At 34.5% G+C, this 121,896-nt stretch overlaps 4 protein-coding genes across 18 annotated transcripts; all 4 read right to left on the bottom strand.

Annotated features, from left to right (window-relative positions):
* Positions 1 to 2,437: 2,437 nt before the first annotated feature.
* Positions 2,438 to 14,831, bottom strand: LOC138334803 (uncharacterized). 5 transcript variants are annotated; one of them, XR_011210172.1, is made up of 5 exons: positions 12,861 to 13,831; positions 7,814 to 7,909; positions 4,922 to 6,382; positions 4,122 to 4,188; positions 2,438 to 2,597 (listed from the first exon to the last, which is right to left on the bottom strand). XR_011210172.1 is itself a non-coding variant. In XM_069283542.1 (3 exons), the coding sequence occupies exons 1-3, from the start codon at positions 12,936 to 12,938 to the stop codon at positions 6,209 to 6,211; spliced, it is 348 nt and encodes a 115-aa protein (XP_069139643.1). In that variant the 5' UTR covers positions 12,939 to 13,831; the 3' UTR covers positions 4,269 to 6,208. The 5 variants fall into 5 exon arrangements, 2 of the variants coding, with proteins under 2 accessions (XP_069139643.1, XP_069139644.1); XR_011210174.1 differs by having other exon boundaries at positions 2,438 to 4,188; XR_011210173.1 differs by lacking the exons at positions 2,438 to 2,597; positions 4,122 to 4,188; positions 12,861 to 13,831 and adding an exon at positions 14,689 to 14,831 and having other exon boundaries at positions 4,269 to 6,382.
* An 11,671-nt stretch (positions 14,832 to 26,502) lies between these two features.
* On the bottom strand, positions 26,503 to 67,707 carry LOC138334800 (sperm flagellar protein 1-like). Of its 11 annotated transcripts, none has more exons than XM_069283531.1 (10): positions 67,388 to 67,707; positions 44,127 to 44,238; positions 42,011 to 42,276; positions 40,659 to 40,679; positions 36,829 to 36,919; positions 35,869 to 35,979; positions 33,866 to 33,907; positions 32,920 to 32,961; positions 28,847 to 28,982; positions 26,503 to 28,501 (listed from the first exon to the last, which is right to left on the bottom strand). In XM_069283531.1, the coding sequence occupies exons 1-10, from the start codon at positions 67,533 to 67,535 to the stop codon at positions 28,361 to 28,363; spliced, it is 1,110 nt and encodes a 369-aa protein (XP_069139632.1). In that variant the 5' UTR covers positions 67,536 to 67,707; the 3' UTR covers positions 26,503 to 28,360. The 11 variants fall into 11 exon arrangements, with proteins under 11 accessions (XP_069139632.1, XP_069139631.1, XP_069139637.1 ...); XM_069283530.1 differs by lacking the exon at positions 67,388 to 67,707 and adding an exon at positions 56,022 to 56,375; XM_069283536.1 differs by lacking the exons at positions 35,869 to 35,979; positions 67,388 to 67,707 and adding an exon at positions 56,022 to 56,376.
* A 10,784-nt stretch (positions 67,708 to 78,491) lies between these two features.
* LOC138334798 (heme A synthase COX15-like) lies at positions 78,492 to 93,626 on the bottom strand. The gene is made up of 10 exons (XM_069283529.1): positions 93,419 to 93,626; positions 89,287 to 89,385; positions 88,464 to 88,624; positions 87,799 to 87,921; positions 87,151 to 87,343; positions 86,664 to 86,831; positions 81,883 to 81,970; positions 80,628 to 80,782; positions 79,530 to 79,643; positions 78,492 to 79,418 (listed from the first exon to the last, which is right to left on the bottom strand). Exons 1-10 carry the CDS (start codon positions 93,497 to 93,499, stop codon positions 79,287 to 79,289), a joined length of 1,314 nt encoding a protein of 437 aa, XP_069139630.1. The 5' UTR covers positions 93,500 to 93,626; the 3' UTR covers positions 78,492 to 79,286.
* A 308-nt stretch (positions 93,627 to 93,934) lies between these two features.
* On the bottom strand, positions 93,935 to 107,832 carry LOC138334797 (suppressor of cytokine signaling 1-like). Its single transcript, XM_069283528.1, has 9 exons — positions 107,115 to 107,832; positions 106,539 to 106,603; positions 106,150 to 106,304; positions 104,659 to 104,748; positions 104,038 to 104,108; positions 102,823 to 102,884; positions 100,633 to 100,696; positions 99,547 to 99,600; positions 93,935 to 98,413 (listed from the first exon to the last, which is right to left on the bottom strand). The coding sequence occupies exons 1-9, from the start codon at positions 107,196 to 107,198 to the stop codon at positions 98,270 to 98,272; spliced, it is 789 nt and encodes a 262-aa protein (XP_069139629.1). The 5' UTR covers positions 107,199 to 107,832; the 3' UTR covers positions 93,935 to 98,269.
* Positions 107,833 to 121,896: the final 14,064 nt, after the last annotated feature.

Raw genomic sequence — 121,896 nt, 5'->3', positions numbered from 1 at the left:
CAAATAAAATTTTGGCTACATTTTAAAGACAGAAAATATCGAAATTTTGGGTGTTATTTTCGTCCATGTCAATTATTAACAATGGTGATTCACCCACTTCCAGTTTGAGTGCACCAAAAATATTTTCTAAAAAGTTGGCTCATTACCTGAAGTTAATATTGTGAAATGTCAGGATCTTTTCCTGTAAGTTTCAGCTAAATTGCACTGGTAGAACTTGAGAAGAAGTTGAAAATGTGAAAAGTTAACGCACGGCGGATGACGACGAACGAAACATGACGACAATAGGCCGGGGCCTAGGTCATCCTGACCCTTCGGGTCAGATGACCTAAAAAATGTAACTGTATTTTGAAAACTGCCTATAATGTTTTATTAAATTTACCGAAACCGAACAACATGTTTAATTGGTTAGAATTTGTAAAAAAAATGTATTGTACAGTTATGCTTTTGGTGATGTTTGGGTAAATCAGCATACAGTTGTTCCTTCAAATATTTTACCAATATTCAAAGAATTAATGATATAGCTTTTCAAGAGTTGCCATCTATATAAGAAAACTCTTCTTAGCGTTATTTGACAAAGTGTATCCCAAAGAGAAATCGCATTGTATTGACAAAAATAAGGCTTTGTGAATTGAATGTGGACGTTTTTCAAATTTAGATAGAAGTGTGCGCGTTTGTAAGTTTTTTTTACCCTAATCGTGATATTGAGGACAATATTTACAAAGTTATCATAAAGAAATTAATAAAAAGACATTATTGGGAAAAACCTTCTGTATTTAAGTTAACTTTTGAGTACTGGAAACTTAAAAGAACTAAATCTACTGAGTAAATATTTTTTATAATGCAACTACTTTAAGAAAATCATTAATGTTATGCTGTTGTCCGTTCTCCATTTATCCTGTATGTTAATTGTATTTGGATATTATTTTTATATTTGTAAAAAGCAAATAAGTTGAAAAACTTACAGCTAATAAAAGAATTTGAATTTGTTTCACCCAAGAGCATATTTAGTTAGTGCATCAGATTCACTAATTGTTGTTTTATTAGGGTACCTATGGTCAAGTTTGAATTTAATGTCGCCTAGGGCAAGAATAAATCATTGGCTACATTTCAGCATTGCAAAGTTACATTCCCTCGGATTTCATTTTTTTTAAACATCTGCTTAAGATGATTAAAAAGATATGGAGAAAATCATAACTGACAAAATGTGGATTAGAACACAAAGTACATTTCTGTTTATAACATTTTGCTTGAAATTTTGTAATTCACACTAATTATTAATACAATGTAGCATCAAAATGGACAATTAAGTAAAGGAAAGAGCTTTTTCAATAATGAAAAAAATTAAAAAATAAAAAATATGTTCAAAAGGATGATACAATAGGGTCCCCATGAAAAATTCCCAGAATAATAGTTTGAAATTATCAGTTTAGGCCCTTTCTTTAAAAAAGCATGCCGACTTTTTAGAATAAATCATTGGCTACATTTCAGCATTTGAAAAGTTACTTTTTCCCGGATTTCGCCTTTGTTCCCCGCCGTCGTCCTAATTAGCGTGTTAATTTACTATCACTGCACCAGATTGCAAATCAGGGAGAGGAATATTGTTAACATGGATTACACACATATTGGCCAAAGAAGTTACTCTAACAGTGTAGACTGTATGTTCTGATTCATACATAATCCGTGTATAAATTATTCCATTTCTAAATATTTTCAATTGAAATAAAAACACAAGAGACTTGACATTCTTTTGAACGCTGTATTAGGCTGCTGGATTGGTATTATTGGACGTGGAAAATGTACATATCTGAGTCCTATGGCCCATTATGAAACCAAGCGAGCCACCCAACCTGAAAAATCCTGCAGTGCAGGTTAGCAGGAGGTGCACCAGCACTCAATGCTTAAGATTTCAAATGCTGGATTTAAGGCCGCGAAAACAAATATATGACCGAATATATAAGATAGTCTTTATTAAATATGACCGAAAAAGACATTCTTTATTAAATATGACCGAATAAGACTGTCTTTATTAAATATGACCAAATAAGACAGTCTTTATTAAATATGACCGAATAAGATAGTCTTTATTAAACAGTCTTAAAACGAAGAAAACATCCAGTGGCACGATAACACTGTAACCTCCAATATGGGACATCTCCGTAACGTTAGGCCCAATCCAGGATCCTACACAAAGTCTAGAACACTGCAACTTATATACACAGAAATCAGTCCAAATTCTACAACAGAGAAAACATCATTAGTACCTGCGCAAATTATTTACAAACGAAACTGAAACTGAATAGGGAGAAGACCTATATCAGAGACATAATGTAGATACATGTATGCTATCTACGTCGCTGATTTTATGTTTGTATATATAATATAGCTTTTTTATGGGAGTTTTAAGTGAATGAGGCATGCTTATCAAAAATAAATACCAAATAGTCCCTATCAAGGAATGCCTGCCATGGGCTTTCACTATCCTGATGATTATCACTAATCTAACGGAGACATTTTTCATACCTAGATATTTACCAGTACAGGCAATGATAAAGAGTCCACAGCCTCACGGGTTACCAAAAGAGGTCCATATGCTTGAGCTGCCATTAGGAAGAATCAGCATGGTGGAAAACATATGATATGCTAACTAACCAGCCAATACATTGTTTATTGTTATAGTTTCTCTCAATTTAGCAGTTACTATTAAAATCCTTGTATTCTTTTTGAGAAACAACGTTAACAATTAATAATTGTTTATGGACAAAATGATGGACGAACGCTGGACCAGAGATAATATGCGAATTGAACAGCGACCATGTGATGGTGATTTGCAAAAAGATATACACGGTACAATAAAGCTTTTTGTGGTAGTTTTTTAGCAGTGGTGTTAAAAATGTGAATTAAATTCAAATATACAATTGATATAACAAATGAGATGGAGAGTGATTTATATAATAGACATTAAATTTCCAGCCAAATGTCTCAACTTTTTAACTTTGCTGACCTTTTCTTAAAAGTTAAATGAATAAATTAACCAGTATTTTGTAATTCTTTAACGTTGTTAACGCTTTATAATTTAACTAATTTAAAACACTTGGTCTTCTGTAATAATATTTCTTAATATACTTTTGGCGTAAATCAACATAAAATGGACACTGTAATAGAAAGTGATATTCATCTTCAAGTTCATTTAAATCACAACATGTACACAATCTATTCTCTCGTGGGATATTTTGTTTTCTACCCTTTTCAATATTTAGATAGTGCGCCGAAATTCTTATTTTGGTTAAACATTTTTTATATACAGTGTCAATAGGCTTTCTTAAATAAAATTGTAAACAAAAATTATCATTTAAATGTTTATACAGTATACCTCGTGTTATATTACTTATATTGTTGATAACCTCTTGTCTATATACCTCATTAATTCTATTCTCAATAATATTAAATATATAACGTATCTTTCACTCCAGAGGTATGCTAATCCAATTTTTACTAGTTCATTTTTAATGTTAATTGACCACTCATCATTAGTTTCAATTCTAGTATCTAAACATTCCTTTAAAATACAGTTAGAAGTACCTTTTAGTTTTATCCAATACTTCAAGTTATTTTATTTACTCCAAGAACATTTTTGCAAAAGTTAGTGTGCACCTTTTCTACATCAGGAGCTTTATGATGTCCCCAAATTTCACTTGCATATTCCAGTATACTATTAATGTATGTATCAAAAATAGACCACCGAGTCGAAATATTAAATGCATGATTTTTCAACTTACTACATATGGAAAAATAAGCTTTTCTTCCTTGATTTGCAACATGAATTTGAGTTAAATTAAATTTACCATTGTAATTAAATAACATACCAAGACAATTGAATTCGTCGACTACATCAATGTTAACATTATTGTAAGTCCAATATTCATTTTCCCTCTGTCTACCCCCGTTTCTGAAAATCATTGTTTTTGTCTAATCAACTTACAATCGTTATTATATTTATATAACGTATCAACCATTTCTTGGGCGACTCAACGAGTCATTCATAATGACTAAAACTTTATGGAGCTCACTAATGGTTTCATGGTCCAATAAAGCTTTTTGTGGTAGTTTTATAATGACTTTACCTTGATGGAACTCCACTAATGGTGTCATTGTCCTGATGGTTGTCACTATCTTTATGGCATCACTATCCTGGAAAAAACATGAAAATATTTCAATTAATTATGGCATGACACGTATAGCCATCGTATTTCTTTTTATTTACAATTGTATTTATTTTTTTTTTTTGTTTGTTTTTTTTTTTTTTTTTTTTGTTTTTTTTTTTTTTTTTTTGTATTTTGTATTTTTTTCATAAAAAGATTCTTTCTTTCTCTCTTTCTCTCCCCTACTGCCCTCTCTCTTTCCCCCTTTCTCTCTTTTTCTCTCCCTTACTCTCTTTCTTACACTCTCCTTCTTACTCTTACTTTCTCTTTCTTCATGTATTTTAATACATGTGGCACTTTCATACTTCCTTTCATTCCTTTTTCACAATTTTTAAAATTCTATAATTTCTATACCTGTTGTCCTAGATTTAGATGACGCTGGGGGGATTGAGAGTAGGGGGAAGGATAAGGGGGATTGAAGGACAGATGGAAAATATTTGAGATAATTAAATATGACACCTTCTTAGGTCGACCCAAAAGGTTGGAATAACCTATAGCCATGCTGCTTTTTCCACTTTGCGTCATGCACTGTCCGATAACATTTTAAACTTCACAAATTTACCTTATATGTGTCTGAAGTTATATCTGATGTCATCCTTAAATGGTCCCAAAGAAGCGTTATTATTTTTCAGTTTGATCTGAAACCTATATAGCAACCAAAGCCGCCATATTGAAAACACATTTTGAACAAGTTCTACCAGTGCAATTAAGCTGAAACTTGCCTGAAATTCCGATATGGTCTCGACCAAGTGTTATTTTTCGGGTTGATACGAATTCCAAGATGGCCACTACAGTCTCCATTTCTTAAAACTACATCTACAAGTATGATTTAGTAATACTTGTATGGGATTATCCGGACATGATTTGGAACATATGTAATATTTTGAATTAATTTGAAATAAAAAATGCCTACTCTGACCACCATCTTAAAAGTAAACTGAACTTCTGAAGTTCTATCAATATAATATGTCTGATAGGATCTAGACATTGTCCTTGCCAAGTGTACTTTAAAACACATTTTGAACTTCAAAAATGGGCGCCAAAATCACCACTAACTTTTTCAATCCTTTTCCTATTTTACTGGTGCCCAGAACGTCAAAAGACCGTTAAGGCCTCTTGCATTTTAATTAGGGACCCTTCAACTTTTGATGACCAGTTCTAATCCAACGTGGGGCAGTTGCCTGGTACTCATATGAGCGCTTTGGCTGTAAAGTTGGTCAACTGTGAGTGTACATGTAGAAAGTAGTGGTTAGAATGCTAGTTTACTAAATGAGTGCTTAATTGTGCTAGGGTATAGGGGTAGGGTAATGTGAGTATTGTTAGGACCAGGGACAAAATATTCCTATTAACTACTTTCTGTACACTTCAGTTGAGTCAAAATTAAAACATTGCAGTCGTATCACTGCAAGTGGTCAGTATCCTCAAAATCCTGTGATTTACCTCAAATAACACCTTGGTAGGATCACTGCATGAGTTCAGTGTCCCACAAACACCTTACACCTTAAAACTATATGTATTGTATACCAATTTACAATACCAATAAAAAGTTTCAGAATATTCGTAAGAATTTGAGAAGTGTACCCTGGCGGCCATCTCAGAATGCAATCCCGAAAAAAAACCTTTTTACACACTCAAAAGAGTATGTCTGTGAAATCCTTATACCGTATATATTCTGTATCCCTTGAAATCTTAAAGGTGTACCTCAAACGACCCTAAGTAGCAATAATAGTAATTAGAAATGGAGCAAAAACAATATGCTCTTTTTTCGTTTAGGATACAAAATTATGGAATGCAATTTGGGAGGAAATTACCATTGACCAAATTACCTAAATGTGGATTGATCTTTAAATGATGTAATGAACAACCAATTAATGGTGTATACTACTGTATACATTTTTGGGTGAGGGACAGGAATTGGGACGATTTTTGAGGGGTTACCACATCCTCAAGCAACATCATTCCATGGACAAACAGATATAGATAAAAGGATATTACAGTACATTGTGACATCACATCACGTAGTCCTTATGCCAAGCTGGTCTGCGGGTGGCACGACCAGATCTGCGGATAGGAGCCGGTGATGCTGGGACTGGTACTGCGGGGACAACAGAGCTGGAGCTAGGCTGGTCAGCAGCAGGGACAGGGAAAACCTCTCCTCGGCAGCAGCAGGTAGCGTACACAACCTGCAAGATCACAAGTACACAGTTCAGTAAACAAGTATAGGCGCATATTACAAAATATTCAGCAGATATGCAAGAGATAATATTGCCGAAATATTGACTAGATATGTTTGTGGTTTATGATATCAGTTATGTAGAGTCGAGTCTGGCTTAAGCGAAATTATAAACCAAAACGTCTTTAGAAATGCTGTTTTAAAGATAAATGGTTAATCACCATATTTTAAACAAAATATATTAGATATTTGGTATTTAAAAGAGAACATAAATCATAAATAGCAGTTACTTTTCTCTATTCTATTCCTCAAATTTTCTCACAAATACTCGGATAATTACTAGATAATTTATGTTCAACTTACTGAACAGTATATTAATTCTGGTTTAAAATATTAAAAACAAACATATTAAAGAAATACTACTTTCTTCTGAAATACTAAATGGGAAATAAACACAAATTTTATGCCGGATTGTAAACCTATTGCAAAAGTAAAGTGTAAAGAATACTTTCAAAACAACAATTTAGATAAAGAGAAATGAGGAACGATATGTCCAAATCTCAACACAATACAATCCCACAAAATATCAAAACGATTTGAGTGGATTTTTTTACATAGAATCATTTTACTGAAACAAAATTACATTTAATGAATAAATCTGACGGAAAATGTCACTGAAAATGTTGAAACACTCTGTCATTTATTTTTCGAATGAAAGTATGTCCAACATTTCTCGTCTTGTATAAACACAATATTTCTGATTAAACATGGAAACTGAAAATTACTGATACATTTAGATACATGAAGAAAAAGATTTGTTGGAAAATATCATTTCTGTTTAATGTCTGAAATTAACATAATATACTGTAAACAACATCATAAGTGTATTAATGTTTCCTCAATATGAAAGAATACAATTATCTGTACGGGTTACCTCCCTTATGTAATTTTCTTTGTATAGGAGTTACCTCCCCTTATTTAATTTGCATGAATTTATGATTGAGTAATATCAAAATTTCTTTATATTCAGTATATATCAAGGACGTATATGAAAATATGTTTATAAGGTAAATGAAACACATAATAAGAAACTCACATGGGATGTTGCCAGATCCATTATCAGATGGAGTACTTAAAAGGATGATGATAATTATTTTTTTAAAATTATTAAAGATAATAACATACTTAGCCAAAAGCTTATCTACCGCAAGGTTCTCAAAGGATCTGTATTTTAATCAGACTAGTCCGAAACTGGCGTTCATATTATACAGAGAAAAACAACGAATATAGTGCCCAGCCTGTCTATGCTTCAAACACGACACTATTATCTGTCTGGAAGTCTTTTGAGCTACAATAATGCAGCAAAGAAAGTTTTTTTTACTGGAGTGAATAACGTATTCTATAGTTAGAGTTAAAATATAACTTCATGGGAAAATCTTACCACAGCCTCCGCCAGAGAAAGACCATGGCTAACCACCACTGCGAGCGAAGTCACAACGCGGTCAACCAAACTGCGGAAGGAAGTGTAAAACACAACCTGCAAAGAACAAGAACGACAGAAGTTCAGTAAACAAATAAAGCCACACGATACACAATATTCTACAGATTTATAAGAGAGAATTACAAATTTATCAGGTATAATGTTAATCCATTAAACCATTCTATATTATTAGGCTTTTTATTTTATATATTCGGAAAAAACCAAAGCATACGCAGGTTTAGCGGAGTAGTACAGTTTATGTATACTGATATAAGCCTATTCCATATATTGTATAAAACCGGGTGTAGGCGGTACTGTGGGGAAATTACTTGTACGAAGTGGGAAGGGGTCGCTTTTTACGAGGGTGTGTGTGTGGAGGGGGTATAATAGCTATTTTGTACAATTTTAGGAATGTTCGGTTATGTTTTGGGATTTCCCCTTAATTTGAGAAAATTTGTTAAAACTAGAAATATGTCTGTTAGACATTAAGTGCTCGCTAACTACTAAAAATCTTAATTTCCAGAACGATATGCATCTACATGTATAAGGCTTCTGCGGTGAGATAGTTTGCACGTACAAAACTAACATCTAATTTGTAAATAACCCGCCGATATACATACATATATACTCACAACTCCATATGAAATCATCCTCGACAACAGGTGTACGTACGTAGCACTATCGCTCATTATCCTTGGGAGATGGTTTATGTCCTTGATGTATTGTAATAAATAGTATCCTTTAAATTACGTCATCAAAACTATAAATATGAAATTACTTTGAACTTTGTTAATTGTGTTCTTTGTTACATAGTTTTTTTATCTTATTGATATTGACACGATAGACTTGTTTCGCTGTTCAAAATAGTCGTCCGCTACATACAGCACTGTCCAGTCTCTGTGCACGTTGTGAATTACATGTACCTGTGTCATGATTGAATGCCTTTCTGGGTACATTAGATCTAAAGCTCAGGTACCCGGACTGATATTGTATAATGTTTTTATTCTGTTTCTCTTACGCAAGGCTGGGTGATTTAATAAATATTTATTAGAACCGTAGTAAATACGGTTTATGGTCACTGGGGTTAGTAAGCGATAGTACAACGTATAATTGTATACCTAGAGCCTAGGATGATGTGAAATAAATTAATTTTTTTGGCCGGTACTAAAAGTTATTACTTTTTTTTATTGACTTCATTAACCTGATTCGCATTGTATTGTTCCGGAGGTATCCAAAGTCGATCAGATGCTTAGAATATCGTGACCGATGCAAGAGTTTGTATGATACGCCGCTTGAAGTTTACACAAAACGAATGTGTTTAGCACTGTTTAATGTCACTGTGTTAATTTACAGAAGAATATCGCTGAAAGATATATTTCATTTTTGAAAGGTTAGTGTCACTAAATCACGACGAAAACTATTAAATGGTATAAGACAGTGACTTCCGGTATCACGTGCGCAGTTGGAACCTGCGCATATATAGCGGATGTACAGAGACTACTCACCCGACAAGGAAAACGAAAGGTCGAGAGTACGCGCATACGCTCGCCCTAAACAATACGTGCGCCATGGAACATTAGACTAATCCATGAGCATTTTTGCTACCATCCCAGGATGGTAGCTATTATATTCGGTCGCTTTGCCTGCCATTTTGTTTGGATTTCTCATGGTTATAAATAGTCTGTTCACTTTAATTGGCTGGCCAAAACGATTTACGTGAGTTGATTGGTACTTGCTGTTGAAGATTTCATGTGTGAAGGGGTACCGATAGGGATATTACAAACAAATTATCATTACATTTTAAATAATCTGTTCACTTTTATTGGCTGGCCAAAACGATTTACGTGTGTTGACTGGTTACTTGCTGTTGAAGATTTTATGTGTGTAAGGGGTACCGGTGGGGATATTATTGCAAACAAATTATCATTACATAAACCCGGAGAAGTCCGTATGTTTTTAGGTCACCTGAGACGAAGTCTCAAGTGACCACAATCGCCTTTTGTCCGTCGTCGTCCGTCGTGCGTCGTATGTCCGTAAACAATTTACATTTTCGACTTCTTCTCCAAAACTGCTGAAGCAATTTCAATGAAATTTTGCACAAACCTTCTAAGGCATACGATCAATCAAAATTGTGAACTATATGGTCCCCACCCCCCAGGGGGATGTTGGAAGGGGCCAAAAGGGATAAAATTGAGTAAAATTTCAAAAATCTTCTTCTCTACTCACAGATGTGGTAGAATCAAATACTCTTCATGCACATGTAGATAGAAAGGTCTTAAGGTCCTTTACAAAAATTGTGAATTATATGACCCTGGGGTCTCTAGTTTCCCCCTGGGGAGGAGATTAAGTTTACTATAGTTTATATTGGGGAAACACATTTTTGAGCATTATTTGGTCATTTATAATAGGAAATGAGTCAAATGTTGTCAGAATTATCAGTATGAGATGGCCATTTAATCATATTAACAAATTTTCTATGACTGACCCACAGGGGCCTTAGGGGCGGGGTCAAAAGGGGTCAAATAGGCTAAAACTTCAAAAATCTTCCGAAATTCTGAAAATGGTAGAATCAAATACTTTTCATAAACAGAAAGGTCTTAAGGTCCTTTACAAAAAAATGTGAATTATATGACCCTGGGGTCTCACGTTTCCCCCTGGGGAGGGGGTCAAGTTTACTATAAGTTATATGGGGAAAACACTTTTATGAGCATTTTTTGCTCAATTTTCATTGGAAACGAGTCAAACTTGGTGAGAATTATTAGCCTGAGATAGCATTTTAACATCATATCCATATTGGTCCAGGCCGACCCCCTGGGGGCAGAAGGGCGGGGCTAAAAAAGGGTCAAATAGGCTAAACATTATTTTTTTTCTAAAATTCTGGAAATAGTAGAATCAAATAATGATAGATAGAAAGGTCTTAAGGTGTTTTATAAAAATTTTGAATTATATATCACGTTACCCCCTGGGGAGGGGTCAAGTTTACTTTAGTTTATATAGGAAAAAACATATTACATGCACTACAGGCGTTTAGCTCTATAGACATGTTTCTCTCTCTATATATATATATATATATATGTGTAATACTGTGTCAACAGAGTTTCATATATAGAGCAGAATCTACCACCATTTCAGAATACGATGATTTTTGTTTTTGTGTGCTATTATCGGTGCCAATTATCACTAATATTTTAAGGAATTTAACATTTTCTGCAGGCCAGATGAAGATTCTGCAAAAGAGTAGTGTCATCGTCGTACAAAAAAAAAGAAATATTTAAGAATATAGCATCACAAGAGGTATCAATCAGTTCATTTTCGAAATCATTAACATACTGGTTATAGATACAAAAAAGAAAGTGAGATAACACCTCCCCTTGCAACAGGCCTTGAGAAGATGTAAACAAACCACATAATTTTAACCCATCATATATTTGATCTCATGGTATTGAGTAATTTCCAATGAATTCTTTTTTTACAGTTTTAAAAGTAATTTCTCAATATTCTATCAAAATCCTTACGGTAATCAATGAAACAACAGTACAGCTTACGCAGACAACATTTTTGGGTAATACCATGTAAGGCAAAATAGTATCACTTGTTCCAAAACCAGACTTAAACCCAAACTGGTTGTAAGTAATATTATAATTACTCGACCATTTTAAAAGTCTATTATTTAAAACAGAAGTAAATAGTTACTAATGTAATCCCTCTATAGTTACGGTAGGTGTCATTTGCATTTTGATAATGGTAAAATGATACCTGTAGTCCAAACCGAACCAGAATCAAAAATAGCACTGAAAAGTTTTGATAGAATTGGAGTAAAGTAAAGGCCCCTTGTTTAACAAAAAAAAATCATTTAGAAGATTGTAAACTCCGGGTGGGTTACATACTTAAGCACTTTGTTATACATCACTCATTATATATATATCTAACTTCAGTACTGTATTTGTCATAGGGGAATCCAACTCATTAGACACTCGAGTTATCAAAATCAGATAAAACAGAAGAATTATTAAGAAACTCGTCAGTATTACCAACAGTACTTACATATTTGAAATGTTCAAAATCATATAAACATGTTGATATGAGAAGGCTTCATCAGTTGAAATAACTTGTTCCTATTGTTCTTGTACAGATAACAAAATATGTTTATAGTCAGAAAATAACTTTTCAACATAGAAAATAAATTTATCCCTCAAATACAGGACTATTACTCAAATGCAGGACTATCCTGCATATACGGGATGGTCCCCAACCTGATGAATTCTTTTTTTACAGTTTTAAAAATAATTTCTCAATATTCTATCAAAATCCTTACGGTAATCAATGAAACAACAGTACAGCTTACGCAGACAACATTTTTGGATAATACCATGTAAGGCAAAATAGTATCACTTGTTCCAAAACCAGACTGAAACCCAAACTGGTTGTAAGTAATATTATAATTACTCGACCATTTTAAAAGTCTATTATTTAAAACAGAAGTAAATAGTTACTAATGTAATTCCTCTATAGTTACGGTAGGTGTCATTTGCATTTTAATAATGGTAAAATGATACCTGTAGTCCAAACCGAACCAGAATCAAAAATAGCACTGAAAAGTTTTGATAGAATTGGAGTAAAGTAAAGGCCCCTTGTTTAACAAAAAAAAATCATTTAGAAGATTGTAAACTCCGGGTGGGTTACATACTTAAGCACTTTGTTATACATCATTATATATATATCTAACTTCAGTACTGTATTTGTCATAGGGGAATCCAACTCATTAGACACTCGAGTTATCAAAATCAGATAAAACAGAAGAATTATTAAGAAACTCGTCAGTATTACCAACAGTACTTACATATTTGAAATGTTAAAATCATATAAACATGTTGATATGAGAAGGCTTCATAAGTTGAAATAACTTGTTCCTATTGTTCTTGTACAGATAACAAAATATGTTTATAGTCAGAAAATAACTTAAAACTAACTTTAGTCTGGACTAGGAATAAAAACGAACGTTACATACCTTACCACAGTACACAAACTTGCCTAGACACTGAAGGATCACCTCCAATGCCAGGAAGAGCGCAACGAAGAGTTCCATGATGAATCTTGGATAGGTATAGCAAAGAGCGTGCAGTATCGTCAGAGAAAATCTGAGAAGTGGGCAGAGATCTGGCGCCAATTTCAGAACCAACAATAGTCCTCGTGCCACGTGACCAACATATTTAATCCAGCCAATAGGATACTACGACCGGCTAGTGAAAAGTGGTCAACTCACCACATCACGGGGATCTCACAGGGACACGAGAATTAGTTTAGAACATTTTTAAATATAAATTTAGATCCCCTAACATGTCCCATATCCCTAATGAACGTATTTAAATAGTTAAGGACACCCATTCTCGATATTCCATGGGTTACTATTACTGTCTTTAAATGTGTAACTGTGGTGGATACTAGTCGCAATATACCAAACAAGTATTAATGATGTATCTTTAGCTCGATCGGTTGAGTGTCAGACTAGTATCATAGAGGTCCTGAGTTCGATCCCCGACAGAAGTAGTGACATTATTTTTCTCAAATCTTGCGCTCTAGTCATGACATTTTATTTTGATTGCACTTTTTTACTTTTTTTTTTAAGTTTATTTACTCTACTGTATAAGTATAATTTACTTTCAACAATGTGATTAGAGCGAATCTTTCCGTAGTCGATGTCTGGTCATCATATGCATTACTTGTACTTCCTATTGGGGCTGTTAACCCCTGGTCAATCTTCTAACAGACACAACTTATGCAATCTATATCATTATTCGAATCAAAGGGACCTGGCTCGAATTTCTAACGGTGTAAATCTATAATATACAATACATGTACGTAAAATCGTGCCGGTGTAACGTTGAAAATGGAACCCCGTTGAAAACTGACCTCGGTTTTTCAACGTTGAAAAATGACCTCAAAAACCGTTGAAAACTGAACATTAAGCGCACTTTTCACACCGACATTTTTCCTTTGAAAATATAGGACCCCGTTGAAAGGTTGACTCCATAAGAGAATTTTTTCAACGTTGAACAACATTGTGGGCATTACTTTCTCGCCAAATTATTATATATAATCATACCATGGTTATAACAGTTCAAGCTCGGCCAGAGAGTGGTTATCTTCATACCGTATACATTTATAAAATACAAACACCAACCATATTATAGAATGTAGTGAGAGTGCAATAACACGGACGCAACACGATGGTAGAAATCACAAGGGACTTGTAACGTAGGGAGAATTTGTGAGAAATGATAGTCTGGCTGTGTATATACATGTGTACTAAATATATACTATATAAAAGGACAATTGGAACCAACGGCTCGCGTTGGAAGAGGTACTCAATTTTCAACGGACACGATTGCCTCATACAAAGTCTCGCCCGTATTCCGTCAAACATTGATAAATCATGTACAGTATTTATATACCAATATTCCAATATATTTCTTAAATAAATTTCCGACATGGAAAAATCACAACTTATTATTTAGAGAATATATTGGTATTAAATATGTAAATATATCAATATTCGGGCGACTTTTTTAGAGGCAGGTGTACATCTCTGAGCCGTTGATATTATATAGTACAATACACAGCAGAACTTTCTCACAACCTACGTTATAAGTCAAGTCCCTGTGGTGCAGAAATAAAATATATAAATGCTGGTGAACTTAGAAATTCGTGTCCTGTGACGCGGAACACGCCAACATTTTGCAGGTCATTCAAATACACCGATATCCCCCCAAAAATACAAGTTGAGATCAACAAATATGAATAAAAAGAATAATTTAGATATTACTCAATTAACTTACGTTTCAAGAGAACGTGTCCGCCACTTTAATCTGTCTAAGTGTGGTAAATACATGTAGATAGCAATGAATAACGATGTCCACCCGTCTCTGTCCAGTGCGTGAATTCGAACATAAAGAACGTACAGGTGCACGAACAGGTACACAAGTCACGTGACACATTCGCAGGACACTGCTTAAGCATGAAGACTGCTGACACAACAAGTAAACCGGTTATACACGTTAGTACATATGCACGTGAAATATGTTATTATTGTGTTATACATGTAATGTTAACTTTATGATTTGCTATCGATCCTTGTTTGTGGATGTAAAAATGCAAATACATGTAAAAGAAATGAATTAAATGAATGAATTAAATGAATATGGAGATACAATGTATACACAAACTGATTTTAATTAATTAATTTTGTCTGCTGGAACGAAATATTTATGAAATCAAGTAGTATTGATGAAGTTTGCATAAATTTTACAAACCTTTTTGATATTGTTAATAAATCCATTCCTAAAAAGTTGATATATGTAAGACATAGATGACGTTAGAACTGAGGAAAATATTGGAATACGTAACAGTTTACATAGAAAATATTGGAATACGTAACAGTTTACATAGAAAATATTGGAATACGTAACAGTTTACATAGAAAATATTGGAATACGTAACAGTTTACATAGAAAATATTGGAATACGTAACAGTTTACATAGAAAATATTGGAATTACGTAACAGTTTACATAGAAAATATTGAATACGTAACAGTGTTTAACATAGAAAATATGTGGAATACATAACGCATATTACATAGAAAATATAAATGGTAAAATACGTAACAGTCTTACATAGAAAATATTGGAATACGTACAACAGATTTACATAAAAAATATTGGATAATAACGTACGCATTTTACATTAGAAAAATCAATTGGAGCATACGTAACAGTTTTATATAGAAAATAATGGAATTACGTAACAGTTTACATAGAAAAAATGCAGGAAAAGTAGGAGTAATAATATTGATCTATTACCTGTTTAAAAAGAGATAGAAATCATGTAAATAAAAGAGATAGAAATCATGTAAATGTAAAAACAGAGAGATAGAAATCATGTAAATAAAGAGATAGAAATCATGTAAAAAAAGAGAGATAAAAATCATGTAAATAAAGAAATAGAAACCATGTAAATAAAGAGATAGAAATCATGTAAAAAAAAAGAGATAGAGATCATGTAAAAAAGAGATAGAAGTCATGTAAAAAACGAAATAGAAATCAAGTAAATAATGTGAAAAAAGTATGCTCAAGAATCGTTCTATGCAAATATTGACGCAATTTGCTAATTAAGTGTTATCAGTGCGATTACAGGATTTTGACCCCTCGATACTCCAGGGGTTACGATCACGTACTATCCCTACTACCCCTGGATTATCTCATGGTAAAAATGAAGGAAGCTCAGGTGAACAAATCTGAACCAATCACAGGCCTGCAAAATTTCATTTGAAGACTACAAAGAAAGCGACACCCAACTTCAATGCCACAGTCAAACTAAGTGTACCGTTATACGGCTCTTTTTTACGGTGCATTAAAGGACTAAATTATCTGTTCTGTTCTGTTGCCTCCAGTTTTGATATGAGATAGTCCAGGGTTGAAGAAATCGTAAGTGATCGGAACACCTGGTGTATCGAGAATGACTATTATTCTATTGTGGCTCTTTTCCAGACGGAACTAGTACTGTTCTCCAATATAGTTGCCTGGCGAGGTATAGTCCCCTCGTCTCCGACTATACAACGCTATAAGAGAACTGTTCACGAGGGAAAGGGCCATAATAGATTTAGTACGATGACATTCATTATGACGTCATATATTTGGTCGCGTGCTCATTCCCTGGGAAATATACTTTGGTATAGGTCCCGTAGTGTGGTATAGTCTATGGGAGGCCATTCATGTCAGAAACGAGAAAATTTAACGCGATAAACACACTTTTAACGCGTTAAACACACTTTTAAAGTTACTAAATCATTAGATTTACATAGATTCCATAGGGTTTTCGACTTCCTACAAACGTTCTTATACCTGAAATTAGAAAGTTTTCAAAAATACAACATTTTATTTGAAATATTGGCAATGTTTATCAACGTTAAAATATCGCTTAACACAACAAGAAACTGTATCTGTCGGCATTGGCTGTTTATAACGGAAAGAACCGAGTTCGAAATTGGGGTCGCTGAAAATCTCATTCGGCTAATGGATATAGATGTAATAACACCACTAAGAGACCACTTATATCTAATCGGTTATATTGGCCTGATTAAGTGTAATAGCCGATACATATACAGCGTATCACAATATTTGGACCCCCCCCTCCTCGCCCCGCAACCACAGGAGGAGATTAATTGTTTAATTCAACACACAACCATATAAATTTTATATATTTTTTTTCATATAATCCTTGTACACATTTATAGACAGTACGTGGCGTCGCTAAAAGGAAATTAATGAATAAGCAAATTGCCATGCGAGCTTCGAAGGTGCGATATTTTGGTGTTTGGGGGGGTCCGAGAGTCTCCTACGAGAGAAAAATTACGATTTAGAATGGCTAATATGAGTTTTACGATGTATTTTGATGAATTTGCGAGCGCCGAAGACGCGAGAATTTGGTGTTCAAGGGGTCCGGGGGTTTCCTCCGGGAAAATATTACAATTTAGAGTTTTACGATGCATTTTGATGAATGGGAGCACCCGAAGGCGCGAGATTTTGGTGTTTGAGGGGGTTTAGTTTAGTTTAAACATATTTTATTGAAACACAAGGATTGGGCACAAGTTAATTCAACTTATATCAAGCCCACTCCAACAATATTACATATATACATAATCAACATTTGAAGATGGCAGACTTAAAATGTTATTCAGAAACGAAATCTTATGCATACTCAAATTCAAATATAAACACATAATTAACGTAGTAGTTTTAAACATACAAAGTACAATTCCATTTTTCTTACATACTCCATGACAGATAGAGAGAGAGAGAGAGAGAGAGAGAGAGAGAGAGAGAGAGAGAGAGAGAGAGAGAGAGAGAGAGAGAGAGAGAGATTAAAATCTTTTTTGTACCAAGAATGTATTTTTGAGTTTCATTAATAATAAATTCATTATCGTTATATGTTAAGTTAGAATCACCGAACAACAAGGTTTGTAGGCTGAGTGGTATGTAATCATTTCTGTAAAGCTCTATACGTTGCCGAGCATATAAGTTACAATTGAAAAACTGATATGCGTCTTTGAGGGGGTCCGAGGGTCTACCCCGGGTAAAAATATTATGATTTAGAATGGCTGTGATGAGTTTTACAATGTATTTTAATGATTTTAAAGCGTTCTTAAAATGATATTTTTTTATTGAAAGTTACCAGCATTTAGAAATGATAATTGTGAATGTCTTCATATCATTATACAATTCTGTTCGACCTGAACATACCGGCTTCACACCATCGGCACATTGTTGTGTGTAACACAAAATAATAATGAATTAATTGTCTTGCTAAGTCATATAAACAAATGAACCGAGTAAGACATAATAAATTAATACGTAGAAATCCTTCATTGACATATTGTGTTAGTCTAGTTCATGTGTATTGACTTTCACTGTTCAAGAAGTTACTAAATCATGTACGATTTACATAACGATTTCTTTAGGTGGTTTTCGACTTCCTACAAACGTTATCTTATTAACCTGAAATTAGAAAAGTTTCCAAAATTACAACATAGAATCCTTGAACTATTGGCACTTATAGACAGTGGTATCTGTCGGCATTGACGAACCGAGTGATATTTCGGGGGCGGTCGCTGGAAAATCTCAATACGGCTAATGGAGATAGATGTTAATTACACATTTTTACAGCGTCTCATTGGGCGTAGAAAGAAGCGAGGAAACGTAAGGGGGGTGGGGGGGGGGGGGTGGGGGCAAAGGTCCTCATATTTGCGAAACCCACCCCCACCCCCCCCCACCCGCTCCTCGCCCCCGCAACTTATAATTCAACACACAACCATATATACTTTATAAACTTTTTTTCATATATTGTTAAGTAGAATCATGTACACACTATAGACAGTGATAAACGGACATGACGCAAATTGCCCATGCAAGCGCCGAAGGTGCGATATTTTGGTGTTTGGGTGGGGGGGGGGCGACAATCTCCTACGAGAAAAAATATTACGATTTAGAATGGCTAAGATGAGTTTAATTATGCATTTTGATGAATTTTGCGAGCGCCAAAGACGCGAGAATTTGGTGTTTGAGGGGTCCGGGGGTCTCCCTCGGGAAATACATTACGATTTTGAATTTTACTATGCATTTTGATGAATGTGGGAGCGCCTGAAGGCGCGAGATTTGGGTGTTTGAGGAGGTCCGAGGGTCTCCCCCGGGTAAAAATATATTACAATTTAGAATGGCTGTGATGAGTTTTACGATGTATTTCAATGATTTTAAAGCGTTCTTAATATGATACTTTTTTATTTAAAGTTACCTGCATTAAGAATTGGTAATTGTGAATGCCTTCATATCTATGCAACTCTGCTCGATCTGAACATACTGGCTTCACACCATCGGTACATTGTTGTTTAACACAAAATAATAATGAATTAATTGTCTTGCTAAGTCATATAAACAGATGAATCTTTTAAGAGACATTTTTAAAACAGTACGTAGAATCCCCTGATTGACATTTTTTCATTTTTAGTCTAGTTCACGAAAATGGAGGACCCTTTTTCTTTCAAATGTGCAATTTTAGAACATCATTTCAGTCGGCGAAAATGGGGGGGGGGGGGGCAACAAGAAATGTTTGCCCCTCGTCCTGGGAAACGGGGAGGCAATTGTCCCCCCCTGACCCCCTCCAACCCCGACTCCCACCTCCCGCACCCGCTTCCTACGCCCCTGTATCTACATTGCCAAGTAAAACAGCATAGTTCTATGAAGCTTTAGAGTGTTTGATGGAAATATGATAAGAAGTGAGAGGTATTTTCACCCGTTAATTATGTATACTATTATATATGAATACGGGTGTACATGTACATTATTAACGCAAACATATACATAGGTCTATAATGTATATGTAAGGTATATTTTTGCTTTGAATACATAAAAGTACACATAAAATTTAGATATATAGTTAGGCTGATTTTTTTAAGTAAATCAGATGGAAAAAAGTTATATAACTAGTGACATGTTGGGGAATGTCCATTAGACGGATAGAGACTATAACTAGGTATATATAGGGAATGTCCATTAGACGGATAGACACTATAACCAAGGATGTATAGGGAATTTCCATAAGACAGATATATATTATAGCTAGGGCTATATAAGGAATGTCCATTAGACGGATAAAGACTATAACTAGAGATATATAGGGAATGCCCATTAGACGGATAGACATTATAACTAAGGATATACCATGTATACGGAATGTCAAATATTGATACAATGATAAAAGAAATACACGTACTTACTTAGTCCGCTAAACATGCCTATATTATTAGTTTTTCCCCATTTTTCCTTGTTATAAAGTCTATATGCCATTTTTTTAAAAGCCTAAAAATATTGGCAGGTTTAGCGGAATAGTACATAATATCATGACAAATGAAAATACAATAATAATGGTAGAAGCAAGTATTAAAACCATAAAATATAATGAAAACCCTTCTTTATCCTGTACAGTATAGGATTATTTACACTCAGAAACTCTTCACAAAACTTTTGCATACGTTTCAACGTTTATTAGCTAGATTAACACAGTAATCAGGAACCTGTAGTCGATAAATTTGTGTTTTCAGTCGATAGCAGACCTGTATGTCCATTAGACAGATGATATTTCCTTCGATCGGATGTTTGGAATGTTCACACGTCGCGCATGCACATAGGGGTTGTTTACAGTCGCCGAAAGATAATAATATGAAATAGTGACTAGCTATATATACATGTAGGGTCGTTCTTATTTATTTTCAGTTTTTCTCCATTTTGAACAAAATTGTTATACAAACTTTTAGATATTGTTATTAAAGGTAGTTTCGCCCGATTGAAAATATAAAGACTACGAAATATGAAATTTATCCTATAATACATAGATATAATCTTCAGGATAATTTTCTATGCATACAGCGAAACGATATGGGTGGTCAGTTGCCTAAGCTTGACCAGGAAAATACTCCTCTAAAAATAGAATGAATGAATGAAGAGTTTTACGTACCGTGACGCTAAAATATAACGTTTCTTCGGGGCACGAGTTAAAAATAGAGCGAAGTCAAGCTTTACATAGAACATGACCGTTTTTATTCCAAAACGAGGCCGCAGCAACAAACGGAAGCGTGCAACAAAATGTCAAATAGAAGTGACAGTCTTGCCCAGGCATGCATTTTAGTTAAAAAAAACAACAACAAATCGAAGTGCGAGGGACTGTTTAGACATATCATATAATCTAAAAACACTTCATGTTATCTTAGGACATACGCTCGCCTAACTTTGTACTACCAAAGTATTTCATGTAGTTAGTCTGCGGGTTGTTTGTGCGCTGGCATATGTGTTGAAATTTTCTACTCATCACGTGCAATGCCGTTACACGAAGTCCCAACAGATCCCGGCAAGTTCCGCGCTTGAGATGTGGGCTTCTGTTTCTTCTATTGCTACATGCCAATCTCTGAATTCAATTCCCTATAGATATCCTAGGGTGCTACCGAATTCCATTATAATTTCCTCCACTTTGTTGCCGACATACACACTTTCGGTTGTTTACACTCGCCGAAAGATATAATATGAAATAGTGACTAGGTCGTTCCTAATTTTATTTTCAGTTTTTCTCCATTTTGAACAAAACTGTTATACAAACTTTTAGATATTGTTATTAAAAACAAAGTACACAACTTTTACAATCAATTTTAGTTCTATAAAATTCTTTTTATCTTTTATTACATTGATTTTTTAACGATTTAGCCCCTTTAAGCTCCCAGTACTTTCAGTACTTTGATTTTTATTGTCTCCCCCCCCCCCCCCCCATTTTTAAAATGAAAGTGTAAAAGCAAAATACAGCCTTAAGCTAAAAACCAAGAGTATAGATGTACGGGGTTTCCATAATTCAAATCACAATCCAATTAACGGATGTCCTAACCTGATTGACAGTAAGACAATAGCAAATACCCGATATTGTCCACCGAATAGCAAATTGCCCGCGGCCAGGTAATTACAGGTGAGTTCGATGAATGGCGTTGTGTACAGGTAAACAACATCCTGGTCCAGGTATTACATAACCATCAAACCAAAAGCATGGCTTATTATATATCTATAATTGTATATCGGTGTATTGTATATATCTATTCGTATATCGATTATAATTTGACTGCGACCGCACGGTCTGAAAAAATAGTTTGTTTATCTTTCATAATATCAAAAATTAATTCTTTCTATCACATGATGAAACGTACGTATTACTGTATTTAATATAGCAACTCACAATTTAATTTTACAGTCACTAAATTTGCAATTCACAATGTATCAAAGATACAGACTACAGGAAAATATTAATTATTTATTCGTTGCTGAACCCCTCGACAAAAAATCCGAAACTTTCTGTGTGTATTTTCTTTCATTATTACACGAAGACAGAATCATATATCAAGATACCTGCAATTAGAGCATAAATTAGAGTATTTGAAACATAGAATTTCACACTTTTAGTTATTTACATTCGAACCAAAAATATTGTACGATTAACTTCACTCAAAAGAAATCATAAAAAAATAGTTATCGGCTTTTCCTGTGACCGTCGATATAAGTGATAGCACATCAGTTATAGCAGAAATTTAAATATAATTACTATTCAAATTTCTGGTTAAAGTACAGCTATAAGCCACGGACTATATATTATAACGTCACTTCCGGTTTAGGGCTAAAAAATATGCATAATTTGGCGGTCAGAAAATTTGACGTTGGTATATACGGCTTACAGGTTATTCCGGTCGCGCGCCACACAGAAAGGCTTCTACACGTGCTAATAAAGCCATTTCCAGCATAAACTGAAATTATCATTTTTGACTGCACAAATCCTTTAATAAAATCATCAACAAACATTCCAGAAATTTCACACCATGCAATGATTGTCACTGACTCGGACACTAATATAGACCACACTATCAACACCAAAAGCCACACAAAAGGTACCTGTATGGGAAAGCAGACTAGACAAACTTACATAAAGCACTAGAAGACCTATCGCGGAAAATCCTAGACCAATTCCAAAACGGGACCCAAACGCAAGAACTATGGGACATTTTTAAAACAGAGCTTAATTTAACAATAACATCGACAAATTCATACCACCGAAGACAACACGCGGAAAAACAGTAAACCCTGGATAAATCACACAAAAAATGGCTAAAACCTAAGCAACGATTATACACCAAGGCCAGAAAAACAAATAAATGGGACAACTACAGACATGTTCAAAAAGAATGCAAGAGGCAATTTCGGAAAGCAGAGTGGAATAACATCAACCAAACTATAAAAGAAGGCCTGGAAAACAACAACACCAAGTCATTCTGGAAATACATCCAATCAAAGAGGCAAGGCAGCATTGGTGTTTCACCACTCACACACAAAGGCACACTTACAACTGACAGAAGGGGCAAGGCCGAAATTTTGTTAAATCAGCAAAACAGCAAAATCTCGTATTGGAAATATAACAATCAGAACACACGGCCTGACTAAGCTACTACGCAAGGTGAATCCAGCAAAAGCAACTGGACCCGACATCCCAAATAAAATACTTAAGGAATATGCTGTACAAATTTCACCTGGACTATCAGCAATATTTCAAAGCTCCCTAAATACTGGACTACTATCGACAGATTGGGTGTGCACAAACATGTCAGCCATTTTTAAACAGGGAGAACGACATGCAGCAGAGAATTAAAGACCAGTATCACTAACATATGTACCATGCGAGCTTCTAGAGCACATTATTTGTAAGCACATGCTTAACCATCTAGAGCATCACTACATATTAACATCGCTCCACCATGGATTTCGTTCTGGATTTTCCTGTTAAACTGTTAACACAACTTGCCGTCACTATGGACGACCTCATGAAATCATACGATAAGGCCTTTTGCGGAAAAAAACTAATGGAAAACGCGTATGGATAAATCTTATTTTCCGTGGTACACATGTTTTATAAGAAGAATGTAAAATTAAGGAAAAACCTTAAAATATAACCGAACATGCCTAAAAATGCGAAACCCCCTCCCCCCTCGTACATGTACAATCGAATATCTCGCGGTACCGGCTGCACCCGGTGTAATAATGTTGATTAAGGCAAAATCGTTGGAGAGCACACTTTCATGTACAAGTATCTGATGAATAAATGTACAAAAATAGCATACCGTATACCTTCGCGTTTCCATTAATTGTTTGCAGATCTTAATAAAATGTTTACATGGATGTACAGTAGATTTACATATGTACATTGTATACATGCGATACATGTACATATGCTTGTAAATGATCGTGTACAAATTGGTGATATTCTGTTCCCAAGGCCTGGTAACAGTAGTAACACAACAGTGTCGAGAATATAGTTTGTGCATTTCGACAGAATTTCAGTTTATTTTTACGGATTTATAATGAGGTAAAAACGGTGTAAAGCTAGTATATTAATAATCCGAATAAAAGGCCAAAATTAATTTAAAGTAAAAGTGAAATAAAAATAATGTCTATGGAATATATATTCAGCCACTATAGGGCCTTATTCAGTTCAAAATTACACTAATACTACGGATTTGTTTTAACGAAATTTCCCATAATTCTATGTAAACGTACGTAAAAATATGATTAATACAATTTAAAACGATATATATATAATGGATTCAGGCTATGTCCATATCAATATTACAAAAAAATGCAATGATACACTGATTAGTACTTTTGGTAAAACTTGTAATTTAAATGTTCTTTATTCCACATTTTTTTCTATATGTAGTGTTAATGTTGATTCAAGTTAGATGTACATATATATTAAAGTTAAAGAGCTTTTTGACCATTTTCTAATGATTGTCTAAAAGGATTTCAAAATGTTTCACATTTGTTACATCTATAACAAGCTGTGGCAAATTGTTCCAGGTATCTACCACTCGAAGACTGAAGATTTGTTCCCATGTCTATGTTACGTCGTTTTTAAAAACTAATTTTAAAGAGTGTCTTCTTGCCCTGCTGATGGTATTAATTTGGAACATACAATGTAGATGATATAACTCTTTCATCATAGAAATTTTGTAATATTTTGAACACATTTATCCCCTCCTTTTTTCGGTGTTCTAGGGTTGGTAGATTTAAACTCTGTAGACGTTCCGGATATGTTAAGACTTTACCGGGTATGAGCTTTGTAGATCTCCTTTAGATAGATCGACAACTCCGCTATTTGCTTAACGATATTTATTGGACAGGAACGTTAAACTCATTAAACTAACTTCCTGCATTTTACTGTTGTAATACATTTTAAATCTACAATGATAAATCTTTATCCTAATGGACTTTGGGATTCTATTGAATAAATAATTTTTTCCTTGATGGTTGTATAACAAAGTCCAAAAAGTTTTGGGTATCAACTCCTCGTCATTTTGTATGCTTACTGGTAACTTGCAGCATTTACAGCTACAGCTGTATGTACGCACAGTTATTATGGAAGCATATTTTACAAACTTGTATTATTGCATTCTGTACAGAACATGTACTGTCACCTTTGGATTTCCACATACAAGTATCAAAGATAATGTTTCGGTAGTCGAAGTCTTTCATATGATCAATGGTTGAGAGTATCTCATTTGAGTATAACGCTGTGTAGATTAGTGGTTGAGAGTATTTCATTTGAGTATAACGCTGTGTAGATTAGTGGTTGAGAGTATTTCATTTGAGTATAACGCTATATAGTACTTGTTCAGCTGTGTTGAATATGACTTATGGTATTATATTATAGTTTCATGTATTGTGAAAGGATTGACAAGATAAGTTTTATTCTGGTTCAGGTACTAGACTCGAATAGATACATCGGTAAAACACATTTATTATCTTTATACATGATTATAACACAACATTATGTTTCGTTCTTTTGATTTAATTGATCCTTTACAATCGACAATAAGTTTTAGAATGTGTTTTTCTCTAATAACTTCCCAGCTGGTTTTAAAACGCGTTTATATTAATCGCTGATACTATATGTTCAAAAAGTTCATTCAATAAGCCAACTGTATTTGATATGTGTATGAATGTGCGCATCTTCCCAGCCTTTCGAAAATTCAAGGCCACATCTGTTCTTCAATGTCATTGAATTAGGGTCTGATCATAACATGAGTCGGTTTAGAATAGATGCTACTGTAACAATCCTATACTTTTTACGTGTGAATTCTTTTGTTTACATGTAATACATGATGTATATAGAAATAGGAAAAAAAATGTCGGAATGTAAGCGTATGATATACATGTGCTGCAGAAAATGGCGACGGATTTTATGTTTAAAAAAATGAAATGACTACAGCATTGGTATATATCGCTGCATTAATTCTTCGTTTTACTATCTACTGCGTTGTGCTAATGCTTTAATTGCTTTAATTCAAAATATTAATTTATATAAGTTTCCACTGTTTTAATGAATAACAGAGTCAATTAAAGGCAGATCAAGAAGTAACAATTTTGCCAAGCCCCTTGCGCACAATATACACTGTATAATAAATGATATGTGTTTGAAATAATCGATACTCAAATGAGACTTTAAAAGAAAACAAGACGTGGCATTATTTAACAAATTTAATTGAGATAAAAATAAATTTCGAAAAAAGTTTGTAGAGTCTGAATAGCAATAAATACTACAATGAAGACACTATGTACATTTGTTTAGTTAGTAATAAACACCACCAGATGATGTTAGTATGATATCTGGGTTACATCTTTATAAATCACAAAGTATATTGTTTGATAAAGTATATGATGTGATAATACAGAATGTGACCACAAGGCCACTATAGTAAGGCTTGATTATTTTATTCTTCCTTTTCCTGTTATGAAGTTTTGCTTATAAAGCAAAAATCATCGAGTCCATCATCGCAAAATAATCGAAGACAGAGGCACGAAAGTCTACTGTATCGCATATCAGAGTGTTAGCAAGGTGACGACAAAACACGTTTAAAATGACGAAAGAATATGATACTTGTTATGATTATGCAAAGCTATATCTTTTCGTTTCATGAAAATACTAAATGAAAGGTTAGTGTATTCTGGACCACTAACCGGACGTTTTGTAAATGATAATACTTTGATAGGTTACAGATGTAAGCTATAAAACAATATACCAAAATACATAGACTAAGGCACAAACGTTGCCAACAGTATCACAGGTCATTATAGCTCGATGAAAATAAATATAATAATAAAGATATTTCCGCGAGGAAAACACTAATTTCCAAAAAATACTAATTCAATAAGAAAAAAAAGACATTAAATTTAAAATTTGATCGATTTAGAGCATTTCTAATATTCAACTCCTTTTTTTCTCTAAAACAGTTGTATGATTTAACTTAGATGTGATACATGTTGCTATTTTTACACATGACTAGAACAAAGGATTTCGAGTACAAATGAGGTAAAATTGATATGTTTGTCTCCTGATGTAAAAGGTCGCGTTTTTTAACATACTGTACCCTTTTGCCATACAGCAAAATTGTATCAGCCAAAGAGATCATAATTCAAAACCAGAACTATTAATTTTTTACAACACAAACGTATTGTTGTTTTTAACTTGTTTTGGTTACTTGTATAACCGCATTGTATGTGTACCATAGACGAGTCTCATGGCATAAAGTAGGCATACTTAATTAATTTAATAAAGACAGTATAAGATTTTACGTTACATGTATATGTTTTTTTTTTTTTATAAAAATATCACAAACTATTTATTTAGAATTAACAAGTTAATTGAACGATTAAGCAAAACAATAAACAATGCATATGAATAATAAAAAACTTTGAAAAGAAATAATGATACACATGTAAATAAAAATAGCAAAATAATAACAATCACAGACTTTTGATATGAGAATTATACAATGTTTATGCTGGATACCGCAAGCCAACATCATTTACAATCTAGTTCTTTAGAGATTTCGCCTCCACGCAGAAACATTTCATATAAAGGCGGCATCGGCGGTTCAACATTGTCACCACGTGCAGGTAGCAATGCAATATAGGTCTTCTGGGATCAAAGTAAGTCAGTACGTGTACATCCGAAATATTCCAGATTATGTAGCATTTCGTTAATGTCTTCATTAGGTCAGAAGCTGGGTCATTTGGTTCCAAACAAGGTCACAACCTATGGTGCTTTAATCAACACAACGAATTACTTGCAAAATAGTATACACGATAACAATATATAACAATATGCATTAAATATTCGAATGTAGTTAATTTTGGCTATCAATTGAAAACCGACAATTGTTTACTAAGCACACTCCTTTTGTCATACTGTTTAGTAAGAATGTCAACAGAAAAAAGGTTCGTAACGGGGTTGTGTAAGCGTCTGTAAATTTCCGGTAATGGTTGGTTCTTGTATTAGAAGGTAAGGGGTATGATGGAGAGTTTGTAATCGTCCTGTGTGTTTATCGGATGATTTTCCGGGTACCTCCCTCCGTCACGTAGTACACTCCACGACCAGCGATCAACTTAGCATGCAGGTCTTCTATCCGCACTTGCTTCAGGCTCAACAGTCTTTCCATACTTTGTATTTTGGCATTCAGCATCTAGAGTAAGACAAGTAGATTTGATAGTGTAGTGATATTGTTAATAAATCCTGCATAATAGATATAATATAGAAGAAAACACACGTTACAGGACCAAATAATTCTGATTTTTTCCATTTCAGAACATTCTTCGTCTGATGTTATGACAACATTTAAAACGTTTAAAAAGCTACCTCCTTGATTAATCTGATACAGAGTGTTGATCATACGACTTTAACATTACCCAGTGATAAACTGTAATAAGTGACCATCACAGAAGACCTAAAAAGGCGAACATTGTAAGATAATTTGTATCTAACTACAATTCACTACTACCATTGTTACCTAGACCACATAATAACTTACCTGGATGGTTTCGTCCTTTTGCATGATCTCGATTTCCTTTTCCTCCATGGCGAACCGTGGCACGTGTGAATGAGGGTACATATATGAGTAGATGGGCAGCGAATCTGCTATCATCCGTTTGTCGCTAAAGTAGGTCCTGTAAGTATTTACCAGTCATTACAATACATGCTAACATCAACAAAACATATTGTGAAAAATTGTGAAAGACAATGTGGTATGATAAATGAACTGAAAACGGAACATGCCTCGCATCCACGTTGCTACAAACAACATACACATTGCCACGTGTTTCTCTCAATGGTACACATAAATCAATTTTCTACGACCCATGAATATGTAACATTGAGTTAGTGTTTGTGACATACAGTGATTTGATAATAATAGCATAAAATGTCGATACCATAGACATTGTAACATGGAACATTCGTGTACACTTTTTATTTGTAGTTTTAGACTTTAAATTTTTTGTGTTGGTAGAAACTACGTGGTTAGCCGATTACAAATACAATATCATGTAAAAGAAAGACCGTTGCCATTTATTTATAGTAGTAACCAAGAGAAAATTGCTATGCTTGGTCACTATACGCTAATACTAGCCGATTTTGTTTACCATAACTGCATGGTAACATTGAACTTTGAACTTGCGTAAGAAAATGTTCTATGCAACGTAAAAGGACTACTTTTTTTTAAACAAACACATGGCTTTGTTTACATTTTGATGCAACATTACGTGTATATTGTTGTTTTTTCATAGAATTTTGGAAAAATGTAAACAATAAATACATGTTTTATATTTATATATGATTCAAACAATTTTTAAATTAACAATTGTATAAAGAAACGGAAAAATATCCCGACCGGGGCGACGTGCTTTCATTTTTGTTAAAAATGATGGGTGTCAAATGTAAACATTACCTCTGTGTCTGTGTTCGTCATACGATCGAGTCTTTTGGGTGGACGGGCGTGAGACCTTCTGATAGAGGTCAGTTATAAACATATCCTCTTGTCTTTGTTCTTTGAGAATTTAATCATATGTATTATAAAACATGCACCGCTAGTAATCCACGTGTGGACAGTTACGCGTCACCACAAATACATTGTATCCATCGAACACAAGTGAAGTTGTTCCATCTATAGCCTAAATGGCGATGGATATAAGCGTAGATTATATTATCACATGGCTCCGAAGGATGTAATAACAAATTTAGCTACTTGAACACTGGTGTTTTGACAAATTCGGAAAACTCCCATGTGTAAGCGTGCGTCAGCCTCGCCTCGCTGCACAATAACGGTCACCGAGTTCACACATGTGGCCGAGAACAAATACTTTATGTTATTACGCTATATATGAACTTTTTGCAAAATTTAATACCTACTTAAAGTTCTGATCTGATTAAATAAAATTATCTCTGAAATTTACTTTGTTTGTCATGTTTATTTTACACTAAAATATTGAACTTTTTTGTCGTCTCGGATGAATAATTCTACCTTACGTGCAGCGTCATCATTCGCTGTTCAATTGAGTAAGCTCCTCCCACTTTTGACCGACTTTTATTGAATAATTACGTCACTTTCAAATGACGATTTTATGCATAAAATATAAATAAAAAGTCGTGTGAGTGTAAATATAGGGATTGGATTTCGTTTTTTATGTTAACCATGCTTGTATGGAGCAATTCCTCTAAGAATATATTCAATATGGGGCGCTAACGCGCCCCATAGAATATATTCTTAGAGGAATTGCTCCATACAAGTATGGTTAACATAAAAACGAAATCCAATCCCTATATAGTAGTAACCACGAGAAAAATGTTTCTAAAGGACGACAACTCCATCATATAAACTATATTACAGGTATGGTGAACTTTACACGAGTGGCAACATGATATGGGATTTATTAAAATATTCAACTATTTGCCTGAAGCCTCTTGACATATCTAATCATTTAACGAAATTAAGAAGTGTCATAGCCACGAGTGTAAGTCTCTATTTATCACATACATCGTAACTTGTATCTAAAGAAATACAGATGTGTAGTCATTTTTTAAATTTTTTTACTGTTATCATACAACGTCATATGTTGACTTTGACGGTAATTATCATATTTGACGTCACAACAGACACGCGTGTCTTACGCTATTTATGACCAGTTATATGATAACGTGGTTAAAATACATTATTCCATACCAATAACAACAATATATACATGAAATTAACAAACATCAAGACAACAGCGAACAGTTATTACATAACTTTGAAGGTTGGAAGGATAATTGCAACTGAGATAAAAAAAATGCAAGGATGGACTGCCAGCTGACATATGACTCAGAGATTAGGCTTTCCGTACCTCACAATTATATTGTTCAATTGCTCTGTTGGAATTTCCGATTTGAATTTAATTAGTATCAATGAGCATTTGAGCACCACTTTTATATGGGAATGTTATGATAGTAATTAGATTCAGTGTTGCGTAATAAGCACAATTTTTATCAATGTAATCAGTTGTACACCACTTTTATATGGGAATGTTATGATAGTAATTAGATTCAGTTTTGCGTAATAAGCACAATTTTGCAATCCTGAAGCATTCAAGGGGAAGATGTGTGAAAAAAATATGCGACTCTCTAATATTATTATTTGTTTTAAATAACATACAATATCGATATAAACTCAAAATAAATTACAAGAGAAAAAAAACTCAAAATAAATTACAAGAGAAAAAAAACTCAGGAAATTAAATAATAACTATTTAAAACTCTCACAATTTACCACATATAACTGTGTAACTAGAAATAAATGATTTACAGATTCATAACTGGATAACAAAAATACATCCATTCAACTATGCAAATAATATAAAAATAATTAAAGCGCTACATACGTCGACTAGTAATTGCGGGTATAGAATTGCTCATACGACCCCAAAAACATAAGCTGATCTACTGTAAATATTGACATTTTAAAATACCTGTACATTCAACACATTGGAAACAATAAAAGCAAAATAGCGTGAATATTGGATTTACGGTATAACGAGAAAGCAATGCTTCATATAGCGTAATGGCGGTTATTTGATATGTCCAGATACCTATAGCTATAAGGACGAAAAAACCTGACATATAGGATCTTAAATGAGTGTTAATTTCATATGAAAGTTTATGAAGCAATTTTATTTTTGCAAGCCTTGGCAAGCGAAAATTTAAACTTGGAGGCGAGTTTCATAAAATCTCATATGAAATTAATACAAGTTAAAGATATTTTTATTACATGACTGCACCAACGTTAACCTACATTTCGAAAAATCTCACATTAAACGGTATTGCGAAAAACCGCCATTCCCGGCGTCCTCTAATTCCTGACGTCACGTATCTTTTCCTATCGTGATTAATTGTTCCTGTCTTGACGTCATAATGAATTTTAAACCAAAGAAAACCGCTCCAGGTCATATTACACTAGTGGCATATGGAAACTACATGTATTACATGAGTGATATCACTGAATATCAGGCGGATTATATATATGTGATAAATGTATTTGTTAATGTTTATCACAGACTTGATCACAAGGTGATAATAGTTTGTTTATTCTTATACAATATACTATTATATCATAGTATATATCATAATATAATTTGTACGGAAATGGTAATGCTATCATATTGATATTATTGATACAAATTGCTTTAAACCAGTGTTACCCAAATTGGGACACATGCATATAACTGTCCGATTTCTCTATCGCGCATATGGAATGCTATTTTAGATATTACATTTTTGTCTTCATTTTGAAGCTATCAGTATAAATTTTGAAAATAAACCTGTTAAGCATCACAAGAAAACTGTTTTTGATACTAAATTATCTATTTTGTATAGAAAATGACTTTATATTAAATGTTTGATTGTACGATTTTATTATCATCCAATTATTGTGTCTCGTTTTGCATTTTTCATTTATTAATGCTTGTTCGATTAGTGATATGAATTCGAAGTTACAGAAAAGTGTCCCATTTTGAGTTATCCGGAAGAAAGAAGTTTTACATTAATATCTTTGAAAGCTTGTGTATAAATTATTACCTTATACCACGTTTGCGCAAATAATCATCGCGGATAAAATTACTGAAAAAAATGAAAAAAATGTATTTCATTTTTACGATTAGTCATTTACCAAGCTTCACATTTCGAATCACTTAAAATAATAAATAAACTGTTTGTAATAGTTAATTATCATAAGAAAAATAAAAAATTGAATTAAATAATTTTGTTATATTTTCCTAATATTATTTTTCATCTTAAATATTCAACATCAGCGATGTGTTAGATACTAAGCTAGTGAAAATTGTGAGCCATTAATTAGATATAAATATATTATCTTTTATATTTGTCTGATTAATAATTAATGTAAATAAAGTAATTTTAAGTTACGTTTTGATTATGGAAAGCATGAAAGTGAAAGTCAAATTTTTTAAATGAAGATAGATCATGCAAAATAATATAAGACTGCAGGGTCTTGTTTATATCAAGTGAAGAAGTGTCTTGAAATAAAAAGTGATTATTACTACATTTACGTCAACACAACCGTTATGAAGAAAAAAGATTTTCGCCAAAAAACAATATACGATTACTATATATACTTGCTAACACTTATCAAAAATTAATCATATATGAACTTGTCTTAGAAGGTATTTTCCATGCGGAAAAATAAACAATTAATACGAGCGGGTGGATGCTAATTTGAAATCTTCGTAAGTACACCTTAAAGTTATATTCAAAACAACACAAAATAGTTGAATCATCGATATGTTCATATAAAACTATTTCATTGCAAGAGAACCTCTATTACACCCCGACGTGAAACTGATGGATTAACGGTGTAATATTATAGAGAAAACATGTTACTAAAGTAGAGGTGAAAAGTAAATTATGAACTTAACACCCATGCATCACACATTTCTACCTAATGTATACAATTGCAAGGAAACCAATTAGATTGCAAAGAAACCCGAATCAAAACTAGTGTTACCTCATGCCCAGATCTCGTAAATAGTCACTTGTGTAATAGCGACTGAAAACACAAAATAAGTGTATGATCAATAAATGTATAGTTCTTTACACAAATATTTATTTACATAATGATGCGACCGTTTCTATTTTCATATCGTATTTAGTAACTCAAGATTAAACAATTTCACATTAAGCGTTTATTTAAGTTAATTTAATTAGAAATCTTTTAATTAAAGTCTCTTGCATAATAACATTTAACGGTTTCACTTTTTTCGCAACTACTACTGGATTATAGAATTGGAATCATAATTGAATTATTTAATCTCTAAAATTTGTTTTTCTTTCGTTTTTGAATTGATAAGGAAATTACCCTCTTATCATTCTTAATTGCTAACTGACCGATTTCACCTTCGCATTTCTCAAAAAGACCTTTTTGCCCTCACGTGTACACGTAATCAAACAATGAAAATTGCTTTTCCATTCTTTGATTAATTAATTAATAAATTAATTAATTAATTCATTCATTCATTCATTCATTCATTGTCATGTAAAGCAAACTTCGCTATATTTAAATTATTGCATCATTACTAATGTACATACATATTTCATATTTGTATCTAACTACAATTCAAAAAATGAATGTAATTCCTTAGAAAAATAGTAAGATGTTCATTTCAATAATATAATAAGAAATACATGTACAATGCGGTATTTATTGAAGCTAGTGTGTTAAATACAAGACATCACTGATTGAAGGGTGGAGGACTAAATATATATACCGTTTTTAGTCTACATAAAATGCAGTGCATCAAACCCCACTGTCATTCATATAGCAACATTCCATGATAGTTTGTGCTACAAAGCGAGTGTAAACTACCAATAACACAATGTGATGTCTCTATAAAAGTGTGCAACAGATTAAATCAAAAATAAATAAACATCTTTATCTTAAAACACAAAACAATATAACATAACTTTAATCATATTAAGGTTTTATTTCACATCAATCGACCACTTCTGTCAATAAAGGTATTCTGTATTCATATATTTCAGAGTTATCTACCCTAACGGACATGTAATAATTGTGACGTTATGTGTTTGCGAGTGTTACGTAATACTTTTCAGAGAAACAACATGCATTTTGCTCACAAGTTTATGATGTCACAATGGACACCTACACGCGGGGACCTAAATCTGTAATATGCAAAGACAGAACACCAATACAAACGTGTTAATAATGAGCCATGATACATAGCCAACACTTATATAAATTGATGATTTTTTTATAAATAAGTTATTCCTTGAAACAAGCAATACAATCGAACAGGTTAACACGACTATCAAAGGGACAAACAAAGTTTTTTTTATATCAGATTTGTTTTATACATAAATCAAAGTGGTCTCTTATGAACCAACGAAGAAGCTAGTCTAATGCATTAAGTGACCAGTGTATAGAAATTAAAGTGTTACGGTAGATTGTACTGAATGCAGCATTGCTACATGTGATATAATGGATTTATGTAACCGTACTACCATCAGGAACATTTTTACTATATATTTATGAAAGGGATTCAGATCAATGGGTTTCCAATACACGTATGTGATGATCGCTGATACGATGTGGCTATATAATTGTCAGATTGCCTATATCTGTAAGTTGTAGGTAATTCTCTCCCGTTTTACAATGTGTAAGCAGTATCAAGAGAGCTCCACAAATCACGGAGCTATGGCATTTTATCAACGCCGACACGTAATTGGCGTAGTAGTTTGGCGTATTTAGGACTTAAGGGGTTAAATGTATCCGTTATTCATAAAAGAAAGGGAAGAACAGTATCATCCACTAAATTCTGCAGAGGATATTAGGATATATATCATGATGATGGTGCAAGTCATCGTCGTATTGTCTATTCATTACTTCGATGTCCATTTTCAAAACTGCCAAGACAAACCACTGACGTAAATGTTGTTTTTTCAAAGGGCTTAACCATGACCCGTTTACACCACTTGGTGGATATTACTTACGTTCTGTCTGGATGGTTGTGAGGGATCTCGCCCTTCGTATAAATTCGTCGAGGCGACCTGGCATTGGATGTTCGTTCCGTTTCACTGGGTAAGGCCAAAGGTTCAAGAGCACTAACCGAGAATAAGGATAGTTATGAAACAATGTGAAATAAAACAACTGAAATTAATTAAAAGCGCTGTCAGATGAATACTCGGTATAACCCCTTTAAATCTTGTCTAATAAGCTGGTGTTAGAAAATACACACATCGAGAGAAGAATTCTCATAGATTTCCAGTTTGTTATAAAAATAATCTTGAAATTTTGAATTTAAAAAAACTGTCGTTCAGGAGGCCCTTCCCCACGCCATCCGCATTTGATAACAAATCGATTTAACTCTACATGAGATGGAGGTATAAAATTCTCTTTAAGCAGTATTGCCACTTTAATGTTTGAAACTTCTTATGTAACTATAATTCACGTTCAGCATTCATGTTATCATTTATGAACATTTAAATAGTATGGAGAAAATAATTTTTAAATTTAATTGATAATCAGGATGATTGTGTGTTCATAAGCGTCGTGTACATGGTATACAGTTTATCACTTTTTAACAATTCAATTTGGTTTCACTTTCAGTTTCAAGTTGCATGCATCAATACCATACATGATAAATATATATTAACATAAAAGATGTTAGTGGTTTAGTAATGAAACAAACTATATGAATCAAACAAACTAATTCTTTATAAAATGGAATGTGCAGCTATCTCTCGCAAGCTCTATATAGTGTCCAATATATGTATGGAAACTACACATGCACCAAACTTAGATAAGTATACACATGTCAATTCAATGCATTTAAACCATACAAACTCACAACAGACTTTCTAGGTGAAAATGGCAGTTGAAAGATAAACGGAGATTATTTTTATAAAACAAAAACATGGACCAACAAAAGTAGTTTTATACATTGTACTTACGATCGGTCAGTCTCCCCCTTATCTCCCTTCTTCCGCGGGGATTTAGATGGTGACGCCCGCCCTGTCTTTGCTCCAACTGCTACAAGCGCTTCTGTAACACAAACATTACTCCAATTGGACTAATTATCTTTTCAAATTAACTGTAATCAATCATTCTCATTTATTATCAGATAACTTATGTAAACCGATAATTACATTTTACGTAATAAGAAGATGCCCATGGGCCTTAACAATCATCTGACTTATGTTAAAAAACAACAGTCACAGTATCAAGTAGTGATTAACAATTAATATAAGCCATACACACAAGGAACACCTGAGTTCAAATGTAAGTTTCTGAAATAGGTAAAGGTCATTTGTTGAACAAACTTGGTAGCCCTACATCCTAGTATAAAGTCTCTAGGCATCTTAGTCATTCACAAAAATTTGTTTAAAGATTTTAGTTTATTTGACTCCTCTGAAGTTGAATGGTCGTCAAGGTCATTCATTTGAATAATTTGTTTCTACAGATGTTCCACGACATATATGGTTGTAACCCATTCGAGGATTAAGGATGAGTCAGATTTTAAAGCTCCCAATTTGGAGCCCCGCCGTTCTATCCACATGGGTCCTTTATAAAATGTGATTGTTCTCACTTAATGATGTTCGATGGTTTTAATCCACTCAAGGGTTAACGAGGATTAGGATTTTTAAGCAAACTTTCATCAAAGTTTTCTATTTTGATCCCCGCCCTTTTCCTCTAAGAGTCAAATCTATCTCCGTTACAAGTATATGAAATATTTTTTGTCTTCCCCCATTGATGTGCCACATTAGTTATGTTGTTTTTTTATTCACTCAAGGGCTAAGGAGAAGTATGATTTTAAAGCCAAATTTCATCTAAGACCCCCTTCGGAGCAACGCCCCTCTGTCGTCAAGGTTCGGACCTAAATCGTTTATATAAAATATGATTTTCCTTCCCCAATGATGTTTCACACCAAATATGAATGCAATCCATTCAAGGCTTAAGGAGGAGTAGGCTTTTGTATAAAAGGCAGCTTACTTAGCTTAATTTATGCATACCGATACTTGGACATATATTTTATTGGAGTTTTCTCCCTTTGATAGTTCCCAAATTTATTGTAAGGAAAACTTCCCTTTACTGATAGGAGTAAAGGATCATGGGTAGAAAAATTTTTCAAGGCGCCATTATGATGAGAAAGTGCGAGCTCCAATTTTGAATTTTAGCAATTATAGAAAGTGTCTACGAGATCAGAAGGTTTTTCAGCGTGCCATTCATTCCATACGAACTAAGAAGTTGTCAGCCTAAAGTGGAGGGAAAAACATCGCTTTATAGAGGAGAGGAGCTCGAGTCTTAGTGGGTTGTCAATCCAGTACCCCAACACGGAGCGGGGATCTACCTACAGTACAAGTTTAAGTATTGACAATTTCATTGTGATTCGGCATGAGTTCGTTTTTACCCCGTGTTCTTGTTTTAGGACATAGTTTTGTCCGTAGACTTTTTTCTTACCTGCATGAACAGAACCTGCACACTTTTAAGCTTTCTCAGTGTGAAATAGATTTTTTAGGTTCATTCAATTAAATTGATCTGTCAACGAGTTGTGAAATTTTAGTCATTTTTGGCCCCGTCACAGCCCCCAGGGTTGGGTCAATATATTCCTAATTTTGATTGACTTAATAACTAAGAAGGTTTGTATAGAATTTCAATGAATTTGCTTCAGCAGTATTGGAAAAGTTGAGTTTGGATCCATTACGCACGACGCAGGATTAGAATAGGTCATTGAGGCTTCGTCGCAAGTGACTTAAAAATAAAAAATCTGACGCGTATAACTCTTTTTATTTATAGTTTATTTCCAAAGTAAGAATTCTAAATCTTATGAGAAACTGTTTTATCGAAGTAATTCTATTTCACTTTTACATTTTATCAGAAATGGTATTTTAAAGGTAAGTCCACGGATCATATGCAAGATTAATATTGTATCGATTAGCTGGCGAGATATGAGGATCAAAATCGAATAAGGCTTAATCACGTGTAATATACACTGCAATGCACTTACAACACAAAAATCCTGTTATACCAGCCAGACACTGAGCCTTATATCACTTCAGCATGATAAGGCATTTTGGTATTGATTAATAATCAATGAGTCCAAGAGATCAGATACCGAGACAATAGATGCTGAGACAATATACAAACAAATAATCGATGTACAGTGTAAGGAGTAAACAAGCGATAACACCTGATGGGTTTGCCCCCCGGTAACGGCATATCGGAAATATGAATAGTATTTTGTAATGAAAAAGTCAACACATAGCCAAGCGGTATATTTTCGTTGAAAAAGGTAAATGGTACTTTGAGTTTGACATACCATGTAGTTAATTTCGTTATTCCAGTATTCAAGTTGTTAATTGTATCATTATAAAAAAAATATTTTCATGAACTTATAAAGGCTAAACTTCTGAGCTACGAAAATTTTTCAAAGCATCAAAGGAATGATAAATAATGAAATAAAAGAATTATATAGCAATTAGTCTGAGAGTTAGCATTCGGTAAAACGACGTAAAACGACAAACTTAAACTGATATCAGTATCCAAATGTCTTCATGGACAGCAGTAACAACTGAATATATAAGTACAAAAATGTAATATTATATTCCGGTAATTACTGGTAAAGCGATACACTTACTTTATTCTTTCTAATAACCCTTTTCGCTATTCTATCTAATATTAAACAGGGAATAAGTACATGTATATTAACATACGTTTTCCACAATGACTATATAAACTGACCAAGCCCACATGATTTTTACAGTGATATGATTGACATACAAAACGTAACTATTATGACGTCATTAATGCCGACGTGAACACGTCAATTGATCGCCGTAAAATGGCTATTGGTATGCATTAAACTATTGCTTATGAACGATTTTCTTTGTCGAACATCAACAACTTTAAAGCAGAACACGAAAATGAGTAAATCATGTAAATATAAGCACTTAGGTAAACTATCCTTTTTAATTTATGGTCTCTATAGATGTCAAAATTGCATAAACAATCAATTAATAATGCTCTTAGTGCGCATTATAAAGGCTACATGTATCTAAAAACTCTAACCTATTGACCTTATATTTCATTAGATGAAAGTTTAATTATTAGATTGAAGCGTGGTAATGGAAACAAAATAGATGAACAGCGAATTAGATTGTATAAACTAAATGAAAATAAACACAATGAAGGCGTAAGATAATGAAATAGAGAATACGCAGTCAGGAAACTCTTACATAAGCTGTATTTTGGCGGGAAAGTTTGGAAAGACAAGCGTGGTCAGCATTTAGTGAGCTACATTTGTCTTTCTATATCGAACCAAAAATATACAACTGCACAATTTATCAAAAATAAATTGTATAAGCTTTGAAGTGTCAATAATATTGAAAATATTTTTGTCTTTCAAACAATAATTCGCCTCCAATCGGCACCCGTGGTTATATTCTAAAACATAGCTGCTTTCCGTTATTGCTGAATACAGCAATCGTGTACATGTATTATAGTAGATGTATTTCGACAAAGTAAATGTGGGGTGCAGGAGCAATAAGTATAATTGCATTTAAAGTGATTTAATTTGTTAATGTCCTTTCGAAGAAATAACATTTTATCCAAGCTATATTTCCTCTTTTCTCTACCAGCACATGCGTTGCCGTGTTTCTACTAACGTAACTGTAGTTTTTGACTCCTAAACTAATGACAGAAAACGATGACCAGGAAATACAAATACAGTATAACATTTTAGAAACAAAATGACATCGACATAATTCTCTATTAAGACACTTACCTTCTTCAGTTGTACTGGTGACTAAAACAGATTGAAACAGCCTTGGTGATACGAATGGTGCAAGGTGGTGGCTGATTGAGAGATGGGTACCACGTATTGTGATAGACATGTTGACAGAATGGTTTTACAAGGCAACGTGGAATTCTTCCACATGCTTATATAAGGGATAGGAAGGGTAAACGTTCACGTAAGCTTATGTTATACGGATATTAGGGGAAAGCTTTCACTAGTTCACTAGCTCCCTTAACTGCAGAATAGAAGAATTACTAGCAAGCTTGAATTTCATAAAATGAAGACGGTAAAAAAAGATGGAACATTTTGATTGATACAAAAGCAGTATGCTATGAAATGTTTTAAAATTCAACGATTAAGTGATAACCTCCAAGTGGACATTTCACAGAGTCTATTCCTTTTACTGTTTTGATATGACAGAAGATGTGTCTGTCAATGAAATCATAACCTATAGTCAGTTGGTATTTGGGTAGACATATATAAATGGAGAATGTTTTTATGATATAAAACAAAAGGAAAACACGGCACACAGTTACATATACAAAGTAAGTTTAGTTCAAACGGGACGATTAGCCATATAAGGATGTAGGCAGGGGTATTATAACACATGGAATGTTAGCTGTAATTTTCTGTAATTGCTAGAAAGAAATAATATATTATCTAATATATGATACATTGTATATATCTGATCACATTTTTCAAGATAGTTTTTACTATATTTTGTCTTTATTTATATAGTACTATATGATCTTTTGAACATATATGTATGAGTTTAAATTGGGGTTAAGTAAGAACATTACCAAAATATTTACCCTCAAAAACATTAAATGACTGATTTCTGGTACAGGATAACATATCCTCTACACCAGACTCAAGTTCTGTACATACTTTATGAATACAGTTATTGGTTGTATTATCACCTCAGGTTGTCAATTAGCCTTGAGATCATAAAATAGATCGATATTTTTCCAATGTCTATCCAGTTCATTTTAAAAACAATTGAAGGTCTTAGTACAAACAACACTCTCTGGTAAACAGATAATGTTCTTGTCACACAATGATCACGTAACAACTGATTCTATACACAGTATCAAATATTGAGAAGAACGTCTTATAAGTATCTTTAAGAAAAGAAAATGGCAGCGATGCTATTTATCCTGTTTAAAAACAATGAGAAAAACAAAAAGAGTATTATTACGTTCTTTTCTACTGTTAGAAAGTTTAGAAACAGGTTCTATATCTATTAGAAAGTTAAATGAATATGAGTATTGGTTAGGATAAAGAGGAAGAACAGATCCAGGTCCGATCCTCGGCAGAGAGAGAGCGTGGAGTCTACTTACGACTATTGGGGTCCTTTTGGTGCTTAGCGTTTTCCTTCGGGCTCGTTATGTCTTTTACGATGGGTGTTTTTTCGTTTTCGTTTTGTTGTTGCGAACTTGCAAATTCTAAATCTATCTCTCGGCGGCTCCTACCTTGCCTTGTGAGTAGGTTGTCAATCTGCATGCGCAGGAAAATCAATATCCGTTCTATAACATGAGGTTTGCGGTTGGCTAAGGCACGTATAACGTCGTCAGACAAGTCCATACCCAATCGTTTAAGAACACGTCTGAAAAGTAAGTTTGTCTTTATGATTAAATATTTACAAACTAGCCAAAACTCTGTAAAACAAGAGATTTGAGCTGACATAAATGTGCTGGCTAAGACGTAATTATACATGATAATATTATACTAATTTGTCGTCCAAACTGCATTATAGTTAAGTTATATATTTTATGGGCGTGGCGTCTTCCTTGACGCCACTTTACGTTTTCTTAGTGCCTAGTGTAAGGAAAACGTCTTAGCCTGTTGGTAGTACAATTTCCGATAGAGGTGATGAAGCAATAGGGAGTTTCATTGCAATACACGTAACACTATACAGAAGGGAAGATATACCCGTATCACAAGGAGACACAACACGGACATAGCGCACTTTCTAAGACATCACTTACACGCTGACCACAAACACGTTTGGTATAGGCGTAGATGTACATGTACTTAAACGACCTCAAAGTTGTAAATCTGCCAATCTAAAATTGACCCCCATGTATGCAATATCATAAACACATATATCACATGCTATCACGTAGTAGTTCCCAGTACATTTATATACACAGCGTATCATATTTAAAGTTTAGATCAGTAAACCATAAAGTCTACTCGTAGTTCTACACTTTAGCATCATTTGTAATGATCGAATTATTTGTTATGAAGCATCGATGATTATAATTATTACATCTCGGTTATGAAACAATAACCAAAGAACAGCTGATTTTGATTAAAAAATGTTATGTTGTAAAGTTCATACATAAAACATTGCGATAAAATTACGGGACAAGAAGTATGCCAGGCTTTAGATTTATCCTGTACTTTGACAATATGTATCAAACCGGGGTTAAACATCGGGAAAAGGTAAATCAGAACTCTCCAGAAAAAAACAACTTGAAACAATAGTTCACGTTTTAATAATTTTATATCATATGATATCAATACCAAATCGAAAGCAAACTGCTCATTCTTTCAAAAACATGTGTATGGACCATTACTATCGATCTGACTCAATTTCATTTGATTCTTCATTTACATTACAAGTATTAGATCGACTTTTTCTTATACATTCAAGTCATACTACTTTTTATGTTTTCATAACGAGATCTACCATCTATTGACGATGGACCCACTATGTATGCACAGGTAAACAGACGAACGCGAGAAGATCAATTGCAGCGAAAAGTCTAGTATCATGAACAAGAGACAATCAATTGTAGAGCGGCCCTGCCTGATAGCGACGATAATTAACTTTATCGGTCGTTAGAGCCTGATCGATAACCCCAGGACGTGCCTGCTACTGATAAAATACTACCCGTATATAAAATTGGAGCCCAAATGAAACTTGGTGTGTAGGAGTGGTTTATCAAAAAAACATTTACAGCACTACTAAATAACGATGTCGGATAGAATCAATACTCATCAAATTGACAGGTACATATAACTCGAGCATCAGTGGTGTTTTGATTTCCCAGGGAATATCCAAACTTTAATATGAGGATCTGCGTAAAATATTAATGAATCCCAGTATACAAGTATATAAAACTATCGAAAGGCCAGTCCGTGCACTGGTTATTGGTATATACGTTCCAATAACATGTTTTAATTATTCGATAGAAATCCGTACGGTACATTGAATAGCGTTATTACAGGATTAAATATATCCATTGGTCAACGTTTAATATTTCATGTAGCCAATCATACCACTCAACATGGACTTAATACGGAAGTGACTGGGAAGGGATGGTATCTAGTGCATCTCTGTCGAATTTCGAATTACACAGTGTATAGTAGCTGTGATGGATCGATCTTACCCATGGTTAAAAGAAGCATTCAATGTTGGGAAGACTGATAACAGTTCATCAAACCTACCTGTTTAAAAGGTACCAGTTTTCTAACTTCTGTTTGGTACTACTGGCAGGGTTGTAATTATGAAGCTCCACCATTTTTGGAAAATAATGCTTGACAATTTCAGCAATAAGCACTGTAAAGGAAAAAAAAGATATATTTAGATAATTTAAAAAATATTTCTTTTGTATCTAAAGTATATATACATGTAACTTCTAAGTGCCTTCAATTAGAAAAGGTACCAAAAGTAGCTGGAATAAGGTACATGTATGTCATAATGCAAAATTAATCCGTTATTAATTAATAAAGTGACATTTCACGTGTCACCTGCTATTCATAATGCAAGATTATTACACAAGATAATATGATAAAAAAGACGAGTTAGAAGATGTATACATGAATTATTTTGCATATTAAGAACGTTTTGAATGTTTACTACTTCTGAAAGCTTGATACACGTAACACAACTTATCACTTTCTAGTCTGTCAGGGCAGGGATGTAGCGTCAAATAACATTAAATAATTAGTCGATTCTGACATTAATTTGTAGTAATTAGTGACCCTTCAGATTAAAGTCATATACGTTGAGAAACAAAAGAACTTTTTGATAGACGGCAAATATGTAATACACTTTGAGTTTTTCAACAAGTATGCAAATTACGTTTTATTTTTGTCTTCATTACATTTCATTAAATTTCATTTGAATAGAATTATCAGCGTTAGGAAATGGTAAAAAGTAGAAATACATTCAACATTCTGTAAATTTTGAACCCGACAGGGGCATTACCATAAGTGTTTAAATACACACTTTGATAGTGGTGAGATAATACGTTTAGGTATATGTACGATATAAACAACATTAATGTTAACTTTAGCGATAGCCAATTGAACTTGAAACATGTATCCATGTTGTGCACACGGTAGCTCTGGAATGATCTAGACTTTTCCTGTTTACTCAGAGTAAATAACAAATAGGAGAACATTGCTTATATCAAACAGACGTTTCATTTCTCGTCTACTTCAAATTTACATTTTGAAATAGGTAATAATATATTTACCTACCAGATTGAATTATCATACTTAGAAAGTTTAAATATTTCTCGTTAACAACAGCACAGTGAAAACGAATGGCATTGCTGTGCTTTGTCATTACTGTAAAAATCATTGTGTCTGCAACTAAAATATGTTAATGACATGCAGAAACATGGTATATATATATATGTGCGTAACCATAAATCGTAGATGTGGACACCTTTACAGTATGTGTATAAAGTAATTTTATATGATATCAAAAGAAAATGAAAATATACAAGAGGAAAGACAAAGAAAGGGGTATCTGATTTATGACTTTTATTATTTTAACAATATTACACCATCATATTGTGCTTAAATACGTAGGTCACGGCATATTACGACAAGCCTTCCACATCTGGATTGCGAGTACGAATCCAATGTGTAGTAGTTATTAAATACGAATCGCTGGTCGGTGTTGTTTCCGGGTACTCCGGCTTATCGCCCCTCTTAAACCTAGATACGCCTTAAATGATCCTGGTTGTTAATAGGACATTGAACCGATCAAACCAATCCAAGCTTAAACATAATCATTGCATGTCTGTGTTAGTGAATATTCAATATGTAACCGTCAAACAAACTAATAATGTCGCTGTGGAGTCTTAACGCTGTAACTCGATAGGAGGCAATAATAACTGCAGACAGAATCGAATGTCTAATACCGAACAGTAATCGACAGGACAGGAACATAAACATCTTTTTAATAAATGTAGCGAGGCTAAGTGCTTCGAAATGCCATTTATGTAATCCCCTATACCGGAGCCTTGCTAGCTATATGTGATCAATAATTTAGCTGTAGGAAACGAACAGTGTTTTAACTGATTATTTCTAAAAGTATATGGCACTCAAAACTAAAACTCATGTCTGGTTTTAATGTATTACATCCAAATAACTGCGTTTAAGATATAGAACCACTAGATGTTTTGTCATTGGTTTAATTTTGTGCTTTGTATCAACATTATATACCATGATAAGATATACATTTAGTTTTGATATTTTATTTCGAATGATCGATTTTCATTATGAAATATTATTATCATCATAACACTTCAATGTTGAACTTTTTAAATGTGCAGGAAAGGCAATGTCATTTTTGTTTGTTACATATAATGCGAGTTGTCCTTCGCTGTACAATAAACGCTCTATATTGTAAATACTTAAACAAATGTGTTTATCCCACGGTTGTCTCATTAAAACGGACTTGCGGAATCCCGGTAGTTCACTTGACCTTATTTGTTTGTATAATGCAATCGTTAGTTCATGCAAATAACGTCGTTTCATGAAGAGCAATATATATTACCTTGGCAATACAAAGGATACCAAGCATTAATTTACATTTGATATGAAATCAATATTGAATAAGTTCACAGAAAAGGTTTCTTATTAAAGGTGATGCTGGTACTCAAGCAATCTCAATAGTGTTTCATTATTTGTTAAATGGTAAACGATGTTACACATATCTCCATTACAGAATTAATTTGACATTAAAGATAACCTAAGGAAAACTTTCTCGCAAGGACAACATTGTACAAACGCATAATTGTCTTTTTACATTTAATCAATTAATAAGGAATGTACTGAAAACGTGTATTGAAATTGATATGAATTGTTTTAGTAGCGAACCGTTCATAATTTTAAAAACTACTATCGGACTCTCAAATTGTGCATTTTAAAACAAACAGAGAGTGCAATAGGATGAAACTGGCAATATTGAGATATAATTCCTAAGCATGTTTACTCCCTAAAAGTACAACTCGAACGCCTTTACCACACCGTATAAAAGATGGAAAAGAAAGATATCTTTAGTTTCTTATACTACAGCAACTGCTGCTTGTGTAGTTTCGTTAAAATACGACTGTTGTTACATGTAACGTATATTACGACACGTCAATAGTTGAAAACTATCAAAAGATATGACTGAATACTGAACGTGACCTCTAGAACAGGTAAGTGGTAACATAATCCCTAACATATACATCAAAAACAGCCAAAATAGATTTCGAAATTAGCAATGCATAGCTATCCGTAAATTTCGAACGCCTCATTATTTGGGCATTTCCCTTGCAAGTAGTACAAGATTAGGTTTTGAATCATGAAATGTTTGTAGGGATTAATTCCAAAAAGCAACGTCGCTACGGTAAATAACATTATACACCTTTACATAATTGATGATTAACTACTCCATGCCATTAACATACCGATATACCGGGATATTTACCATAACTGGTGTTCAACAATTATTTCTGGCCCTGGCAATCCTTACAGGAGCTAAGGTTTTAAACAAAACAAAAAAAGCTTAAATAATCCGTATAGAATATCTCCCAGTGGGGGAAGCTAAAGATATGACAGAGTGACATCTATACTGTTTAAACAGATCATTGACATAGTGGTAGTGCGAGGTTGAATCAGAGCAGTGTAAAGCAATAGGTTTTAGTTTCAACAGGGAACTTTGAGTTCTAAATGATTCCATACCTATGGATGTAACTAAAAAATTATATATAGTTACTTCATAATTGTTATCCTTTACATACATTGAAATATAACAGAAAAACAACTTAGCGATTCAAAGTAAAATACTAAGCAATTTAATACAGATACTTGACCAGAGTTGATTGTATTTTCAGTGTTTATTGTCGTTTCATTACAAAGTGTATTGTGTAAGTGTAAGTCCATAAAAACTAGTATTTTACAAATGATTTCTATGTATCAAATGTATAACATTTATTGTCAACAGGCTGTTGCTATGGACAATTGTATTGGGAATTCTTATGAGTACTACTTAAAATAGATTTGGTACTTAGTACGCCTATGTCATAGACAATATTTCAATTACATATCCAAAGGTATGAATCGGAAACCCAAATCTTCACATAAGTATGTTCTGTATAAATCGCCTTAACGGTGACCAACAATGAAGTGTGGTCATAACGGATATCCTTAGCAAGTGCCGTTAGAAAAATGTAACAAACAACATTTACCATTGGTATAAAAATATTACTGGCATTTAAAGTGTGTTTGGTAAAGATTTTCTCCGCGCTTGTTTATTACCACGACCTAAATCCTCTTTATAGCATAGCAAAGTTTTACGAACCGGACGCTAAGGTCCAAGCCAGGTTAGCATTTAATGAGCCCAGCAAATTGTCGCACGAAGGAAATTTAAGTATTGCCTTTTACAACTTAATTGGCGGTTACGGTTGTCAAAATATATATCGAGCCGTCTTAACACAGCTTTCATAGTTTATTTCTTAATTTATTCACAGGAACATGACCCCAGCGAAAATTGTAAACGTTTAAACTGACAATGTACCGCCAAGACGTACTGACAATAGCAACTCACTTCGCCGTGTATACAATACACTTTCGTTATTGCCTACATTGTTACACCGTCAATACCTTGGTGTATTAATTAACCTATAGAAATACATCGACACGTCCACCTACCCTAGTGAAAGCCTACACTATAATTGCAAACAAAACAACGATATTGGGGAATGGAAAGGATATCCTTCTCGTATATGAGTTGGTTCTGTCGTAAAATTCTTGACAAGTTGATACAAGTGACCATGTTATACAGTCAAATTTTCAAAGAAAAAGAACAACATCTACAGTTGTAACTACGTTCTTTCTTATAACCATAATAATCAAAAGTCAGTCTATTACTCTCAATGTGATGGTATATTAACATTAAAACATATTCGTGGCAGCTCTGTGAGATTGTTAAATCAAGTGGCACTTATTTCATTTAGTTTTGTTTTTTCATTAAGTTTCAGTATACATTTAGATAAAGATAATTTTAGCTATATCGATGTTCTCAGGAATTAAACTACGACACGATTATTTTGACATAAACATGTTTTTAAAAAATATTACTTTTAATGATTCCAGTGATATAACAACAGTTAATAAGCATGTGTGGTGTAATGTTGAAAAGATACTATGTTTGTTCAATCAGTACAGAAAATTAAAATGCGTTGTTAAAAACGCTCAACAAAATAATCTTATCTAGACAATTCAAACTTGTTAAAATACTGTTGCAATTATGGATTCTTAACATACACAGTTGAGTAATGTCGGATCATACTTATACAGATTCAAGATAATTATATGAAAAAGGGAAAGACGTATACCCAGTGTGCTCATTGTGTATTCAATATTTACTTAATTGATCAGTAGTTAAAGGCTTGTCAAAACCCGGTCGTTAACGTGTACAAGAATGTAGACAATCAATATATAGTTTCAATAGTTTTGGGACTTTCAGTTCATCGAATCAGACTTTTAATTCTACATTTTATTCACTGTATTGCCTTCTCCATAAGGACGTGGCGTGTTACTTATACAATACAGTTGTTAACCAAGTCAATGAAATACGATCTCTCACCTATGATACCGGGACTTCAATGCCGAAATACAAATAACGATTTTTTTTAAAAATCAAAGAGAAAATTGATATATGACATATATGTATCTAAAATGTAAATTGAGTTGAGGTAACATTATGTTATTAAATGACAATATCAGGATATCGACGTAAACTACTCTACGTATCTTGTTAATGGCTTTCAACAGACCTTCGCTTTTCACCTCACCGGTATCAAGTACAATGATTTCACACATTAGGTATCAAGCGATGTTTAAATATTGACTCAAGTTTTATTGGAATTATATAGATTTATGAGAAGACCAAATATCAATTGGAATTCTGTGTTACAATTGTACGTAAAATATGATAACTTCATTTACTGTGACAAATTGATGCACCCTTTTCAAAAGTTATGTGAAAATATGGCAACACATTATCTAGGGCAATACACTCATGTCGCCTGAGGCTGTATTGCATGGCTACCCATGCAATAAAGCCTCGTGACGTCACGGCGTCAACAAAATCTCTATTTCCTCGGTAAAATTTTAACATTTTTTTTTCACAAAATTGACTGGTTTTACTAATTCAACCCTCGGGATCACAAAATGTTGCAAAACCCTCGGCAAGCCTCGGGTTTTACTACATTTTGTGACCCTCGGGTAGAATATCCCTATCCTTCATATCCACATATGAAAGAGTCTTATATATATTAGTCACATGGACAGATAGTCGCTGAACGTGTAGAAACAAAAGAGCTGATAAGAGCAACAAAGAGATGCACCAATGGTAATCTACAATCGCACTTTCAATCAACTGGTACCCCTGAGTCACATCAAAGTTAACCGTGAACACTATACCTTTCTTTAGACATATTACCTCTCATATTGAAGAAACGGTCAGTGATATGATATGAATACCGGCTGTGAAATCGCCCGAGCGATTAGCCTACTGGAGAAAACAATTGTAAGAAAATAATTCTCTAACAACAATAATATTGCCATGATTGTCGATTTCAGTTTCATTTTTCAAATATTTGATTGACTAAAATGTGTTGAATTTCAATAGGATTAGACTTCAGACATAGCTTATCTTAATTTCTTATCGTATACAGTTGGTGCCAACAAACAAGTAAATAGGAAACATGTACATTGTCGGGGCTTATGAAGGTAAGGCTTAACTCTGTCGATTTGTGATGCAACCCCAATAATTGAGCTATTCGAACAGAATTAGATTAAGATCATTTCCTTTATTGTACCATTACATACAGCTGGCAGAGTCAGAAAAGATAATCACCTTTCGCGTACCCATGATTGTAATTTACAACAGGGAATTTAATGTGGTAGATCATGTTACATAGGCAGTATATTGACCTTTCACAACAGACGTGAATTTAATTGCAATTTCGCATTATATATTTAAATTCAAATTTAATTTCCTCACAATATTATGTCAGGATTTAAAGGTAAAACTACATGTTATTTAATCCTGCTTTTATTTTCATTTAAAGGATGGTGACATCCAATGGTAACTCACATAAAGAAATTTTGAGTAATGATATCACCACTGACTGACTAAATAAATTAATCTTAGGAGACTGCTTGCAACGTTATTTGTTTGTTTATATAAGTAGGTGTGTCCATGAAACAAATACATGGTTTATGTCAAACTAACCTAAAATGGTTTCATTGGTAAATGCATTTAATTTATGGCTTTTATTACATTACTTCAATACCTCCCTATAAGCTACATATCCAGCAAAATATTTTGATACCTAGAAAACACCCGAGAGGCTAATCCGTTCCTGATATTTCAGTAGCTTTCTACGCTTTTCTAGGACATTTATTGTACTTGGTTTGTACAACATGTACTTCGTTTGTTGTATTTATATATTTTATCCCTACTGTTGGCGTATACATTAAACACACGGCACCTCGCTGGAGATTTAACTGTTACGTTAAATAATACATGTAATACACAGCTTGACGTTGCCAAATTTTATATAAGTAATAACCAGTGTGTGAAGTCTTCATGTAATCTATACTTATTCCGCGGCTCTAATATCGTATGTACATGTTATGCTAATACCATATGAAGCCAATTTCCCGAAATGTCTTACGACAAAATTGTATTAAAATCGCCCGTGATCGATAGTTTGATATTGGATATGTTTACATGCAGTTACCAATACTGACAAATAATGCAGAAAAATCAAATACCGTATCCGACCTAAATAAGCGCACCGTCCCTTTAAGCGCCCATTTTGAGATCTTAATTTCACTTACATTGACTTGAATACAGACTGAAACTGAAACAAGCATATTTTACGATTTGATTTCTTAAATATATATGTAAATATTTAATGACCCATAACTGTGGCTGTGACTGTCAAAATTTTGTGAAATGTTAGCCAAATTTGGGGTTATTAAGCACCCCTTCATTTTTCGATTTTTTAACCGCTGTGGGCACTAATTGGGTCGAATATGGTTTATTATGCAATACATATATACATATTACTAAAAATAAACATATGAAATTTAAAAAGAAAACGTTTTAAAATGATCATATAAAATAAAGAATATTTGCTTATTATCATTGAATCATTTCGTATGTACATGTATCGTGGAGTGTTTTTTATCCTAAACAACTTAAAATTTAAACAAAAATATAAGAAATTTTGAACGCGAATTACGTGTTATATACAAAATTCCCAATTAGCTTTCGTCTTGATAATCAACACGTAACAACAAGCGTAAAACTAGAAGAAATAAATGTCTAAAAGGTAAAATGTGCGTTCTTAATCACGGTTAAAATCACTTATACTTAAAGGATATACGTCAGCCTTGGGTCATTTCATTAATCTCGAGAAAACCCATTAAGTCAACGTAGATTGCTTGATTGAAACTCTTTCAATTAAGAGCAAACTCCAATCAGATACCGACGTAAGTATTGAATTGCAAACTTAACTTAAAATTATGTATACTTAAATCATGGGTGTTAAAGAATTACTGTGAATGTGTATCGATAGCCACACTCTCGAAAATCTAAATGAAAGAAAGGAAAGTACAGCAGTACGTTAAGTAAAATTATAATTGTAGGATTTGTAGAGAGTGATTTAAATTGTTCAATGAAGCATGTCTTTTTATCTGAATTAGCTCAAGATCTTTACTTTTACAACGCACATAACAGTCTTTGTAAGTCAGTAGACACACTCGCATATTGCTGAGCATTACGCAGTGCTTAGTGTGTTGTGGGTATGACATACTATATTCTTGAATTGAAATACAAAACGTTAACCATGACATTAGACCATATATCCGTCCGAATGTCATAATTGCAGTGAGATGTGGGAGTCCCTTAAAAACGCTTTTATCTGGACAATAATATTGATGTTATACATTACTTTTACTATTGCATTTATCATAACGATCCATTATCATACTTTTGAAAGAACCATAAGCATAAAACATCTAATCGTCCAGTGGAGGAATGTTAATTACTAAACACTTTGGTTTCATAAAATGCATTTCTAAATTATAGCAACAAAGATGATAGATACTATTCTTTGAGTTCAGGAATCTCTTGCATTTTTCATTCATATCTGTGGTTCAAATTCAAACATTGTCCACAATTATCAGATAAAACTAATTTGTGTTGCTTAGTATTAAATAGGTTTATTTAGTTTTTGACCATCTTTATAACTCTTTTAGAGAGTATTTTACAGTTTGGTGATGTAGCTGATGCATATGTTTCCATCAATGATCTAATCCGTTATGCTACTAGTGTTTTCATTAATAATTAATAACATATATCTTTCACAGACAGCTGGCATGTGACTACAAGCCTGATCTGATTCGCCATGGAGATAGCCCTACATAACTTACTAAGGCTGCTTCGATAAACATTAATTACAGCGTATATATCCACGTACACTCCTTTAATGTCAGATCGTATGTATGGGTTAAAAGTAAAATTAGAAACCAAGACAAGTGTGTAAACCCAATTTGATTTTGTCTAAAAAAATCATCTTGTATATACCAGCCCCTTACTATAGTCACAGAAGGTTTGTCTGCTTGAAGGATAAGTTTACATAGTACTTAAAAATGACAGTTCATATCAATATGGTTAGCTCCCAATCAATACATGGTAAGTAATCCTTAAATAACCCCATCGACCTAAACTTATCCATTACCTACAGACACTCGGGAGAAGACGGTATTTACAAATCCTTCACTGGACCTAGTCAACGGACTGTCAATGTAAATATGACACAGCAAACACGGAGGTTTTTCTAAGTCAACAGTAGGATGAACCTACCAGGCATTGTGTAGTAACCCCCAAAACAAAGGTTGACATGGTTATCTAGAATTGTATTTATACATGTACGTTATGTGAAATATTGAAACCGTCAGCTATCAAAGACGAGATCAAAGTCAAAAGTACCAATTGAACAAGGAAGAAATAATATAGAAATTAAAGAGTATCATTTAGTATTACTTTGGTCATCTGGCAAAATACTGGAAATGATAAAGTACAAAGATTGTATATGTAAAACAGTTTTTAGACCTAGATGTAAATAGGAATATATTTAGTCTTTAGGCCTTAACAATATTACTAAACTAATCAACTATGACGCTTACCATGATGTAACCAATTATTTTGGGCAGTTATATACACTGACAACCCATCCAGCCCAACAGATCGTAAACTTTAAAAACAGCATCTAGATTCAGCTTGACTAAGCTGTTCTTTAGTCCTATGTATATTGCTCCTTGTTTGTTTTGTGTGTTGTGACATTTCATCTCGTGCTACAACTACAATATCACAACGCATGCGAGGCAGAACATATGACACCACTTAGCAAAGAGAATAATTTATAATGCATAAATAATAAATAGATAAATTCGCCTGAGCAATATTGCCTAATAGAAGAGTTTCGAGTCGTTTTGTGAGAACATATTACCCATATAGGGGAAATAGAACTTTATCAGAGCTTAGCAGTTGAACTACTACTTATATAACAAATCCAACAGTAAGTGTTTCTAATAAGTTTAAATGTATCTATCTGAGCATTTAGGTAATCTTCAATACTTTGGCCCGCAGCTTTTAGTTCCTGGTACGATGTCAATGTCCCGTACATATTCTAGCTGTCACATCCGTTTAATTGAAAATTCGATATTTGTGAGGTTCAGGACATATCCAACATAACTCCTGTATAGATGTCCTGTATGAAAAGGTCATACGTTGCGATTCGTCAATAAATCCATATGATATGAACCAGAAATACGTTTAGTTCAAGGATAGCATTGTTTAAACAGTAAGATAAAAACACATGACCACTTACACTGTTATAGATATGTAAGCATTATACTCAAGCATAACCAAAATCTTCAAACGAAGTATAATTACTAGTTTAAGACTAAATATCACGTTCGACATAAGATTAATTATTCTATATAAAACGAACTAAAACTTATATAAAAATATCAACAGTAAATGTAAAATCTACTTGATTCGAAACAAATGCTAATCATCATAACCATTTCGATATTTTCAGTGCATTACAAAGTAGAGGAATTGTCGAATGTCTACCCTTAAGGTAGAGAGACACAACGTGTCATTTATGCAATTGGGTTGGTTAGGATAGTTGTCGGTCATTAAATATTCCGAGCAACTAAGACCAGTGAATGATTTTGATTCACATTAGTATTTAGTTAATTAGATTATATTTGTGTTTAACTGTATATTTGATGTTTTACGGTGTTAATCTATAATTGACTTCCTAATTTTAATGAAAAAAAAAAATAACAAGTGCAATTTTTATGTGAAATATGGTAGATGCAATCAAAGGTAAAAATTAAAGCCTAATGAATAACATGTATCTGTTTAAAGGTTTTACAAAACTATTAAAGTAATTACAGTAATTTTCTTGCAAGGACATTTAAGAAATTTCGAGAGCGAATATCGTGTGTGAAGGACAATCCCTTGTCTCTATTGACAACTATGTATAATAAAGTAGCATAATCCTCTATGAAAACATCATTACTAAACGATAGCTCAGAAGAAACTGAAGACTACTGAATATCATACATGAGTAATATTTAGTAGCATGTTAAATTGTAACTTAAAGTATTCAACCAACGTTTAACATCTGAATTAATTTTAGCACTTTTAAATATAGATCATGCAAGTTCATAACATAGAATCTTAATGTGTATTTTTTACTGTAAGTGTTCGGATGATACTTTAAATGTTTTAATAGATTCTTATTTTATTACCGATGACCAAAAAGCTTTTCTAATGTTCAATGTACTATTTCAGAAGCAATATCCGGTAAGCCGGCTTTAAACTAGGCAGATTAAACTGGCATTTATCCATTACCGAAACTATAGAGAGTGACCACTTGATAAAGCTACCCTTATCATTATACTGGAATAAGAAATAAATATAAATTCAATTGTACCAACTAAATAACATCAAACCTATCTCACCTCCGTCTTCGAAATCCTTTTCCAGAGTGGTTTTTGGTCTTGAAAATTTCAATCTGCTTAGCCATTCCACAATAGTGTTGAATTCGGTTTCATCTATATACGATTCCATGCCCACTGTATTTAAACCGTTAAGGCTTTTTCTCACAGTAATTGTCGTCATAATTTAACATAAAGTTCATTAAGATACTAAACACATCCCTGCGCATTAAGTGCCTCCCAACGTCACATCCTAGAGTCTTATCTCTCTATAGATTTAAAGCCGCCTGTATAAACTCTACTATCCCAGTTCGAAAGTGTCGATCTGCCCTTATCCCAGCAAGCGGTGCCCGCTCGATTGTTGTCATATAGTAACAGTTGTACTCAACACGCGAAGGTGGTTCGATTGAAACACTTTACATGAAAGTGAAAGGTAATAGCAGACGAACAATTCTGAATAATAATGATCGCCTTATTTGTTCAGTGTATATTAAATTTGAAAAAAGGAAAAGAACATATATGGATCTATATATTCTACAGAAGGAATATTTACCATTTTCAATACCGAGCTTCCATTCGTATCTGAACATGCATTATAAACAAAACGTCTCTAAAAGTGCAAATAAAGGGGAATAACTAGGATAAATTGACCAACACAATACTCTACCATCAAATCAAAATGGAGATTTTCACAACACCACATAGGATTGCATTCAAGACGAAGTGTATACATTGTAAAGCTAAGTATCTTCATAACATTGATACTCTAATGCATCAAATAACCATTTAATGGATTATATGACTATTTTAATCAGGGTTATGCAATTGTAGAAGAACGGGGAAATAGACATTTGAATCCTGTCGAGTGTCCCGACAAGGAATCAAGCCCGGGTCTCCGTTGAGAAAATTTAAAGGCTCTACCGACTGAGCCAAAGAAGAACAAAAGAGACCGAATTTAACACTATGTACAAACCACGCCGACCCGTTTCTTTTACATAATGTACACTAATCTCCCTGTTTTTCTTGAGATTTCCTAAATCTCAACCCGAGTCTCTCTTACCACCTTCCATGGGTTATTTAGTTACGTTTACACAATATTATCCTATGTGAAAACAGATGTATGTACATGGAGTTAAATTTATGTACATGTAGTTCATAAGTCCAAATTAAGAATATTTGCATTTAGATTATCTTACACAGACTGATATTCTCTAGAATACAAAATTATTACGAAAAGTACAGAAAGTTCAACAACATTAAATAAAAGACAAATTGTGATTTATACTTTGTATACTATAATTCATAACCATATTTCACATGTAGCTGATAACTCCCATTTTCAAGTAGATATGAGGTTACATTAGTCTGGTAAAAACAAAGGTGACTAGAGCCAAAATGACCGCACCCATATGCAGATACAGGGGAGATGTCTACGATGTTACAAACACATGTTCTTGTCAGCAGAGTTACTAAAGGAATGATATTCACTAATCCTCTTAACACATATTATGGTGGTTACATATAAGTCACCAGCCTGAAAAGCCCTAGTTTCCTCTTATCCCCATATCAGATATAAAACAGTTTAGCACCATAATCAAACCCGCTTAAAATCACCAAAAACAAGGGGGTTTTTTTTGGTTTTTTTTTTTTTTGCTTTATGTGAAATATCATATTGAGTCAACTAGATGCATTAGTTTATAGTTTATTTCGGATTCTAAAATTACTTTGCAGGAAAATAATAGAATGATATAAAAATTGTTATTCGTCATCCTTTGAAAAAGCTTATGATTATATTAAATACATGTTGTAATATACAATAAATTACATTACATTTGCAATGTCTCATTATTTTCTTTGAAAATTCAGAACAACAGACATCGGAATGTCAACTACTTACAATAATCTGATCAAACAATCCTGACGTCTTTGTATTCTTGGTACAACGTTTTTCAATAAAGCGATGTTGTTATTGATATTTTAAGCTGTAGTTTTCAAAGATTTATTGTTTTGTTTTTATCATTTCATTTTTTTCTAACTTTTTACTAATAACAGGTTAGTATTTTCTTGCTTTAGTGATCACTTCGGTCATTCTTGCAGAAAGGACCCAATTTGCTGAGAGCTGGAGAATAGCATGACCAAATAACCGTGTTATAGGAGGAATATATTTTTGCACATGGTCTTTATCGCTCTCTCTCGACAGGTCATATCTTATAACGTGTAGCAGAATCACCGTATGCTTTAATGCATTATCTCATACAACAACCTATATATAGCGTGACTTCACTTTCTAAAATACGTTTTCATATATTGTCAAACACATAGAAAGTATAACATAAAATATGGGACACCATACACAATATTGATACTCTATTATCTATTAAGATTGGTCTAAAGTGTTCTTTTTCTCATATTTAATAGACGAACACAAAAAATAATATATAAACAGGTGTTGTATCGAATGTTGAATATTCCAGAAGAACTTAACAAATACTCACACAAACATTACAAGTGAAACAACATATTATGTACACCACAGTCCTGTAGAGTTTATACCATCGTCCAGGGCCCCATTGTTTAAAAGGTGATTAGCCAACGGTAATTAACAGATCAAGGTAAAAGAACTCCTCACAAAATAAAAATTATAGATTCTTAAGAACTCCAATCTTTACCTAAGCTTCTTGCGTATGTCAGTGGAAAATATAACTACATATTTTGCTACAAATGAGAAAGGAAATTTCACAAATCAAGTGATTGAGCTAATTATCTTTTGAATAACGGGGCCTTAGAGTGCATTATCAACATAAATGACTTTGTTTCGATTTTCATATCTACAAGTATCAAGTTTCAAGTAAATAAATATGTCAGTATTGTGAGGAATATCAAAATTCTAGAATTATTTAACAGTTGCACTAAAAGTATTCTCTAAATCAATGGCCTGACTCAAGGATCATGGACCAATCTTCTACATCAATGGCCTGACTCCAGGATCATGGACCAATCTTCTACATCAATGGTCTGACTCCAGGATCATTGACCAATCTTCTACATCAATGGTCTGACTCCAGGATCATTGACCAATCTTCTACATCAATGGTCTGACTCCAGGATCATTGACCAATCTTCTACATCAATGGTCTGACTCCAGGATCATGGACCAATCTTCTACATCAATGGCCTGACTCCAGGATCATGTACCAATCTTCTAAATCTTCTACATCAAAGCCTGACTCCAGGATCATTGACCAATCTTCTACAGCAATGGCCTGACTCAAGGATCATGTACCAATCTTCTACATCAATGGCCTGACTCCAGGATCATGGACCAATCTTCTACATCAATGGTCTGACTCTAGGATCATGGACCAATCTTCTACATCAATGGTCTGACTCCAGGATCATTGACCAATCTTCTACAGCAATGGCCTGACTCCAGGATCATGTACCAATCTTCTACATCAATGGCCTGACTCCAGGATCATGTACCAATCTTCTACATCAATGGCCTGACTCAAGGATCATGTACCAATCTTCTACATCAATGGTCTGACTCCAGGATCATGGACCAATCTTCTACATCAATGGCCTGACTCAATGATTCATGTACCAATCTTCTACATCAATGGTCTGACTCCAGGATCATGGAACAATCTTCTACATCAATGGTCTGACTCCAGGATTATGAACTCTAGGATCATGGACCAATCTTCTACATCAATGGCCTGACTCCAGGATCATGTAACAATCTTCTACATCAATGGTCTGACTCAAGGATCATGGACCAATCTTCTACATCAATGGCCTGACTCCAGGATCATGGAACAATCTTCTACATCAATGGCCTGACTCCATGATCATGTACCAATCTTCTACATCAATGGCCTGACTCCAGGATCATGGACCAATCTTCTACATCAATGGTCTGACTCAATGATCATGTACCAATCCTTCTACATCAATGGTCTGACTCAGGATCATGGAACAATCTTCTACATCAATGGCCTGACTCCAGGATCATGAAACAATCTTCTACATCAATGGTCTGACTCCAGGATCATGGACCAATCTTCTACATCAATGGTCTGACTCCAGGATCATGGACCAATCTTCTACATCAATGGTCTGACTCCAGGATCATGGACCAATCTTCTACATCAATGGCCTGACTCCAGGATCATGTACCAATCTTCTACATCAATGGCCTGACTCCAGGATCATGTACCAATCTTCTACATCAATGGTCTGACTCAAGGATCATGGAACAATCTTCTACATCAATGGTCTGACTCCAGGATCATGTACAATCTTCTACATCAATGGCCTGACTCCAGGATCATGGTACCAATCTTCTACATCAATGGTCTGACTCCAGGATCATGTACCAATCTTCTACATCAATGGTCTGACTCTAGGATCATGTACCAATCTTCTCTACATCTATGGTCTGACTCTAGGATCATGAAACAATATTCTACATCAATGGCCTGACTCAATGATCATGTACCAATCTTCTACATCAATGGCCTGACTCCAGGATCATGTACCAATCTTCTACATCAATGGCCTGACTCTAGGATCATGTACCAATCTTCTACATCAATGGTCCTGACTCTAGGATCATGTACCAATCTTCTACATCAATGGTCTGACTCCAGGATCATGTACCAATCTTCTACATCAATGGTCTGACTCCAGGATCATGGAAACAATCTTCTACATCAATGGTCTGACTCCAGGATCATCATCAATCTTCCTACATCAATGGTCTGACTCAGGATCATGGAACAATCTTCTACATCAATGGTCTGACTCAATGATCATGTACCAATCTTCTACATCAATGGTCTGACTCCAGGATCATGGAACAATCTTCTACATCAATGGTCTGACTCTAGGATCATGGACCAATCTTCTACATCAATGGTCTGACTCCAGGATCATGTACCAATCTTCTACATCAATGGCCTGACTCCAGGATCATGGACCAATCTTCTACATCAATGGCCTGACTCAGGATCATGTACCAATCTTCTACATCAATGGCCTCACTCCAGGATCATGGACCAATCTTCTACATCAATGGCCTGACTCAATGATCATGTACCAATCTTCTACATCAATGGCCTCACTCCAGGATCATGGACCAATCTTCTACATCAATGGCCTGACTCCAATGATCATGTACCAATCTTCTACATCAATGGCCTGACTCCAGGATCATGGACCAATCTTCTACATCAATGGCCTGACTCCAGGATCATGTACCAATCTTCTACATCAATGGCCTGACTCTAGGATCATGTACCAATCTTCTACATCAATGGTCTGACTCTAGGATCATGGACCAATCTTCTACATCAATGGCCTGACTCCAGGATCATGTACCAATCTTCTACATCAATGGCCTGACTCCAGGATCATGGACCAATCTTCTACATCAATGGTCTGACTCCAGGATCATGTACCAATCTTCTACATCAATGGCCTGACTCTAGGATCATGGACCAATCTTCTACATCAATGGTCTGACTCCAGGATCATGGACCAATCTTCTACATCAATGGTCTGACTCAGGATCATGGAACAATCTTCTACATCAATGGTCTGACTCCAGGATCATGGACCAATCTTCTACATCAATGGTCTGACTCCAGGATCATGGACAATCTTCTACATCAATGGTCTGACTCCAGGATCATAGAACCAATCTTCTACATCAATGGCCTGACTCCAGGATCATTGGACCAATCTTCATCTACATCAATGGCCTGACTCCAGGATCATGTACCAATCTTCTACATCAATGGCCTGACCTCCAGGATCATGGACCAATCTACATCAATCTTCTACATCAATGGCCTGACTCAATGATCATGTACCAATCTTCTACATCAATGGTCTACTCTATCAATGGACCTCTTCTACATCAATGGTCTGATCCAGGATCATGGACCAATCTTCTACATCAATGGCCTGACTCAGGATCATGTACCAATCTTCTACATCAATGGCCTGACTCCAGGATCATGGACCAATCTTCTACATCAATGGTCTGACTCCAGGATCATGTACCAATCTTCTACATCAATGGCCTGACTCCAGGATCATGTACCAATCTTCTACATCAATGGTCTGACTCTAGGATCATGTACCAATCTTCTACATCAATGGTCTGACTCTAGGATCATGTACCAATCTTCTACATCAATGGTCTGACTCCAGGATCATGTACCAATCTTCTACATCAATGGTCTGACTCAAGGATCATGGACCAATCTTCTACATCAATGGCCTGACTCCAGGATCATGGACCAATCTTCTACATCAATGGTCTGACTCCAGGATCATGTACCAATCTTCTACATCAATGGTCTGACTCCAGGATCATGGACCAATCTTCTACATCAATGGTCTGACTCTAGGATCATGGACCAATCTTCTACATCAATGGCCTGACTCCAGGATCATGGACCAATCTTCTACATCAATGGTCTGACTCCAGGATCATTGACCAATCTTCTACATCAATGGTCTGACTCCAGGATCATGGAACAATCTTCTACATCAATGGTCTGACTCAAGGATCATGGACCAATCTTCTACATCAATGGCCTGACTCCAGGATCATGTACCAATCTTCTACATCAATGGCCTGACTCCAGGATCATGTACCAATCTTCTACATCAATGGTCTGACTCCAGGATCATGGACCAATCTTCTACATCAATGGTCTGACTCTAGGATCATGGAACAATCTTCTACATCAATGGTCTGACTCTAGGATCATGGACAATCTTCTATCATGGACCAATCTTCAATGGTCTGACTCCAGGATCATGGAACAATCTTCTACATCAATGGTCTGACTCCAGGATCATGGACCAATCTTCTACATCAATGGTCTGACTCTCCAGGATCATTACCAATCTTCTACATCAACTGACTCAGGATCATGGAACCAATCTTCTACATCAATGGTCTGACTCCAGGATCATGGAACAATCTTCTACATCAATGGTCTGACTCCTAGGATCATGGAACAATCTTCTACATCAATGGTCTGACTCCAGGATCATGGAAACAATCTTCTACATTAATCAATGGTCTGACTCCAGGATCATGGACCAATCTTCTACATCAATGGTCTGACTCCAGGATCATGGAACAATCTTCTACATCAATGGTCCTGACTCCAGGATCATGTACCAATCTTCTACATCAAATGGTCTGACTCCAGGATCATGTGACCAATCTTCTACATCAATGGTCTGAATGGACCTCCAGGATCATTGACCAATCTTCTACATCAATGGTCCTGACTCCAGGAATCATGGAACAATCTTCTACATCAATGGCCTGACTCTAGGATCATGTACAATCTTCTACATCAATGGCCTGACTCAGGATCATGGACCAATCTTCTACATCAATGGTCTGACTCCCATGATCATGTACCAATCTTCTACATCAATGGCCTGACTCCAGGATCATGTACCAATCTTCTACATGTCAATGGACTGACTCAAGATCATGGGTCCTGACTCCAGGATCATGGACCAATCTTCTACATCAATGGTCTGACTCCAGGATCAGGATCATGTCTGACTCCAATCTTACTACATCAATGGCCTGACTCCAGGATCATGTACCAATCTTCTACATCAATGGTCTGACTCCAGGATCATGGAACAATTCTTCTACATCAATGGTCTGACTCCAATGTATCATGGACCATTGACCTATCTTCTACATCAATGGTCTGACTCCAGGATCATGGAAACAATCTTCTACATCAATGGTCTGACTCCAGGATCATGGACCAATCTTCTACATCAATGGTCTGACTCCAGGATCATGGACCAATCTTCTACATCAATGGTCTGACTCCAGGATCATGACCAATCTTCTACAATGTCAATGGTCTGACTCCAGGATCATCCTTCTACATCAATGGTCTGACTCTAGGATCATGGAACAATCTTCTACATCAATGGTCTGACTCCAGGATCATGGACCAATCCTCAGATCATCTACATCAATGGTCACTGACTCCAGGATCATGGACCAATCTTCTACATTCAATGGTCTGACTCCAGATCATGGACCAATCTTCTACATCAATGGTCCTGACTCCAGGGTATCATGAACAATCTTCTATCATGGAACAATCTTCTACATCAATGGTCCTGACTCCAGGAATCATGACCAATCTCTACATCAATGGTCTCTCCAGGGATCATGGAACAATCTCCCTCAATGTCTGAACCTCCCAGGATCACTCAATGGTCTGACTCCCAGGTTCATTGAACAAATTCTTCTACGCCAGGATCATTTGATGGCTCCAGGATCTGACAATCTTCTACATCAATGGATCATGATCACCAATCTTCTACATCAATGGGCATGACTCCCCAGGATCAATGTACCAAATCTTCTACTCAATGGCATGACTCCAGGTTCATGTACCAATCTTATACTGGGCCCTTCCTGACTCAAATGATCATTACAATCAATCAATGGTCTGACTCAAGATCATGTCCCAATCTTCTACATCAATGGCCTGGACTCTAGGATCATGAAACAATAATCAGATTTTTAAATTTAAACTTTGTGTGAATCAAATATGACGTAACTGTTTTTAATACCATTTATGATTGGCTGAGTCTAAGAGTGTTTTAGTGTTAGACAAAACTGTTTCGTAGTCCTAAGGCCTGTAATATTGTAAAAGGGATTTCATTCTATACGGTGTAGAGATACGGCACTGTTTCGGATAATTCCTTTAAGGGTGATCTCCAACATTGTTCCTGTCTCAACTCTGATCTTACATCTATCAAAGACAGTTACAATCATATGTACACACTATCAGTCGTAATATATGCATTGAATATTGGAAATTCAAATATCTTCTACATGAGGTCCAAGAGTATATAAATAATATGAAAGAGGAATATTTTTTCTTCGCGTTAAGAACCCTAACGTTCGAAAAAAATAGATTTTAAAAATATATTAGCAAATAGAGAAGCCTATAGCCATAATAAGTTTTTTTTTCATATCTTAAAATACGAGCTACATGTACGAATATCATACACATGTATCGCGCAAACGCGTGGTATGGAGCATTTCAAAATTTGTATCAACATATGTATGTCCTAGCTGCGATGACGTAGCTCTTGGCCTGGTTGTTCAAATCATGATTAGCTTTTAATCACATGATTAGTGAAAATTTCATTTTTTTATTTACTGAAGCATTTGTCATTATATCTTCGCTAAACTCAGCAAGTAAGTAAAGATTAGAGTTCTTCAGATTCTAATAAAATTTTGTAAAGCACTACCAGATTTTTTTTTTATCTTGTTTTGAAAATTGTCCTTAAACTGTGATTAGCCTAATCATCTTTTCAACAACGGGACCATATAGAGTACCTATACAGTCAATTGACCAAAAGTGTTAGGGGTCTAGATTAAATGTATATATATACATGTATAGTACCATGCAGAATACGATTTTATCGATTTTTAATCCCGAAAACGCCTAAAAATGGTCTCAGCATGGGCAATCTAGTGGGTCATAGGGAGGTTTTCTGATTCATCTACTAAATTTGCTATACTTTGGTACGGTACTGTTTCTATTGCTACACTAACATATCCATATTTACAATACTATATGATATCTGTATATAAGTATAACTGATAAATGTATTGGCAGTAATAACTATAGCCTATAGTCAGTAGTCACACACAAGTCTAAAAATGATAAAAATAATAATGAATATTGAGTACATTCCTTTATTCTTTTGAAATGTTATTATGAACTTGAAATATCACGATTTTGTCACTAAATCATTTGCAAAATACATGACATTTTTATTTTTTGCAGAATTCCAGGTCCTTACAACTAAATTTGGAGTTACAATTTCAGCATTTTACATGAAAAAGTACATTTTTTAATGTGACCTTAGTAATCCTCTTCCGTAGAATAACGGCTTTGGGTAGGTAATAAATTTACAATACGAAGGAATACATACACCAGGCTCACATTTTATCAAAACTTTATTCACAGGAAGACAAGGTACGTGAACAACCAAACTGCTTTGAAGCTTGGGCTTGCTTCCGAAAGGGCAGTAAATATTTAGTTAACAAATGCAAACATAGTCTACACACCCCAGACAGAGCTCTCATCAACATTCTCCTTACCTTATCACATGGTATATATGTATCCATGACATGTACTTCAGTAGGACAAGAGCAATATGGTGTATAATACATTTTATAGATCGCTTACCATACCGGTGACAGAATTTTAAACCTGTCAAATGTGACATCATTTTGCAATAATTTGTACGATTTGTGCCTATCTCGAATTACAATTTGATTTCATTTCTTAGTGTTATTCTTTAAATAAATTTATACATGAAATGCACTTTGACTAGAATTCAGGGAAAATATTAAAAGAAAACATAACTAAGTCGATTTTAATTTATTAAATAAGTTGTATATTTGTAACACAAAAAGTATGCATTGTGAAAAAATCAACAATTTTTACTGTAAGCATACAGTGTAATCAGACTATTTGAAGCTAATACTATTCTACAAATGACTTTGATAGCTGAATCCTGATTCGAATTATGGAACTCCATATCGCAGCATGAAACTAGTTAAATTTTATGGATACGTTACAGTATGGATACGTTACAGTATAATTAAATAATTCGGGTTTTCTTGCGATATAGATAAAACAAACAGGGATATGGTATGCTCTATGAAAGCATTTCATGGCAGAAGCTATTTAAGACAGGTTTTCAGTTTAACGAGCAGGATTTTGAGCTTCGTAATTTAATGCAATACGTACGGTATAACCATAACTTTTTCAATTTAACAAGATTTTGTCTTGTTTGCATCAATAGGTAGGTTTCAATAAGAAATCAATAGTTATTGTACACATGTGTACATTTCTTGAATGTCGTTTAGTCAAAATCAAGGCTATATCTAACATGTGATAGATTTAAATTCTCACTGATACTGTTAATCGATTTTGGTCGAGTAAACATCGTCGGAAGTATATTATCATTTATAAAAGTCGAACGTGTTATAATGACAGCCACACAAAAACCTAGATTTAACGTGCTTGTATTATTACAGACATGCTTTAAAGTATTCGCCAATCTACTTAATATACGCTTTCTGCGGATTAACGTAGTATTCAACATTAAGGCCTAGGCCTGTTAAGTTGTTACATTACAGTGAGCAGATTAAGCTGGCATTCACCCATCTATCGATTTTATACAATGTAAGGTGAACCTATTGATATTTTGATATTTTTATCAACATTTGTTTCCATTCAGTAAACTTTATGAAACTTAATTAAGTAAAAATGAAAAAGTAAAACTTCACTTACCTCCATCTTCGAAATCTTTTGCCAAATTAGTTTTAGGTCTTGAGAAGGGTATATGATCAAGCCATGCTACCATACCAGCGATCTCCGACTCATCTATATAGTCATTTATACCAACGGTAGTAGCCATCTCTCTTGATAAAGTCGTCATAATATAACAGGAAAAAGTAAATAGCACATCGAACAATATAAGTGAAAATGTCCAAATACACCAAAACTTGTTTAGTGTTCACATCCTAGCGTTTAATCAATCGACATGATTTAAAGGCCTACTGTACATGTTTCAGTGTTATTAATGAACAGGTCGGCTCACAAGTCAAGCAGGTGCTTGTTCGTTGGTGTATATAGTTACAGTTGTACTTGACACACGAAAGTGATTCGATTGAGGTACCGTACAAAGTGAAAGTAATCTAAAGCAGACGACAAACCGTAAACCAATCTAATTAAAAGTAGACTTGTAATTCCGCTCCACTACGCGTATACGGTGCTCCATTTGCATTACGTTGGAGCGTAACGTAACGTAGATCATCGCAGTGGAGCGGAATTATAAGTATAATTTTAATTAAATTGAACCGTATACATGAATATTATTTTCGGTACAGATGAAAATATAATTGAAAATACAACATTAATTATCAGCTGCATCCTGGACAAGTATGACAGCTTCCCAATAAGCCAAGATGTCTACCATAAGGGACCATTCAGTGAGGCTAATTCGTTACATAACCACGAAGCAAAATATGACATAAATGTATTGTTCTACAATCCTTATGAAACATATGACAAGATATAGTGACAAATTCCACAACATTGTTAAGTGTTGATCAATACGATTGAGCAGGTGCAACAGGTACGCTGTACCCTTGCCCGAGTCAAAGTCACTCACGTTAAACAAAAGCAATACATAACCACGGATGAAATTATTTTTAGACAAGAACATGCATCTAATAATGTTAAGACAACTGTAAGAGCGTTTTGAGAAGTTCTAGACAAAAAATTCTTTACAACACAGGCAAGGGTCAGGGTTCGGCATACACGGCTATAAGTAATGGCGATTGAACAGATCACATACATTTGACTACAGTGGGTCTTTTCTGACATATCACAGTTAAACCAACTAATCTAATTTCTATTATAACTTGTTTGTATCCGAAATATGTGCAAGTTTCAATGTACTCTTGGATCGAATTGTCTCTTTAAATTAGAACGAATATACGTATCCGACCTACTATGCCTTTCGGCCGGGCACGAATTGGTCGTAGTGGAGCACTGCCTCCGAAAATCACTCGGGCATAATTATCTATACTTTTTTGTAGCTCAAAAGACGACACCATTTTCTGTCAAAAAGTCTTTTGAGCTACAAAAATTGCAGCTATCTTTAAATGTGTTTTAGCCGCTAAAGCGAAATGGATTAGAATCCGAAGTTTTGAATCTTGGAGCTTTTCATCCTTTACGTACATATATATATATATGTAGAACTACATTATGTATGTAGAGTATATGTTTACCGAATCATGATCAAGACCCCTTAAACGGACAAAAATGGTTGATTACACTAATACTTGAGATTTAAGATTATTATAAATCTGGTATTGTCCAATTAAAAAAATCATATTGTCACTACAATACGTAATCCAGTATAAATTAATGTGCCTAATAAAAATTGTGTAAATAATAAAGTTAAGATATAGTAATTCTAAGTGCCCATGACTGTAATGATCACATCTGGGCTTGCCCATAATTAGCGGAACGGGGTGGATATCAATACTTTTGACATTTTATCCTCAAGAAACCCTGTGTTAGGGCACTCTGGTAGGGTAATAATTATAAAAATTCTAATTTACAAATGAAATCTAAGATGGCCATGTGTCAAATCTAACTCTGGTGGGTCAAAGTAATTATAAAAAAAGCTATACATAACCACTCATGAAATAATTTATAGACAAGAACAAGCCTCTTTTGTGTAAGAGTTTCTAGACAAAAAATTCTTTACAACACAGGCAAGGGTCAGGGTTCGGCATACACGGCTATAAGTAATGGCGATTGAACAGATCACATACATTTGACTACAGTGGGTCTTTTCTGACATATCACAGTTAAACCAACTAATCTAATTTCTATTATAACTTGTTTGTATCCGAAATATGTGCAAGTTTCAATGTACTCTTGGATCGAATTGTCTCTTTAAATTAGAACGAATATACGTATCCGACCTACTATGCCTTTCGGCCGGGCACGAATTGGTCGTAGTGGAGCACTGCCTCCGAAAATCACTCGGGCATAATTATCTATACTTTTTTGTAGCTCAAAAGACGACACCATTTTCTGTCAAAAAGTCTTTTGAGCTACAAAAATTGCAGCTATCTTTAAATGTGTTTTAGCCGCTAAAGCGAAATGGGTTAGAATCCGAAGTTTTGAATCTTGGAGCTTTTCATCCTTTACGTACATATACATTGTATATATATATGTAGAACTACATTATGTATGTAGAGTATATGTTTACCGAATCATGATCAAGACCCCTAAAACGGACAAAAATGGTCTTAGGGCACTCTGGAGGGTCCATGATTATAAAATCTATAACTACACTGTAATCCTCAGATCCCTGTGTTATGGCAATCTGGTGGGTCCATAATTATAAAATCTATAATTACACAGTAATTCTAAGATCCATGTGTTAGGGCATTCTGGTGGGTCCATAATTATAAAATTTATAACTACACTGTAATCCTCGGATCCCTGTGGTAGAGCAGTCTGGTATGTCCATAATTACACAGTAATTCTAAGATCCATGTGTTAGGGCACTCTGGTGGGTCCATAATTATAAAATTTATAACTACACTGTAATCCTCAGATCCCTGTGTTATGGCAGTCTGGTGTGTCCATAATTATAAAATTTATAACTACACTGTAATCCTCAGATCCCTGTGTTAGGGCAGTCTGGTGGGTCCATAATTATAAAATTTATAACTACACTGTAATCCTCAGATCCATGTGTTAGGGCAGTCTGGTGTGTCCATAATTACACAGTAATTCTAAGATCCATGTGTAAGGGCACTCTGGTGGGTCCATAATTATAAAATTCTCAGATCCCTGTGTTTGGCACTCTGGTGGGTCCATAATTATAAAATCTATATTTACACTGTAATTCTAAGATCCATGTGTAAGGGCACTCTGGTGGGTCCATAATTATAAAATCTATAAATAATTCTCAGATCCCTGTGTTGGGCACTCTGATTGGCCCATAATTATAAAATCCATAACGTATTCTCAGATCCCTGTGTTAGGGCACACTGTTGGGTGACAACTCACCCGATTTCCCCGGGTTGACCGTTTTTTTTTTAGACTTTTTAGAATTGCATAACCAGATTGACCCTGGAGGGTCATCAAATTAGCCCGGATTTTCAGCACTAGGACCAAAGTGTCAAAAAGCTCACAAAAATTTACTACAGATCAAGCGATTAGCGCAATTTTAATTATATCTCAGGGCTTAAGACTCATATCAGGCCCTTGTATAATGTAGGTAGCTATGTTTGTGTTTACACAAACCTTAATAAAGGTGTGAAATTGTAGCAATTACTCTATTCAGTCATGCATCACGATGTCCATTATCGTTTTTGGCCAGAGCCAGCTGGCAAAATTGGACATGGCCAATTAATACTGTTCAAAATTCAGAAATGATATCTTCAAAATTCTTTAGAAGCACAAACACTTGTGATCTCAGACAATGATTTACTCACATGAATAAAACAAAGTCAACATGAACGGTGTCCCCTGTTGCAGTAGGCAGGCAAGCCAATCATAATGGTCGCCATTTTGTTTAGTCAAAGATAACAATGAAACCGGACACGTGTAGAACAAAACATCCGGATTTTATTAAATATCATTTTAAATATTTTTTAGTAATATGATTTTATTAATTATCAGATATTAATTATATTATTACAAAAAAACATCATAAGTATTATTGAATAACAATATGAAAATAATAAATAGATATGCATGTGTTAGGGCACACTGTTGGGTCCATAATTATAAAATTCTCAGATCCCCCTGTGTTGGGTACTCTGGTGGGTCAATAATTATAAAATCTATAACTTATTCTCAGATCCCTGTGTTAGGGCACACTGTTGAGTAGATAATCATAAAATCTATAACTTATTCTCAGATCCCTGTGTTAGGGCACACTGTTGGGTCCATAATTATAAAATTCTCAGATCCCTGTGTTGGGCACACTGTTGAGTAGATAATTACAAAATCTATAACTATTTCTCAGATCCATGTGTACTAGTTCACAGTATTATTGGTTAAATCCCATTCCATTTGACATATTATTAAACAAAGAAGACTCGTAAAAAATCAAAACCCATGATATATAACAAAACATCGAAGACCAATACATTAGTGATATAATTGCATGTACTGAGAATGAGTTGGCGTGAGTGTTCTGCAAACTATTTTTTTTTTAAATGAAGAAATGAAAGACAAAAGCCCTCCAGATTTTCTAACCAACCCCATTCAATCTTGACTCTTGACACATTCGATTTGTCTTCAAGTTTTTTTTTTTTTTTGGTTCAAATTATTTTGTTTTATTAAAAAATCTAAATATTACACCACATTAGTGTCCTTACACAGGAGGAGATTAATTTAACACACTTTTTCACATTACATTTTTTAACATAATTACATACAATCCTTGTACACATCTATAGACAGTGGAGTCGACCCAAACAGTAAATTGAGTACGCAAATTGGCCGCTAAGTTGGCGCGCGAGCGCCTTAGTATTTTGGTGTTTTGATGGTCTATTTTGATGATTTTCCGAGCGCCTTCTGTGAATGTGGGGTCCGGGAGACTCTCACGGGGAAAATATTACGATTCAGAATGGCTGAGATAAGTTTTACGATGTATTTTGATAATTTTAAAGTGTTCTTAAAAGGGTAATTTTTCGATTTAAAGTTACTTGCATTTAGAAATGATAATAGCCATAGTAGAAGTTGGTCATGCGGATGCGCTTTATGAAAAAAAACGTGTATTTTAATAAGGGGTAACCCTTGCCGAAATTCGCAAATCTCGCGATGGTGCAAGTATATATGTATTGCAGCATTATTACCGCTATATTTCTGCAATATTGCTGCAACTGTGTGCCAGAGGCCTTATATTTCTGTAAGGGATGTTTCATACAAAACATGGATGCATTAATCCGCTCAAGGGTTAAGGAGGAGTAGGCTTTTAAAGCCAAATTTCATCAAAATTCCCCCTTCTGAGCCCCGCTCCTAGGACCCCAGGGGTCGGACCTAATTTGGTTTATATTAATCAAAGTACTGAAAGTACTGAAGAAGGCGTTGCTCAGATTCTAGACAGGGTAATGATCTATTGAAATATTAAAGATAGATCATAATAGAGGTAATAGTACATGTTCAGGTTATTTTCAATCAATATGGATTGAAATAACAGATTGAGAATTCCGTGCTTTCGCAGAATGACTGTTGTTTATTTTGTGATAATGTGGATCAAATATTTGCAAATTGGTTAAATCATGGAACTGTTTAATCTTATAAGGTTGTTAAAAATAAATGCTCCAAAGATCTTGAAAATATTGTATGAGAAATAAATATGAACAATGAATAATGATATATAGAATAAAAATGATGCAAGACTAATGTATATTCCTTTCGAAAATTTGTGTTGGTTTTTACATGTTTTAAATTTCAACCATGGTTTGAACTTTCTACCATCTGGGCAAAGTGTGCGAAAGTGGTAGTTACGCTCCTGCTGAGCTCAGCATATACTGGCAGTAGAACTACTGGCTAACTCATTGTCAATTTAATGTGACCAGGTGTGTTGGGATGCTTGGGTGTCTTCAGCGGCATGTTCCAGTGATATCATTATACATGTAGCACAATGAAAGGGCAAGAGTTCCACTATACAAGAAGACCCAACAAATACAGCGCAGTCTGTGCATGCTACACACAACATACATTGGAGGCCGTCCATGCCATTAATGAACCCAACAATCAAATATTGCCAAATCCAGTGTCAATCTGTCAATGTTAACAACAGTGTAAGTTGAAGTTGAAATCAATGTCCAACAATTTTCTCTCAAGGGATATTCCATTAAAACCCAACTCAGGATATTAGGTATAAACATTGATACCCCTGATGAAGTTAAAACTGGATTGGAATAATACATTTTGTTGCAATGAAAGTACTAGTTAATATCTTACCGGTATATCCCTTTGTATAGAATATACAACATCTGCAAATAAACACGATATTGTCTTCACAGTTTTACAGATCAAGTGACTCTTTTAGACAGATAAAACTTTTAACTTATCAAATAACATTCAAGCATACCATGTATCTACAAAATGTACATCGACTATCAAGTGAACATATCTGCCGATAACCCTTTACCACAAGCAAACTAGTAGACTGCATCATCATGCTTCCATGAGGAAAGTATACAATGCTCAACACGAACATTGTTGCAACATCTGTCAAGTGTATGCACCATCTCAATAGCACTTTGTGAAGTTTCAGTCTGGATTGATAATACTTTTTAAAGTTAGATTTATTTACTTTTATATTTATTTTTGAGAAATGTTTTGTTAATAATTTTGCTTCAGAATGAATCAAACTACACAGTGATGCTATCATTTTCAAATATTATTCGACATGAGGACTTCAAAAAATTAAAAAAAAAACGTTTACATGTCAGAAAAATGGGCGATTTTCTCTGTCGGAAATACTCAAAATATTGCCGATTTTTTATAACTTAAAAAACAATATATGCACAAATTACCTAAAATATCGTAAAAAACTAATTAATATCTGCATCGTGGCTCCGTCAATATATTTGCTCTGTAAAACACTGTTATTTCTGCTTCGTCCGTGCCGATTCACCGTCCGTTCACCGCTTCTTTCACTTTCTATCGTTTATTGTCAGTTGAATTATTTTTACTTACAAACACGATTATATGCAATTACTGTTAGATTCGGGGTTTGTAAGTTAGTCTGACGTAGGTTAGTAAGGCTAACAGATGCAGCGTACTCACTAGTATAAGTACCGATATTGAGACACACTTTCGGTTAGAATAATTAATACCTTATTGTAACATTGAAAATAGGTCTGAAGTAATTAAGTTGGAAATTATAATGTGACTGAAACATGTGATAAACGGAGAACCTCTGTCTGCTGTATAATACACAACGTACGTTGCAATACACAGTGTAAAGTTATCTCCCGTAGTTCCGGAAACTGTCGATACTGAGGATTTACCAAGGTATAGTGTTCCGGTGATCATTGAAAACCAAAGTGATTCAATGATGGCAGGCATGTATTACACACGCCTCAATAAAAATGACAGTCCTTCCCCTACAATGTTTTACACAAAATATGGATGAAATCCACTCAAGGGTTAAGGATCGAGGAGTATGATACCAACCATGAAATAAGTTTTGAGGTACTTTTATGTATTCAATGAATTGCAGACGAAAATTTGAAAAACAGGAGGTTGGCCCAGCAACAATCTTTCAATTTTTTTTTCATACTGATCAGCATCCCTCCTTTTCCCCTTTATACTAATTTCCATTGAAAGCAGAGACCGAAATAAAAAAAGAGGAAGTTGGCCCAGCGGCCATCTTGGAATACAAAAATCTTTATAAAAAATGTTTGCATATTGTTCGCCATCCCTTAAAACCTCTATTGACCAATTTTCATTAAGATCAGAGACCGAAACCTGAAAACAGGAAGTGGGCCAGCGGCCATCTTGAATAACCAAAATCTTTAACAAAAACGTTTGCATGTTTTTTGCCATCCTTTAAAACTCCTAAAGACCAATTTTCATGGAGATCAGAGACCGAAACCTGAAAACATGAAGTGGGCCAGGGACCATCTTGGAATACCGAAATCTTTACAAAAATGTTTGCATGTTGTTCGCCATCCCTTAAAACCCCTATAGACCAATTTTCATTGAGATCAGAGACCGAAACCTGAAAACAGGGAGTAGGCCAGTGGCCATCTTGGAATACCAAAATCTTTATATAAAATATGATTGTCCTTCCCTAATGATGTTTTACACCAAATATGTTAGAAAGCCATTCAAGGTTAAGGAGGAGTAGTATTTTAAACCAAATTTCATCAAAGTAAGAAAATTTCCCCTTTTGGGGCCCCGCCCCTCTGTCCCTACGGGTCGGACCCATCTCATTTATATAAAATGTGATTGTCCTTCCCAAATGTTGTTTCACGCCAAATATGGATGAAATCCATCTAAGGATGAAGGAGGAGTAGGATTTTAAAGCTTCCTCTTTTGGGGCCCTGCCCCTCTGCCCCTAGGGTTCGGACCCATCTCATTTATATACCCGAGGGATCTTGGCGCCCACCAAAGAATGATCTGGGTCTGACAATGGAAAAAGGGATCTTTTCCCTGCTTTTCAGACTTTTTCAAACACACTATATATAAAATTTGAGAAAGATCCCTTCAGCACTTTTTGAGAAATAGCGGTAACAAACTTTAAGTATCAAAATCCAAGATGGCCACCTGTCGGCCATCTTGTTCACCGATCGGTCCCAAAATGCAATATGCACAACTAGGGTCCTAGGGGAACCTGTATATGAAATTTGAGAAAGATCCCTTCAGCACTTTTTGAGAAATAGCGGTAACAAACTTCAACTATCAAAATCCAAGATGGCCGCCTGTCGGCCATCTTGTTCACCGATCGGTCCCAAAATGCAATATGCACAACTAGGGTCCTAGGGGAACCTGTATAGGAAATTTGAGAAAGATCCCTTCAGCACTTTTTGAGAAATAGCGGTAACAAACTTCAACTATCAAAATCCAAGATGGCCGCCTGTCGGCCATCTTGTTGACCGATTGGTCCCAAAATACAATATGCACAACAAGGGTCCTAGGGGAACCTGTGTATGAAATTTGAGAAAGATCCCTTCAGCGCTTTTTGAGAAATAGCGGTAACAAACTTCAACTATCAAAATCCAAGATGGCCGCCTGTCGGCCATCTTGTTGACCGATCAGTCCCAAAATGCAATATGCAAAACAAGGACCCTAGGGGAACCTATATATGAAATTTGAGAAAGATCCCTTCAGTACTTTTTGAGAAATAGCGGTAACAAACTTGAACTATCAAAATCCAAGATGGCCGCCTGTCGACCATCTTGTTCACCGATTGGTCCCAAAATGCAATATGCACAACTAGGGTCCTAGGGGAACCTGTATATGAAATTTGAGAAAGATCCCTTCAGCACTTTTTGAGAAATAGCGGTAACAAACTTCAACTATCAAAATCCAAGATGGCCGACTGTCGGCCATCTTGTTGACCGATCGGTCCCAAAATGCAATATGCACAACTAGGGTCCTAGGGGAACCTACATATGGAATTTGAGAAAGATCCTTTCAGCACTTTCTGAGGAATAGCGGTAACAAGAATTGTTAACGGACGGACGGACAACGGACCACGGACAAAAGGCGATTTGAATAGCCCACCATCTGATGATGGTGGGCTAAAAATATGATTGTCCTTCCTAAATGATGTTTCACACCAAATATGGATGAAATCCATCTAAGGATGAAGGAGGAGTAGGATTTAAAAGCTTAAATTAAGAAATTTCTCCTTTTGGGACCCGCCCCTCTGGCCCTAGGAGTCAGACCTATTTCATCTATATAAAATATGATTGCCTTCCCCAATGATGTTTCACACTAAATATGAATGTAATTCACTAAATGGTTAAGGAGGAGTAGTATTTTAAACCAAATTTCATCAAAGTAAGAAAATTTCCCCTTTTGGGGCCCCACCCATTGTCCTTCCCAAATGTTGTTTCACACCAAATATGGATGAAATCCATCTAAGGATGAAGGAGGAGTAGGATTTTAAACTTAAATTAAGAAAATTTCCTCTTTTTGGGCCCCACCCATCTGCCCCTAGGGGTCGGACCCATCTCATTTATATAAAATGTGATTGTCCTTCCCAAATGTTGTTTCACACCAAATATGGATGAAATCCATCTAAGGATGAAGGAGGAGTAGGATTTTAAACTTAAATTAAGAAAATTTCCTCTTTTGGGGCCCCACCCATCTGCCCCTAGGGGTCGGACCCATCTCATTTATATAAAATGTGATTGTCCTTCCCAAATGTTGTTTCACACCAAATATGGATGAAATCCATCTAAGGATGAAGGAGGAGTAGGATTTTAAACTTAAATTAAGAAAATTTCCTCTTTTTGGGCCCCACCCATCTGCCCCTAGGGGTCGGACCTATCTTGTTTATATAAAATATGATTGTCCTTCCCCAATGATGTTTCACACCAAATATGGATGTAATTCACTCAAGGGTTAAGGAGGAGTAGGCTTTTGTATAAATAGTCTTACGCACGACGCACGACGACGGAAAAAACACAATATAGTATATAGGGGTATTTTTTAAATGTGTATACTATACTATATATATTGACAGAATGTCAAACTCCTCGGCCCATATGTAGGTTCAGAGAGGAAGTAATTTATATGAAAATAGTAGCCTAATTGACGTTTTTGGTCCCAGGGTGTCAGCCCTATCATTTGTACAATTTCAAATCCCAACCCTATAAGGATGCTACCATTGCATTATGAGTGCTATTCATGCTTAGTTTCAGAGAAGTTGTTTATATGGTAACAGCCAAATTGACCCCTTTTGACCCCGCCTCCCAGGCCCAAAGGTGGGGTCAGCCCATTCATTTGTACAATTTTGAATCCCCATCCTATAAGGATGCTACCATTGCATTATGGGTGCTATCCCTATCTAGTTGCAGAGAAGAAGTCGTTTATATGGAAATAGCCAAATTGCCCCCTTTTGACCCTGCCCCTCAGGCCCCGGGGGGTCAGCCTCATCATTTGTACAATTTTAAGTAAGTAGCCCATAAGGATACTTCCAGTCAAATTTTGTTGAAATCTGACCAGCGGTTATGGAGAAGAAGTCGAGTGTTGACGGACGCAGACGCGATGGTATCCTTCGGACCAGGTGAGCTATAACCAATAATGTAAATTTTTTAAAGCATATACACATGCAAAAAAGTGGATGAATAGAAAACTAATAAGGAAAAGTGAACACAAAGACTCCTTTTAATTTTTTATATGAAAAGACTTATAAATATATCCATAAAGATTGTATTTTATATATGTACATAGTTTAATGAACAATTGAATGAAACAAAAATCAAATCAAAGAGTGGTGTTATACCCATTCTCTCATATCAAACAGGGCCTTTCAGCACCTTTAGCTTCAATTTCTAGTGCTTCATAAAACTAAAACACGCTGACGCTAATGTGTATGTTCTGAACATGTTAATATTGCCACAGTTGAGGTTAAAGGGGTACATACTGTGCTTTTATTGATTAAAATACCTTGTTTAAAGCATTACACTCCATATTTTATGTGAGAGAAGAAAAGCATGGAAGCATTAATAGACTTGTCTTCTTGCTTTCTTTCTTCTAAGCAAGCCTCAAGACCGTACTCCATCATGCAGCTATAATGGTATACATAATGCTAGAATGTATAAAATCAACATAAATATTTTGAAACAGAAATAAAAACTTCTGAATAACACTGCACAACACTTGTTTCCTACTGTAACAGGAATTTCCTTCAAGGACACAGAGAGATCACAAGGACACAATTCAAACACTTTCATCTCATGGAAATAGCTAGACATAACCAGCATCACAAATATTAAATAAATGTGGTTGATTCTAACAGATCAATAATCTGGAAATATCTTTCAAGAGGCTGTCATGAACAGTAACAAATGTAGATATCAGGATACTCCTAAGCAGCATCCTCTCTAACCAAACATTTCTTTGTAGTACTAGTACTAAAAAACGTTTTGAGAGCTAACTCTCTCCTTCATATAAATCACTTCGGCATTCGCTTCAGTTCGTGGGCCACCCAGATAGCAAAGCTGAGAAGAACCAATGATCCAGACTGGTGGGTGGCTGCTAGGTGAGTGGGGACATACGTCAAAAGTGTTGATATTCCAAGTGTCGCCTGGCAAAAGATAAAACCTTGTATCAGATATGGATAAGAGTTATTGTTATGCATGTTGAGCATAGAATGAAATGATTTCATTGTTATTTATTTAATTAATGAAGCATATACCTGTACAAAAACCATTCCAAGGAGACAGTTACAAGCCAACTTTGCCCTCGGTGGAAGAGGGACCCTTCTGCTCATCAACCAGAATCCAAAAATCAGTGCCACAGTGGAATGAGCCTAAAGAAAACAATTTATGATTTAATATAGATGTGAAAAAGAAATTCTTTAAAATTGAATGTAAATCTATTGTTACGTCACCATTACATGATGTCATTTTAATGTTGCGTTTCAACAAGACATCAAAATATCAGACATGAGCCGGACAGGTTTTATCAGAAATTCTGCCCTCTTTTTTATTTTCAGCATTTCCATTCTATTTAACATGATTAATCTCCTTCTTGCATCATAATCAGGGTTTTAAAACACATTCTGACAATAAGAATTCCCACATGGCATTATCTACCACTAAATTCAACAAAATCAGAAATGTCACTCTCTTTAATCAGAATTTGAGCTTTCATAATCTTCAATACAATGAACACTTCAACACAATCAGGACATACTCTTTGCCACAAACAGTATAGGAAATTTAGGACATGTACATGTACAAAGCATATTTCAACCCATCTCATCCAAAGCAGGATTTCAACAATCAGGAAATCCACCCTCTTCAGCACATTCAGCATGTCTCCCATCCTTATTCTAATGGTATATATACAATGTAGGTACTTTTACTCTCTTCATAACAATATATCTACATACACTCACTTTATAACAATTAGACCCTGTACCTTCCATTCTCAGCTTCCTGTCTTCCTCAGTAGAGTTCATGAACTTAAATAAAAACTTTGCTAACTAATCAATAAACTTTTTATCAGCTTAATCTTTTCAGTTTTTAACAAGAACTAGAAAGACTAAAGACTAGATACTGCAATATAACATGTCAGGATAGGTTTTATCTTAATTTTGTTCTGCAGCTGTATTTCAATTATAATGAAACTACATAGGAACCTATTACAAGGTCTCACTTTTATGAAACTGCCCTGAAAAGATGCTTTCCTTGTTTTCTTTCAACTAAAGAAATGCCAAAGCAAGTTGCTATGTGTTTACACTGTATCACAAAAATACAATCAAAATAATTTGACTTCATTTTAAACTTACCAATAATCTATGGTCAAACTGGACGGTTGTTGGATTTTCAAAAAAGTTCTTCCATGCCGGAAAGTGACTAAGGAGATCGGATGGAATCCATCTGTCGGCCATCTTTGGCCACGAGTTATATACAAGCCCAGCATCTAGACCAGCCACAAAGGCGCCTGTTCCAAAATTTCAATTTATTATAGTTTTTATCAAATCAATGTCACCACTTTTTATCACATATCAGCAACTTATACAGAAATGTCACCAAAAGATTGTCATCCTAACAGTTTATAGAGGGTCAGTAAATTTTATTATATTACCGGTACAATATGGTGGCTCTCACTTATCGCTTCAAAATTAAAATACATTCCCTTCAACTAAATATACCTTTTTATTAAAGTAACAAGAATTTCCAGCAGGATCTTGACGCCCATCAAAGAATGATCTATGTCTGACAATGGAAAAAGGTATCTTTTCCCAGCTTTTCAAACTTATTAAACATATTACATACAAAATTTGAGAAAGATCGCTTCATTGCTTTCTGAAAAACAGCGGTAACAAACTTCAAGGTTGAAATCCAAAATGGCAGCCAGTCGGCCATCTTGTTGACCTATCATTTACAAAATGCAATATGCACAAAAAGGACCCTAGGGGAACCTACATATGAAATTTGAGACAGATCCCAATGGTACTTTTTGAGAAATAGCGGTAACAAACTCTAACTATCAAAATCCAAGATGGCTGCCTAGTGGCCATTTTGTTGACCGATCGTTACAAAATGCAATATGAATAACTAGGGCACTAAGGAAATCTACATGTGAAATTTAAGAGAGATCCCTTCAGTTCCTTTTGAGAAATAGCAGTAACAAGCTTTAACTATCAAAATCCAAAATGACATCTTGTTGACTGATCGGTCCAAAATTGCAATATGTGCAGTTAGGGTCCTACAGGAACCTACATATAAAATATGAAAAAGATCCCTTCAGTCCTTGTTTAAGAAATACCTGTAACAAGAAAGGTTAACAGAGGGAAGGAGGGATGGATGCAAGGATGAAGGACCATGGACGAAAAGTGATTTGAATAGCCCACCATCTAATGATGGTGGGCGAAAAATATAGTTCACCGGTTAATCATGTGTGTTAATTGTAACACTTCAAAAACGTAAATTTCTTATATATACAACGGTATGTTTGAAAACATCTATCACAGCATTTGATGCCTAATAAAAAAAGAAGATAATTATTTAAATGATTAAAGGTGTAAATAATTGACTCACCTGACAGGGCAGTGATAAAGACAGCTGTGAGTACACCATGTGACATCCCTCTTAGTTTGCTGATCTGCTTCAGGTGAGTATTAGGTAACTAGAGACAACACAATCATCAAATGTTATAGGCAATAGGTAACACTATATATCACAGAATATCAAAACAAGGGCCCAATGGGCCCGAATCCCTCACTTGCAATCTAGTAATCATACATGGTTCAAACTTAACAAAAAGAGTAAATAAGAATTTATATCATCCCTAAGCACATTAGAGGCCTCTTTGCCTCTTGGATATTAAAAAGAAGTCATTTATATCATACATGGTTCAAACTTAACAAGAGGCCCATGGGCCTTAACTGTCATCTGACTATTAGTACAATACAACATAGTCGTTTAAAGATTTTAGCCTATTTGACCTCTGTGACCTTGATTGAAGGTCAAGGTAATTCATTTGAACAAACTTGGTAGCCCTTCATCCCAGCATGCTACATGCTCAATATCAGTACCCTGGGCTTCTGGTCCTTGAGAATAAGTCATTAAGAGATTATAGTCTATTTGCCACCCGTGACCTTAAATGAAGATCAAGGTCATTCATTTGAATAAACTTGATAGCCCTTCATCCAAGCATGCTGCATGCCCAATATCAGCACCCTTGGCCTTCTGGTTCTTGAGAAGAAGTCATTTAAAGATTTTAGCCTATTTGAGCCCCGTGACCTTGAATGAAAATCAAGCATTCATTGAACAAATGTACCTTCAAATTTCAAGCCAAGTTTTGGATGCTATATTCCCATTTCAGGACTAATAGGTCTCCAAGTTTTGGATGCTTTTTTTTTTAGCATTTGTATTTCTGTTTTGTAAACAAAATGTAAACATCAAAATAACTGCAACAAACAATTCATTTCATAAATACAAATGATTCCAAGACAATATTACATGCATTAGGGGTAAAACCCTGATGCAATATAATGTCTTCACGATTTTAACCCTTGATAGTGGAGCGGCTAAGGTCGATTTTTTGGCAAAATCGTTCAAAGTTTGAAGAAAGCATGAAACTTTGCATATGGCCTCTTTAGGACATAAGGGTTCAGGAAAACAAGAGGCCCAAAGGGCCTTAACCGTCATCTGACTACCTTGGCAATAGTAAAATTAATTATATAAGGTGTCACTTTGTCAGGACCATGTCAGGATCATTTTCAATTTCTTTCAACAAATTTTATTTCAAACAAGAGGCCCAACGGCCTTAACATATAGGAAATTAATTAGATATAGTGTCATGGTAGCCATCTTCTATTTGTGATCAACCAGAGATGTAACAATACTTTGTCGGGACCATGTCAGGATCATTTCATGCAAGTTTCAGCCAAATCGCACCGGTAGAACTTGATAAGAAGTTCAAAATGTGTTTTCAAAATGGCGGCTGTGGCAGCCATCTTGGATTTCAGATCAACCCGAAAAATAACAACACTTTGTTAGGACCATGTCAGGATCATTTCATGCAAGTTTCAGTCAAATCGCACCGGTAGAACTTGAGAAGAAGTTCAAAATGTGTTTTCAAGATGGAGGCTGTGGTGGCCATCTTGGATTTCAGATCGACCCGAAAAATAACAACAATTTGTCAGATGACCTAAAAATGGACCCCAAAAAATCATGTCCCCTGGCGGCCGCCATATTGGTTTTCAATATGGCCGTCAAAAACCAGCTTCTGCGACCCATATCTAGCGTTCTATACCATCTAGGCCAAAATTTTAAACGTCTACACCCATATCATTGACACTTAATTAAGAACATTCTGAGAGTGTTAAACTTCATGTAGAAGGACCGCCATTTTGTATTTCAAGATAGCCGCCAACTTTGCGAGCTATATCTGTATATAATACATTGAATGGCTAATCTAAATTTGAGCAACTAAACACATGCAAATATAGTGAGAGTATTTATATTTTTAGCCCACCATCATCAGATGGTGGGCTATTCAAATCGCCTTTCGTCCGTAGTCCGTCTGTCCGTAAACAATTCTTGTTACCACTATTTCTCAGAAAGTACTGAAGGTATATTTTTCAAATTCCATATGTAGGTTCCCCTAGGGCCCTAGTTGTGCAGATTGCATTTTGGGACCATTCGGTGATCACAATGGCAGACAGGCCGCCATCTTGGATTTTGATTGTTGAAGCTTGTTACCGCTCTTTCTTAGAAAGTACTGAAGTAATTTGTCTCAAATTGTATATGTGGGTTTCCCTGGGGCCCTAGTTGTGCATATTACATTTTGGGACTGATCGGTCAACAAGATGGCCGACCGGTAGCCATCTCTGATTTTGATAATTAAAGTTTGTTACTGTTAAATATCTCAGGAAGTACTGAAAGGATCTTTCTAAAATTTCTTATATAGTAATATGTAGTAAAATTTTGAAAAGCAGAGAAAAGATCCCTCTTTCTATTGTCAGACGCAGATCATTCTTTGGTGGGCATCAAGATCCCTCTGGGATCTCTTGGTGTAGTGTTTGATACATAAATAATTTTTTTCTTATTTTAACTTCAAAATGACCGCCAATTTAAGATCCCAGATGGCCGCTTGAATTCAAGTTGTCTCCGTATTTTACTCTGTAAGAGAAGAAAAAAGTTAAAATATTGATACATTGTACATTTGAAATGCATTGAATAATCTTGGAATAAATCCCTGAATTGCGACTCTACAGGTGTCATCAGATGATCATCTTTCATGTGCTTCATCGAGTCCTCAATGGAACATCTTAAAAGTCACAAATCAGCAGTGGTTGGCCAAATCTTTCTCCATCTATGGATAACACCCAGCTCTTAACTTGTCTCTTCTACTGCGATCAGTCGGACACCTTCACTCCTGTTTTGAAAGTACATCTACAGCTGATTTCTTCTCACTGCACATTACTTCCAATGTTGGAAATAGCTTTTAAGTTGAACATGCAGGAAACCAATTCCGACATTCTAGGGTATTGATATCTTCTACCAATCCTTTATACTTCCGCTTCCTACTTATTGTGGTTACAATCAGCAGCTGCACTTTCAGTCCTACTTTTTTTTCACATATCATTGTCAACCTAAACTAAAGTCGGCAAGGTTCCAGATGACAATATCAATAAATTAGTTTCCAGTCTATGTGGATCCCAATCTTGATTATACTCTCTATCATCTCCACATTTTGCACTTAGTTTTCATGACCATATATACTTTCTCCTTGAAGACTTACAGTTACATATATGGCTGCTATTTATTTTCACCCAGTCCTGCTTGGTACCGTATGCATGTTTTAATGATGGTGGCTATATGTATTTGGTCGATATAGTTTGCATTATCTCTGTTCTTAATTCAACACCTTCCTCATCTTTATTTCCTAAGCCTGCAAAGGAATTGGGAGTTCTAGCTCGGAAGCACAGCTTACATTTGTAAAAAATATGTCATAGACATATGTATGACTATCTTCGCAAGGACTTGTTTGTGGTTAATTTCTAGGGCCACTACTGTCAAATTGATAAATGTACCATAGGGTGTCATGTCAGACCAGGTAGACATCCAAGTTTTGGCGGCAAAACCTTACTATGAACTTACTTAAGTGGAGTGTCCTGATGTTTTTGGAGTCGTGCAGTATTGCATCAAACCAATTTGCCTTGCATTTTATCTGATTATAAAAGAGGGAATATCTTCCCCTGAATCCACATAAGATTTCCTGAGACCCGGTTGACGGCCGGACATGAACGTGGTTATGCAATATGAGTGCGGCCATCTCATCCATGAAACCATCTTTGATAGACGAATCCCAAATGATCTTGCATTCAGTACTTCTGTTTGCAGGTCTGATATTGCTCTTGTATGAGTGTTTCCAAAAATTATCAGCCAGTTTGGTTAATTTATGTACCTTTAATTATATATACGGACATCTAAAATTTCAGATTAGAGGCAATTTTGAAATTCAAATAAGAATCAAATTATTTTGTATCAAACGCTACAAAATATAAATACTCACTATATTTGCATTTTTTTTTATTTACTTAAAGTCAGCTAAGCCAATTGCTATATTATCATTATATACAAATACAGATAAATTTAGTAAATTGGCGGCCATCTTAGAATACAAAATGGCGTCCTTTTACATGAAGTTTAACACTACCAGAATGATCCTAAGAAATGCTAATAATAAGTTTCAATAATATGGGTGTAGACGTTTAAGAGTGTTACCTTGATTTTCACAAATAAATAGAGAAACAACTTTATACAGCAATGTTGGATTTCAAAATGGCGATCATTTTGAAATTAAAATAATAATCAAATTATCTATGTATCAAACACTATAAAAGTAAGGATATTCTCACTTTATTTGCTTAAAGTAAGCTCAGCCAATTAGGTGTATTTTATACAGATATAGTTCGCAAAGTTGGCAGCCATCTTGAAATTCAAAATGGCTGTCTGTCTCCATGAAATTTAACGCTACCAGAACGTTCCTAAGCATCAATAATTTGGGTGTACAAATTTAAAGTTTGGGTCTAGCTGGTATAGAACGTAAGATATGGGTCGCAGAAGGTGGTTTTTGGCGTCCATTTTGAAAACCAATATGGCGGCCACCAGGGGCCGTGATTTTTTAGGTCAATTTTTTACCTGAAACCTTATGTCCTAAAGAGGTCATATACAAAGTTTCATGCTTTCTTCAAAATTTGAACGATTTGCATTCTTAGCCGTTCCACTATGATAACTGTTACTTGTGAGTAGCGGGAGATTATATAAAGATGATAATGTTATTTAATTTTAGTTACATGTATACAAACCTTAGATGCTGGAAGGAGATGATTGAAAGCCTGATACAGGAAGAGAGAATACAGCAAAAAAGCCGAGCCCAAGTGACTGGCTAGTCTATACTGACTGACTCTGGGAACATCTGTAGGTTTGGCCTGTTCTTGTAATCCACTTTTCACCATATACCAGCCAAGAAATCCCTGAACATAAATAGAGTATAGATGTTAAGTTATAGAAACATCTGTATCATTCTCAATTAAATCACATTAAGGTTCTTGATAATTTTACTGAACTTCTAATAATGGTAAAAGATTAAATGTACCAGTTATAGTTAATCCTCTATATCTTTTATACAGATCAGATTTCTAGTTCATATTACTGTGACTAAATAAACTTTATATTATGCAATAAATAATCAATTTTGTAACCTTTAATCATTTGATCTCAACAAAACCATGCACATATTGAAACCTGTTTATGGAGGTGGTCGCCAAGGCAGGATTCCCTGTCATGAATTACCTGAAATCCTATGAGAGCAGTATAGATCGCCAGTCTTGGTTTCATTGCTTTTGACACCCATCCCTTCTTTAGGAAGTAAGCAGCTGGCAAAAGGAAGGTTAGTCCTACCATACGCCCCATCATTCGATGTGCATACTCCATATAAAATATAAACTTGAAGTCAGAAAGAGTCATCTCTTTTTGTTCATTCACGCTGAAACAAGTAAATCTATTTGTAATACTAAGAATGATGTGGTTTCGACAAGATATTTAGGTCATATAATAACAAATTGTAAACAGCCACCAATGTAATTAAAGTTCAAACAATTTTTATAGCATAAGAATATAAATTCAAAGTTATGCTTATTCTTTATATCGATTCATGACTGTCACAATCACAATTTTTGTATTAAAGTGAATCATAAAGTATATTTTAAAACCATTTGATTTCATTCAAATAATGCACAATACCTAAATAGCTATATTGCCATACAGTCAAATCTGTCTATAAAGATCACCCAAGGGACAGAGGATTAATAGTCTTTATAGTCAAGTGGTTTTTATAGGTGTTAATTGGTGTTAATTGGAACCTAGACAAATGATCCTAACAAACAAGTGTTCTTTATACAGAGGTGGTCACTAAGGCAGGATTTACTGTGCTACACTTACTATTTGTATTCAGGGAATTGTTTGTATCGTTCAAACTCTGCGACCCACTCCTCTTGGCTCCTGGGGGGCTTCATGTCTTTGAACAGTTTCCAGTCAACCATGGACAGGCCAGACTCTGTTAGTCTGTAGGTAATATTTTAAAATTGTGACTTTGAGAAATTTTATTGTTCATAGAAAAAAAGCTTCCAAGTGAGTGTTTTCTTCAGTAATTTTCAAAAGCGCATGTCTATTGTAAATCGTTTTTATATGTACCGACTTTGTGAATAATTGACCTAGACCTATATATTGATTATCTAGACACAACATATTAATACTGATTAATTAAATATTCATACTGTACTGATCATGATCATTTGAACACATAAGTAATGAGATAAGTACCACTTATTTACATGTACCTTGACAGCTTGTAGTTAGTATGATATATATATCAATAATGGACTAAAATAAATCCTGTACATTTGTATGGCATAAAACAGACATAATGCCCTTTAATTAAATAGCAAGGAAGGATCAAATTTAATGTGGATAAAAATGAAATTTGATGTAAAACAAAAAAAATATATATTATATCTTGCTTTCTCTGAGATTGCATCATAGATTGCATCATCATAATGTCCAAAGATAAATTCTCACAGCTTCATTAACAGAAGAGGACCACAGACCTGGTAACTCCTCCAAGTATCACTGTCCCAAACACCATTCCCGAGCACCCTACCAGCCACCATCCAATGGCCTTCTGTGTGTACTCTGGTAGAGCAGGACTTGTAGCCTGACTCGCCGATTTTCTTATCGCTGGTAGTAATCGCCATGATTGTGAAGTTGTCTGTAATCAAATCATTTAAAACAGAACACAATATTAATAAAATTGTTAGATTTTGATGTTAGATTTTGATTGGTGTGATATCTCGTTAACATCCAGGGTCATTGATGGACATGCCATGTTGGAAACCCACCAGTGATCGTTCTATCGGTTTTCAAAATGATAGAGCGAAGATTCGTGGGTTTCCAATAATGTTAGGTCCATGGGTAAACAGATCGTCATAACCTTCAAGCTAATGAATTGTTTATTATACCAAATATTGCGTCACAATACAGGCCTAACTTTACACTATTGGGTTAACATTCAGTACAGTTACTGTTACAGCTACTATATCTTCCTCAGCAAAAATCAACTCCCTTTAGCATGTTACATCATATAAAAATTATGTTGAGTGTAATTGTTTAATAGGTGTCTTTTTTCATAAGAATATTACTAATTTTTATGTCAAAGGCTAACTGAAGTATCATCTGCCATCCATTTTGTTTGTTAGCAGAACACCTTGGAGAGATCTGTTACACGAACAACAGCTCATACGTGTTACCAGTAACTGTATGTGGGGCTCTGCATGTGGGGAAACATGAGTTGTATGACTGTATGCACTATGCTTTAAAATACTTCTTTTTCATACGCAGCATATATGTATATGTACAATTTTGCATACTTACATTTTTTGGTGTTGATCTTAATGGGGTTCTTATCATAGAATGGAAATTCCTTCGAGTGGCAGTGTTGAAGCTTGAAAATAATTGAGGAACCAACTTACTCTGAAATATAAAAACATCATACATGTATATTTGGTGCTTAATTTCATAAAAACTATTTGAACGATTGAAATGTTGCAATATCACATATTTTACAAATGTCATCAAAGGCCGATTATCTTTCTAAAACAATTTTTTTTAAATAAAAATTATATATATTGATGACCTAAGATGAGGTAATTAAGTTAATAATCAACACCAAACAAATGCAAGAATTCCTGCCTAATCTCTATTAATTAACAGTGTAGATTTATTTACCCGGTATGTCTTTTGTTGCATGGCACATTGATAGCCAACTAGTTACATTATATAATTATAATGCATCATCACATGGTATTTAGCACAACAGCAATCAACTTTTGCAATGCTACAAATTTTCAACCTTGTTTCACATTCCCATTTTAAAAGTTAAAGGTCACCTCAACATGACTCCTATAGTTAGCCAATCAGCATGACTTCTATTCCCAATTTGCCTATTACAGAGTTATCTGCACTTGCAGGTAGGTATTGATTATGACGTCATGTGTTTGGAAGAAAACAACGTGAATTGCGCTCACATAATAATGACGTAACAATCGATACCTACCCACAAGAGAGCGTAACTCTGTAATATGCAAAGACGGAATAGTTAGCCAATCAGCATGTCACCTATGAAATCTTTGGTGTAGTTAAATTGGAAATATTAATGACCACTAGCACATACCGAATCGTTGTGATGACATAGCTCTGAACGACTGACAGAGGATTTTAGTCAGATGGTCAAGTAGAGGCAGGATATCGTATCATAATATTCATATTTGATTAAGTTCTACATGTACATCCTGAAGTGTTCGGATTCTATGCCACGTGTCATTCTAAGGTGACCAGAACATGGTGTTGTTAGATCTTGTGTTGGAGCATATCATAGTGCATCGTAGTGGAGTGGAATTACAAGTTTGATTTTAATTACATTTTGTAGATTGAAACCTACAGTATTCAGTACCATTCATCAGCTGTCATGGTTACATTCAACTTTTGCAATGCTACAAATTTTCAACCTTGTTTCACATTCCCATTTTAAAAGTTAAAGGTCACCTCAACATGACTCCTATAGTTAGCCAATCAGCATGACTTCTATTCCCAATTTGCCTATTACAGAGTTATCTGCACTTGCAGGTAGGTATTGATTATGACGTCATGTGTTTGGAAGAAAACAACGTGAATTGCGCTCACATAATAATGACGTAACAATCGATACCTACCCACAAGAGAGCTAACTCTGTAATATGCAAAGACGGAATAGTTAGCCAATCAGCATGTCACCTATGAAATCTTTGGTGTAGTTAAATTGGAAATATTAATGACCACTAGCACATACCGAATCGTTGTGATGACATAGCTCTGAACGACTGACAGAGGATTTTAGTCAGATGGTCAAGTAGAGGCAGGATATCGTATCATAATATTCATATTTGATTAAGTTCTACATGTACATCCTGAAGTGTTCGGATTCTATGCCACGTGTCATTCTAAGGTGACCAGAACATGGTGTTGTTAGATCTTGTGTTGGAGCATATCATAGTGCATCGTAGTGGAGTGGAATTACAAGTTTGATTTTAATTACATTTTGTAGATTGAAACCTACAGTATTCAGTACCATTCATCAGCTGTCATGGTTACATTGGTTTGCACACACATGCATCTTTATGTAATTTGTCAACTTTATCTGTTAATGCTCACTTCTGAATACACAATCGTAAATGTGTAGCGGGACTGGACTGGTCAAACATCAATGACCAGGTTCAACTGTACTTATACAATATACATTTTTAGGTCATCTGAACTGAAGGGTCAGAATGACTTATATAGCTATAGTCATCATATTTCGTCCGTCGTTGTGCGCCGTCAGCCGTTTATAACTTTTCACATTTTGAACTTCTTCTCAAGTTCTACCAGCGATCCCGACATGGTCCCGACCACGTGTTGTTAGTTTTCTGGTTGATTCGATATCCAAGATGGCCACCACAGCCGTCATCTTGAAAACAAATTTTGAACTTCTTCTCAAGTTCTTATGAAATTAAGTGACCATTAACTGTCAATTCATGCAAAAAACACACAACAGCCAATGCCAATGCAATTCAATTCAGTCACTACGTTCACTGATATTGACTTTTTAATTGTTTGTTTGTTTGTTTTTTACTATTATTTTTAACATCAGGAGACGCCAAACATTCACAACTTGACAGTTAACATTTATGTATCAATTACATAATTTTTCTAGACGGGAATGTACATTGTACATAAACCGCTTATTGTCTGTGATCTTAGATATGGGTCTATATTGATATAAACTGTATCTTATTCTCAGATCCCTGTGTGTTTAGCGAAATAGACAAACAGTTCAGATATTGTTACAGATGTTGGTATCAACTAAACTTGATACTGAAATTAAGTGACCAACGTGTAAGCGTTCTGGTTCTATCATGCATACGAAATACATGCTTTATTTCAAGACTCATGGAAAACAATTACATATTATTGGACTTCAATGTCACGCTATTCATTGTATACATGTATATTGTAATTCTAATCAGACAAACTGGGTACCGTGGTGAGTGTGTATATATAGATTGTGTTGGAAACAACTTTAAGAAATATGTATATAATATAAACTTTATTTATTTTACATCAATTGAGAAACAAGTTATACAACTTATGTAAATCACTCTCGATGGCCCGGATGTAAGAAATATGTATATATCCAGTAAGAATGCAACTCTTACTAACTGTATGATATAAATACCCCTACTCTTCCATATATAGTAGAGCGGGACATAACGAAAGGTATGCGACAGACAATTTGTCCCATCCCATTTTAATGGCAGTGGTATTTATATCTATATCTTTAGTTTATTTTTGAGTATTTATAAACAAATAATTTCTTAACAATTATACGAATTGCATGCTTTATGAGTCACAATTTCATACCCTATATATAGATAGCTAAATACAGTACTGTAATCGGCGGAGGATGCTTGCTTTTCAAAAAAAAAACAAAAAAAAACCACTTTTTTTCTACACATTTTGTTATATATGCATTTAGATTTGGTTCCGTCGAACTTATAAAATATTTTATATTATATTATTTTGTTTTATTTTATTTTATATTAACATTTACTTCTTTTATATTCAATATTACAATGAAAACAGAAACAAATCAGCAGCAGAGTTACCTTCACAAATATGCATTCTACGTTATGTATATGATCGTCTTTCCTCACAACTTTATAACCCATAAAGTACATATAAATACATATCGGCAATAATTTTTTTTTAACATCCTTGAATTACAGAATTATCTATATTCTACGACCATGGTATTATCAGGCATCCCACTAAGCTTCCGCATGAAATGTTACTGATTTAAAGTCAATAAAAAAACAGAAAAAACAACATTGAAAAATGCTACATTCCCGGTCCGATGACGTGACGTTATACAATTGTCGATTGTGTTACTGTGACGTCATACATGTTCAAATTTTAAAGAGGTCTATTCCGCCTTGGCACTCTCTAAAGAAAAGCATGTGGCACTCAAAGAGTTAATTAATTTCCTATATTAACTTTTGCCAAGGAAGTTAGATGACCGTTAAGACACTTGAATCTCTTGTTATTGAACATGCCATCGTAGATTAGCTACTGTTGTAGCGGAAAAGATATCACCTTCTGAATGACTTCTGACTGACTTTAAAGATATCTTTTCCGCTACAACAGTAGCTACATTGTAGATGTACAGTGTGTATGATGTAACGGCTACAGGTAGATCAATCGAAGAGTGATCTAATTAGTGTTTGGAGGTCCCGGGTTCGAGCCTCGGGCTGGCGGCTACATTCTCTCCTCCCCTGTTATACAATGGCAATGTATTAATCAGAGGTCTGCAACATGACGAAAGAGTGCTATATATATAACACTCTACAAAGACCGAAGGACAAGAGCAGCAAGAGGATATCAAAACGATCACCGCTGCTAAAATGTAAACGTTTTACATGAGGAAACCTACCATCCTTGGGCCACCTTTTCCTGATTGAATGACATTTCTACTCGTAAATAAAGCTCGGTGAAATGCACAAATAGTTGACATCGTGTTCTTCAGCCAGAGTCACTAGGTAAAACTGGTTGCAAAACTGTGTTTTGTAACATGCCGTAGAGAACCTGATAATGGGGTCGTTATTGCGAAATTTAAAATCAATTTACGCACTTCCATGCAAGGTGCGTTAACTATTCATGTTAAACCGGAAATTTGACTTATTTTATAAAAACTTGTCCATAGTACGTTTTAAATTTCCGGACACATTTTAATGTTATGTAAAGTAATCAAGAAGTTGACATTACCTAACATTACTTACACAAACAAATTGCTTTAGTACTCTCGAACTTTTGTTTCGTGTTGGAAGCCTGCAGGTAATGGACAAGTATGCACAATGTAAATAAATCTTTTACTACCATAAACGAATATTTTTGGTGATAAATATATATAGTATATTATGAAGTAGAGAAAAAGAATCACACAAAACACTTTCATTATCATTATTTATTTAATTATTTTAATTTTATCATTTAGAAAATAATCAATTCAAAGACGAGGTTCTTCCAAATACACACATAGAAATATATTTTGTGCAAAATAAATGAAAAACTTAAATGGTTAAAGCTTGTAACTGTAATTACTGTATGTCGTGTTTAAGGATGTACTCCTCTGAGAAGTCAAAATTTTCTTGTATTAAACTTTTTTTCTCATAAAAATTATTGGAAAGAGGAGTTCATACCATGAAAGAAAATGAAAGAAAAAACATATGTCCGTGTGCTCGTTTTTGAGCTACTGTCGCTCAAAGATACCTAGTTGACAAAATATTGGATTTTATGGGAATTTTGCCGTTTTGACCATATGCACAAGATTTTAAAGCTATAATTTCCTAATGAGGTGATTGATATGTATTTATGTTTGTAGAATTTATTATCCAGTAGTCTTCTTTTAAAATATACCAGTTTTGATCAAAAAGACTTATATTTTTTTCTCATAATAACAACATATGCTACCCCTACCCCTTAATTTTGAACTACAAAATGCACCATTTTCAGCCATTTTTGCCAAATCTAACCCTTTATAGAAAAAGTTCTGGTATTAAACTTTTGTTAATATTTTGCATATCAATAGGGAAAGGGTTGTTCTTTCAGAATCAGGCAGAAAAATGGGGGGTCCGTGTGCTTACTTTTTTGCCCCACTTGAATATTTGTTATTTTTCAGTATTTTAGAGTAAAAAAATAAAAGTGCTCAAATTACCATTAAATGTAAAAATAAAGTAAAAAAGTGAATCATTTCATACATTAATGCTCAATATTTTAATTATCACGAACCAAGTAAAGATTTACAGCAAAAATTAGCTCGATACAGCTAAAAATGCTGGTGCAGTGATGATTTAAGTAAAAACAATTTCAGTAAAAAATGGTAAAACTTTGGCTCTACTCAAAGCGAAAAAAGACACAATTTCAAAATGGCCGCCAAATGGGCCATTTCTTAAAATCCCCGTATAAAAAAATCTGCTGAAGTTAGAAATGTAATTTTTTGACAAAATTTGAAACCGGCAACTTGCTACAGGTATTGATAAATTGTGTTTGAAAATCTCATAACTTCTTTGATCTTTGTCGAAACGAGACTTCAACGGGACTGAAACCTCAGAAGAATACAACCTTAAAATTCTTTTTCTTTTCTCTTTAAAAAATGACGTTTATATGTGACTGATATGTGTACCATATTGTACATGACCTATATATTTTTTACAATAAACATGTATATGATTGATATAGAAATGTGTATTAATTTAATCAGTGCCTATAAATACCAATCATATTTAAATGTATGAAACATTACGTCACACGATATTACTCACAACAAATAAGTACTAAGTGCACCATTATTATTATCTTTCTATGATATTTAAAATCATTTATATTTCTTTTTATTCATAATACACTATGCCGTTTCTTCTTTGTGTTTTTATCTTCTCACCTACATGTACGCCTCAACTAAAAGAGGACGAATGGATCATCAAACATTGGAAAATGTGACCCCTATACATAATGTATTGAATTCTATGAATATTGATTTTAAAAAACTTTTAATTTCAACATACATACATGAAGCTGTAATGACACTGAAATTGGTAAGTACATACATTGTATATGTAGTTTTAACTTCTCACCCAAACCTTCTATCGATCTTGTAAAGATCTCTTTCTTCAAATACTAAAAAAATATTTTATCTGCAAGTAATGACATTATTTAGCAAAAATGGACAAGAAGCAAGTAAATGAGCACATACATATATGTATGAACAAACAATATCAATGGTACTGAGCTCAAGCGAAAAATGTGATAACATATTGACAGTAAGATAAATCAACATCCATTTATTTTTTTATTTCTTTGTAATTAACAATGTACTGCACTAAAATATACCACGCATATTGACTGGCGTTAACAGTCACAGTGATATGATAATTAATTAGTTTATAGTTTATATCAATTTGGACTCACCGGATTGCCAATTGACCATTTTTACACTTAGGGGTCAAGATTGAAATCGGTAAAATATGTAGTCTACATTGTACTATACACCCAGTGTACTATGCATAAAACGATTTTTTACCGATTTTTGATCTAGACCCCTACGTCTAAAAGTGGAATATGGACACGCTGGATTGTCCATATTTATATAAACTGTAACTGAATCTCAGATCCACGTGTTAACTGGGACATCATAACACTTTGGTCGACACATATAATTTGAACTTGATGACACATGTACGAAAACATATTGCGTTCAAAAACATAAGTCACGACTATGTCTTTCATTCCGAACTATGTGACGTGTATTTCTAATATAGTGATGTTGATTTGGAGTATTCCAATTATTGAGGAACAAAAGATGATAGAAAAATATCAATACGAAACGCGGCAAGTACATGCATAATGTGGCTTTTGATATACATATGTATCAGATACACAACACGTTTATTATGTCCATACAGTCAAACCTGTCTTAAAAGGTCATCTTAAGGACCAACAAATTTAAAGGAACATTTGAAGAATAAGATTTTGACAATGATACTATGGGCTGTGAATTCGCAAACGACTGTGTATATTTCGTGTATAAAGCAGCACACTATTTATTTTAACGCCATGCATATGGAATGATTCCTTAAGATGTCAGGGTGGATACACCCCAGCAAAGAACATTGATATGTTGTTTAGGAAATGAGACTTTCGAAGATCTATAGTGTATATATCAGAATTATTATTATTGTAGTTTTTTTTGTATTATAAACTCTCATTTTTTAGGAATAAAGATTGATGAAGATGATGATATGTGTGTACTTCTCCCGTTTTATGTCTTTTTGTGTATTGTAGGGAAGTGCTTGTATAAAAAGACGATCTGGGATGGCAGATTATCTGGAACTATCCCTCAAGATACTATTAACGATACAATTAGTGCAAGCAAACACGTTTGAATTTCATTAACAAAAGTGAGCGCCCGACATGCTTATAAGCAATCTGTTCTAGTATAAGTAAACACACATTATCGAAAGCTTAAGAGCAATTAGAATTTCATAAAAAAACAACAACAGCAAGATTATTATTAATCTAACTTTGGAATGTTAACAAAAATCTACAACTCATTTATGTTGCCTGGACGTCTTGCGTTATAGTTTATAAACGATGGAGATCATGGAATGAAGTTTTAAAATGTAGTATGGAATCAAACGCTGATTGAAGTCAAGTATGACGGATGTCATTTGAGAAATTAAAGAAAAAAATCATGAAATGAATTAAAAGAATCATCAAAGATCCTTTTTGTCATATTCATTTCAGTTTCCTCTTTTTAGCATTTTGTATATATGTTCAGAAAATCAATGACCTGCGGTGCATATTATATTATAGTCATATAAAGGACGTTTGAAGCGTCGCATATCGCCAAACTAAGGTTAATACTACAACAATATAATCTACAGAGATACATTTGTAATACATTGTTTTGTCCCATATTCATGCAACTTCGCTAGACAACGGTGTCCAGTGCGATACTTAGTCCACTTAACCTACATATATTGATTTATCAGCTTTCCCCTAATATCTAATATATATATTAAAAAAAGAAAAACTAATACATGTAATATACATGTACTAATTAAGTGACCGGTGAAAAAGCTCATGAAATACTTATGCTTATGCCACTAATGTAATATAAAACGGAGCTATTTTTATTGGCTGGAAATATATTGTGACAACAGTTAACAATGATGTGACTCGTCCCGACGTTTCCAAGGCATGTAAAAATAAAAAATTCTTCGTCTCGTTTCATTTCATAAAATATGATATGAAATGAACACTTATTTAAATTCCTATATACTTCTCTTTTTCAGTTTAGCGGATACATGTAGGTTGTCGAATTTAATATAGTAATTACGGTGACCGCAATTACCAGCTTCATTCTGTCAAAAATCAAAACAGAGATGCCAATTAAATAAAAGGATTGAACTTCATTTTGATTGCGTATTTGGTAGTATGAACTCAATTGGTAACGTATACATCGCTAACGTGCTCAATAGATCTATGTTCGTTGCTAATTGCGTTCATAATACCGTATACGCAGTCAACCCTTTTAAATATACATATATGCAGTTAGATCGATTTGTAGCTATGGTCTCTATCAAACAAACGCATTTATGTTATCAAGTTTCATTTTCATTCTTTTCTTTCTTTCTTTCTTTCTTTCTTTCTTTATATCAAGGATTTATAAGTGACATCATCTACTTCATTGTTTCTATGTATTAATTTTCGGCTAAAATGGTGACTAGGACACAGCATTGAGGTCTGTACAGCTGTATCCTCTGCATAGGGAGTCGTGCCGGTTTGGCAACTCAGCTTTGCTGTAGTGTTGTAGCAGGAGCTCTAACGTCATGAAGTTTTGTTTGTGATCTATACTAAATTTGCCATCCTGTAAATAGAGAAATGTTGTAAAGACATTGTAATAAATTATACATTATAATGTTATATCATACATCTAGTAAACTTGCCATTCCAATGTAAGATATAATATTTTATAATTCAACTTTGCTTGTTACGAGCAAAAATTTACTTTATCAGCCCATAAAGGAGTTGCTGAGATGATGGCGTAATGATTTCATAGACAAAAGAGTCCCAAAATGAATTTTGAGTATTTTAGATATTATCTTTAGTAAATTGAATTATAATGATTAATTTGAATATATTTTTTATGTTATAGAGATATAACACAAAAATCTTAGTGTACTCTCATCATAAACCGTTTATTTAGAGTACACTCAGATTTTTAGTGTTATATCTCCATAATATGAAAATTGTATTCAAGTTAATCCTTAAATAAACTCTACATCATATGAACTCATACAAATAGAGATCGGTTGTGAAATAGTCATTCTAAACAACTACATGAAACAAATATTGCGGTTTGTACTGGAATCAGTTGGAAGATATATGGCTTAAATAACGAGTGATACATAATAAATTGAGTTTTAAACAACATTAAATTGGAAGCAGTAATAAGTATTGGTCTTAAGCGTTTTGCCTCCCATTATTTCTGTCACTATGAACACGATTTACCAGCAGTCTTGGTTTTAGTCAGAAAATTAAATAATGGTATGATTCTTTCACCCTAAAAATTCATCATGAACTGTTTCAGCCTTTAAATTAAAATATTTCAAATATGTCTGCAGGAGTGAAAGCGTTAAGGAGACCAAATATTTCCTATAGACGAAGAGCAGCTTTGCGTGGTAGGTAGTTTGTCATGATGGTGAGTTAAAAAAGTAATAAAAAACCGAAAAGCGTCATATTAACAGAATTTTGTTTGATTAGGTATACGTGATGTTAACATCCAATATCATTTATAGACGTGTCAGGGTTAGGTGGTGGGAAAATCCTGCGTATCCGGAGAAAAAAACACCGAACAATTTATTTTCTAATACATTATGTGCATTATGGCAATGTGGTCAATTTATAGGATTGGTCTTTCTGCTAATCCCAGTTGAAAACAAATTGTAACTGGACTATTGAATAATGAGACATTATAGATTGCCAGGATCACACTATTACCTTGCAGAATATTCTATATTCCTTCATTCCTTCGGTGGTTTGAACTGATAAAACCTGAAGAGAAATCATAAACATTCTATATACTCTAGAAAACAATGTACTTGTTCATGTCTTTCTTGGACACGCCATTCAAAATTCGAACTATGTCGCCCTAATTAAATGTTGGCACTAGGCGATATCCAAATCCATTCTCGACATTGCAGGAATTACTATCAATGTCGTATTATTCATCCCTGGACCTTGTCATAGCAAACCTGAAATAGGGACCTTTGATGTACGATTTACATTAACAGAATCGCACCCTGTTATCCCCATAGGAAGTTTCTGCTGGCATGTAATCGGTCAGATTGTTTTTCTCCTGAAATGACTTTTTATTATGAGATTGTCCAGGGGTGGATATAACGACAGTACAAGTAACTCATGCGCTGTTGAGAATTGATGATAAATTCTCCCATACTTGACAAGGTTACCCCGCGGTTGCTAGGGAAAATATAACTAAGTCTTTTACCGGGGTAGAGAAAAGACAGCTCACATGCGCTAGACAGTGACGTCATGAATACATGCGGCGACCATTTTTACGCATACCGACGTTCTTCACCATTTCTCGTTAAAGTATGGGAGAAAAATAATCAAATATGGGCTTGTCAGTTGGACAGGGATATCTCAACCCTCGTGGAAGATTTTGACCATCAACTCTCAGCAAGCCCCGGGTTGAGTAGCCAAAATCTTTCACTCGGGTTGAGATATCCCTGTCCACATGTAAGATTATATTAATCTTACGCCAACATTTACTTGAAAAACATCAATTCAATGGCAACGTATCATTAAAAATAACTACATGTACATATCATCCCCATCCCATTTAATTATTTCCTTATAAACTTAAACTATTCCATTATTTTGGTCAACCTTTTAGTTAATGATTTCCATAGATGATTTGATGTTATAACTTTTTATGTTTTTGTTAATATAATCTATTTACTAGAGGAACTACATGTACATAGTTGTATATAGCGAAAATCTATAGTAATACATGTATTTGTTTGTGACACCGACACATTTAAAATGAAAAGATGGACCACTTACCTCATTATTATCTTGTCGTGATTGACGAACTAAGTACGTTCCTGGTGGCTTTGAAGAAAGAATGCTGTAAAAAAGTATATACATAGAAATTCCTGTTCATGAAAATACGCGGTATATTGATTATATGAAGAACTATCTCGTTGTTTCCTTGGAAGGGGAGGGTATGTTACTAAAGCCACGGACAGAGGGTAGAGTAGTTGGTGGCAACATCCTCGATATTTCACAGGTTACTATCACTGTCGTTAAATTTACTCCTGGACTATAACATAGTAAAACTGTAGGAAAATCAAGAGAGAAAAACTGACTAATCACATGCCTGCAGATACCTCTTTGAATATTGGGAGATAGAGAGAGAGAGATGGAGAGAGATGGAGAGAGAGAGAGAGAGAGAGAGAGGCCAAATTTCAAAGAAATAAGATGTACTCTTATTCGAATCTTTTGATGCACTTAAATGATCAAACTACATGCTCCTCTATTGTAGCATACATAACCTCCAGTTTTGTTACGAAATATAGTCCAGGGGTGGATATAACAACAGTGATAACAAGCTTACAGTAAGTGTTGCAAGCAACACACGTCCCCTGCCATCAACTACATTCTCTAATCTAATGGCAAGTTATTATTGCTTAGTTATGCTATCATTGTATGAAGTTTGAACAAATTCTGTTGATGTATTCTCAGGTAATCGCCTGGAAATTAATATTTTGTGAAACAATCTACTTTAAGTAACAGTGACCTTTGTAGTTGACCTTTTGACCCTAAATTTAATACCAAGCTATGCTATCTCCTGTGTTACCATTGTATGAAGTTCGAACACATTCCGTTGATGTGTTCTCAAGTTATCGTATGAAAGTCAAAATTTGCGGAACAAACTATTTTTAGTCATAGTGACTTTTGTAGTTGACCTTTTGACTTCAAATTTAATCCCAAGCTGTATTTTTTTTCTAATGCTACCATTGTGTGAAGTTTGATCGAATTCGTTGATGTTTTCATAAGTAATCGTCTGGACATTAATATCTTGTGAAACAATCTCTTTTAGTAACAGTGACCTTTCTAGTTGGCCTTTTGACCCCAAATTCAATACCAATCTGTGTTATCTTCTATGTTACCATTTTATGAAGTTTGAACACATTCCGCTGATGTGTTCTCAAGTTATCATTCGGAAACTAAAATTTGTAAAATAATTTATATTTAGTAACAGTGACCTTTGTAGTTGACCTTTTGACTCCAAATGTAACCCCAAGCTGTATTTTCTCATATGCTACCATTTAGTGAAGTTTTATCAAAATCCGTTGATTTTTCACAAGTTATCGTCTGGAAATTAATATTATTTTAAACAATCTATTTTTAGTAACAGTGACCTTTGCAGTTGCTTTTTTGACTCCAAATTCAATCCTAAGCTGTATTTTTTCATAAGCTACCATTGTGTGAAGTTTGATCAAAATCCATCCATTAGTTCTCAAGTTATCATCTGGAAACCACATCCGGACAGACAGACAGACAGACAGACAGACAGACAGACAGACAGGAACAAACACAATAGTCCCTCTTGTTTCACCAACAGGGGACTAATAACCACTGGAATATCGAGAATGTTGATGGACAAAAATGATGGGTTACTACCTGTACCTATTGCAGTTCAAAATTTAGTCGATTCCTTGGCATCACTCCGTTTGATTAAATAGTGTTTTTAAACAATTGTACATGAACAACGCTGTAATGACTAAATGTCTTCACGGCATAATGATACCGATAGTATGTATATTACCTAATGAAATCTATCTATTTTTGTATTAACATGTTATTTCTGCTAATGACGTACAGCCAACCCTGCTAAAACATATACAAATACTTGGTAACCTTGTTAAATCTAATGAATACTCAATATGACTAATGTAGATGATTGCCGGTATTGTATCTTAAATATGTATTGACTGGATATTCAGTTGAGCAATTGGAATGAGAATAATATTTTTATGGAATTCATTACTAAGTATCATTTGTCGGAAACGATTTTTCCATCAATTTTATATTGTAGTTTTGAGTATAACAGAAGACACATATATAGATCTTTTGATCAAAGTTTGCTTAATGTTAGATCATGTATTCTGAGTTATGGTGATAACAAAACAATATGAAATACATGTATGTATAAAGTGAAAGTACATTGATTACACAACGCGTACTTACTTTTGAACCTCATTACGGTCTGAACTTTTGAACTCGAAGTCGTTTCTTGATATATGTCGTGTCTGAAACAATTCAATTTCTTTATGTTGAATTATTTGTTTGTATCTGAGGAAGTGCACAAAAATGTATACTAAAATACTATCTTTATCATGTATTCAATGCTGATTAATTAGTAGATACATAGTAATTAGTACATATAATGTCGATTCCAAAGCCGACATGATCTCAATGATATGACATGTATTAACAAAGCCTATACGTACGTTCAGGACATGTTAGCAATGTCATTAGATAGGGCGACAAGTATCATTGTTATTGACTAAAGTACTAAAATACTTTTATGAGGATATTTGAGAAATGAAGTAATAGCTGGAAAAAGATGTTGTTATATTGGTGAACAAATATGCTTATGCAATATGAAACATGCATGACCTGACAACAATAATGTTTTAATATTAGTATTGAGCAAATATAGCTTAAAGCGACAATTTAATAATCATAATTCATTTCCATTTTGACTTATATCAATGCATTGATCACTACTCTAAACAGCAGGCCATTTCTTCACATTTTCAATAGAATGATAGGGTAGCTACATAACTGGTATTTAACCATTTAAACAGGTGTCGATTTTATGTGCAATAAGCCCCGTATCACACTTTCATCAAAGAAACAAGAAGGATTATTACCACGAACAGTTTTGTAAAAAATAATAACATTTAAAATGTATCTGGTTCTAACGACACATGCTTAATTTTACCGATTTTCGGATGTATAATGGATTGAGACCTGCTGAGACTTTTATGAAACAAGCATGTATTTAACAAAATTCCTTCTTAGACAATCGTAGGATTTTATTGAATCGAATAAGTTAGTGATTTTGATGGGTATTCCAAGTAAATTACATTTACCTCTTACCGAATGTGTTAAGAAACGTTTTGATGTCACTATGTATGATATTTTCCATAAATATCTCGATGGGTTTCCATCCTATGTGTCATAGAGAATTTGATAAAATACACGGTATAATAAAGCCTGTGTCGCTGCGACCAAATAAATTTACCAAATTGTTTGAAAAAAACCACTACAGGTGTTTAAAGGTTTCATTTGTTCATAAATGAAACTAATGATTACTGCTATAGCGTATCATTGTTAATCAAATCTACCGAAAAGTTGTCTAGCTCCCCCTTAACTGCGTATCGGTGCTTCACTTACAAGGAGTGGCTTTGGCTTTGGTTGTGGTACAGGTTTGGGCCGCATCTCAACATTTTCTGGTTTAGGGATTTCTGTAATGATAAAACTACGTAATAAAGCTAGTATACTACCACATCAGGGGAGGGCCCAGCTAATGACCGACCTACCAGGGTATCAGACTCTACCATAAGCTTCATCACTAGATTTCTCAACGTCAATGTATAGCTTATCTCATAGTCAACATAAAAAATGGGCACTGGACAGTCATTTGTATCTAGTTAGTCCACAAAAATATAAAACAGATCAAGATGGCATGGAGAAGGATACTCGACTTCTTTCTATCTTAATTATAAAAAGGACTTGAACACAGGATAAACAGACGGACGGACAGCGATTATTACTATAGGGTATATGGATGCATGACATTAATTATATTAGTGAATAATTCTTTCCTAAACATTTATGTTTCTCTAAATAGCATTGTTTATATTAAATTCTTCACTAACATCAGAGAGAATACTGAAAATTCATATCTTAAAAATAAAGGAGCTGTATCTACTTTATAAAGCATCACTGAGTAACCTTTTTTTTCAAATGAGATATAATGTGGGAATTAATTTATTTAACAATACTAGACGGTACCTGGTAAGGGGGCTCGCGAACGTATTTGCGCCATTTGACCTTCAGTTATTTTGTCGTAATCGTCTTCGGAATCACTCTCAGGTTCTGGCACTACAAAGAAAAACAATAAGCTACAATGTGCGGGAATCTCGTTGCTTAAAGTTATATTACTGCTACTTTCACTGTAACGATATGTAACTTAAACATTTGATATTTAAACATTGACATGTTACTTGATGATTTAGCTCCCCAAAAGCATATGTCGGCCTATAAGAGAGCCGAAATCTAGGAATCATATATTCCTGGTTTTGAATAAAGCGCCTTCAATCACCGCCATGTTTAGTGACTTCGGGTTTTGTCGTATTCCGAATCGTATCACGTGACTGACGTTCGACACGACCTGCACGTGGTGAGCCAGGTAACTAGCGTAAGCGCACATGTGTTTGTTTACGTTTTCCTTCTGGCTAATATGAACAAATCATGCTGGTATATGTCCACAGATTGAGTATTTGAAACATCCAATTTACACATTGCAGTAAAATATTGTGTGTATCAAATATTGTAATGTGCGAGTATTATTTTCTTTGTAGATCCAGTCTGCTGAGGCCGACCACATGTTTTGTTTATGAAAAATTGTTGACATTTTCTATTGGTTTCACAACTCTCGTTTTTCTTCGAGATTGACACGACGATGTTCGGAAGAGTTTGGAATGATTCGGCATCTTTCGAGCCTATTTTTCACGTGTACACGTTAAAAAGATTTTTACTTTTATAATTAATAATACTTCCAGGGCTGCAACTTTATAAAAAGTAGTCAAATTAGAAAGTTTAAAACTCAGAAAGACGGAGAAAATATGTATAACACTTAAACAGTTTTCACTATGACAAAAAGAGCGAGAGTTATAGACCATACAACTTTAAGAGACAAGACTTTATAGCACACACAAAAAACAAGAACAAAAACAAGTAATAACGAGATAATGTAAAAACATTGTTATCAAGGTGATCTGATATCCTCTAATATAAGTAAAAACATTTTACTGTCAAATATAGTGATTTCTTCAAAAGGCAGATACACCAATACAATGCTTCATAAAATGTAATGCGTTATTTTTGAGTTTATATTCTTTTCTCAGTATGATGTGATACATAAAGTACTTGATGGATGCCAGCAGCTGTTATAGTCATTTAGATCACAATACTGTATATAATTCTCGGAGTCAATATCTATCGCGGTATTCACCGATACCTACACGATACTTTCGCTTGATTACAACTGAATATTTTAAGAATTCGCAAATTTCAATAAGAACACGAATATAGTAAAATAAACCACCAGCGACATTTAACTGCTACACAGAACAATGACAAGACGATAAACGTGGATATGTATGTTGCAGAACCAAAATTAACATATATTTATCATGTGCATTCGTAGCACAAACCCAAACTGTTGATGCTATATTAAAACACACCATGACACGTACATAAAGACGGTAAAATCAAATTTACCTGGACGTTGGTTTTTAGATTTATTAGTCTTTGTTTTGTCCGCAGAAGTTGTTGGTGGTACTACAGGCGGGTATATCTTGACCTTGACCTGCTTTTCCAGATACGTGTACTCATCCTCTGGTTCGTCGTCGACTATTTTACCACCCGGTAATGATCTGTGGGTAAAGGAAGGAAAGTAGTTCGATGGACACGAAATGAAATATGTTAATCTGTGTTCTTAATTAGACTGGTGGATATGAATGAGCAGATGTTGCATACTACACAGTTATGTGCCCTTCCGGGTTGCTATTGATGGTGACATCATGTGCTTGCTAGCGTAACGTCACACTTTTCGAAGAAAACGACGTGAATTACGCTCATGAAATAATGACGTCAAAATGGCTACTCACTCATCATCTTCCTCAACAGCTTCGTTAGCTGATAGCATTTCTTCTTTTAAAGATTTCATCCATTTCTGAAACAAAGCAAACGTCTAACTTGTAAACATGTAAACTAAAGAGAAATCATTCTGATCTATCTAGTTGATTAGTAGCTCCAATTTATCAGCTCTAATGGAGTAAGACGAAGGGAAGTAACTCAAATCAGAATGAAAACATGATAGATATTGTCTTAAATAGCTGTTAAGTTCCGATTAGGTTCTTTAATTTACAAGATTTTTGAGTAGAGCTAAAACTGCTAATCATATCATTTTATGTTAAATACTTATTAATCCAATTATATCTAGTTAATACCTTCAATTTAGACAGAAAACATTACCATAGTGAGCATCTTGAGATCGTATAAAGACCTACAAATTTAACATAAAATCGAGTATATTTTAATAGGTTTAAATGACTATACCATTGTTGGCTTGGTATTTTCAATTTGTTGATAGCTCTGTTTATTCAAAGATATTTAATTTTGAATATCAATTTATAGTTCATATACAATAAAATTTTCAGCATTAAGCAGTGTAACGGAATTACCTTCCTATCATCGTCACTAGGTGATCCGAACGTAAACTGTTTGCGTCCCTGTTGTCCTTTCGAGTACAGTCGGAAACTTTTCATACGGTCCGAGTCTTGTGACTTTTCCCTCACAACTCTTAAAAGTCAAAACAGGTTTTGAAAATGCAACATTCCGAAAACGAATAATATCAACTATCATTGGTCTGTCAAGTGAACAAGAATGATTTTAGCTATTCAACATGAGGCTTGCCAAGTGATGACTTCCATAATTTTATACGGAGGTTGATATATCCCTGTCATTTGACAGACTCATGTTTGATGATCACCCCATACGGTTTCTGAAAATGTTTATATTTCGGATGTTGACGTAACGGATCAAGATTGATGACATCGTCGACTCTAGGCACCACATGTATATGTAACTCGCGTAAGTATCTAGCGCGTATTGTCCTACACCCCTTTTGTAAAACGTGTTAGCTTTTCCTTTGCAATTATGGGATAATCCTGTAGGGTATGAACCTGTATGGGTAGAACAAATTGACGTACCCGATCAACTATACCTTCCGAATGGGTACGAAATGGTGCCTATGTGTACTAGTGGATCACTTTGGTACAATGTTCCATACTATTTCGTAGGTTTTCAATTATCTTATGCGTATACATGCATTTGTAACGACCATTCTTCTATCGACCGTACCGCTCACAACAGGCCAAGTTCATTATGTGTGGGCTTGCCGTATAGTTTTTCTTCGAAAAGACCATCCTATTTATATGTGGAAAGATATAATGTTTGTTTGTGAATATGATATTTAGACGGTTCAGTTTAATTGCTTAGAAGAGAAAGTAAGTGAGACATATAACAACTACGACAAAATTAATAAAAAAACCGTTTTCATCATGGTTTGCATAACCATTGCTTTGTTCCATTAGCAGTAATAGGCACTAATTGAAGCTCTGAAGACGACACCATTATCTGTCTTAAAGCTTTTTTAGCTACAATATTGCAGCTAAATTATATAAGAAATAATGGCATTTGTTTCCATTAAACTACAAATGCACGCATATAACTTGATTGTCAATCTGTTCGCTTCCTTTCGATCTGAGTTCGACATCATTTTACACTAATGCATTGAACAAATAATATAATTTAGATATAATCTCCTTTGTTTGCATTTCTTACTGTCATGACTTCTAACATGTATGTATTACTTACTGGTCATGACTTCTAACAGATGGTATACTTACTGGTCATGACTTCTAACAGATGGTATACTTACTGGTCATGACTTCTAACAGATGGTATACTTACTGGTCATGACTTCTAACAGATAGTATACTTACTGGTCATGACTTCTAACAGATGGTATACTTACTGGTCATGACTTCTAACAGATGGTATACTTACTGGTCATGACTTCTAACAGATGGTATACTTACTGGTCATGACTTCTAACAGATAGTATACTTACTGGTCATGACTTCTAACAGATAGGTATACTTACTGGTCATGACTTCTAACAGATGGTATACTTACTGGTCATGACTTCTAACAGATAGTATACTTACTGGTCATGACTTCTAACAGATAGTATACTTACTGGTCATGACTTCTAACAGATAGTATACTTACTGGTCATGACTTCTAACAGATAGTATACTTACTGGTCATGACTTCTAACAGATGGTATACTTACTGGTCATGACTTCTAACAGATAGTATACTTACTGGTCATGACTTCTAACAGATAGTATACTTACTGGTCATGACTTCTAACAGATAGTATACTTACTGGTCATGACTTCTAACAGATAGTATACTTACTGGTCATGACTTCTAACAGATAGTATACTTACTGGTTATGACTTCTAACAGATAGTATACTTACTGGTCATGACTTCTAACAGATAGTATACTTACTGGTCATGACTTCTAACAGATAGTATACTTACTGGTCATGACTTCTAACAGATGGTATACTTACTGGTCATGACTTCTAACAGATAGTATACTTACTGGTCATGACTTCTAACAGATAGTATACTTACTGGTCATGACTTCTAACAGATAGTATACTTACTGGTCATGACTTCTAACAGATGGTATACTTACTGGTCATGACTTCTAACAGATAGTATACTTACTGGTCATGACTTCTAACAGATAGTATACTTACTGGTCATGACTTCTAACAGATGGTATACTTACTGGTCATGACTTCTAACAGATAGTATACTTACTGGTCATGACTTCTAACAGATGGTATACTTACTGGTCATGACTTCTAACACATGGTATACTTACTGGTCATGACTTCTAACAGATAGTATACTTACTGGTCATGACTTCTAACAGATAGTATACTTACTCGTCATGACTTCTAACAGATACTATACTTACTGGTTATGACTTCTAACAGATGGTATACTTACTGGTCATGACTTCTAACAGATAGTATACTTACTGGTCATGACTTCTAACAGATAGTATACTTACTGGTCATGACTTCTAACAGATGGTATACTTACTGGTCATGACGTCTAACAGATAGTATACTTACTGGTCATGACTTCTAACAGATAGTATACTTACTGGTCATGACTTCTAACAGATAGTATACTTACTGGTCATGACTTCTAACAGATAGTATACTTACTGGTCATGACTTCTAACAGATGTATACTTACTGGTCATGACTTCTAACAGATGGTATACTTACTGGTCATGACTTCTTGACTTCTAACAGATGGTATACTTACTGGTCATGATTTGTAACAGATAGTATACTTACTGGTCATGACTTCTAACAGATAGTATACTTACTGGTCATGACTTCTAACAGATAGTATACTTACTGGTCATGACTTCTAACAGATAGTATACTTACTGGTCATGACTTCTAACAGATAGTATACTTACTGGTCATGACTTCTAACAGATAGTATACTTACTGGTCATGACTTCTAACAGATAGTATACTTACTGGTCATGACTTCTAACAGATAGTATACTTACTGGTCATGACTTCTAACAGATAGTATATTTACTGGTCATGACTTCTAACAGATAGTATACTTACTGGTCATGACTTCTAACAGATAGTATACTTACTGGTCATGACTTCTAACAGATAGTATACTTACTGGTCATGACTTCTAACAGATAGTATACTGTTACTTACTGGTCATGACTTCTAACAGATAGTATACTTACTGGTCATGACTTCTAACAGATAGTATACTTACTGGTCATGACTTCTAACAGATAGTATACTTACTGGTCATGACTTCTAACAGATAGTATACTTACTGGTCATGACTTCTAACAGATAGTATACTTACTGGTCATGACTTCTAACAGATAGTATACTTACTGGTCATGACTTCTAACAGATAGTATACTTACTGGTCATGACTTCTAACAGATGGTATACTTACTGGTCATGACTTCTAACAGATGGTATACTTACTGGTCATGACTTCTAACAGATAGTATACTTACTGGTCATGACTTCTAACAGATAGTATACTTACTGGTCATGACTTCTAACAGATAGTATATAGTTACTGGTTATGACTTCTAACAGATGGTATACTTACTGGTCATGACTTCTAACACATAGTATACTTACTGGTCATGACTTCTAACAGATAGTATACGTATTGGTCATGACTTCTAACAGAGGTATACTTACTGGTCATGACTTCTAACAGATAGTATACTTACTGGTCATGACTTCTAACAGATAGTATACTTACTGGTCATGACTTCTAACAGATAGTATACTTACTGGTCATGACTTCTAACAGATAGTATACTTACTGGTCATGACTTCTAACAGATAGTATACTTACTGGTCATGACTTCTAACAGATAGTATACTTACTGGTCATGACTTCTAACAGATAGTATACTTACTGGTCATGACTTCTAACAGATGGTATACTTACTGGTCATGACTTCTAACAGATAGTATACTTACTGGTCATGACTTCTAACAGATAGTATACTTACTGGTCATGACTTCTAACAGATAGTATACTTACTGGTCATGACTTCTAACAGATGTATACTTACTGGTCATGACTTCTAACAGATAGTATACTTACTGGTCATGACTTCTAACAGATAGTATACTTACTGGTCATGACTTCTAACACATATATACTTACTGGTCATGACTTCTAACAGATAGTATACTTACTGGTCATGACTTCTAACAGATAGTATACTTACTGGTCATGACTTCTAACAGATAGTATACTTACTGGTCATGACTTCTAACAGATAGTATACTTACTGGTCATGACTTCTAACAGATGGTATACTTACTGGTCATGACTTCTAACAGATGGTATACTTACTGGTCATGACTTCTAACAGATAGTATACTTACTGGTCATGACTTCTAACAGATAGTATACTTACTGGTCATGACTTCTAACAGATAGTATACTTACTGGTCATGACTTCTAACAGATAGTATACTTACTGGTTATGACTTCTCACAGATAGATATACTTACTGGTCATGACTTCTAACAGATGGTATACTTACTGGTCATGACTTCTAACAGATAGTATACTTACTGGTCATGACTTCTAACAGATAGTATACTTACTGGTCATGACTTCTAACAGATAGTATACTTACTGGTCATGACTTCTAACAGATAACAGTATACTTACTGGTCATGACTTCTAACAGATGGTATACTTACTGGTCATGACTTCTAACAGATAGTATACTTACTGGTCATGACTTCTAACAGATAGTATACTTACTGGTCATGACTTCTAACAGATAGTATACTTACTGGTCATGACTTCTAACAGATGGTACTAAATAGTTACTGGTCATGACTTCTAACAGATAGTATACTTACTGGTCATGACTTCTAACAGATAGTATACTTACTGGTCATGACTTCTAACAGATGGTATACTTACTGGTCATGACTTCTAACAGATAGTATACTTACTGGTCATGACTTCTAACAGATAGTATACTTACTGGTCATGACTTCTAACAGATAGTATACTTACTGGTCATGACTTCTAACAGATGGTATACTTACTGGTCATGACTTCTAACAGATAGTATACTTACTGGTCATGACTTCTAACAGATAGTATACTTACTGGTCATGACTTCTAACAGATAGTATACTTACTGGTCATGACTTCTAACAGATGGTATACTTACTGGTCATGACTTCTAACAGATAGTATACTTACTGGTCATGACTTCTAACAGATAGTATACTTACTGGTCATGACTTCTAACAGATAGTATACTTACTGGTCATGACTTCTAACAGATAGTATACTTACTGGTCATGACTTCTAACAATACATGGTATACTTACTTACTGGTCATGACTTCTAACAGATGTATACTTACTGGTCATGACTTCTAACAGATGTATACTTACTGGTCATGACTTCTAACAGATAGTATACTTACTGGTCATGACTTCTAACAGATAGTATACTTACTGGTCATGACTTCTAACAGATAGTATACTTACTGGTCATGACTTCTAACAGATAGTATACTTACTGGTCATGACTTCTAACAGATAGTATACTTACTGGTCATGACTTCTAACAGATGGTATACTTACTGGTCATGACTTCTAACAGATAGTATACTTACTGGTCATGACTTCTAACAGATAGTATACTTACTGGTCATGACTTCTAACAGATAGTATACTTACTGGTCATGACTTCTAACAGATAGTATACTTACTGGTCATGACTTCTAACAGATGGTATCTATACTTACTGGTCATGACTTCTAACAGATAGTATACTTACTCGTCATGACTTCTAACAGATACTATACTTACTGGTCATGACTTCTAACAGATAGTATACTTACTGGTCATGACTTCTAACAGATAGTATACTTACTGGTCATGACTTCTAACAGATAGTATACTTACTGGTCATGACTTCTAACAGATGGTATACTTACTGGTCATGACTTCTAACAGATGGTATACTTACTGGTCATGACTTCTAACAGATAGTATACTTACTGGTCATGACTTCTAACAGATAGTATACTTACTGGTCATGACTTCTAACAGATACTATACTTACTGGTCATGACTTCTAACAGATAGTATACTTACTGGTCATGACTTCTAACAGATAGTATACTTACTGGTCATGACTTCTAACAGATAGTATACTTACTGGTCATGACTTCTAACAGATAGTATACTTACTGGTCATGACTTCTAACAGATAGTATACTTACTGGTCATGACTTCTAACAGATAGTATACTTACTGGTCATGACTTCTAACAGATAGTATACTTACTGGTCATGACTTCTAACAGATAGTATACTTACTGGTCATGACTTCTAACAGATAGTATACTTACTGGTCATGACTTCTAACAGATAGTATACTTACTGGTCATGACTTCTAACAGATAGTATACTTACTGGTCATGACTTCTAACAGATAGTATACTTACTGGTCATGACTTCTAACAGATAGTATACTTACTCGTCATGACTTCTAACAGATACTAAATACTTACTGGTCATGACTTCTAACAGATAGTATACTTACTGGTCATGACTTCTAACAGATAGTATACTTACTGGTCATGACTTCTAACAGATAGTATACTTACTGGTCATGACTTCTAACAGATGGTATACTTACTGGTCATGACTTCTAACAGATAGTATACTTACTGGTCATGACTTCTAACAGATGGTATACTTACTGGTCATGACTTCTAACAGATAGTATACTTACTGGTCATGACTTCTAACAGATAGTATACTTACTGGTCATGACTTCTAACAGATAGTATACTTACTGGTCATGACTTCTAACAGATGGTATACTTACTGGTCATGACTTCTAACAGATGGTATACTTACTGGTCATGACTTCTAACAGATAGTATACTTACTGGTCATGACTTCTAACAGATAGTATACTTACTGGTCATGACTTCTAACAGATAGTATACTTACTGGTCATGACTTCTAACAGATAGTATACTTACTGGTCATGACTTCTAACAGATGGTATACTTACTGGTCATGACTTCTAACAGATGATATACTTACTGGTCATGACTTCTAACAGATAGTATACTTACTGGTCATAACTTCTAACAGATAGTATACTTACTGGTCATGACTTCTAACAGATAGTATACTTACTGGTCATGACTTCTAACAGATAGTATACTTACTGGTCATGACTTCTAACAGATAGTATACTTACTGGTCATGACTTCTAACAGATGGTATACTTACTGGTCATGACTTCTAACAGATAGTATACTTACTGGTCATGACTTCTAACAGATAGTATACTTACTGGTCATGACTTCTAACAGATAGTATACTTACTGGTCATGACTTCTAACAGATGGTATACTTACTGGTCATGACTTCTAACAGATAGTATACTTACTGGTCATGACTTCTAACAGATGTATACTTACTGGTCATGACTTCTAACAGATAGTATACTTACTGGTCATGACTTCTAACAGATAGTATACTTACTGGTCATGACTTCTAACAGATAGTATACTTACTGGTCATGACTTCTAACAGATAGTATACTTACTGGTCATGACTTCTAACAGATAGTATACTTACTGGTCATGACTTCTAACAGATAGTATACTTACTGGTCATGACTTCTAACAGATAGTATACTTACTGGTCATGACTTCTAACAGATGGTATACTTACTGGTCATGACTTCTAACAGATAGTATACTTACTCGTCATGACTTCTAACAGATACTAAATAGTTACTGGTTATGACTTCTAACAGATGGTATACTTACTGGTCATGACTTCTAACACATAGTATACTTACTGGTCATGACTTCTAACAGATAGTATACTTACTGGTCATGACTTCTAACAGATAGTATACTTACTGGTCATGACTTCTAACAGATAGTATACTTACTGGTCATGACTTCTAACAGATAGTATACTTACTGGTCATGACTTCTAACAGATGGTATACTTACTGGTCTTACGGTCATGACTTCTAACAGATGGTATACTTACTGGTCATGACTTCTTGACTTCTAACAGATGGTATACTTACTGGTCATGACTTCTAACAGATAGTATACTTACTGGTCATGACTTCTAACAGATAGTATACTTACTGGTCATGACTTCTAACAGATGGTATACTTACTGGTCATGACTTCTAACAGATAGTATACTTACTGTCATGACTTCTAACAGATAGTATACTTACTGGTCATGACTTCTAACAGATGGTATACTTACTGGTCATGACTTCTAACAGATAGTATACTTACTGGTCATGACTTCTAACAGATAGTATACTTACTGGTCATGACTTCTAACAGATAGTATACTTACTGGTCATGACTTCTAACAGATGGTATACTTACTGGTCATGACTTCTAACAGATAGTATACTTACTGGTCATGACTTCTAACAGATAGTATACTTACTGGTCATGACTTCTAACAGATAGTATACTTACTGGTCATGACTTCTAACAGATAGTATACTTACTGGTCATGACTTCTAACAGATAGTATACTTACTGGCCATGACTTCTAACAGATAGTATACTTACTGGTCATGACTTCTAACAGATAGTATACTTACTGGTCATGACTTCTAACAGATAGTATACTTACTGGTCATGACTTCTAACAGATAGTATACTTACTGGTCATGACTTCTAACAGATAGTATACTTACTGGTCATGACTTCTAACAGATAGTATATACTTACTGGTCATGACTTCTAACAGATAGGTATACTTACTGGTCATGACTTCTAACAGATAGTATACTTACTGGTCATGACTTCTAACAGATAGTATACTTACTGGTCATGACTTCTAACAGATGGTATACTTACTGGTCATGACTTCTAACAGATGGTATACTTACTGGTCATGACTTCTAACAGATGGTATACTTACTGGTCATGACTTCTAACAAATAGTATACTTACTGGTCATGACTTCTAACAGATAGTATACTTACTGGTCATGACTTCTAACAGATAGTATACTTACTGGTCATGACTTCTAACAGATGGTATACTTACTGGTCATGACTTCTAACAGATGGTATACTTACTGGTCATGACTTCTAACAGATAGTATACTTACTGGTCATGACTTCTAACAGATAGTATACTTACTGGTCATGACTTCTAACAGATAGTATACTTACTGGTCATGACTTCTAACAGATAGTATACTTACTGGTCATGACTTCTAACAGATAGTATACTTACTGGTCATGACTTCTAACAGATGGTATACTTACTGGTCATGACTTCTAACAGATAGTATACTTACTGGTCATGACTTCTAACAGATAGTATACTTACTGGTCATGACTTCTAACAGATAGTATACTTACTGGTCATGACTTCTAACAGATAGTATACTTACTGGTCATGACTTCTAACAGATAGTATACTTACTGGTCATGACTTCTAACAGATGGTATACTTACTGGTCATGACTTCTAACAGATAGTATACTTACTGGTCATGACTTCTAACAGATAGTATACTTACTGGTCATGACTTCTAACAGATAGTATACTTACTGGTCATGACTTCTAACAGATAGTATACTTACTGGTCATGACTTCTAACAGATAGTATACTTACTGGTCATGACTTCTAACAGATAGTATACTTACTGGTCATGACTTCTAACAGATGGTATACTTACTGGTCATGACTTCTAACAGATAGTATACTTACTGGTCATGACTTCTAACAGATAGTATACTTACTGGTCATGACTTCTAACAGATAGTATACTTACTGGTCATGACTTCTAACAGATGGTATACTTACTGGTCATGACTTCTAACAGATAGTATACTTACTGGTCATGACTTCTAACAGATAGTATATACTTACTGGTCATGACTTCTAACAGATAGTATACTTACTGGTCATGACTTCTAACAGATAGTATACTTACTGGTCATGACTTCTAACAGATAGTATACTTACTGGTCATGACTTCTAACAGATAGTATACTTACTGGTCATGACTTCTAACAGATAGTATACTTACTGGTCATGACTTCTAACAGATAGTATACTTACTGGTCATGACTTCTAACAGATAGTATACTTACTGGTCATGACTTCTAACACATAGTATACTTACTGGTCATGACTTCTAACAGATAGTATACTTACTGGTCATGACTTCTAACAGATAGTATACTTACTGGTCATGACTTCTTACAGATAGTATACTTACTGGTCATGACTTCTAACAGATAGTATACTTACTGGTCATGACTTCTAACAGATAGTATACTTACTGGTCATGACTTCTAACAGATAGTATACTTACTGGTCATGACTTCTAACAGATAGTATACTTACTGGTCATGACTTCTAACAGATAGTATACTTACTGGTCATGACTTCTAACAGATAGTATACTTACTGGTCATGACTTCTAACAGATAGTATACTTACTGGTCATGACTTCTAACAGATAGTATACTTACTGGTCATGACTTCTAACAGATAGTATACTTACTGGTCATGACTTCTAACAGATAGTATACTTACTGGTCATGACTTCTAACAGATAGTATACTTACTGGTCATGACTTCTAACAGATAGTATACTTACTGGTCATGACTTCTAACAGATGTATACTTACTGGTCATGACTTCTAACAGATGGTATACTTACTGGTCATGACTTCTAACAGATAGTATACTTACTGGTCATGACTTCTAACAGATAGTATACTTACTGGTCATGACTTCTAACAGATAGTATACTTACTGGTCATGACTTCTAACAGATAGTATACTTACTGGTCATGACTTCTAACAGATGGTATACTTACTGGTCATGACTTCTAACAGATAGTATACTTACTGGTCATGACTTCTAACAGATAGTATACTTACTGGTCATGACTTCTAACAGATAGTATACTTACTGGTCATGACTTCTAACAGATAGTATACTTACTGGTCATGACTTCTAACAGATGGTATACTTACTGGTCATGACTTCTAACAGATAGTATACTTACTGGTCATGACTTCTAACAGATAGTATACTTACTGGTCATGACTTCTAACAGATAGTATACTTACTGGTCATGACTTCTAACAGATAGTATACTTACTGGTCATGACTTCTAACAGATAGTATACTTACTGGTCATGACTTCTAACAGATAGTATACTTACTGGTCATGACTTCTAACAGATATATACTTACTGGATGACTAACAGAGTATACTTACTGGTCATGACTTCTAACAGATAGTATACTTACTGGTCATGACTTCTAACAGATAGTATACTTACTGGTCATGACTTCTAACAGATAGTATACTTACTGGTCATGACTTCTAACAGATAGTATACTTACTGGTCATGACTTCTAACAGATGGTATACTTACTGGTCATGACTTCTAACAGATAGTATACTTACTCGTCATGACTTCTAACAGATACTATACTTACTGGTCATGACTTCTAACTAACAGATATATACTTACTGGTCATGACTTCTAACACATAGTATACTTACTGGTCATGACTTCTAACAGATAGTATACTTACTGGTCATGACTTCTAACAGATAGTATACTTACTGGTCATGACTTCTAACAGATAGTATACTTACTGGTCATGACTTCTAACAGATAGTATACTTACTGGTCATGACTTCTAACAGATGGTATACTTACTGGTCATGACTTCTAACAGATAGTATACTTACTGGTCATGACTTCTAACAGATAGTATACTTACTGGTCATGACTTCTAACAGATAGTATACTTACTGGTCATGACTTCTAACAGATGTAGTATACTTACTGGTCATGACTTCTAACAGATAGTATACTTACTGGTCATGACTTCTAACAGATAGTATACTTACTGGTCATGACTTCTAACAGATAGTATACTTACTGGTCATGACTTCTAACAGATAGTATACTTACTGGTCATGACTTCTAACAGATAGTATACTTACTGGTCATGACTTCTAACAGATAGTATACTTACTGGTCATGACTTCTAACAGATAGTATACTTACTGGTCATGACTTCTAACAGATAGTATACTTACTGGTCATGACTTCTAACAGATAGTATACTTACTGGTCATGACTTCTAACAGATAGTATACTTACTGGTCATGACTTCTAACACAGGTATACTTACTGGTCATGACTTCTAACAGATAGTATACTTACTGGTCATGACTTCTAACAGATAGTATACTTACTGGTCATGACTTCTAACAGATAGTATACTTACTGGTCATGACTTCTAACAGATAGTATACTTACTGGTCATGACTTCTAACAGATAGTATACTACTTACTGGTCATGACTTCTAACAGATAGTATACTTACTGGTCATGACTTCTAACAGATAGTATACTTACTGGTCATGACTTCTAACAGATAGTATACTTACTGGTCATGACTTCTAACAGATGGTATACTTACTGGTCATGACTTCTAACAGATGGTATACTTACTGGTCATGACTTCTAACAGATAGTATACTTACTGGTCATGACGTCTAACAGATAGTATGCTTACTGGTCATGACTTCTAACATAACAGATATGTATACTTACTGGTCATGACTTCTAACAGATAGTATACTTACTGGTCATGACTTCTAACAGATAGTATACTTACTGGTCATGACTTCTAACAGATAGTATACTTACTGGTCATGACTTCTAACAGATGGTATACTTACTGGTCATGACTTCTAACAGATAGTATACTTACTGGTCATGACTTCTAACAGATAGTATACTTACTGGTCATGACTTCTAACAGATAGTATACTTACTGGTCATGACTTCTAACAGATGGTATACTTACTGGTCATGACTTCTAACAGATAGTATACTTACTGGTCATGACTTCTAACAGATGGTATACTTACTGGTCATGACTTCTAACAGATAGTATACTTACTGGTCATGACTTCTAACAGATAGTATACTTACTGGTCATGACTTCTAACAGATAGTATACTTACTGGTCATGACTTCTAACAGATGGTATACTTACTGGTCATGACTTCTAACAGATAGTATACTTACTGGTCATGACTTCTAACACATAGTATACTTACTGGTCATGACTTCTAACAGATGGTATACTTACTGGTCATGACTTCTAACAGATAGTATACTTACTGGTCATGACTTCTAACAGATAGTATACTTACTGGTCATGACTTCTAACAGATAGTATACTTACTGGTCATGACTTCTAACAGATGGTATACTTACTGGTCATGACTTCTAACAGATAGTATACTTACTGGTCATGACTTCTAACAGATGGTATACTTACTGGTCATGACTTCTAACAGATAGTATACTTACTGGTCATGACTTCTAACAGATAGTATACTTACTGGTCATGACTTCTAACAGATGGTATACTTACTGGTCATGACTTCTAACAGATAGTATACTTACTGGTCATGACTTCTAACAGATAGTATACTTACTGGTCATGACTTCTAACAGATAGTATACTTACTGGTCATGACTTCTAACAGATAGTATACTTACTGGTCATGACTTCTAACAGATAGTATACTTACTGGTCATGACTTCTAACAGATAGTATACTTACTGGTCATGACTTCTAACAGATGGTATACTTACTGGTCATGACTTCTAACAGATGGTATACTTACTGGTCATGACTTCTAACAGATAGTATACTTACTGGTCATGACTTCTAACAGATGGTATACTTACTGGTCATGACTTCTAACAGATAGTATACTTACTGGTCATGACTTCTAACAGATAGTATACTTACTGGTCATGACTTCTAACAGATAGTATACTTACTGGTCATGACTTCTAACAGATAGTATACTTACTGGTCATGACTTCTAACAGATGGTATACTTACTGGTCATGACTTCTAACAGATAGTATACTTACTGGTCATGACTTCTAACAGATAGTATACTTACTGGTCATGACTTCTAACAGATAGTATACTTACTGGTCATGACTTCTAACAGATAGTATACTTACTGGTCATGACTTCTAACAGATGGTATACTTACTGGTCATGACTTCTAACAGATAGTATACTTACTGGTCATGACTTCTAACAGATGGTATACTTACTGGTCATGACTTCTAACACAGATAGTATACTTACTGGTCATGACTTCTAACAGATAGTATACTTACTGGTCATGACTTCTAACAGATGGTATACTTACTGGTCATGACTTCTAACAGATAGTATACTTACTGGTCATGACTTCTAACAGATAGTATACTTACTGGTCATGACTTCTAACAGATAGTATACTTACTGGTCATGACTTCTAACAGATAGTATACTTACTGGTCATGACTTCTAACAGATAGTATACTTACTGGTCATGACTTCTAACAGATAGTATACTTACTGGTCATGACTTCTAACAGATAGTATACTTACTGGTCATGACTTCTAACAGATAGTATACTTACTGGTCATGACTTCTAACAGATAGTATACTTACTGGTCATGACTTCTAACAGATAGTATACTTACTGGTCATGACTTCTAACAGATAGTATACTTACTGGTCATGACTTCTAACAGATAGTATACTTACTGGTCATGACTTCTAACAGATAGTATACTTACTGGTCATGACTTCTAACAGATAGTATACTTACTGGTCATGACTTCTAACAGATAGTATACTTACTGGTCATGACTTCTAACAGATGG

The sequence above is a fragment of the Argopecten irradians genome, chromosome 11, assembly GCF_041381155.1.
Source record: "Argopecten irradians isolate NY chromosome 11, Ai_NY, whole genome shotgun sequence".
Lineage (NCBI taxonomy): Eukaryota > Metazoa > Mollusca > Bivalvia > Pectinida > Pectinidae > Argopecten > Argopecten irradians.
Note: the sequence above shows the minus strand (reverse complement) of the source record. Positions and strands in the feature narration are given on the sequence as shown.

Excerpts from the sequence above, each read along its gene's own strand:
- LOC138334800 (XM_069283530.1), bottom strand. The coding sequence starts at position 56,181 with ATGACGACAATTACTGTGAGAAAAAGCCTTAACGGTTTAAATACAGTG. Across the intron at positions 36,920-40,658 it reads CACCAGTACAACTGAAGAAG|AAGCGCTTGTAGCAGTTGGA; the intron begins GTAAGTGTCTTA and ends TTTGTGTTACAG. Across the intron at positions 35,980-36,828 it reads AAGGGGGAGACTGACCGATC|TGCTCTTGAACCTTTGGCCT; the intron begins GTAAGTACAATG and ends ATTCTCGGTTAG.
- LOC138334798 (XM_069283529.1), bottom strand. The coding sequence starts at position 93,499 with ATGTCAACTATTTGTGCATTTCACCGAGCTTTATTTACGAGTAGAAAT. Across the intron at positions 89,386-93,418 it reads GAAAAGGTGGCCCAAGGATG|AGTAAGTTGGTTCCTCAATT; the intron begins GTAGGTTTCCTC and ends TTTATATTTCAG. Across the intron at positions 81,971-86,663 it reads ATCTCCTTCCAGCATCTAAG|TTACCTAATACTCACCTGAA; the intron begins GTTTGTATACAT and ends TGTTGTCTCTAG.
- LOC138334803 (XM_069283542.1), bottom strand. The coding sequence starts at position 12,938 with ATGGAACTCTTCGTTGCGCTCTTCCTGGCATTGGAGGTGATCCTTCAG. Across the intron at positions 7,910-12,860 it reads AGTTTGTGTACTGTGGTAAG|GTTGTGTTTTACACTTCCTT; the intron begins GTATGTAACGTT and ends TGTTCTTTGCAG. Across the intron at positions 6,383-7,813 it reads TTTCTCTGGCGGAGGCTGTG|GTTGTGTACGCTACCTGCTG; the intron begins GTAAGATTTTCC and ends GTGATCTTGCAG.
- LOC138334797 (XM_069283528.1), bottom strand. The coding sequence starts at position 107,198 with ATGAAAAGTTTCCGACTGTACTCGAAAGGACAACAGGGACGCAAACAG. Across the intron at positions 106,604-107,114 it reads CTAGTGACGATGATAGGAAG|AAATGGATGAAATCTTTAAA; the intron begins GTAATTCCGTTA and ends GCTTTGTTTCAG. Across the intron at positions 99,601-100,632 it reads CACGACAAGATAATAATGAG|GTTTTATCAGTTCAAACCAC; the intron begins GTAAGTGGTCCA and ends ATTTCTCTTCAG.